Raw genomic sequence first — 144,179 nt, 5'->3', positions numbered from 1 at the left:
ATGAGAGCCTCCGCATTCACCAGGCGTGAGCTGCTGGTGCTTACGGAGGTCATGGATCGCCGGATCACCAGCCAGCCAGAACCCATGACCAACCGGCAGAAGCGCTCCGCGTATGCGGAGGTACGGTCCCGCCTGCGGTCCTTTGGATCACGCCGCAACATCGGGCAGCTGGAGCGCAGGTGGTCCGACCTGCAACGGCGAACGCCCCGCTTGCTGGCATGCTTTCGCATGCAGATCCTGGCAAGTAAGTGTTATGTATTGTGGTTTTAATGTTTGTGTTTGTGGGGCAAACTGCGTGTGCATGTTTTCCTGTCTGTTCTATTTATTATTTGTACTCATATCTGCATGTGCATGTTTTCCTGTCTGTTCTATTTATTATTTGTACTCATATCTGCGTCTGCATGTTTTCCTGTCTGTTCTATTTATTATTTGTACTCATATCTGCGTCTGCATGTTTTCCTGTCTGTTCTATTTATTATTTGTACTCATATCTGCGTCTGCATGTTTTCCTGTCTGTTCTATTTATTATTTGTACTCATATCTGCGTGTGCATGTTTTCATGTCTGTTCTATTTATTATTTGTACTCATATCTGCGTGTGCATGTTTTCCTGTCTGTTCTATTTATTATTTGTACTCATATCTGCGTGTGCATGTTTTCCTGTCTGTTCTATTTATTATTTGTACTCATATCTGCGTGTGCATGTTTTCCTGTCTGTTCTATTTATTATTTGTACTCATATCTGCGTCTGCATGTTTTCCTGTCTGTTCTATTTATTATTTGTACTCATATCTGCGTCTGCATGTTTTCCCTCTTTTTATGAATTTTTAATTCTACTGCTATTTTTTTTTGTTTGTTTGTTTGTTTGTTTTTTTTTGTTTGTTTGGCCGGATTTGTCCATAAACTAAACGCAATTTATTTGACATATTTTAGGGGGACAGCCAAGACTCCGCCGTCAACGTCGGCGTTCCCGCCCACTCTCCCCAACCCCCAGCCAACACTCCACCCCAAATCTTTCGCCTATTCCCCACTCCTCCCCATCCTTCCCAGACCCTCTCCCGGAAATGTCGGGACTCCTTCCCCTCCGTCCCACTTCCCCCTCTCCTCCACCCACCCCTCTTCCAATTACCCCCTCCCCGGAGTCCAGCATAACTCCGCCCCATTCTTTGGGGAATGACGGATCCTCCGAGGAGGATCATGGAGGTTTTGCCGGAGCTCCCGATTTGTTTCCCGGTATGTTTTTTATTATTTTTTTTTAAAGCACAAACTGTTTGTATGTAATCATGTGTCGTGCCTTTCTTCGTGTTTTTGTGGCTTGACTTTTGTTGATTGTGAAGGTTTGCCTTTACCTCTTCCTGGTGATTTAAGCATACACATATCATACCTGTGGGAATTTGTACCTAGGCCTTGTATTTTTGCCAGCCCACCCTTTTTATTTATGTTTTTGGGTTTAGGAGTGATTTGTTTTTTAATTAATGTTTTTCTGTGGAGTCCCTATTGTTGTATTAACCCACACACTTTTCTCACCCACAGAGGAACAGAGGCGTCGGCAAGAGGTGGCGGATGTTGTGGGGCAGATGCGCCACCATGTAATCGGCCTTCTGGTGGCCCTCGACCGGCTGTCTGGCCTCCTTCGGCATTAGTTTTTTTTTTTTTGTTGTATTTTCCCAATAAAATTTTAAAGACAAATATACGTTGTGGCTCATTTTTAAAAACCAAAACCAAGATAGTTTAGCCTGACATAAGTTCCTGCAAGGATTTCCCTTTTTTAAAAGTTAGATTGTGTTTTGTCTTTGTATGTCAAACAGACACCAGAAACACATAACAGTAACAATGTAATTTCCCTTTTTGGGTGTAGTGTCAATTTCAGATTTCTACATTTTCCAGGTTCCTACTTGGTGCGCAAGCTGCTTAGGCCAATCTTACAAATCCCAAGGTTGGGCCAGGCTTCCTTTTGGTGTGGATTGGAAAGCTGAAAACATATTTCAGTTTTGCTCATCTGGCGTCAGTACTGGTTTACCCCTTAGTCAAATGTAACTTGTGTTAACCTGGTTACACTTGCTGTTAACGTCCCAAAAAAGGAAGACCATTTCACTCTTCAAACATTTATTCACCACATAACAGAGAAAACAAAGTGGTCACTCCCAAAAAAAATACACAGTGATAAATTCAAATACAACACATACCAAGAAAAAAATAAATAAAAACACAAAATCAAGAACTGGTTGACGAAGGACCATGCCAACATGATTCCACAAACATGGCGTTGCGATATGGGTTCCAGAATATATGCCCAAAAGGACCAGATCCAGGTTTGGTAAGGGTAGCAGGAAGTAGTGAGCGTTGGAGTGCCAAAGATTATGTGAACAAACAGAACATGGTGAGAAAATTAAAAATAAATTAGATGTTTGCCAAAAAAAACAAACACATTAGGTATAAACACTGGAGTTTTGAACAAACTTACCTAAAAAATCTGGCCACCACATCATCGCGTATGGCCCCCCCACATACTGACCTTCGACCAACCTCGGGGGGGCCATCCTCAGGTAAGGCATCCTCTGGCTGCATTGGGACACCACTCCTTATGGCAATGTTGTGAAATATCCCACACAGGACCACAATTTTAGACACCATATCCGGCACATACATGAGCTCGCCACCAGAGCGGTGGAGGCATCTGAATCGGCCTTTTAAAAGGCCGATACAGCGCTCCACCACTTGCCTGGTGGCTGTAAGTGCGGAATTATACGCACTTTGTGGCCCTGGTGTGGGAGCCAAATAAGGAGTGAGCAGCCAGGACATGCAAGGGTATCCACTGTCTCCTGTGAACAAAAATAGACCACATCAGGAACACTGTGTATCAAGCTTAACATTGTTATGTACTAAAGGTCTCCACTTACCCAGAAGCCACGCATCACCAGCTTGTAGGTTGGTTAATTTCTGCCATATCCCTGATTGCCGGATGACGAAGGAGTCATGAGCATTTCCGGGTAATTTAGCATTCAGGGACAGGATCTGGAGGGAGGCATCACATACCACCATTACATTCAGGGAGTGATAGTGTTTCCTGTTTCTAAATATGGCCTCCAGCCGTGCTGGAGGCTGAAGTGGTATGTGAGTACCATCCACAACCCCTATGATGTGTGGGAAGCCAGCTATTTGGTAAAAATTGGCCTTGGCCACACTAAGGGCACCCATATCCAAAGGCATTTTAATAAAATGATGGAGGTGCTTGAAAAGTGCCTCCATCACTGCCCTCAGGATCCGGGAAAAGGAGGATTGGGAGATGCCCGCCACTATTCCGACCGTTGTTTGAAACGATCCTGAGGCACAGAAATGTAACACCGCCATAAATTGCGTCAGTGGTGGTATTGCTGTTGGACTGTCAATTTGCCGCTCAAGATCACTTTCTATTAATGAGAGAGTGTCTATGATGATTTTGGGAGGTAGACGGTAGCGTCTTAAAACCTCATCATCGGGCATTCCAAAAAGGGTGACACGTGTTCGAAATATCTGGGGCCTTGCATGCCTACGATGCCTACGCCTGGGACGAGTTTGAGGTTGGTCGTCTTCCGGGAGCAGGGCCAGAACAATTCGCCCCAGATCTACCTGAAATTCAAAGTTTACAATGTAAGGCTTTTGACCCACCCCAAAAGTAAGAAAAAACAACTTAGCTTTCTGATACCATCCATAGCTGCTTACATGCCGGGGTATTGTCATGATATGTATAAACTGTAAAAAAGGCAACAATGAGACGTCAAAAATTTAAAGGGTTTTTTTTTTGGTAAAAAATTGTTGCAAGCCAACACAGAAAATAACGGAAAAACACATTTGGCCATCGATGAAAACTACATTGCACACCGTACGTCAAATAGGGTTCAAATGGACCCAAAAAATGGAAAAGGGAAAAGCAAAACTGGATTATATGATGAATAAGCCGTCCAAAATGCGGTAAATTATTCGCAAATGCAAGTCACTACACCAACAGTCAAAAATGCGGTAAATTATTCGCAAATGCAAGTCACTACACCAACAGTCAAAAATGCGGTAAATTATTCGCAAATGCAAGTCACTACACCAACAGTCAAAAATGCGGTAAATTATTCGCAAATGCAAGTCACTACACCAACAGTCAAAAATGCAGTAATTCATTCGCAAATGCAAGGCGCTACACCAACAGTCAAAAATGCCGTAATTCATTCGCAAATGCAAGACAAAAAATGGACTTACCCAACTCGAATATATAAGATGTCCTCAAAAAACTTCTTTGGGTCCGAAAACAAAAAAAAACTAAAAAAGATGAAATGAGTGTTTATGTAATGATGAATAGGCCCCTAAATATTTTAAAAGAATTAAAGATTTGAAATGGTGAGAGATACATAATAGTAATAGAAACTTAATGTACACAATAATAATTGTAAATAATTGCTATTGTTTTTAAATATATATACAGTATATATTATTATTATTACCAGTTATTTATATAGCGCACACATATTCCGCAGCGCTTTATATATTTATATAATATATAAATATAATATATATATATTTTATTTTACAAAGTAAACATGTACAACACAAGTAATAGTTTTAACTTTGAGAAATAAAGTGGAGGAGAAACAAATAAGAGACAATTTGAGGGGGGGAGGGCGAGGCATGGTCTTTGTCAGAGATACATTTTACTTCATCATTTTAAATGGAATAATAATAAATTGATCCCCTATGTTTCTGCATTTTTTGGGGGGTTCAGGCTGATTTCCCCGATTCTGAAACCACTTTTTGCCTGTTCTGACTTCGCGTGTCTCCGTTTTCGCGTCTTTTCGAATTGAATAGGGAGAATTGCAGGGACGCGCATGAAAAGTTTCTGCGGCTAAAATACGCGATGTAGGCGAACTTTATCGCTTATGTGAAACTAATTGAATACAGCCCTTAGTGTGAAAACTAATCACACTTTTCTCTATATCTAGAAGAGCTGTCCTACTATCAAAGTAAAGTAAATCTCACAGATCCACCTTATAGTAGGGGGGGCAGTAGATCCATTTACCCAAAATTGCTTTTTTGGGCTATTATGACAATGATGGCCAAAAGAGATTTGCTTCAACTATCAGGGAGCGGGTACTGCCAGTCCTCAAACTGGGCACAAAAGTAATTCTCTGTAGGTCTTAGGTAGCTTAATTTTTACCAAGGCATTGATTAAATCCACCAGTTTATACAAATATTTTGCAATTTTAGGGCAATGCCACATATTATGTCCACACATTCAAGGTACCAACATGATTTTCCTGTAAGAGTCTTCATGATAGTTTCCTTTGAATACAATGTATGTGTAAGGTATGTAATGTCTGGGAGGCCTTTGTGCTACAATATATTGACACATTTACAAACACACAGTGTCCCCAGTTTACACTATATCACACAGCATTCCCAGTGCATATTGAAGTGTCAATAGTTCATATTATGCCACATTCTAGTGACCCAGTTCATATTATGCCATACTACTTGCCTCAGTTCATATTACAGTGTTCCCTGTTCCTATTATACCACACTATAGTGCTCCAGTACATAATGTTCCAAATGACAGTGCTCTCCATTTCATATTAGGGAACTACAGTGTCCCTAGTTCATATTATGCCGCTTTATAGTGCTTCAAGCTCATATTATGCCACATTACAGTGCCTCATTCATATTATGTAACATTACAGGGCTCCCTACGTCTCAGGGTCCCATAGCAATGGCACACCCAACATTCACAATTGTTATGACCATAGGTGAGTTAATTCTATTTCAAAATGCTGTAATTCCTCATAAACATTAAGTATGGAAAGGAGAACCACCTTAAAACAATGGAGAAGACCAGGACCTTGAAAATGTTCTGGTAGTCTCACCAATTGGAGGTTATTGCACCAAGAATGGTTCTACAGATCATCATATTTATTTGCCATCTGAAATTGTGTCCTCTGCATGATGCAATTTGATATTGTAACAACAAAATATCCTGCATCTGCTCATCTAGCCGCTGATCATTGACAGTCGCCTGTCTCAATGTTTTTAGTTCTTAATGACATTTGTGAACTTGTTTGCCTAACATTGCACAAGTGGCTCGGTAGCAAAGAAATTAGATCAGATTGTACCACACGAGAGGAGGAAGTTCCATGTGTCATGTGAGAGGCCTGTAAACATTAAGAAACTCCATGTCCAAGGCCAAGTATCAAGACAGCACTAAGTTTTGGTAAAGTTTTTAAATAAAAAAGTGCATTTGTGCCTAGTTTACTCGTTGTTCAAGGCAATATAAGTATCATATAGAAGAGTACTGGGTCCAAGAGGGCAGCATCAAACCGAAAGACAAAGAGTCCAACTCACAAACTGGGCCAGGGAACTGTACTAGTATGTCCCTTATAGGCCCAGGGATCCTCCAGTGCCTGCACCAGAGACACAGCAAGATCAGTGGTGGTTCTAGAGGCGTGCAAGCAGGACGATCGCCCGGGGTGCTGTGACCTTAGCGTAGGGCCGCCTGTCACCACATTTACAAGCTGCAGCTGCACCATTTGTTCCCTCCCACTGGGAGTCCGAGTCTCCCAGAATGCCAGTGCTGAGTATAACGACATCACAACGGATGACGTCGTCATGCATGGCATTCTGGGAGTGGCCGCAGGAGAGAAAGGACAGAGGAGCAGCAAGGAGAAGGGACCCGTCTGCCTTCACAACGTAAGAATTAGGCAAACGCCCCCCTCCCTTTCTTTGTCTTTTTTATTTTTGCACCCATGGCCACGCCCCTGATCAGGCCACACCCCCTAAGCTCAGGACTCCAAAGTAAACTATTGCCTTGAGCTGCGCAAAGGCTAGAACCGACACTGAGCAGGATCCACCAAAGAGTGAATGAATATGATTGAAAAATTGAACGTCCAGCTTTACAGGAGGGAGAAAGCCACAGTGAAAAGGAAAGGCAGCCTAAAAAGACCCAGACGACAGTTGATGGGATGTCTGATCTGTCCTTCCACACCTCAGAGTCAGTGCCTGGGGGTCAGAGGCCAGAGGGAACTGGTCTTGTTGGTTGCAAGCTCAGCAGAAGCCAGAGTTCTGAGTTGGCTTGTAAACCACGCTTCCCCAGCTAGTTATTGTTAATTGATTAGAGAGAGTAAATTAGTGTGGATTAAAACTTACCGAAGCTCTAAAGATAATCAAGTGAAAGGAGTAACCACTCAATAGAGCACATTTTGTCACAATTCTAATAAATAATTTTTTCCAATTAAATGATTCATTTTGTGTAACAATTCTAATAGTTACTTTTTTTATATATATATTTACTGCAGCTGTACCTATAAATTCCCCTGTAACCTTCCCTTCCATACCCTATCTTGATAACTCTAATGAAAGTCTTTCCTTTAACATTGTCAAGTTAAGTGGTGTCTGATTCTGATTGGATTCTCGTCTTTCACTGTGTTGGAGCCGGCTCATATCTTCTATGAAGACAAGACCATAGTGGTAACCTCAGACCACAAGTATCTAATGCTGGGCATATACAGTACTACAAGGCAAAGTGTACAATATAACCAAATGAACCAGAGTCTTAGTGATTTAACCATTTCAGTCGTGCCTCCATACACTGAAAGATGTATGGGCACAATGTACATTTCACTGCATGCATTCAGCAGAACATTTGTTGGGGTGATGGAACATCAAAATATCCAATTGTTTTTCTTTTGGCATTTTCAAGCGCTGATCGATTATCGTTCATGTACATACATTGAACGATACTCATTCTGAATCAGGCCCTTTGTCCCAAATATGGTGGAGCAGTTTAAGATCTCTGTAATAGAACTGAGAGCTGCAGTGAAGTATTACTAACCAGGGGTGGCCAAACTCTGTACTCGAGATCTACCAACAGTTCACGTTTTCCAGGTCACCCAGCAGGTGCACAGGTGTAGTCATTACTCACTGACACATTATGAAAGATCCACAAGTGGAGCTAATTATTTCACTTGTTATTCTGTGAGGAGACATGGAAAACGTGAACTGTTGGTAGCTCTCGAGGACCGAGTTTGGCCACCCCAGCTATAAACAATGTATTTGTGGATCAATTTGGTTGTGTTAACTTAATTTGCAATATAAGTTTCTGCAAAACAATAATATGTTAGGCCGTGTACACATCAGAATGATGTGTATCATAGCTGACCCGACTCCCGATGGAAGGATATATCGGGCGGCCGTATGACCACGCAATAGACCCTTCCATCCTGCATTCACCTGCATAATGTCATCCCACCTGATGTCCATCACATCAGATGGGACAACGTTGCTGATGACGCACGGGTATGTGCAATTAAGGGTACACACTGAGCGATATTGGCAATATATCTTTAAGATACGCGTCTGAACGAATTATAGACCAATATATCGCCAGATATGTACTTATAGTAATTTCATAAAAAAATATGTGTGTTTCCAATTTAGCACAGAGGCGTCACCGGGTCTGGTGACACCCGGTGTGCACTCTGGATATCCCCCGTGCACCGAAGTCGTGCCCCTTTTGAGGGTGACACCTGGGTGTGGTCCACACCCCCCTCATGACCCCACTGATTAAGCAATTGTTAATAACAAACCCATGTTTTGCTGCAGGGGGAGACAAACTTAAAATGTGTGGACAGATTGACATTTGGGAAATGGCAAGTCTAGTTCACCTCTGAAAAGCAGTGTTAAAATAAAGTTGCCTTGACCACCTGTGGATTTTTTAAAATGCGTCAGTGAGTAATGAATACACCTGTGCACCTGCTGGGTGACCTGGACAACGCAATTTTTTTTTCCAATTAAATGATTCATTTTGTGTAACAATTCTAATCGTTACTTTTTTTATATATATATTTACTGCAGCTGCCCCTGTAACCTTCCCTTCCATACCCTATCTTGATAACTCTAATGAAAGTCTTTCCTTTAACATTGTCAAGTTAAGTGGTGTCTGAATCAGGGCGGCCGCTTGCATCCTGAATGTCCGCCTCCTTGACGATCGTTAAGCTGTGGGATACCACCCACAGCTTAACGATCGACCAGGTTGATGGACGCGATGGTGATCACCATTGTGACCATTGGGGCTTACGACCAGACCCTAAGGTTGGGTCTGGGCACTCGTAAGCCCCAGGGAGCTTTCTACTCTGATGGAGCAGGAAGTTCCTCACTGACATTACTGATGATGTCAGTGCGGCCGCCCACAAAATGGTAGGCTTTCGTTAAGGAACTACCCCTGGCCCGCCTACAAAACGGGGCTAGCTGTCGATCAACATCGACAGCCGACCCTTTGGTAACGAGCTCCGGAGCGACAGAGTTTCTCTGTCGCTCCGGGGCTTGCGTACGCACAGTGCGGCCGCTGTGCATGCGCAGACCAAACCATCGAGTCGGCTACGAGCGCATCGGCGCTCGCGACCGACTCTGAATGAGGTCCAAAGTGTGAGAACCACTGGTATAAACGATAGTCAAACTTTAAAAATTATTTTGCGTCATTAAATCATTTGTTAGTCGTTTCAATTTCATAAAAATTTCCCTTTAACTTTTGTGTCGTGAATGGTCTAATGCTCTAAATGGGTATAACTTGGCCTAGACTACTGTTGCACACTAAGGGCCTGAATCAGAGGCCGATGTTGGAAGTACTGCACGTGTCCCAGTCGCACTGCGCATGTACCCCAATGTTACCGGCGGGAGATGAAGTGCAAATTTGGATGCAAGAGCAAGTGGATTTCAATGGGAGGTAACGGCGGAGTGGCTAGCCAGATGCAGAGGCATGACGCGGACAGCAGCTGCGTCTAGAGACACAGTATTGTAGACACAGGACGTGTTCAGATGGAGAACTTGCTTTCCATAGGGCTGGTGAAGGGTTGATGAATCCACCAGATGGTGAACCGTTGGATGGTGTGTCTAAATATGCAACACGACGAATTAGCGCCACTGTGAGTGGGTGTGTCAGTATGAACGGAATCGGACGTGGCATTAGCATAAAGAAGTAGACCTCTTTATCAGTCCATACGGGTCCCACAGGAAGATAAGAAGACCTAGGACATGCCGACTGATTTTAGCCCCAGCTGAGTCATAGTTACTTACTTACCAAGTTGCTGAGGAAATAAACTAGGTGTAATAGGCAATAGATGTAATAGGCACTCACACCACACTAGAGTGCACCTAAAAACCTGAACAATTACATAACTAAGATAAAATATAAAATCCATAGATAGTGCTTCTCGTCAATAACAGGTTGGGTTTACAGGTGTTACATAGACTTCACCAAAACTACTAAAAACAAATTTTGATAAATACTAGGAAAATAAGATAAAATAGATTATAAGTAAAGTTACTTGGTTTCCCTTTACACTTTTTATTGGTAACAAACAGTTATAAAAGTGCATATTTTAGTAAAAATTATTACATGGTTATTATAATTCATATTTGTGTTATTGTTTAACTTATTATCAGCCTATCTAGCTGTACGTAGCCAAGAACCAGACCATAGGCATCCCACTGATCACATGCAAGCAGCGTTTAGTAACGCAGTATGCATATACAATTGTGATTATAATCGCAAAGGACAACTCTTGATCAGACCTGTCCTTTGCGGTGTGCGGACTTCCTGGTTTATGCCCCTAGAGTCCTTCTACCCATACATGGCCAGCGGCCAGCACATGTGCAAGCCACGTGCACGCTGGTAGGGGTTCTATTAGATCCCTCTCATGGAAATATACTGCATGAAGTCCATATACTTCTATTAGGCAACATGCAATATTAGTCTACTGTGCAATAATAAGCTAATGCTGCAGGAGGCGTCTTGTGCGAGGCGTCCTGCGCAAATCTTCAAACATCGAGTTGTACGCAAACCATCGGTTTTGCACACAACTCTGAATCATGCCCAAAGTTTGCAACAATATTGAAATTTCAAATTCAATGTTCTAAGTTACCATCGTAACAATACTTTGTTCAGACAGTAAATCTCTGTGTCCTTGTACTACCTTTTCTTTCTAAACTGTTTATTGTTGTTTCTTTTCTGTCTTTGTGTTGTAATTGAACTTACCGGGGAACATTTCAATAAGTTCTCTGCTCAAATCTGTTATCTAAATGTTCTTTTTTCAAATAGGCATTTGTTTTATTTCTTTGTTGAAGCTGACTACGTGACGCTATGAGAAACGTATGCTACATTTAAAGAGAATTTAGATAGATTTTGAAATAGACAATTAATCTTTCTTTTGCAAGCTATTTGACATACAGATTAAAAAAAACAAAACAATGTACTTCTTGCTTGGGAAACATTATCTATATAAGGAATATGCAGTAGAAGTTATATTAATTATTAAGACATGCAAATTTATCCTCAACAGCAATTGTTTAACAAAATAATTGTACAGATAGCAGGCGAAATAACCAGATGGGTTAGAACAGTGGTTCACGAACTCAGGGCCTGATTGCTATGCGCTCGCAAGCGGGTCGATGGTGGCCCAGTGCGCATGCGCACGATGGAGCCGGCTACGTCGTGCACATGCGCGAGATCTGGATAGCGATGGGCACACAATCTCTCCGGGTCTCGTACCAAAGGGGGCGTGCTGCTGATGTTGAGTGACAGCACGCCTCTTTGGTGGGCGGGCCGGAGGCATGGCTTCCCATGGGAACGCCTACCATCTGGCGCCGGCCCCACTGACATCACAAGTGATGTCAGTGGGAGTGCTTTCGGCTCTGTTTGAGCCAAAAGCACTCTTGGGCTTGCGGCAACGAGACCCTACCACAAGGGTCTCGTTGCAAGCCCGATGGTCGCGATGGTCTTGACCATTGCAACCATCATCATGGCACTCGCTATAGCTGTGGGTGGTCACCCACAGCTATGCGAGCTGCCAGGAGGCCGTTCTGAAAAACCGGAGGGCCGGCCTGATTCAGAGCGAGCGCTCTGTCAGAGCGTCCGGCTCTGAATCAGGCTCTCAGTCCTCAAGGCATCTTTAAGGGCCCCATACATCAGCGGGCTGTTTCACAGATTCCCCAGTCAGACCGGAAACCGCCAATCCACAAGTCGGAAATGCCGATCGGCGGCCATTGATGATTGCCAATCCATCAGGAAATCTGTAATATTCTTCATGTAAAAAATCCTTGATTTGCTGATCACCAGGGCCGGATTAAGGGGGGGGCGACAGGGGCGGTTGTCCCTGGGCCCCCACACACAGAGGGGCCCCCACTAGCAGCGGTGCGCTGTCTGCGCCCTCCGCCAGTGTCCCCTCCGCTAGTGTAGCATAGACCACACAGTGAGCATGGCTACACTACACAGTGACATACACACAGCTGCCGGCAACAGCTGTGTGTATGTTACAGCAGCCAATGAGAGTCACACAGACTCTCATTGGCTGCTTCGTCAGCTGAGGGAGCCGGCTGGAGCTCACTTATGAGCTCCGCCTTCCGGCTCCACCCCACAGCTGGTGATGATGGGAGAGATGTCATGATGCTGACGTCTCTCCCAACTGTGCAACAGAAGAGCCAGGATTCGCGTCAGGAGCGGGGATTCAGGTACGTTTTTTTTGTTGGTTTTTTTGTGTGCGTGTGGGGCAACACTGTCACTGCATAGGGGGGAGCGCTACAGGCGTCCCTGTATAGGGAGGCCACTTCATGAGGGCATTGTACAGGGGGGGTTGCTACTAGGGGCAATGCATAGGGGGGGCTACTACTGGGGGCACTGTATACTGGGGGACTACTACTGAGGGCAGAGCATGGGGGACTACTAGTGGTGGCACTGTATAGGGGGAGACTACTACTGGGGGCACTGTAAAGGGGGGGACTACTACTGGGGGCAGAGCATGGGGGGACTACAACTGGGGGTACTGTATGGGGGGGACTACTACTGGGCAGAGCATGGGGGGACTACTACTGGGGGCAGAGCATGAGCGGACAACTACTGGGGGCACTGTAGAGGGGGGACTACTACTGGGGGCACTGTATAGGGGACTACTACTGGGGGGCAATGCTTTCAGGGGAATACTACTGGGGGCACTATACAAAGGACACTGCATAGGGGAGATTACTACTGGGGGCACTGTATAGGGGTGGACTACTACTGGGGCAATGCATAGGGGGGAACTACTACTGAGGGCAATTCATAGGGGGAACTACTACTGAGGGCAATGCATAGGGGGACAACTACTGGGGGCACTGTATAAGGGGACCACTACTGTGGGCATTATATAAGTGGCACTGCATAGGGAAGACCAATACTGGGGCCACTGCATAAGGGGCACTACTACAGGGTGCACTTCATAGGGAGGACTACTACACTGCATAGGGAAGACTACTACAGGGGGCACTGCATAAGGAGCACTGCATAGGGGGACCATTTCTGGGAACATTGCAAGAGGGGCATTAAGGTGAATAGAAAGAAACAAAATCCTAGGGTATATAGGGGCCCCCACAAGTTTGTTGCCCAGGGGCCCCCACAGACCTAAATCCAGCCCTGCTAATCACGATCATATTTTGATAATGTTCAGCAAATCGGTGGTATCGGGGAATTGACCCAAGCCATTGCTGATGTATGAGGGCCTTAACAATCCAGATTTCAAAGATATCTAAGCTTAAACACAGATTATATAATTAGTACCTCAGCCACTTTGATTATACAATCTGTGCACAAACATGGGTATCTAGAACACCTGGACTGTAAGGGCACCTTGAGGCCTGAAATTTGAGAACCACTGGGTTAGAGCTTCTTTCCTCTACATAAAATGTTATCATGTGGGGTACAGAGTGGGAGGGGAGGTAGGAGGCCCAGGAAACACAGTCACGCCCATAGGGTGATGTGGCCACACCCTCTTCACCAATGCATGTCCCCTGCTATTCACAGCAAGAAGTGGCTACCTGACACATACCACTTGGCCACGCCTGCTTAGTATCTGTCCCAAAAAGTCTTGCTGGTATAATGTGAACAAACAATGGGGCTCATTTAGAATTGGATGTATATGTTCTATATACGCTATGTAGACAAAAGTAATTGGACACTGACAGCAAATAGATCAAAGAGATTTTATTGTACTTTGTAGGTCCACCATGTACAGTGCTTTCTGCAGACACCCTTCTTGGCAAAATGACAATAAGTTCCTGGACAACAACAGGTGGTATTCCACCTTAAGTACAGTGACCAACTGTGACACTGTAGAAGGTCAAGTTGGTTTACAACACACCCGCTGTCGCCACATTAGTGGCCATTTGGAACTTGGGTGCAATGGTATGCATTTCACTTGTGCGGGAGTGTCCAATCACTTTTGTCTACATAGTGTGTGTATATATATATATCTATATATATTATATGCATACATACATACATATATACTAGCTGCAGTACCCAGGTATAAATCTTCAAGTTATTAAGTTTTATTATGTGATGTCATCTAAATCCAGCCAGAGGAAAGCCCAGAACAAGCTACCTGGGTCAAAGTTCTGCACAGCCCACTTCACCAGGAGGTCCGACCGGCACCCCAACCACTGCATTAGGCATCCAAGATCAATTAGCCACCCCTCTGTGAAGTTTTCATTCAAATCCATCCAGTGGAAGGCCCAGAACAAGCTCCCTTGTTCAAAGTTCTGCCCAGCGTACACCAACAGGAGGTCCAGGACATTAACCCTCTAATATGTCTTCTGGGATCCAATTTTACCACTCTGTGAAGTTTTTGTCCAAATTCATCCAGTGGACGGTGCAGAACAGGTTCCCCGGGTCAAAGCTCTGCCCAGGTTAAATCATCAGGAAGTCCAACATGGACCTCATCACCCTAGTATGTCTTCTGGGATCTAATGTTACCACTCTGTGAAGTTTTTGTCCAAATTATGTGATGTTGTCGAATCCTTCCAGTGGAAGGCACAGACCAGGCTCCCTGGATCAACATTCTGTCCAGCACATTCCACAGTGAGGTCTGACTGGGATCCTGAACAACTCCATTAGACATCCCAGACCAATTACCACCCCCTTTGTGAAGTTTCATATAAATCCATCCAGTGGAAGGCCCAGAACAGTCTTCCTGGGTCAAAGTTCATCCTCTAGTCATCCAACAGGAGGACCTCAACCCTCTAGTATGTCTTCTGGGATCCAATGTTACCACTCTGTGAAGTTTTCTTCCAAATCCATTGAGTGAAAGGGCTCAGAACAGGTTGGTTCTGAACGGGTCAAAGTTCTGCCCAGAGTACACCAATGGGAGGTCCGACCAGGACCTTAACACCCCTAAAACCTGGCCAGGATCCAACTGGACAACGTCACATTAATTTCATCCCAATCGGTGCAGAGGTGTCCAAATGCATAACCGGACAGACAAATAAACAAACCAATGAATTATATACTGTATATAAGATATATAAATATGAGAATACTGCCTTTTGATAACTCTTCATATTAATATATTGTATGCAATTAGAGTAATGAGGCTTCAGAATTTACTACTAACATTGTCAAGCCATATCTCCACATCGTGTGGTGTAGGGGGTTGTGGTCATAATCCCGAATGAGGGGATTCTGCCGACGCCAGAATTCCTTTGAGATTCCGGCAGTCGGGATTCTGAAAGGTAAGTAGCAGGTTTGCAAGGAGGGTTAGCATTAGGGTTAGGCACTAGAGGTGGGTTAAGGTTAGGCACTAAGGGGGCAGGGTTATGTTTAGGGTGTGAGGAGGGCCAGGTTAGGTTTAGGCATTGGGAAGGGAGAGTTAATGTTAGGGGTAGGGATAGGTGTCGGGGAGTCCGGCGTCGGGATTCTGACCACGTGACTCCCTAGCGCCGGCATCCCATACCCAACCTGGTGTAGGGATATGCAGTTGTTATGCCTGTCAGACGTCTAGTGCAAGTGCTACATTATTTTGAGTAGCAGGCATCATATGCCCAAACATGGGGTATTTTTCACCGATGCATCATTTCTTTGAAATATGGAGTGTGCTACAGAATGTCACCATGCTCCATAACTGAAGCATTGTCCTTTACCAAGATGGCCACCATTTAGTCCTCTGTGCATGCACAGTGCCACCTTGTTACTGTATTTGAGCTCTACAGTGGGACATGGTGATCCTGTAAGTATCCTGCAAATACCGCTACCCTCATAAAATACCGGCTTGCCCTCTGTATGATCCGCTCCAACCAGATCCTCTGTGGGAACACCTGAGTGCAGCTGAACAAATACCTCTACTACACTTTAATAAACCAAACACCTGATTAAGTACTTGGCAGGAGCGTAACTAGGTATTTTAAGGCCCCATAGCAAAAGTTTGTAAGGGCCCATATGTAGCACTCAATGGTGAAAAATGTATATAACACATGCAACTATGACAAGGAAGATGCCCCCCCATGTGACTTCCTCTCATATAAGACTATCTACAACTCTTATCATATTGCTCTGGATGCTGCCAAACAAACATATTTCCAATCTCTTATCTCTGCTCATGCCTCTAACCCCAAGCGACATTTTAATACATTTAAACTGCTTCTTACCCCTCCCTCATCCAAGCCACCTGCTACTATCTGTGCACATGATCTTGCTTCCTATTTTAAGGACAAGATTGATAATATCCAAAATGAAATGGTATGTTCTTCCTCAGCTAGTGACCTGCTCAATTCCCTACCTGAAACCTCTGGCACATTCTCTTCAGTTGACCTCACAAACGAAGATGAAGTATCTACACTCTTCTCATCCTCCTACTCTATTACCTCTCCTCTAGATCCTATACCCTCACAAATCAGTAAAGCTCTGTCTCCTGTGCTCATGCCAACCCCAACTAAAATCTGTAATCTCTCTCTACTGGCAACTTTCCATCACTGTTCAAGCATGCAGTGATTACTCCCATTCTGAAAAAACAAAATCCAGACCCTAACACTCTCTCAAATTACCGTCCTATCTCCCAGCTGCAATGCCCCTCCAAGCTACTGGAGAGACTTGTCTACACTTGCCTCAAACACTTTCTTAACACCCACAACTTATTGGATCCACTTCAGTTTGGCTTTCATTCCCAGCACTCCACAGAGACAGCACTGACTAAAGTAGTAAATTATCTGGGCACAGCCAAGGCTAAAGGCCATGGCTCACTCCTAATTCTGTTGACCACTCTCTTCTTATACAAACATTATGATCCCTAAGTCTTAAGGACAGTTCTTTCTTGGTTCTCTTCCTACCTATCTGATCGCTCTTTTTCTGTTCATTTTTTGGATTCTGCCTCCTCTTCACTACCTTTATCAGTTGGAGTACCGCAAGGCTCTGTCTTAGGTCCTTTGCTATTCTCAATCTATACCACTTCTCTTGGCAAACTAATCCGCTCTTTTGGATTTCAGTACCATCTGTATGTGGATGATACTCAAATCTACCTATCCTCTCCAGATTTATCACCATCTGTATTGGTCCGTGTCACTGAATGTAGTTCTGCCATTTCATCTTGGATGTCATCTCACCACCTGAAACTTAATATTTCTAAAACAGAATTAATTAAATTTCCACCGGCCAATAACAGTTGCCAACGTGATCTCTTTATCACTGTTGATAACTCAACAATCCACCCTGCCCCACAAGCTCGCTGCCTTGGTATCATCCTGGACTCTGAACTGTCCTTTGTTCCCCACATTCATTCTGTCTCAAAATCATCTTACATACATGTAAAAAACATATCCAAAATTCAACCATATCTCACACAAGACACTGCAAAAACTCTAATCCATGCACTCATTATTTCCAGCATTGACTATTGCTATAGTCTCCTTACTGGTCTTCCCAAGAACAGGGTCTCGCCACTACAATCCATTATGAATGCAGCTGAGAGGCTGATCTTCCTCGCCAAACGTTCTTCGTCTGCTGCTCCACTCTGTCGGTCCCTTCATTGGTTACCGATTTTCTACCGTATTCAATACAAACTACTTTTACTTACACATAAGGCTATTAACCAAACCACACCAACATACATCTCTTCACTCATCTCAAAATATCTCCCAACCCGACGTCTCTCAACACAAGATCTGCATCTCATCTCCACGCATTACTTGCTCCCATTCACGGTTACAGGTGTCAAAACTGGATTATTGGCTGAGACAAGATCAGTTTAAAATTGAATCGCAGCGACACCATTTTGCGACTGGCCGCAAGATGCCATTTTGCGACATGGCCGCCTAAGCGCCATTTTAGATAAACTCACACTTTAGTACATGTGGCGATAATACTATTAGCATCATGTGAATGCATCTGTGACCATCACCATAAGTTACGGCGATTCACCAAAAGCCCATTTCATGACTTTACGTATTATAAAGGATATTTTTCAGAAATGGCTTTACAGTATGTCAAAATTGGATTGCATTAGCTGAACTGAGCAAATGGCCACGTGACAACTAGCTTGTGTAGATAAACTTCCTGGATAACGTCTGCTCTCACTCCAAGTGGCCCGGCTAGAATACACACCTTACCTTAGCAGGCTTCCTGCAATGAAATTACTTCAAAGCCAAGAGTGTTATCTTAGGTCTGGGTCTTGTAGCTGGGCTAATTTGCATTCACACAAGAGTCTGGGAGAATAAAGGACCTTTTCTTTTGAGCTTGGGAAAGGTGGGGGCTGCTGAGAGAAGGGGCATGTGGAACTATAAGGCTCAGCATTCAACACTGCTAGGTGTTCACTTAGTAAGTGAGATTTAAGTGCACCATTCCTCATACACACATTAAAACACACAATTGCGCTGTTAACTAGTCGCATATTAGCGAAGGCATAAGACCTTGTGTGAAAACACTGTTTTATTAGCTTCATGCGCACGCATCTGCCCCAAGTTAACTAGCGTCTTTATATCAAACCCCGCATACTCACACATTACATATCCACATAAAAGTTTTAATAAGCTTTAAGGTATAAGATTTAAGTTTGGTAAGTTAGTATAAATGCTGTGAAATAAAGATATTTGATAACTAAGGTTTTATACATGCAAAGAAAGCAGTGTTTGGTTTCGTATTGATGCGTACTCTTTCAACAGAATTCCGGTATTATCGGTGTGGAGATCGCATCATGCATTCTCAACTTATTGACCACAGACACTTCAAGCAACAAAATGTATATTATATGAACAACTGTTAGGATGATTGGGAGGGCAGAGACCCCCAGTTGTTGGAGGCTGGGTTGAGTCTATTTGAACCAGCCTGTGAAACGCTCTGTAACAGATGCTTCCCCCCTGGGAACCAATGGCATAAGCAAGAAACTTCTCTATTGTCCTGTCTATTCTGGGGGGTATAAATATGTGTGCTCAAGCACTGGGTTTTTAGTCTTCTTGCTCAATGCTGACTGAGGGGTTTCTTGCTGATGCCTAACATCTGGACCAGAAAGCGCTGCGTATGTATACTGTACTTGGGTCTGTATAATTCCTTTGCGCCGAATTGTGTCTGCATCAATAGCGTGTAACTGACTGTACTTTTACCTGAATAATACTTGTGCTTTGGAACCACAGATTCCAGGTCTTAAGTCTTTATTTACTGTATGACTGCGTACGCATATTAGCGTCATCCTTAGAGGTTTATAGGTAGGATATTAGAAGGTATAGGCAGGGGTATATAGAGGTTCTGATCCAGTATCATCAGATGGCGGCTCATCGAGTGAAGTCACTTCCCTACTCTCACGGCACATACGGCTATCGATATCTCAGCAAAGGGTGGAGTGGCCACATGCAGGGTTTTCCTGCAACCGCTTTGTGCTGAAAAATCGCTATCCGTTTTCGTGTGAGCAAAGGAAGCTGACTAGAATCCAGGGACAAGAAAGGAAAAAGTTTGTTTTCCTTTGTTGATAGAACCTAACGTTTAAAAGGGTGCCGCAGTATTGAGTACGTGGCGGAGTCGCAGTTTTGCGCACAGAAAATACACACTTTTGCGTACGCAGCTAAAAAGTTGTCATACGGTTGTGTGGTAGTCGCATTATTTTGTATGTGACTGGTCGCACAATAGCATATACGTACTTCCGGTTGTGCTGCCACGATGTTTAAACAAAGCCGTTGAGGTTTACATTTTTCAATTGTTATCAATATCTGGGTTAACGTGTATTTTTCTGCGCAGGAAAAAGTGTGTAACAGTGAGCATTTGTTGGACAGTTAAGGGTATCGTATGATCCTTAAGGGCTAGGTGCAAGGGTTAGTCTAGCCGCTCGGTAAGCAGCTTACAGTTCAGTACACAAAGCAGGTGTATGGTTTGTTATTTTTGTTAGGGACCGGCTCTCAGTGTGACTGCAGTGTTCAATAACAAGGTTGGGTTATTTGAGCATTGTAGTTGAGCCGCACTAGGTGTGATTGTGAGCTGAGAGATAATAGGTGAGCAGGGGCATCTAGAATTTCTTCCGTAGGTGAGCGGGGACATCTAGAATTTCTTCCGTAGGTGAGCGGGGGCATCTAGAATTTCTTCCGTAGGTGAGCGGGGGCATCTAGAAATTCTTCCGTAGGTGAGCGGGGGCATCTAGAAATTCTTCCGTAGGTAAGTGAGAGTATCTAGATTGTCTTTCACCAGTTTAAATCTTTATTGAAAAGCGTAGGATTTTGTCTCAGAATGGGAGCCATGCAAACATTAGAGATGTTAGATAATGATGTGCTGCTAATGAAAGCTCAGATTGGATCGGCCCGTCGTATTATGCATACTAAGTACGGTACTTATGCAATAAGGTATTGTGATGTATTGTTTAAAATGACGATGAAGAGTGTTAGACCGTTTCCCAGAATTGGTAGTTTTGATAAGAATGTATTAGATAATGCCCGGGATCACATCAGTTTGATGCGCTCCCGAGAGGAAAAGGTCAAATATTGTGAATGTTTAAAATTGTGGCAGCATGAAGGGGATGCGTGGCTTAAAAATGTGCAAGCGACGTAAACTAGCGTCGCGAGCACATTGCCAGAGAATACATCCGCGACGCTAAATTGCAATACGGGCGAGCCGCAAAATGGCGTACACGTGCAGCAAGGTAGTGTTGTGGAGAGTATTGCCAGCAGTTCACGCTCACCTCCCCCACCTTATGTGGATGGAGGTGCAAGTACAGTTACCAAAAATACCCATAAAAATGTAACAAGCAATTTGTACCCTCTCTTAAGCAACCATAAAGAAAATGTTTATGATGTGGTTGATGGGCCTATTGTAATGTCTGCCATTTCCCATGCTGTGCAAATGATAGATGCTGCATCACCACAATCATGGGTGGTGTCGCCATCTCCATCGGTAACAGCAAGGGAAGTGTTAACACCCTCTGCACCCATAGAGGAAGTTGTTCATACCATACGTAGCAGCAGCAGATTAAACCCCCAGCCAGGTAACCAGGTCAAAGGTAGCAGCGCTACCGGTCTGCATCGCATTCGGATGATAACTGTTCCGAATGGAAATGCAGATGCGAACGGTGTAGTGCCCACGAGGGAAGTAGTAATGCATTGTCCCTGGACAAGAGCAGAACTAAATTCCGTCATAAATGATTTCCCCGATCCAAAAAGGAACTAGCCAAATGTCAAAGATTTTTGAGAAATTTGGGTAGTTCTCATGAACCAACTAATAAAGATTGGCGTGTGGTGTTAAGGGCCTGTCTGCCACGCAATACCGACGTGACAAAATTTATCACGGATTGTGTATTGGATGGTGACGTTCCCTTAACAGACCAAGTAAACCAAGGTAACATTTCCCGCATTGTAACTCAATTGGGTATATATTTTCCAGTAGTAGTTAAGTGGAACAAAATTTTCACCATTAAGCAAAAGGAGAGTGGATCTGCAGAAGGTTATTGTGACCGGGCTCTGCAGGCTATCACCCAGTACACTGGGTTAGAAGATATTAAAGATAGCACTCACCACAGGGGAATGATAGTCACAGTACTCATGGATGGTCTGAAAGACGACTTAAAGACTCGGGTTCAGACCTCACAACCTGGCTGGAGGGGAGTCACAATAGATACACTCATAGAATCTGCCATAGAACATGATAAAAATATCACAAAGAAGAGAGAGACCCAGAGCAAAAAACTAATGGCTGTCAGTATCCAAGCTCTGGAAGGAATGACAATAACATCACAGCCAACCGACACACCTGCACCCACACACACACCTGCAGCTGAACAATTACACGTCCTCACCAATCCCACACCACAGCAAACACATCCTTACCCCACATATCATACACAACCACAGGCCTCATGCTACCCACAAACTTCATACCTCCCACCATACCCTTATCCTCCATATCCTTACCCATACCCACCACCTTTCCCTCTTGCTCAAATCCCACAACAATCTTTTCATCCACCCTGCTCAAAAACATGTTTTAACTGCAACAAAGTGGGACATATAAGTAAGTACTGCAAAGTAAAGAACACCACACATGAACACGGGTTTCCCATGGGTTCATAGGCAACCCCAGTATCTTCTCCCAGGCCTTATATGACTGTTTACAATCTTTTCAATCTGCCAATGGATCTGTTCTAATGTAAAATGTGGACGATTTATTGTTGTATTTTAGGTCATGTGTAAATGATATTAAACTGTTGTGCTTTATCTCCCACTCACAGGACACAAGGTTGATAAGGATAAATGGCAGCCATGCCAGGCTAAGGTCGACTACTCGGAATACTATCCAACCCAGTGGCCCAGGCATTATTTAGAGCAGTAGCTATTAATAACAAGATTTAATTGCAGGAACCTGTATGCAGATACTATATCCCTAGAATTATTAAAAATGAGGGGGAGACTTATTTTACAGGTGAAGTTTCCAAGAACATGTGTAAGGTGATGGGTAACAACACTAAGATTATCCCAGACTGTCTTTTCCTTTATTTGTCCCCCTTGGAGATACTGTTCAAACAGGCAGCCTCATGTGAAAATATGATAATGAGGTTACTGTACAGGGTCTCACGAAGATGAATGCGAATAACAGAAATTGAAAGTGTTATTAACTAACATATTTAATGCAAGCTGTCATGATGTCAAACCTGGAGAATTTGTTATGATCCAAATTTTTTTTAGCTCAGGTTGTTTGACTGATCGGTGGAAAGGTCCATATCTGACGATACAACATCCTCAAAGGGTGGCCAAGGAAGATACGTGGGTCCATTCCACTCACTATAGGGAGGTTAACCAACCGGTGGAGATACAAGGCGGAGACAAGGCCGATAACGTGGACCTGTCAATTGCGAGCTTGTGCCGGAAGGATTAAAAAGGTGACGGTGAGATATCTGAGCTAAAGAAATGTGTAGATCAGTGCTTCTAGCAATGGAGTGGTCTGCTGTGGTCATCCTAGTTCTTTTTTTTTTTTCCAGAGTTTTTGTCATGATGATCTGTTTGGGGATACTCAGTGTCTGTGATGGAGGGCCGATTGAGGAAATGGGAGCTGATGGCAGTGCTGATGGAGTGGAGTCAGGAGGAGTGCAATGCCAATCAGGGGAGTGTCTGACCAATCTTAGTATTGTAATTGTTATGTTATTTGGGAAGAATACTTCCAGAAGTTATGACCCTCACACATGTTGAAATGCTTAGTATACATAAAAACATACCATCACCATATCTTCACACGCAATATGAACATAGAGGCAAAAGAAATATGATACCTGGTGACGTGCATAATGCCACTCAGTTAATTAGTGAGACAACTGGCTTTCAAGTTTTAGTCGCACTGGATCCCACCAGAATTGCTCGGGGTACATTAAATTTTAGATATATTCAGGAACTTGCTAAATTGATAGATAATACCACCGAGATGTACGATGACACATTCAGGTATACAGGGAGAGAATTGCAAGCGTACAAAAGAGAACTGGTGCAACACAGGCTAGTGTTGAATTATTTAACTGCTGTTACTGGAGGGTATTGCGTAACGTTAGCCACCCAATTTGGAGTAAAATGTTGCACCTATGTCACCAATGATACCAGCGACCCTAAGGAGGTGATAGACCGGAGGATGGATGAAATTCTGCAGCTAAAATGGGAGTTTCGTAAGAACCATAATGCTTCAGTGGCTGAAGTAGGGGAAAAGATAGAAGGATGGGTGTCATGGCTGAACCCAGTGAAATGGTTCTCAGGTCTAGGGGAATGGGTCCAGGAAGTGATCGCCAGCATAGGCAAATTCTTGATCCTTATACTAATTGTCATCATAATAATTGGCATATGCGTCCGGTGTGTTCCTATTGTGTTGAAGTGTGGAAAATTTAAAAAAATAGAGTGAAACGAAAGAACGAAATTATGATGGTGGTCAATATGAATACCGAGGTAAATATAGAACTGCATTACAACCCTGAGCTAGGAAATACCATCATTTAATGTATTATATTTAGCCATGCATAAAAATGTATTATTGAAATGTTATTTTTAAAACACCTCAGATAATGTAAAGTCTCAATTCCCCTTCAAGACTGCTTTTATAAGACTGGTGCATTCCCACACCTTTCACATGATCTTCCAAGATCCGCGGTGTGCGTATAATAGTAGTTTTATGTCCCCACTCAGAGACACATTATTGATAGATTAAGAACCACCTCGTGCCATCCCATAAAAGCACTAAATAATATGTAACTGTAAGCCTAAATAAAATTCTAATAGCAGATTATGATAGCATGTTGTTCGCTATCAAAGGGTGGACTGTCAAAACTGGATTATTGGCTGAGACAAGATCAGTTTAAAACTGAATTGCAGCGACACCATCTTGCAACTGGCCGCAAGATGCCATTTTGCGAAATGGCCGCCTAAGTGCCATTTTAGACAAACTCACACTTTAGTACATGTGGCGATAATACTATTAGCATCATGCGAATGCATCTGTGACCATCGCCATAAGTTATGGCGATTCTCCTTACTGGTCTTCCCAAGAACAGGGTCTCGCCACTATAATCCATTATGAATGCAGCTGCGAGGCTGATCTTCCTCGCCAAACGTTCTTCGTCTGCTGCTCCACTCTGTTGGTCCCTTCATTGGTTACCGATTTTCTACCGTATTCAATACAAACTACTTTTACTTACACATAAGGCTATTAACCAAACCACACCAACATACATCTCTTCACTCATCTCAAAATATCTCCCAACCCGACCTCTCTCAGCACATGATCTGCATCTCTCATCTCCACGCATTACTTGCTCCCATTCACGGTTACAGGTGTCAAAACTGGATTATTGGCTGAGACAAGATCAGTTTAAAATTGAATCGCAGCGACACCATCTTGCGACTGGCCGCAAGATGCCATTTTGCGAAATGGCCGCCTAAGCGCCATTTTAGATAAACTCACACTTTAGTACATGTGGCGATAATACTATTATCATCATGCGAATGCATCTGTGACCATCGCCATAAGTTACGGCGATTCACCAAAAGCCCATTTCATGACTTTACGTATTATAAAGGATATTTTTCAGAAATGGCTTTACAGTATGTCAAAATTGGATTGCATTAGCTGAACTGAGCAAATGGCCACGTGACAACTAGCTTGTGTAGATAAGCTTCCTGGATAACGTCTGCTCTCACTCCAGGTGGCCCGGCTAGAATACACACCTTACCTTAGCAGGCTTCCTGCAATGAAATTACTTCAAAGCCAAGAGTGTTATCTTAGGTCTGGGTCTTGTAGCTGGGCTAATTTGCATTCACACAAGAGTCTGGGAGAATAAAGGGTCTTTTCTTTTGAGCTTGGGAAAGGTGGGGGCTGCTGAGAGAAGGGGCATGTGGAACTATAAGGCTCAGCATTCAACACTGCTAGGTGTTCACTTAGTAAGTGAGATTTAAGTGCACCATTCCTCATACACACATTAATACACACAATTGCGCTGTTAACTAGTCGCATATTAGTGAATGCATAAGACCTTGTGTGAAAACACTGTTTTATTAGCTTCATGCGCACGCATCTGCCCCAAGTTAACTAGCGTCTTTATATCAAACCCTGTATACTCACACATTACATATCTACATAAGAGGTTTAATACGCTTTAAGGTATAAGATTTAAGTTTGTTCAGTTAGTATAAATGCTGTGAAATAAAGATATTTAATAACTAAGGTTTTATACATGCTAAGAAAGCCGTGTTTGGTTTCGTATTGATGCGTACTCTTTCAACAGAATTCCGGTATTATCGGTGTGGAGATCGCATCATGCATTCTCAACTTATGGACCGCAGAGACTTCAAGCAACAAAATGTATATTATATGAACAACTGTTAGGATGATTGCATGGGGTGGGAGGGCAGAGACCCCCAGTTGTTGGAGGCTGGGTTGAGTCTATTTGAACCAGCCTGTTAAACGCTTTGTAACAGATGCTTCCCCCATGGGAACCAATGGCATAAGCAACAAACCTCTATTGTCCTGTCTATTCTGGGGGGGTATAAATGTGTGCTCCAACACTGGGTTCTTAGTCTTCTTGCTGAACGGTGAGGGACGAGGGGTTTCTTGCTGATGCCTAACATCTGGACCAGAAAGCGCTGCATATGTATACTGTACTTGGGTCTGTATAATTCCTTTGCGCCGAATTGTGTCTGGATCAATAGCGTGTAATTGACTGTACTTTTACCTGAGTAATACTTGTGCTTTGGAACCACAGATTCCAGGTCTTAAGTCTTTATTTACTGTATGACTGCGTACGCATATTAGCGTCATCCTTAGAGGTTTATAGGTAGGATATTAGAAGGTATAGGCAGGGGTATATAGAGGTTCTGATCCAGTATCATCACAGGACTTTCTTTTGGCTGCACCCACTCTATGGAATGCTTTACCACGCACTATAAGACTTACCTCTAGTCTTCAATCCTTCAAGCGTTCCCTGAAAACTCACCTCTTCAGACAAGCTTATCAGATTCCAGAACCGACCACATAACCTTCATAGCTTCCATGTCTTATTACATCCCCTCTCACAGTCCACACATAACCTCACACATTGTCTTTCTTTCACATCATCCTAACATTTGGCCGACATTCCTGTGTGACTGGATCATGCAGCCCACCAAGAAACTCTGCATTCTGGCTGGACCAAATTTCAATATGTAGCACCTATCCTTGTGAATCAATGCCTATTTCCCTATAGCTTGCAAGCAGGGCCCTCTTACCTCTATGTCTGTCTGTTATTAACCTGTTTTGTTCTATAAATGCTTCAAATTGTAAAGCACAACGGAATATGCTGCACTATATAAGAAACGTAACAAATATATATATATATATATATATATTAGGGTGAGTGGGTTCGGATTTCTGAAATCCGAACCCCCCCCGATCCGAGTCAGGCTCGACTTTTCCCGCCTGACTCGGATCTGCAATCGAGGCAAAACGTCATCATCCCACCTTCCAGGTCTCGCGGGTTTTGGATTCTATATAAGGTACCCACGTCTGCGCCATTTTCTCACTCGGCTGTGGACAGTGAAGAGGGAGGGTGGGAGTTAGGGCTGGCTGGGCTGTGTAGTGTAGTGTAGTGTAGTGCAATGTAGTGTAGTGTTGTGCTGCTGTTGTCCATAGGGGCTGTGTCCACTCCTCCAAAGTCTATAGGGGCTGGCTGTGTTGTGCTGTGCTGCTGTTGTCCATAGGGGCTGTGTCCACTCCTCCAAAGTCCATAGGGGCTGGCTGGACTGTGTTGTGCAATCAGTTGTCCATAGGGGCTGTGTCCACTCCAAAGTCCTGTGCAGTGTCCCAGTCCTAAAGGGGTGCTGTAGTGTTGTCCAGGGGGTGCTCTGTCCATCAGGGGTGCTCCCCCAAAGTGCAAAAAAAAATATATTTTTTTTCTGTGTTTGTGAATTGTGTGCGCAGTAGCCGCATGCGCATCAACAAAGTAGCGCCTGTGTCATAAGTAAAGGGCCGGCTGACTCATCCGTTAAAGGGTGCTGTAACCCCGAATGTGCACTCCAAATAATATTTTTTTTTTCTGTGTTTGTGAATTGTGTGCACTGTGGCTGCACTTGCATAAACAAAGGAGCAGCGCCAAGCGTGCGCCTGTGTCCCATAAGTAAAGGGCCAGCTGGCTTGTCCGTTAAAGGGTGCTGTAACCCCCAAAGTGCACTCCAAACAAAATAAAAAAATGTTTTTTTTTGTGTTTGTGAATTGTGTGCGCAGTAGCCGCACATGCATCAACAAAGTAGCGGCAAGCGTGCGCCTGTGTCATAAGTGAAGGGCCGGCTGGCTTGACCGTTAAAGGGTGCTGTAACCCCCAAAGTGCACTCCACAAAAAATAAACAATTCTTTTTTTTCTGTTTGTGTACGAAATGTATGCGCAAGTAGTCGCACGTGCATCAACACAGCAGCAGCGCCAAGCGTGTGCCTGTGTCATAAGTCAAGGGCCGGTTTGGACATCTGGTCCGGACTGAAGGGCGTGCCAACAATTTCTGACATGTCTACTGTCACTGCATATGATACTGTCACCACTGACAGAATGGTGGAGGAATTATTTTCTGTGTTTGTGAATTGTGTGCACTGTGGCTGCACGTGCATCAACAAAGGAACAGCACTAAGCGTGCGCCTGTGTCCCATAAGTAAAGGGCCAGCTGGCTTGTCCGCTAAAGGGTGCCCCCAAAGTGCACTCCAAAAAAAATTAAAAATTCTTATTTTTTTGTTCGGTCTTTGTGAATTGTGTGGGCTGTAGCCGCACCTGCATCCTCAAAGCAGCAGCGACAAGCGTGCATCTGTCTGTTAAAGGGTGGTGTAACCCTCAAAGTGTGCTCCACAAAAAAATAAAAAATTCTTCTTTTTTTCTGTGTGTGTGAAATGTATGCGCAGTTGCCGCACCTGCATCCTCAAAGCAGCAGCGACAAGCGTGCATCTGTCTGTTAAAGTATTACATCGGCGACAGCATCCAAGTAGGCATGTCAGACAGTCCGTACCTGTACTGGCAGGGAAAAGAGGCAATTTGGAGGCCCCTGTACAAACTGGCTCTATTTTACCTCCAGTGTGTACTCCAAAAGAGTGTTTAGTGCAGCCGAGAACCTTGTCAGCGAAAGGCGTAGGAGGTTGCTTCCACAAAATGTGCAGATGATGTTCATAAAAATTAATTATCAACTCTGCCAGGGAGACCAGCCTCCAGAACGTACAGAGGGACCTGTGGTGGTGGATTCCAGCAGGGACGAATTAATACTCTGTGAGGATGAGGATGTACACAACACTGAAGAGGGTGAGGAATCGGTGAATGAGGACGACATCTTGCCTCCGTAGAGCCAGTTTGTGCAGGGACAGATTAATTGCCAGCTTGTTTTGTGGTAGCCCAAACGAACCAATCATTTCAGCCACAGTCGTGTGGCAGACCCTGGCGCTGAAATGATTGGTTTTTTTAAAGTGTGCATGTCCTGTTTATACAACATAAGGGTGGGTCGGAGGGCCCAAGGACAATTCCATCTTGCACCTTTTCTTTTTCTTTGCATTATGTACTGTTTGGGGCCTAGTTTTTCAAACTGCCATCCTGTCTGCCACTGCAGTGTCACTTCTAGATGGGCCACGTGTTTGTCTGTTTGTGTAGAAGTGTAGGAATGTATCCAATGTCAACATCATACAACAGAGTTCAACCAGACTTGTGCCCCTTGTCCCCTCCAGTCACTTTTGTTTCCCCAGTCTCTCGCCCAGTCAATCCGGCCTCCTGCAGCCTATCACTCCAAACTCCTGCCCTCTCTCACTCCAGCCTCCTTTCCACAGAGGTTCAACCATACACGTGCCCAGTGTCACCACCTGCCCTGGATTCTTTCCAGTCTCCTGCCCCTTGTCTCTCCAATGTCATGTTCCATGTCTCCCCAGCCTCCTACCCCCTGTGTGTCTCCCCCTGTGTGTCTGCATGTCTGGAATGTCCAAAGGACGCACTGCAGCAATGAGTCTGGCAGCAGGGTGGCATCTAGCCAGATGCAGGGGCTGAGGGGTAGCAACTGTGCTACCCACATGGCTCTGTTTGGCACTCAAACAACTCTAGTTATGGTCCTGGTGTCCACCTCTGAATCCGGCCCCATATATATTTGACATTATGCAAAGAATAAGGACCAGGGCCAGCTCAACAATCTTGGGTTTCTCATCCAGTGACTTCTCCAGGTGCCAAACCAATTACACCACTTCTAATGCAATTTTCAGCTTTGAGCAAATTATTTCATTTACATGAAACAAACTAAATCAAACTTGTGTTTATACTAAAATACAGAGTTCATTATTTTCCAAATGCAATTAATGAAATTAGTGTGTATGTGTGTTTTATTCCTTGTGACCTTTAATCTTAGAAGCAAAAAAAAAAAGTATTAAATTAAATTCCTTATTTTTAAGTTGCATGTCGCAAGGAAGGATGGTAAGCCAGCCACTTCTATAAGTGGTCTGAAAAATTCATTTCTCAATACACAGGAACTCAAAATCACTTGCTATTCTTTTGCAACAATCTAGAATGTATCTTTGGCCACACTGAGCCTATAAGTAATAATTTGCTGTCTGCCAAGACGCCGGTCAGCGTTCAAATCTGTTTGACCCGACCTTTACTTGAAAACCATAAATAGTATGGCAATTTATTGACGTAGTCAGGCAGCTTTTAGGAAAACAGTAGGTGTGGAAAACAGATTATTCTTCTACTCAAGACCAATATTGCTTTTATTTTATTTTTTTTATTATTTTACCAAAGTCTATTTTAACACAAAAAATTATCCTGTTTATTTCAAGTAACTAAATAAAAGATATAATGCCCCAGCATATGAATATTACTGAATAAATACAAATCCTCCATATAATGCTATCAATAGTAGGGATATTAATGAAACAGAGCATGTTTATTTGAGATCTTTTTTTTTCTAGCTATTATAAGGGGCAGATTCAATTAGCCACAAGCTCCAATAGTGTGAAGTCCCACATTACACTAATGCCCATTTTGCAGGATATGTTCATGAAGCGCGTGCCAGACTCCCTTAACCTTAGTGATGGCATTGCACTGATGTTGCGTTTGTTGCTGCATATACATGGTCAGATTTTGTTAAAGATATGAACGATAACGATTGTAAAAATCATTCAGTCGTTCATATCGTTGACATGTTGGGCATGTCAGATAACGATATCTGCCATCGACTGTGTTTGCAGTAAGATTTGGACGATCTCAATAATTTTAAATGTCAGAAATTGTTCATCGTTGATGAAATCGTTCAACGATTTCGTTGAACGAGAACGATGAACGATTGATCTCACAAATCTGACAGTGTGTATGCACCATAAGCTCTGCAGTGTGCAACCTATATGAAGTGTATGAAAGAGAGAAATCATCTTGAAACCCTACAAATTAGCCAATAAGATAACAGGAGACTGCAAATAGCCACTATAAGCTTTATATAAAGTATTAGATGCAGTTACATGGCTTCCAACAGTTGGTTTTGCAACTTTTATATATGAAGGAAAAATTATAGTCAGCAAGTGTATTTCAGCAAATAAGAGAGTCTCAAGCATTCAGAGGTCTCTACAGATATTTTAAAGTGTGTATATACAAGTTTGAAAAAGTTAAAACAAAAACACTTGCAGAAAGATTTCTGGATAAATTGAATGGCATCAGTGGGAACAGCCACCATCTGCCTGAGTACGGGAAACTTTGACCAACTTTAAGGTGACCCTTGGAAACCCTGTGTTTTCTACTACTCTGGTTCTGTATATGAAAGATAAAGGATAATAAAGGCAGCAGGAAAATCTATGAGAACTACTTCTTGATACAATAGGGCTTAAAGTACTCCCGAGAGGAGTGAAGTTTGTTGGCCTGGTTTTGAGTCTCTTGCTAACCACAGGCAAAGCCTATGTTAGCGGTGTTGGCTGATGTTATTGTTGAATTGTGTGCTACCTGCATATTTTTTCCATAAGCAACGCATTTCACTTTACCAAGGTTGGCAGTTTGGTCTTCTGCGCATGCGCGGCACCATCTTGCCTTTGTCTTGGAGTAATAAAAACGAGAGGGGAAAGGCTGCACTAAACTAGACCAAAAGAGGTTCATACATAGGTTGTTGCCTGTAGAGGCTAAGGGATACTCCACTCCATCCTAAGTAAATGATGTGTTTTAATGCCAAAATATATATACACACTCTATTTATGCTTATTTGGTACATAACATTCGGTGACCGTTGTAAATTTTTAATAATTTTCTTGTAATATAAACCAAACAGACTGTACAGTAATTTCCAGTCTCCATATATAAAACATACTCACAAATATATATATATATATATATATATATATATATATATATATAAGAAGGGGCGCTCACAAAGACATTAAATATGAATATTTATAAAACTAGATTACAATTTATATTGACTGTACTACAAGTGCTCAAACGAACAGTCCCAGATGGAGAAATAGATGGTATTCTTTTTTTTTCCCTCAAGGATATTCTATTATTGAGTTCTTGTTGGTCTTTGAGGTTTTAGAGATAATGGATACACCATTCTCAAGTATACGATTGTTCTTTGTAGTCTCACTGAAAGATACCCTTACACCAGAATACACCCAAACAAAGAGGGCCAATATGGCCACTATCAGTAATAAGTAAGACAATATGGCCACTATCAGTAATAAGCAAGACACTTCCTCAAGAATACAATAAAATGTTTATTCTATAAAAACAGTAAATTCTATATGAAGTTGCTTACAGTACATAAAGTGTAAATTCACAGATATAGATGGAACTCCAACGCGTTTCGTCCCAAAGCGGGACTTCATCAGGGGCACATCATCATGACACCTAACCAACAGTCTTAATTTTAACCAGAAAGAACGACAGCACAATAATTAGGTGATCTCGAATCATCTTATATGATACGAGGTAAATGAGCACTCTCAGCTCAATAGACAGATTTTTTAATACGTAATATTGCAACTCACTCCTTCAGGTAGCAGCTACTGTTGGCTTAATGCACATGGGCATATATATCTAGCTGAAGTACCCGGATTTGCCCGGGTTTAAATCTAAAAAGTTATTACATTTTATTTTGTGATGTGAACACCCCTGCACAGATTTGGGATGAAACCAACGCAAAGTGGTCCAGTTGATTTTTAGGGGATTTGGGTTCAGGTTGGACCTCCCTTTGGTGTACGCTGGCCAGAACGCTGACCTGGGGAGCCTGTTCTGTGCATTCCAGTGGATGAATTTGGACAAAAACTTTAGAGTTTTAAAATTGGATCCCAGATCACATACTAGGGGTTTGAGGTCCAAGTTGGACCTCACGTTGGTGTACACTGGGCAGAAATTTGACCCGGGAAGCATGCTCTGGGCCTTCAACTGGATGAAAACTTCAGAGGGGTGGCAATTGGTCTGGGAGGGCTAATGTAGTTGTTGGGGTCCAGAGTGGACCTCATGGCACAGTGCGACGGGCAAATCTGTGATCCAGGGAGCCTGGGCCTACCACTGGATGGAAGCTTAATAACTTGAACATTTAAACCCGTGCAGTGCCGGGTACTTCAGTATATATTATATATATATATATATATATATATATATATACACACACATACACACACACACACACACACACACACACACACACACGTCACAATATTGTTAAAGATGCTGGGGTGCTCCTCAATGGAAAATTCCGGGAATATATAGATCAAGTAGATACATCATGATGATATCATGAGAGGTCACTCACCAGACTTGACACAGTAAAGCTTCATATATCTTTAATATCTCATCTCATCATAAAAGGTTGCAGATACAATGTGTCGATGTTTCGGACTTCTAATTGGTCCTCTCTCAAGAACTGCGATCCAGACACGTACAAATATTCACAGCATCAGCAGTAGAGTAACAAAGGCAACAGTATGCACTCCCCACCGGGTCCTAGTATATATACCCACCCACAACATATGATCTCTTACATTGATAGACTCCGTTGCAAAACCTGGAGAAATAATCCACCTATGAGCCAATATACTGTATCATCAAATTCAAAATCCACTTAATTGGGCAAGAGAGCCCCACTTACCGAAAAGATGTTCACCTGTTGCCCGCATGTGTGCCAAAGCTGCGGCACCGCAAGATGATGCCACGCATCTCAGTGTGTATGACTCTCTCTCATCACTGTGTTCCACCTCTGGAATGCAAGCTTGAGGGTGGTGAGGGGAAACCAGATAGGGATTGCTAGGCAACACTACACTCAACATCTGACATCAGCGGTAAAGCGATGACAGCCAGTGTGCTACCAATAATAGTAAATCAGCGAATAGGTAAAAAAAAAAGAAAGTGTTAAGATAAAAACTAGGACCCGGAACAGGCCACACAACACTGGCCATAACTGTAATATCAAGACCAAATTTTAAAAAATGAGCACTTCAACGCTAAATATACAGTACTAATTACTGTAAATACACTAGCTTAATAAGCACGGAAATATATTGATATGTAAAATACACACGGGCCATTTTCCCTAGTGGGTACATCCCACAACATCTCAGTGCTGCCAACAATAGTGAACAAATCATAAAGTCTACATATAATATATTACTGGGAACCATGGTGTTTCATAGCACTGGTGTAAAATAGAGGGGCTACAGGGGAAGAAAAACCACATACTTATGATCAAATATTAACAATAACGCTACCAAATCCATAAGGAATAAATGAAAACAATCAACAAAAAATAATAAAAAGAAATAGAGAAAAGAAAGAAATCATATATACAAAAAGGATATAATAAATAAATATCTAATCATAACAAGGAATCATAATAGTCATCTATACCCAAAAAATTTTTTAAAGTATGTGCACATTTTTTTTAAAAAGGGGCATAACAACCAAAAGTAAAAATAAGAATAAAGAGTAATACAAAAATGAGATTTAAAAACAATAAAAAAATAAAACAAAAACAATAAAGATTAGAAAAACAAATAGGGAAAAAATACAATAAATAAAAAAATAGTAGTATAAAGAAGTAATTACTGAAAATATAGATATCCACAAAAATTTAAAATCCTGTGATGCCCCAACTAGATGCAGGCTGGTCTATCTTCAAAACAAAACAAAAAAACAGATAACGGATTGTATGAGCAACTGTATCCGAACTATTCACTTTGGTAGTGATTCACCTGTTCAGTGAGTCTCTCCATCCAGTTTGATCTTATAGCTTTCAAGAGGAAGAAACTCTGCACAGTTTCGAATGATTATAAGAATCACACTGTCTACAGGTGGCTGCTGGGTGACACTTGGGACAATAGGCCACAAAGAGATAGACTGACTAGAGAGTGACCTATAGACAAAATGATAGACACCAGTACGGCCGCTTCATCCTCGGATGCAGACAAACTCCCGCTGCTTTTTTAGAACCAAGCCAGCTGACCACGGCCATGGAGAGGCGGTTAGGAATAAGAGGCACAGGCCTAACCTGAGACGAGACAGCAGGGGGCACAAGGAGGGGGAGACGAAGAAATAACTTAATGCAGTGTTTAATTTATTATCCTATTCCTTAAATGAACATGAACTCAGCCTTTTATGCCTACTCATAAGCATGATTCTTTTGAGTGGCACATTGATCAATTCAAATTCGGCCGCAAGCTACGGTTACACGAATTCTTCTTGGATAAGAAATCTGGACCTTCTATGCACTCCCTTAGAAAGCCTACCTTCAATCTGGCATCCTCAAATCCCAGTATAAGGACTTTCCTTAGAATGACAGCGCATGATATGATCACTAGCAAACTACCAAAATATGTTGATAATCTTTCTTCAGCTGAAAGAGTGGCACTAAGAGATTTACAGAGTAATCAAGCTCTAGTTATTAGACCAACCGACAAAGGCGGAGCAGTGGTCATACAGGACTGGGCAGATTACGAAAGCGAAATTAGAAACCAATTGGCAGATGAACTCATGTACAGCAAATTGCCATCAAATCCCATGATCTCTACCAAGGAACGGAGTTGATCAAACATTATCTATGGGTTTCTCATAGGGTTGGCTTGATGAGACCACGTTTCGGTTTCTCACAGTTGAACACCCAGTCTGCCCCTTACTCTACACACTATCGAAAGTCCACAAGACCCTTGATAAACCACCAGGAAGACCCATCATTTCAGCGAGACGGTCTATTTTGCAACCACTTGCGATTTTTCTGGACAATATATTACAACCATTGGTGAACATGAGTTGCAGTTATATCAAGGACACAATTTTTTTTTTTTTTTTTTAGAGCAACTAGGAATACTTGATGAGATTGGGGATGATGTACTACTAGCGACTATGGATGTCGGCTCACTATACACAGTTATGCCGCATTGTGATGGTTTAGCAACATTGCATGATGTTCTGGTATCCCACCCATCCAGTGGTCTACCTATAGATTTTATCTTTGAATTGTCTAAACTGGTTCTCACCAATAACCATTTTCTCTACAATAATTCATATTGCTGCAGCGGTCCAGAACCGCAATGGGCTCCAACTTGGCACCATCATATGCCAATCTTTACATGACGGCATACGAGAATACTAATATCTATCCACAATTTGGTGAGAATATCTTTTTTCTGATTCCTCTATGGCTGAGACCCAGTTGAAGGAGATGACACAAAGGTTTCTCAAAAGGGGATACTCAAAACAAGTTGTCTATAGATGTCTGGAAGATGCCAAGAAAAAGTTTGTTTTAACATCTCCCCAAGCTAACATCTAGAGGTATAGCAAAGAGGATGATCTTCCGTACTAGGTTTGACAATACGGCTAATGCCATTAGGAACACACTACGACGGAGATAACCATTGATCTCTACAGATGATTCACTGAAATTGAGAGATGTTCCTCCTCTGATGTTGGCATTCAAAAGGGGTCCAAGCCTGAAACAATTACTTGTTAGACCACTGGTGTCCCCTGAACCCCAATCACGAACCAATTGGTTGCTCCAACAGAAACCAGGATGTGAGCTGTAGGAATTGTTACATGTCAGAGTATAGATCCTGGACCGGTCTTTCCCCACCCACACTCTGGGAAGACTATTTAAATATCGTCTGCACTGTTTAATGGACCTTATTATTTACAGTTTAATATGTCCATGTGGACTATATTATGTGGACCTTACCACTTGGTGCTTTTGGGAACGGATGGCAAACCATTGGGTCAGTATTAGATCAGCCCTACAGAACAGTCTTTCTGATAAACCACTAGCTAGACATTATCTGGAAAAGGATCATAAAGTAGCCTCGCTCAAGTGTAAGATCGGCTGGGAACCGCCACCTATACATGGGGGTGACAGAGTGAAGAGACTACATCAGAGGGAAAGCAGATGGATTAATCATTTGGCTACAGTTGCTCCACGTGGATTGAATGAGTACAATCCATTAGCGTTTGGTTTTTTTTGTCTTTAAGATAGACCAGCCTGCCTCTAGTTGGGGCATCAGAGGATTTTACATTTTTGTGGATATCTTTTCAGAATTTACTTCTCTATATTACTATTTTTTATTATATTTTTCCCCCATTTGTTTTTCTTTGCTTTATTATTTTTGTTTTATTTTTAATTCTCATTTTTGTATTATTTTTTATTCTTACTTTTGGGTGTTATGCCCCTTTTTCTCATATTTTTTTTTAATTTATTGCACATACTTTCCAAAAAAATTTTTTTGTATAGATGACTATGATTCATTATTATGACGATTACATATTTATTATATCCTTTTTGCATATATTTCTGTTTCTTTTTTGTTGATCGTTTTCATTTATTCTTTATGGATTTGGTAATGATATTGTTAATGTTTGATCATAGGTATGTGGTTTTTCTTCCCCTGTAGCCCCTCTGTACATTTTACACCAGTGGTATGATACACCTTGGCTCCCTGTAATATAATGGGGCTCTCTTCCCCAATTAAGTGGATTTTGATAACATATTGGCTTATATGTGGATTATTTATTCATGTTTTGCAACTGAGTCTATCAATGTAAGAGATCATATGTTGTGGGTGGGTATACAGTCATGGCCAAAATATTTGAGACTGGCAAGTATCAGTTTTCACAAAGTTTGTTGCTTCAGTGTTTTTAGACCTTTTGGTCAAATGTTACTATGGTATACTGAAGTAAAATTACAAGCATTTCAGAAGTGTCAAAGGCTTTTATTGACTATTACATTAAGTTTATGCAGAGTCTATATTTGCAGTGTTGATCCTTCTTTTTCAAGAGCCCTGCAACTCGCCCTGGCATGCCATCAATCAACTTCTGTGCCACATACTGAATGATGACCGCCCATTCTTGCCTAATGCTTGGAGTTTGCCAGAATTTGTGGGTTTTTGTTTGTGCACCCACCTCTTGAGGATTGACCACCTTTTCCCAATGGGATTAAGGTCTGGGGAGTTTCCTGGCCATGGATCCCAAATTTCGATGTTTTGTTCCCCGAACCACTTGTAGCACCTTAATCCCATTTAGAACTTGTGGTCAATTCTCAAGAGGCGGGTGGACAAACAAAAACACACAAATTCTGGCAAACTCCAAGCATTGATTAGGTAAGAATGGGTAACATCTGACAAAAAGGTCTAAAAACACTGAAGCAGCAAACTTTGTGAAAATCAATACTTGTGTCATTCTCAAAACTTTTGGCCACGGCTGTATATACTGGGCCCTGGTGGGGTGTGCATACTGTTGCTGTTACTCTAATGCTGATGATGTGAATATTTGTACGTGTCTGAATCACAATTCTTGAGAACAGACCAATTAGAGGTCCGAAACGTCAACACATTGTATCTGTAACCATTTATGACAAGATGAGATATTAACGATATATGCAGCTTTACTGTGTCAAGTCCGGTGAGAGAGTATAATAATATAATATAATATATATATATATATATATATATATATACACAGTCAGGTCTATAAATATTGGGACATTGACAGAATTTTCATATTTTGGCCTCTGTTCACCACAATGGCTTTGAAATGAAACAAACAAGATGTGCTTTAACTGCAGACTTTCAGATTTAATTTGAGGGTAATTACATCCAAATCAGGTGAACGGTGTAGGAATTACAACGGTTTCTATATGTGCCTCCCACTTTTTAAGGGGCCAAAAGTAATGGGACAAACTAAACATTCCTAAATCTAACTTTCACTTTTTAATACTTTGTTGCAACTCCTTTGCAGGCAATTACAGCCTGAAGTCTGGAACGCATAGACATCACCATACGCTGGGTTTCATCCCTGGTGATGCTCTGCCAGGCCTCTACTGCAAATGTCTTCAGTTCGAGCTTGTTCTTGGCGCATTTTCCCTTCAGTTTTGTCTTCATCAAGTGAAATGCATGCTCAATCGGATTCAGGTCAGGGGATTGACTTGGCCATTGCATAACATTCCACTTTTTAGCCTTAAAAAACCCTTTGGTTGCTTTTGCAGTATGCTTCGGGTCATTGTCCATCTGCACTGTGAAGCGCCGTCCAATGAGTTCTGAAGCATTTGACTGAATATGAGCATATAATATTGCCCGAAACACTTCAGAATTCATTCTGCTGATTTTGTCAGCAGTCACATCATCAATAAATATAAGGGAACCAGTTCCATTGGCAGCCATACATGCCCACGCCATGACACTACCACCACCATGCTTCAATGATGAGGTGGTAATGTTTTTGATCATGAGCAGTTCCTTTCCTTCTCCATACTCTTCTCTTCCCATCACTCTGGTACAAGTTGATCTTTGTCTCATCTGTCCATAGGATGTTGTTCCAGAACTGTAATGGCTTTTTTAGATTTTGTTTGGCAAACTCTAATCTGTTTTTGTGGCTCCTCAATGGTTTGCATCTTGTGGTGAACCCTCTATATTCACTCTTGTGAAGTCTTCTCTTGATTGCTGACTTTGACACATATACATCTACCTCCTGGAGAGTGTTCTTGATTTGGCCAACTGTTGTGAAGGGGTTTTTCTTCACCAGGGAAATAATTCTTTTGTCATCCACCACAGTTGTTTTCCGTGGTCTTCCGGGTCTTTTGGTGTTGCTGAGCTCTCTGGTGCGTTCTTTCTTTTTAAGAATGTTCCAAACAGTTGATTTGGCCACACCTAATGTTTTTGCTATCTCTCTGATGGGTTTGTTTTGATTTTTCAGCCTAATGATGGCTTGCTTCACTGATAGTGACAGCTCTTTGGATCTCATATTGAGAGTTGACAGCAACTGATTCCAAACGCAAATGTCACACCTAGAATCAACTCCAGACCTTTTACCTGCTTAATTGACAATGAAATAACGAGGGAATAGCCCACACCTGTCCATGAAATAGCTTTTGAGTTGATAGTCCCATTACTTTTGGCCCCTTAAAAAGTGGGAGGCACATATTGAAACTGTTGTAATTCCTACACCGTTCACCCGATTTGCATGCAATTACCCTCAAATGAAATCTGAAAGTCTGCAGTTAAAGCACATCTTGTTTGTTTAATTTCAAAGCCATTGTGGTGGTGAATAGAGGCCAAAATCTGAAAATTCTGTCAATGTCCCAATATTTATGGACCTGACTCTGTGTGTGTATGTGCGTGTGTGTGTGTGTGTGTATATATATATATATATATATATATATATATATATATATATATACACACACACACACACAATCCAGGAGATCAGGCACTCAAGCTGTCCAAAACAATGCAAGTGCCTTCCATAGGTACAAGCAGGAGAAGAGGGCACCACTCAAGGGACTTTAATCCCAATACAACACACAATGTCACAGCATAGACAAAGTCCAACGATTCGGTTTACTACACCTTTTTCAAGGACAGATGACCTTGAAAAAGGTTTAGTAAGCTAGAACGTGGGACCTTGTCAATGCGGTGACATTTTACTTAGGCTAACAAAGAGTTTGCTCTACCCACTCCCAATTTTGGCTTTCCAAAGTCTAACCCCAGATATTTATTTGCCTTTGAAAAAAACAAAAATTATATAAAAATTTCAGAAAAAAAAATGTACAATGCAAATTTAGGCCAGAAATATGGTTCAAACTCTAACCACATATGGTCTGTCACACTGTACCAGATATTGAGGGACTAAAAAAATAACCTACAATATACCATACTCCAGCCTGACTACATAGAATTTCCCCCAAAATCTCTGCAAGGAGCTGCGAGAATTGCGGAGCATTGACAACCTGCCACATATTTTTTGTTATGCCCTAGAAGTGAAGGACTCTTTAGCAATTCTTCAATTATCTAAATTAGTTACAATCATGTTACCGCTCACATCACCATAGCAATATTGCATTCCAACAAGCTGAACTGCATACATATCAAACTCCTAGTGGGCCACATGTTTCTCACCTCAAAAACAATGGATCAGGATGGTATGGTATGAAAATAAATGATCTGGGACCACTAAAAAAAAAAAAAAAAAAAATTCAAGTATACGATAGTGTCAAGTGATAGAAAAACAAGCCTTAACACTAGCTGTGAAACACCTTCAAAAGAAAATAAAAAATAAAAGGCAAGAAATTATGGGAAAGATTTTATACCAAAAAAGTTATACAAAATAATGAGAATGTGAAATTATATTAGTATAAAACAATATCTACCCCATAGAATCCTTTAATTTATAATTAAAGGTTTAATATATAAAGAATACGAAAACAAAGTATACAAGGGTCAGCCTGTTGCTTAGATTCAAATTCTTGACAACGCAGACGTGTAAAGTAAGGATATCAGTGTGACATGCATAGATTTATAATATAATGTTTGTTCATATAAGTGGGAAAGATCTAAAAGCTGCTCAGCTACTTAGGAAGCTTGTAATGCCAGACCTACATTTGCGCTGAACATGTGTGTTCACTTGATCGCACAGAGTTTAGATAGAAAGTGGGCTGAGCAATAACTGCAGAAGACATTAGCGGGTAAAACATTTTTTGCACTCTTGAAACAGTGCAAAACAAAAGTTTCCTTTGCAAGCCTCATAGGTGAATGAATTGACTGGTAAAATTTGCCATAGGGAAGATTTGAACTCCTGTTCTGAGAATGTGCACTTATTAAAGGATATACAAGACCTTAGTGGTTTCCCTTATGAAGGCAATGGAATTATAAGAGACCCCCAAATATTCAGAAACCCATTTGCTATAACACCCAATTACTGTAAGATCAGTTAAACAGTACTGGCTGGTTAGGCCAGAGAGATACAGTTAGACAGTATCTAAACAGGTTTTCATACTAGTATGTTGGTTCCACACAAAGAAACCTATAGCCCATCTAACAGGCTTTCATGTTTACATGTTGTGAAAAAAATGTATGGACACCAGGTGTTACAGAAGAGCTGGGCATTACTTCCAGCAATTGTGACCTCATACATACAAACACAAACTCAGACTACACATTTCACATCACATCCCACAAAAAGAGCAGTAGAAACTCCAGTAGAAACGTGTGGAAGGGAATCAGCAATGACCAACATATCTCCACAAAAAAGACCAATTAATATGTCTAATGCAGTCATGTGATACACGTGAAACTTTAATTACTCCACTTTATTTTATGAATTTGTTTTCATACAAGTGAATATTTTGCTCGTATCTTTAAAATTACATAGCTATTACTAGAAGGCGCTTGACTTAAAAAGGAGTTTTCCACCTTCATAAAACTTTAATTTACTGTTTTGTACTTGCGCTGCTGCAACTTTTACTAAAGCTATTGCTCAACTCTCTGGCTTCCCACTAGGTTTATGAATCAAACATATCCATCAGGGATAGTGGTTTATTTTCACCTTTTTGGACAGGAGAAAGCTCAACATATTGGATACAATTAAATCCAGAGTTTCTTGTTGCGTCCACGAGCAATGAAAGTCAACATGCTCTACCAACATTAAAGCTTTCTGTGAAAAACCTAGAAGTCAGTCAGCAACTTCGTAAATAAACACTAATTAGTAAAAGATGCACAAGGGCACTACAAAACTAAAAGAAAAGTCAGCTGAAGGTGGAAAAGTCCATTACCTTGTAAAGTCATACAAACATGAAATACTTTGTTGTACAGGAAAAAAACCAACTCTTTTAGACTTAAAAACATTCTATTTAATTTATACAAATAACTACTAAATACAAAAAGTAGATTAAAACAAAATAGTTATTTTCTGGCAGAGTTTACAATGCAACATATTATATAGCTTAGAAGATAAGCAACTCCACTTTCTCTTTTTGTGAAAGTTTCCAGAATGTTGTATGGAAATTTGAACACAATGTTGGTATTTCCTATGTCAATAAAATGTGAGCCGGCAAAGGCAGATTACGGTTAGAATTCTAAATTCAAATTGATAAATCCACACAAACTTCTCAGTATGGAGAAATAATGATGTGACATCGCAATGTGATCATACAGAAACAAAGTCTATTTCTTATCATGTGTTATAAAATTAGTGTAAAAGTGAAAAAAACAAACTAAAAAAAAAAACAAACAAAAAACAGCCATTTGTACTGTTTAGGTTATTTTTTTCTTTCTTTCTTTAAATGTTAAGTGCGCTAATAATAAATAATTTGAATTTTTTTTTTTTAATAGATAAAAAAATTCTTATGTTCAGCATTATTGTAAACATCAGTACACATGTAAAATCCAGCTAACGATGACACTTTTAGATCTTTTTTCAAATTTGAATAGGTGTAATAATAGATCCGTACACAGCCAACCATATATTTGGCATCTGTCATAAAAATTAAAACATTACAGTGCAAGTAAGGAATGCAAAGAATTTCTAGTGCAATAGAACGGAGAAGCACACGAAATATTGTTAATTAAAATCCACTAAGATCCATGTAATGAGTGACCAGAGTAGTCATGAAAACTGTTTTTCTTCCTCCAAAATTAACTTTTAATGCCCAGATCGGTCCCAAATTCCCCTGTGCTCCTTTGGATCCAAATCTTTGCAAATATTCACCCGACCAGTGCCTTGAAAGCCAGTATTTAGTAATGTGACCATTACAGTAATTTAGCGACGCTCCAATATTCCTTGGTGGGACTGTCTTCAAACAAGTGGGTATGTATTTTGAAGTTCTGCATTAAAACAAAAGGTTTGAAACAAAGTCTAAACCTAGTCAGGCAAGCACTGTATTTTAATTTCTGTTTTTATTTAGAATTATGCACGGATATTATGGCAGATCTTCAGCAGTCAGATTTAAGTTTATCTAAGGAATTGTCAATTTTGGTTAAAGTCTTTTTGATGCGCAAGGCAGTGAGTCTTGCAGATGGGTTTTGATACCAGCATTCCTTCATCAACTTAGCAATCGATGTTAGTGTCTGGGAAAGAAAAAAAAAATTAGATGAGTATAAAAGATATATTGGAAATGAAACACTGAGTTTAATTAAGTATGTCAGTAACAGGACTTTTTCAAGCACACTTTCAACTAATAGAAATATATTAGCTTTTATTTCTTTAAAACACAAGCGGTTCTATTTACTAAACACTAATGTTAACAAAATGTTGTTTTATCCCAATTTATTAATAAAATATTTTTGGGCAACTGAGTGATACTCAGCAACCTAATGATACCAGCTGGCAGTGGGAAGAGTACTCTTACAACTGTGCCAAATGGTTGGTGGGTGCCACAGATCCGAAAAACGATCCGATCCAACGAAGCAATTATCTGATCAGTGCGCACCCGTACACATTGAGCGATTTCTTGCTCAGAGTACACTTTCCTTTGATCCGTTGAATGGGATTGGGAGGTCATGAACGAGATTGTGTGTGCAACAAGCGATCTCGTTTCCCCAATATGACCATTGCAGGAGTGTTTGAAGCCTTTATGAGAGAGCGTTAGAAGCCAATACACACTATCCAATTATTGGGCCAATCTGCTGTTCGGCCTGATAATTCCAGTTCCAACTTTCTATTAAAAATATAAATATGTTGTTATATTATATATATTTATCTACCTAGAATGATGTTAAAAAAAGGAATAAAATAATTTACATATAGTCTTCATTATAATATGTTTCATTGAAATAAAGCATGTTCTCTATGGGTTCTCGGTTATAGCCATTGCAAAGCTGGGTACACATTAGATGATGTGTACCCTGCGCGACATCGCCGGTGACGGGACCAGGCATGCGAAATGTGCATACACAGTAGGGCCGACGGGCAAGGTCGCTAGTGACCCGCGGGAGCGTGCATATCATGGGTACACACTAGGCGATGTACCAGATATGTTGCTTCGATCTGCGGCATCATTCGACATGTCATCTAGTGTGTACCCTGCATAAGATTGCAATAAGACGATATGTGAGTGGATGCCTTCAACAGAGAGACCCAGCGACAGCCATCCCCAGCTGGGGGCTGTGTTAGATATCTCTGGTGAAATTGATGCTTTCCAAAGAAACTGGCTTTCTCCCTCTTGTAAATAGACCAGGCAGAGAGATATTCTACAATAGTATGTTGATAAAAAACAAGTTAGTTGTCCTCAACTTATACAGAATGAGTTTAAAACTTGCAAAAAAAACCAAAAAAAAAACACAATAGCTCCTCTAAGATGGCAATGCAGTAATTTGATGATGAATGTTAAATTAAATATGTCTTTTTAGAAGTCTAACTTCAAGATCACAATTTCATACCTCAAAAATTCTTCAATCTGTTTTCTTTACTTCAGAAACATGGTTTTGAGAAACTTTATTCAGAACATTATAGAGACTGCTTTTTAGATTACCCATCTATATAATTTCATTTCAATTTGAGGTAGTGACAAAAATTAGTATTTTTTTTATTCAAAGTTATAAATGAAACAGGAATACTTGCAATTTTTGCAAATTTTCTTCATTAGTAAACTATTAAGATTAATGAAGATTGTTGCAACTCTTCCCAAATTAAAATACATTTCAACACATCTACGAAAAGATTAGTATTTTGTACACTGTGCCAAACCAAAAGTGATGGCTAGAATGTTATTGAATGCAAGAAACACACTGTGCAATACATACTGGGTCTGAGAACCATCTATTGGGAATGTTTGGTCGTTGTTGATCCACACAGACAACTTTCTTCATATCTTCAAAGCTGGGATCATTAGGAACAACATCATAAAATGGAGGCTTGTAATCTTCAACAATGCCTACAAAATAGGAGACTTTTCTAAGTAACAAAACATGCAATGCATTTCATTCTATTTAAGTTTCTAGATCAATTCAAACAGGTGCGAGTGGAGTGCAGGTATGTGGAGGTATAAATGATGCGGGGCAGGTATGTGGAGGCATACATGATGCGGGGCAGGTATATGGGAGCGTAAATGATGCGGGGCAGGTATGTGGAGGCGTAAATGATGTAAGGCAGGTATGTGGGGGCAGGTATGTGGGGGCGTAAATGATGCGGGGCAGGTATATGGGAGCGTAAATGATGCGGGGCAGGTATGTGGAGGCGTAAATGATGTAAGGCAGGTATGTGGGGGCAGGTATGTGGGGGCGTAAATGATGCGGGGCAGGTATGTGGGGGCGTAAATGATGCGGGGCAGGTATATGGGAGCGTAAATGATGCGGGGCAGGTATGTGGAGGCGTAAATGATGTAAGGCAGGTATGTGGGGGCAGGTATGTGGGGGCGTAAATGATGCGGGGCAGGTATGTGGGGGGCATAAATGATGTGGGGGCATAAATGATGCGGGGCAGGTATGTGGGGCATAAATGATGCGGGGCAGGTATGTGGGGCATAAATGATGCGGGGCAGGTATGTGGAGGCATAAATTATGCGGGGCAGGTATGTGGAGGCATAAATTATGCGGGGAAGGTATGTGGAGGCGTAAATGATGTGGGACAGGTATGTGGAGTGATGTGGGACAGGTATGTGGAGGTGTATTGATGGGAGAGGGGTTTTTAGAACCTGCAAATGGGAGCTATAAAACGTTTTTCTGAATATTTTTCACACACTGAAAAATCACTTTACTGACATTTTCCTGTACCACAAAATACTGGAGACACTTTAATTTGAAGAAAACCACTTGCTTTTTCTTTTTCTCCACTATTAAAAAGTGCAAAAATCAGCAATTTCACACCTTTTAAGAACCTCCAGTACTTCCTCCTTATGGCCACTAACAGCCTTCCATATGGTCCTGCTATCCCAGCAGCCACCTTTTTGGGGTTCAGGAAGGGTTTCCCCAAAGATGTACACCCTCAGCACGCCTGCCGCAAATTGGCATTTCTAATTGAATCTCGCATTTCTCAGATGCCCGCATTCACAAGATGTACACGAGTTTCATTATACAAACTTGCACCTTGACCCCATATAATGGTGATAAGGAGAGTTGGACTGCGACATCAAATGTCGATATATAGATATAATAGAAGAGTTGAAGCAGCACTCCTAAAATAGCATTAAAAATCCGATGCCAGGTCAACACATACCAAATCCAGCAGGATAAGGAAAAGACCAGCACTCACTTAGTAGTAGGTAGATACAGTAAACAGATATTTTATTGTTACATCTGGCTAATAGAACATGAATATATGTAGTCTTTTCCTTATCCTGCTGGATTTGGAGAAAAAAAAAAAAATTATACACACACACCCACATATATGTATGTATTGTATGTAACTGAAAACATTTTATTACATCATATTAATATGTTTGTATCAAATGATTTATTCACATGGCACAAGAGAAAGGTTGGAGGACGATCATTTAAGAAGATTTAACTATTAGACCCTTTGGTGGTTTCATTATAATTTCTATGATTTGTAAAAGGTTATTTACTTCTAAATACAACGTTCCTTTTAAGAATTCTTGGGGTTAACACATTGTAAAAAGTAGAGTTGAGTGCAGTCCTATGACAAGAACTTCGTGCATGGACCTCATGAACCAGATAGTTAAGTTACACATTGCCCGAGTAGTGCCATGCAAAACAATAATTTTAAATTAGAAAAATAAAAACACCCCAGCATAACACCACCACTCATTTTCTACAGAAAACACATTTGAAATATTTTTAAAAATAAGTAACTCAGAGAAAAGTAATGCTTGTACAGCAAGCGCTGTATTAGGGATGCAGGATTGGTTTTTGTGACTGCTGTTGTAAGAAACCCACTAAAGGACAGGAAAAATAATTTCACTTTGTAGCTTAAACTTTTGCAATAAAGAGTTCATATGCAATCAGAGGCAAAGTTCAGTCCTGCTATTATCGCTCTGAAAAACACTATATGGATAACATAATACCATAATTAGTCCCGTCTGTAAACCAACAGCAGTTTTCAATCTATACACAGTATTTAGGATGTGTAATGAAATGCAACAGATGTGTTCTCTTTCACCTAGCTGAGAGACAACTGGCGCAAGTTACCCGTGCAAATTGGGGTAACATCTTTTTCGCCAGAAAATGTGATGCCACAAAACAAGACTGCACGGATTAAATTTGATATGCAACACTTGTACAATGAAGTGCCAAAAGTAATAGGATAGCGGTATAAAGTAATTCTAAGTGATGTCTATGGAAGCCAATCCTGGGATTGGGATCAGTGCGATCCTGGTATTTAGCAGGGAAAATGCCAGGATTTGAATCCCGGGATTGGAGCCTGCAACCCCAGGATTTTTGGTATTAAGATGCATCTTCTCTTCACCCCAGGAGCAGCATTGAGCACTAGTTCCATCGGCTCAGACGCTGTCCCAGGCCTCCTTCGGCTGTGTGTGACGTCAGGTGTCACGCTGCACATCCGTACACCAGCCCACCCCTTATTCAGCTACACCCAGAGTCTGCTGTGTGGGTGGCTAGTTGGAATTGTTGAGAAGCGGAGGCCTGGCTCAGGCTGAGTCTGACTCACTCTCACTCCCTGGAGACATTTTGGACCCTGTCTGAGGCAAGCGGTGCCGCCACCGAGCCAATGCGGCCTTACTGAGGAGGACAGGAGCAGAACTGACTGGCTGCTGTGGGAGTTGGTGCCACTGCCTGCTAGTGTCGTTGAAAAAGAGCAAAGCAAGCCTGCTGTTCTAAAGGCTGAGGTGAGTCAAGCGAATGTGTGACAGTCTCTGCTGGTCACATCAGTATACACACAGCCTGATTTTTGTTAGGGCACTTTGGGACGGTGGGAGCTGGGATAGCAGGTAGGGCAGGGGTGTTTGCCATGAAAGATTAAAGTTATTTTATATCCGGGGGTGTTACGGTCTATTCTCCCCCCCCACCCCCTTCCCCTTCCCCTCCCCAGCATCTCACAACCCTGCTACTCAGCCAGTCACAAAATTGTGTACTTTTTACAGCCTGTTCCTGTTTTCCAGTGTGTAAGGGCAGGAAGGACAGATAATCAGGAGAAGGCCCAGCTGAAGGAGATCACTCTGTCAGTGGAACTTGGCCCATTATGATGCAGAGTGTGTGCATCACATGCTGCTGTGGACAGTATTGTGTATTGGACATTGGTAGGACCTTATAGCAATGAGTCTGACCAGGTTATATTACTGTGTGTATTATGTAAACTGTATATACAAGTGTTTGTGCCCATCAGTGTATAGTATCTCTAAAGCCTGATATGTTATGGGCCTCATACATCTGCGACGGACTACCACGATCCTGCAACCCGGCATCACAGGATCGCAGAAATCCAACATGTTGGATTTTGCCGATTTGACAACTGCGATCAAAAAAAAAAAAAAAAAGATTGCGATCGTCAAATCGGGGACATTTAACATGTCAAATGTCAGCGATCCAGCAACCGATGACTAAACATCGATGGTGGGAGATCAGAAATTTACGATGGGCGATCGGATAACTCTGATCGCATCCCTGCATCGCGACGATCCGATGTATGAGCACCTCTACTTCTAGGATGTATATGACATATATAATGATTTTGTAATGTGCGTTAAGTATGCAGGGGGGAGACATCCCCCTCCCACTGGAGTGTACAGGCAGCCTCTGTGTATGCCTGCTTCTTTATCCCCATTGGCTTTTCCACCTGTGGAGAATGAGGATGGCAATACACTGACTAGAGTGAGTCGAGAGAGTAATCCCAACAGGGATTCTTTGGAGGCATACAGTCAGGTCCATAAATATTGGGACATTGACAGAATTTTCAGATTTTGGCCTCTATGTTCACCACCACAATGGTTTTGAAATGAAACAAACAAGATGTGCTTTTAACTGCAGACTTTCAGATTTAATTTGAGGGTAATTACATCCAAATCGGGTGAACGGTGTAGGAATTACAACAGTTTCAATATGTGCCTCCCACTTTTTAAGGGACCAAAAGTAATGGGACTATCAACTCAAAAGCTATTTCATGGACAGGTGTTAGCTATTCCCTCATTATTTCATTATCAATTAAGCAGGTAAAAGGTCTGGAGTTGATTCTAGGTGTGACATCTGCATTTGTAATCAGTTGCTGTCGACTCTCAATATGAGATCCAAAGAGCTGTCACTATCAGTGAAGCAAGCCATCATTAGGCTGAAAAATCAAAACAAACCCATCAGAGAGATAGCAAAAACATTAGGTGTGGCCAAATCAACTGTTTGGAACATTCTTAAAAAGAAAGAACGCACCGGAGAGCTCAGCAACACCAAAAGACCCGGAAGACCACGGAAAACAACTGTGGTGGATGACAAAAGAATTATGTCCTTGGTGAAAAAAAACCCCTTCACAACAGTTGGCAAAATCAAGAACACTCTCCAGGAGGTAGATGTATATGTGTCAAAGTCAGCAATCAAAAGAAGACTTCACAAGAGTGAATATAGAGGGTTCACCACAAGATGCAAACCATTGGCGAGCCACAAAAACAGGAAGACCAGATTAGAGTTTGCCAAACAACATCTAAAAAAGCCATTACAGTTCTGGAACAACATCCTATGGACAGGTGAGACAAAGATCAACTTGTACCAGAGTGATGGGAAGAGAAGAGAAGGAAAGGAACTGCTCATGATCCAAAACATACCACCTCATCAGTGAAGCATGGTGGTGGTAGTGTCATGGCGTGGGCATGTATGGCTGCCAATGCAACTGGTTCCCTTGTATTTATTGATGATGTGACTGCTGACAAAATCAGCAGAATGAATTCTGAAGTGTTTCGAGCAATATTATATGCTCATATTCAGTCAAATACTTCAGAACTCATTGGACGGCGCTTCACAGTGCAGATGGACAATGACCCGAAGCATACTGCAAAAGCAACCAAAGAGTTTTTTAAGGCTAAAAAGTGGAATGTTATGCAATGGCCAAGTCAATCCCCTGACGTGAATCCGATTGAGCATGCATTTCACTTGTTGAAGACAAAACTGAAGGGAAAATGCCCCAAGAACAAGCAGGAACTGAAGACATTTGCAGTAGAGGCCTGGCAGAGCATCACCAGGGATAAAACCCAGCGTCTGGTGATGTCTATGCGTTCCAGACTTCAGGCTGTAATTGCCTGCAAAGGATTTGCAACAAAGTATTAAAAAGTGAAAGTTAGATTTAGGATTGTTTAGTTTGTCCCATTACTTTTGGCCCCTTAAAAAGTGGGAGGCACATATAGAAACCGTTGTAATATCTACACCGTTCACCTGATTTGGATGTAATTACCCTCAAATTAAATCTGAAAGTATGCAGTTAAAGCACATCGTTTGTTTCATTTCAAAGCCATTGTGGTGGTGAATAGAGGACAAAATATGAAAATTCTGTCAATGTCCCAATATTTATGGACCTGACTGTATATACAGGATGATGCATAGACTGTGGGTACACTACAGCCTGGGGTACTGCCTCAGGTACCACAGCCGGAGCTTGCACCTCAGTAGCTTTGCTTATCAAATAGGACAAAACTTGAGATGTAATAGCCTCCATTTGTGGCTCCATTGTTGGTACAGATGTATTAGATATATCCTGTAATAATCTACAACATCTACTACATATTCCATCAACATCCTGATTAAACGGGCTTGTAGAACAGAATTTACAAGATAAACCAACTGATAACCTCGCCTCCTGCTCATTACCTTCATACATATTATATCAATGGTATAAGGTACACAGTATACATGCAAAAAAATGGCTTTGTATCAATGACCCCCTCACACACAGTCAGATAGATGAGGAGAAACAGTGATAGCTTGAAAACGACAGGTAGTGTACAAGCAGCAGCAACTAGCATACAGTTACATACAATGCATGAATACACATTGTCAACAGTAATCTGAACTCTGATCAACTAGCCAGCCCCAGGGGGGTGACGATAGGATATAGAGCACACTATATGCCAAACTTGACGGAGGGGGATATAGGAGACAGAACAGCCTCTGAGAACACCGCCAAAGCACTGCCAAAACACTCAACTGCACGTGTCTCACCCTGAGGTGGTCACTTTATACCAGACACCGGCGTTCCAAACTGGAAGACAGCCAGGATGCGTCTGGGGGGGGGGTGAGCGGCCAGGGTAGCGCCTATCTCCCCTAGGCTGTGATTTTTAATGGCAGAGTACGCTGCACTACAAGGTGGCAGGACGCAACCTAGTGCGCTCTAGCGCGTCCTACCACCCGTCCCCGGCAACAGACAATACGGTCCCCGTCGCCTAGTGAGGATCATCCTGCACACACACAGCGTACTGCCCCCCTAGATGCGTCTCAACACCAGAGGTAAGGGACTGCTTAGAGCACTCACCTGCATCTCCGTTCCCCGACCGCAGGCCCAGGCCACTACCCAGCCTCTCTGAGGCCCACTGAAAACCCAGTGGCACAAGGCAGATGCTGGTTTTGTCAGTCTCGGCAGAGGTAGTAGGAGCCGCAGTGCGGGCGTCATTTACGGTGCCTAGCACCGCTAAACTCTGTAAAATAAATAAGCTTGAGACTGCCTGAGCAGTCCCACTGTTAAAACAGATGCACTTGCCGTGCACCAAACGAAACAACTGACTGCCTGTGGCTGGGGGAGGTGTATATAGGGAGGGGGACCAGTGCATGCTGGGAGCTCCAAAGCTTTGCTGTTTGGTGCATTGGATGCGATCCAACTATATATCCCAAGGTAATTCCTGTGGACTCTTTGGAACCCGAAGAAGAAAGGGTGTTGTTGATTTGTTGCTTTGTGAAGCCGATTCATTTTTAAACACGTTAAATTATATTCTTTTCTTCATTAAATAAAAAAAATAAAAAAAAGATCATGAAAGAGTGACCGTCAAGGAGCAGATTTTTTTGTTTACAACAAGGTTGCATTAACTAGGAGGAACACACCTGAATTTAATACAAAACTGCACACTCATTCCACATAGACAAGGCTGATCACCCCTGCCTGATACTTGTGGTGTCTACTGCAGGTCTTCAAATACCCTTGATTGAACATAATCTCTTAGGCATGGTTCAATTCCGAAGTGCTGAAAGTGTTTCGCAGAACTTCACTTAATGGTTGAAAGGAGTCCTGCTTAGTGCATGAAAGACAGACATCCTGGCAAATGTACAGTTAAAAAATGGAGAAATGACCATCATCAATGTGGAAATAATTACAATAGGCACTAAAGGGCTCTACTACGGTAGTGCAGTGGCCGCATTCAGCATCGCTGTATATCTTCGTGCGACAGAATGCAGTTTGTCCTGTGTTTATCAATCCGAGAATCCAGGGCATTTATATTGACCTAAATTAGATGGCCTTACCATTTTTGAAAAACTAGGCTGTTTTTGTAGACCGATAGCAGCGGCAAAGTGCAAAAAAGAGGTATCGTCCATAGAGAAATCACCGATTACTACACGGTATGCCTCTTGATAAATTTGGGGAAGCTGCATTGCCAACTTTATCGCTGCTTGATAAATATACTCTTAATACATAGCATACAGTTGAAAACATAAATGGCCTATCATTCCATTAACACTTTAAGTGCAATAGTTAAGGTAAAATTGAAACTTAGTTGGCACAGTCTTTTTAGACCTTACCACAACTTTTATAGAGTGCCAGACAAACAACAAAGAAAACAAACAAAACAAAAACCAAACAGCGACGCACAAGTATCAGAAATGGGTGATAGTTCAGACACAAGTAATGGGCACAAGGAACATTTTATACATCAAAATAGCTGCCTGCGCCAGCAGTTCTAAGAATCTCTAAGCCATGAGGGAAAAACAAAAAAGAAAGTCAACATGTGGTACAAGCATGCAAACAAACAGCTTACCGTTGCTAACCATTCGCCTGGCAACTTCCCAGAGGACCAGACCAAAAGCATAAATATCAACTCTCTTGTAAGAGTCAAAACAATCCACTTGGATCGTCTCATCTAAAACTTCAGGAGCCATGTATCGCTTAGTCCCTACTCGGGGGTTATTCCCAACATCGAGCTGATTGGTTGATTGAGAGTGCATAACAGCCAAACCTGAAACACAAAGAACCAGGAGGTTAGCGCTAGAACAATACAGATTAACTGAATTTCTATTATAAAAACTAAAACAAAGCGAGAATTATATAAAAGTGGAACTGAGCAACCAATATGCTGCAGAAGTCATTTAATAAAGGAAACATAGTATGGTGCCCAACTTATTGTATTCGCACTGCACACCCACCACGTAACATTGCCTGCATCCATACAAGAAAATACTTTACAGTAAAGGCTGCATGAGCGGGTCAGTAATGGCCATTATCCATACACTAGCCAGAGGGGAGGATTGCACGGTCTACTCGAGCACCTCATACCAGCAACACAGTGACAAGGTGTTACATGAATAATGAAAATGACAAATTAATAACAACATCCATACGTGTGTGTGTACACACACACACACACACACACACACACGATGTCCATTAAATAACGAGACTGATTAAATAACTCATCTTTATTTATTGGTATTACAAATTTAATGATACTCCCCATTTGCACTAATACATCACTGTAGTCTTGTTTTCCACTGGTGGAAGGCATGGAGCAAATCCAATTCTGTTAGTTGTTTCATATATCTGCCGTTTTCTTCTTTACAGCATCAACGGATTCAAAATGTGTCCCTTTAAGCACTGATTTAACTTTTGGGAAAAGATAAAAGTCGCAAGGTGCTAAATTGGGCGAATATGGAGGATGTTAGTGTAGTAATGTGATTGTCGGTCAAAAACTGCTTCACAGTAAGGTCTTTGTGATCAGGCGCATTGTCCTGGTGAAGAATGAATTTATCCACAGTTGCAGCCGTTTCTTTCTGACTCAGCTTTTTCAAAACTTCCTTATAATAATGCTGGGTAACTGTTGTGCCTTCTGGAACCCATTCTTGCAAAATTACACCCTTGATATCGAAAAAAGCAATGAGCATTGCTTTGAATTTTGACTTGCTTTGACAAGCTTTTTTCATTCTTGGTGATGACGGTGTTTTCCAGTGCATTGACTGTCTTTTGTCGCTGAATCTTTTGTGCCATTCAAACACACGTGCACGAGACAGGCAGTCATTCCCATAGGCAATAGTAAGCATTTGAAAACATTCTGTTGGAGTTTTGTGCAATTTTACTAAAAATGTCAAATTGACACGTTGTTCAACTTTTAAGCTTAGCATTTTTTCGGCACTCTACAGAAAACACAACCAAATGAAATGGCGACTCACAATCAACTGAACGTCATAGAGTGTTGCTGCTTGTCATGCAGGTTCAGACACGTTCAAGGTTACTATGTATGCAGTTATAACCGGTTCTGACTGCTTTGTTACTAGGTGGAATCACAGTCTCGTTACTTTATAGACTATATATACACACACTATAATTATATATATATATATACACACACACACATATATATATATACACACACACACACACACACACACACACACACACGCACGCACACAGGAATCTCAAATGCCTGCGTGCACTTTTCCCTGGAGACCCTTCAGACGCCCTCCACAGCAGCAAAAATGGCAGCACTCCGAGGACTTTAAGATATTTTGACAAACCAAATAGGTATTCCAATGGATCAGATGTTTACTTCGTCTTTTTTCAAAGGATGAAGTAAACATCTGAAACGTTATTTATATTTGTACAAAATAAACAGAGACAACACTCAAGAGACTGTCCTCAAAATAAATCCAATATATGCAGGTGAAAAAAGTGGAGACATTTCGAGGTGCAACCACCTTTCTCAAGCCAACACCACAGATACAAAAAAAATATATTAAAAAAATGGGGGAGGGGGGGTTGCACCCCAAAACGTCACAATTTTTTCACCTGAATATATTTTAAAAACAGTCTTTGAGTACAGTCTGTTTGTTTTAGATATCTATCTATCTATATCTCACACATACATACAATCTAGTACATGCTTCTTTTCTAGAAATCTAGGTTACAGTAATAACTTGCACTTAAAATACAACCGTAATAAAGACTGCCACCTTCTGGACATCTGTGGTATGAAAATTAGAACATCAGGAAGGACTCTATTGGGAGAGGATTTCAATTCAGATTGCCAATCTTTAGCTCCTGAACCAGTGAGAAGTAACCTGATAAACTTCAGGGGCCACACTGAATGTCCTCTACCCTTTATAAGGGCCACATATTACCCTTAGTAAGAAGCCAAAACAATACATTTACTCAAAGACAGACATCAGTGCATAATAACATATCAGCAGGCTAGAACCATCAAATCTGACAAGCCAGGTAGGAGCTGGGACCACAGATAAAGGCTCAGGGGCTGCCTGTTGCACAGCACTGCCCTAAACTATTGCTAAAACTATATATCTCAGACTAGCCGGCTCCGTATCAAGGAACAAAAGTAAAGCAAATTTTATTGGACATTTAAATAAGTGCATAATTAACAGTGTAGAAAAGTGGTTGTAACCACTAGCTACCAGCCAGATGTTTGGTTTCATTTGATAACTACTAGAACTATGAAGAGGATTAGAATTTGTTCAATTGCTATGGTCTAGAATACCAGTAGGTGGTGGTTGGTACTTCTATACTACCTGTCCAATTCCAAATAACAGTTGTGACGCCTGGTGACAGACAGTGTGACTTATCCGGACACCTTGACAATTTCTGAGCTGGCGGTGTTCGTTATCTGTGAATGTTCTCCACAAAATCGGTCTAAACGATGATCCTTTATTGCAGCTCTTCTGTGTGTAACTCCTTGGACTTTCATTCTGACCCTCACTGATTTAATTCACCCCTTAGTCTCATGAACTACCTCCCCATTCATCTTTCCATTCCAACTGCTTCAGTCTTTTTCGCCCGTGTACAAAGGCACATGAAGCCGTGTGTTATGGCCCCCATGTTGCAGGGTATGAGAACGTCTCGGCATGGTTTCAGAGGTAAAAATAGAACACAAATCCGTATTCTAAATTCAAAAACAGCAACGGTGGATGTTCTGCACTCAAACATTATTACTAATCCCCAAGAAAGGTGCAAAAATATACAGCAAATAGGATATTACAGTAGTTTCTTAGGGCCAATAACTGTAAAAGCTACATTGGCCACCAGAAAAGATATTTTAAAAACCTGCAGATTACTTTCAAATATTAGGTTGAATTCATCCTCCTGCAACTTTTACCGAATACACTGTCTCATTTTTGTGATCTTCCATCAGATCCTTATTGGAGTAGCGAGGGTTTTGAATGTACATAGCCTTATAATACAATCCTATTAAGTAAGTAGCTATTAACATAGTTAAATAAAAAGGCACAGATCTCTGCCAGCACATACGTAGACAGGACAGAAAGCCATAGACTTATGTCAGAAGGTATTGGAGTGTATTACATTAACATTGCAAAAGGTAAAATGATGCAAAAACTGCCTTGCAGCGCAAGTTGTTATAATTGCCAGGAACGGTCACGGAAAACCACATACACTTGTCAGGCCGTACTGAGGACCAGAAACTAGCGACACGGAGATTATTCCCTAGGCAATTAAAGGTAATTATGGAAAAAGCTGGTATGACCTGGCAGGGACTTCAGATAATGCTCTCTATAAAACTGAGGCAACATAACGTTTTGGCTTTTTCTGCTTAAATACATTCACATAGCTCCTAGGGTTACCTTTTTTTTTTTTTTTTTCTAATATTGTGCCGGTACCCAAAATGTCCTCTACTTTATGTATTTGAAGAGGACACTTGTTGCGATCACTATACACTTTCTGAATTCTGCATTTTAGTCCCACATACACCAATATTAAAAGGCCTCCTTTCTGTCAGCCAGTATCTTCCAGGTTCACACAAGCAATGTGGTTATTTCAGCAGCCAGTAATCGCTTTAGCTGAAACTCACCTAGATCGGCTATACAGCACTGCCCGTTCTTCCTGACAAGGATGTTCTTGCTCTTTAAGTCTCGGTGAGCGATGGCAGGCTTCCCCTGGGTACCGAATATCTCTACATGTAAATGTGCCAACCCGCTGGCTATGGACAGGACAATACGGAGACAGGTCACTGTGTCCAGCGTGGTCACTTGCAAGTAATCATAGAGAGATCCCATTTCATGGTAATGAGTAATTAGCCACAACTGTGTGCTGGAGTTTCTGGAAGTCATGTCTGAGGCGATAAAACCTTGAAATACAAAAACAGGAATATAAATCTGAAGCACATATGAAGCATTCTGATATGTAGACACTTAACACAGTTAGGTCATGAAAAAGGGGTTAGTCTTTGACAACTACTCTTTTTGGTCAGCCCCAGTCGATGTCCCCATACCCACCCTTACGCAGCAGATGAGGGATGGTCCTCTCTAAGGATACTCCCATTTTTTAAAGCAATGTCCATCTTTATCAATTGATGGCACAACTATCTTCTCTAGCCCCAAAGTGCACTGTCTTGGAGTTATCCTGGACTCCTCCCTCTCCTTCAAACCACATATCCAGAATCTCTCACAGTCCAGTCGTTTTCATCTTAAAAATATTTCCAAGATTAGACCCTTTCACACCCAGGATGCCACTAAAGCCCTCATACACTCATTGATCATCTCCAGATTGGACTACTGTAACCTCCTCCTATCTGGCCTCCCCAACTCCCATCTCAACTCCTCTCCAGTCTGTCCTCAATGCTGCTGCTCGGCTCATCTTCCTCTCAAAACGCTCTGCATCTGCCTCCCCTCTCCTACAAGCTCTCCACTGGCTCCCCTTCCATTTTAGAACCCAATTTAAGGTTCTCACGCCCACTTACAAAGCTCTCAGCCATCCCCCTCCCATTTAAATCTCTGATCTCCTCTCCCTTCACTCTCCTGTCTGCCCTCTTCATTCAACAAATGCACGCCACCTCTCATGCCAATTGATTACTTCCTCCCACTCCCGCCTCCAAGATTTTGCCCGCGCTGCTCCCCACCTTTGGAACTCTCTCCCGCTTCCCATCATCACTCTCCACCTCTCTTCAATCCTTCAAATGGGCTCTCAAGACCCATTATTTTAGCAAAGCCTTCCAGCTCTCATCTTAACTTGCTGCTACATACTCCTTCCTTCCTGCCCACTCCATCTGTCCCCCCCGTTTTTCTGTCCCTCCCCTTTAGAATGTAAGCTCCTATGAGCAGAGCTCTCTACCCTCTTGTGCTTCTCCTTACTCTACCTTCATCTACTTCTTACTCTCTACCATTGCACCTAACACTTGGTTGCTTTGCATTGTTGCTTATCTGGGTGTTATGGTCGCGAATGTAGCAATGTATATTATCCATGTCCTGTATTGTATTCTATTGTACTGTACTGTACTGTACTGGTAGTCACTGTAAACCAACCTATTTGTTTATGTACTTTGTAAGGCGCTGTGGAACACTTGTGGTGCCATATAAACAATAAAAATAATAATAATAATAATAAATAATAATAATTCATCCCTACAGAAGACTGGACTGGAGGGTTCTCAGAGAGCACTCCTACTTGGGCAGGCAGCACAGAAAGAGATGGGGACTGTACAAAATGGTCATCCCCTTTAAAATAAGGACCCACCCTTTGCAAATAGGTACTCTGCAAGTACTGTCTGGACCCATATGGTTCAGGAGATTTCTAGCAGGACCTGTAATGGTCATGTAGCTCACTAGACAGATCTGTTCACTGTCCAATCAGCAACAACTACTCGATGGCTGCAGATTACTTCCAAACTGATTGGCTGTCTGTAGAAGTTACAATACCATTACATGTCCTAGTGGTGGATGAATCCAAATTCAACCAATTCCGGAGATTGAGCCTAGGAGTAGGTTTTTGGACAGTAGACTTACAGGATTCTCTCATTTGGAAAATAAATAAAAAATAAGAGTTACGGTAGACTTACCATTGATAACTCTTTTTCTTCTAAGTCCATAGGGTCCACAGGGATACTATGGGGATAATGTGGTTGGAGTGATCCAGGCACCAAACAGTTGAGCTTTCAGCTCCCAGCATGCCTCTGGTCCTCCTTCATATATACCCCACCCCTGGCCAAAGGTATTCAGTTCTGTAAACAAGCCCATGGTAGGAAGACCAATCGTACACCAGAAACTCCCTCAGAAAATGAGGGTTGGGGATGCTCCTGAGCAGAATGGAAAACTCATCGCTCAAAAGGAAGCATCCTGAAAGGCAAAATATTAAAGGCATAGAACCTAAGAAAAATGTGGACATAAGACCACATGGTTGCCTTGTACAAAATGTTCACCCTACGCACCGCGATGAAAAACCCATGATGGTTCCGCAGACCGAGTAGAATATGCTATCGCTGTGTTTGGAACAGGGAGATCAGCTCGATGGTTACGTATGACTGAGTTTGTTTGTTGGCTGGCCAACCTTGTTTGTGAGAACCATAACACACAAAAAGAGCGTCTGATCTTCTAACATAGTTTGTACGCTCCACATAAATACGGAGAGCACGAACCATATCCAGGAAGATTTCACCTACATAAAGATCTGAAGTCTGAAATAGCTGGAACCACAATTTTATATATGGGAGGCACATATAGAAACAGTTGTAATTCCTACACCGTTCACCTGATTTGGATGTAACTACCCTCAAAATAAATCTGAAAGTCTGCAGTTAAAGCACATCTTGTTCGTTTCAGTTCAAAGCCAATGTGGTGGTGAATAGAGGCCAAAATATGAAAATTCTGTCAATGTCCCAATATTTATGCATCTGTGTGTGTGTGTATAATATATATATATATATATATTTTTTTTTTTTTTTTTTTTTTTTCTTGAAAACCAGAGACAAATCCCAAGGTGCTACCAATGGTACAAAAGGTGGCTGAACTCAGAGAGCCCCCCGAAAAAACTGGAACTAGACTGACTGCGCAGTAACCTGCACTCCAAGGGTGGCTAGGCAGAGACCAAAAGTCTAACCCAGCCTAGAAAAAGTATCCGGGAAAACCTAAAACCTTAGGGTCATACTTTCTTGTGGGAACACCAAACAGAATGCCAAACTCTAAACAGATGCGGACAGAGGAAGGCTTTCATGCCCTAAGCATCACAAAGCTGGAGAAACCTTTGGCTCTTAATATGGAAGCCTTTAGAGCCACCGCGTCAAAGACAGACGGAAGCAAGTCCGGTTGCAGACAGGGTCCCTGCACTAACAGATTCAGCCATAGAGGAAGAGTAAGTACTATCTTACTGCCAGTGCGTCCATGAAGGCAGCTGAGGAGTCTTTGGTCATGGACCCATAACTGGAAACCTTATGGTTGTGATGTGAATCCATAAGGTCTATGTCTGGTAGGTCCCATTTGTCCACCAGGAGTTGAAAAACCTCCAGGAGGAGACCCCACTCTCCGACGTGCATGGCCTGACGACTTAGGAAGTCCGCTTCCCAATTGAGGACTCCATGGATGAATATGGCAGAGATAGCCAGAAGATGACGTTCTGTCCAAACCAGAATGTTTGTCACTTCCTTCATGTCTGCATTACTTCGCATGCCTCCCTGACTATTGGGATAGGCTACTGTGGTCGTGTTGTCGCACTGGATCTGCCTGCCCTAGAGCAGGTCCTGTGTCATGACGAGTGCTTTGTATAAGGCTTGAAGCTCCAAAATGTTTATGGGCCGTTGACTTTCCTGATTTGTCCATTTTCCCTGAAAGGTGTGATGACCTGTCACCTCTCTCCATCCACAAAGACTGGTGTACATGGTGAAAAGCACCCCATCTTGGATCCAGAATGGGTGACCTTTATCCAGAGGATCCTTATGTAGCTACCACGAGAGAGAGAGAGAGAGAGACAAATCTCCGGAGTGAGAAGGTTCCTCCGATACCGTATTCGATGATACTATCAGTTCCATCTGGAGAGAATCAATTGCTGCAAAGGCCTGTAGTGGAACAGAGCATATTCCACCATCTACCCCAAGACCTGCATACACTTTTGTACTCTAGCAGAAACACCCTTTATGCCAGAGAATCCAGAAGCGCCCCCAGATGTACCTTCCGCTGTATTGGAGACAGAAGATTTCTTGCAAACGATTATACAGCCATGCTTCTGTAGGCAGGCCATGTCAGTTGGATATTGAGTTGTAGTCACTGGAGATGTCATTATCAGAAGACCCGCCCAGGTATGGCCATATTCTTATTCCCCGAAGCCTGAAATAGGCAGTCATCACTGCCATTATTTTGGCAAAGACCAGCGGGCCCGTCGAGAACCCAAAGTGCAGTGCCTAAAATTGGTAATGTTGTTTTAGGACAGCAACCCGTAGAAATTGTTGGCGAGATGGCTTAATTGGCACATGGAAATATGCGCCCTGAATGTCCAGAGAAGCCACAAAAAAAGATCCCCAGGTTCCATTGATCGAAGAGTTTCCATACAGAACTTGGATACACGGATAACCCTATTGAGGGTTTTCAGATTTAGAATAGGGCAATGAGACCCATTCTGTTTCTGACCTAAAAACCTCCTCCAAAGACCAAATTGCTTCAGCAGATCACAGGTAGTGGACTGTGAGCATCTAATTTACAAGAGGAGGGTAAAGGAGTGACCCAGGCCAGCAAAAGCCTTTGATGAATCTGCATCTGGGTCGGGGGAGGAGCTGCCGGGGGAGAGCCTACCTCCCCCTAAGCTGCATCAACTGACCGGGTACGCTGGCCTCATAGCAGCAGAAGCGTCAGACAATAAGGCCATGGTACTCTAGTGAAGGAGCGGACACACCGGGCCCTCACTGCAGCGGCTTCCGGTGCGTCTCCAGCGCCAGAAGCAAGGCCTGCAGCAGGCGATTCCCCGTAAGCTAGGAACAGCCATACCTGACATCTCCGTGCGTCCGGTTGCAGTCTGGGCCCCAGCATCGATGCTAGCAAGCTCTACCATGACCCGCCGAAATCACCAGAGACGTTACTGGTGTTGCGGGCCGGCGGAGGTAGACTGAGTCGCAGTGCATGCGTCTTAATACAGATTCTCAGCACTGCTAACTCAAAATCATAGAGAATAAAAATAAAACAAAATAAAATCTTGGCACTGCCTGAGCAATCCTCTGTTACAAAAGGTGCGTCTGAATCCTGCCGCACCAAACCAACAACTGAATGCCTGTGGCGAGGTATATATGGAGGAGGACCAGAGGCATCCTGGGAGCTGAAACCTTAACTGTTTGGTGCCTGGATCACTCCAACTACAATATCCCTCATGGTATCCCTGTGGATCCCTATGGACCCTGAAGAGAAGAAAAATAAATCTGTTAACATGCCTTACATTTTTTCTATTTAATGTTGGGGATCTTAAGAACAGAAAACAAGAGAGAAATACCATTTAATGTTCCAGGCAGATTCGCCCTTTTCTATGCAAACAAGGAAGCTTAAATCTCTGTATCAGAGGCAGCTGTATAATAAACTGTGATCTGCTATATCTAAGTGCAACAGAAATAAATACAATCTGCATGGAGGGCAATATAGCCGCCACCTTTCACGAAAAAACATAATAACCCATGCGGGGAGCATAAAATGGTTCATTGCTTTTTTTTTTTTATTAGTTGTTTTAACGAAGGCGGGGTGTTAAATTGGTGGGATTATATGATGAACAAAGTGCAAATGTGTAATAGCCCATAGTAAACAGTCAGCTTTACTCACTCTAGGGGAAGTTAGTTATAAAATGAAAAGATAATTTGACGGCTTGCTCTGGGTTCTCAGCATATCTGCACTAATGGAAAATAGCCATTAGAGATAGAGTGTAGGGTTTACTAAACGTAGCTAAATGTTAATCCAGTCATTCTTGTGGCAAAGGACCCCAAAGCCAGGTAATATATTAGGTATGTCTAGAACAGATGGTTTGCATAGGAAGTTTTCACAGTGGCAGGTGATAAGGCAATAATTATAGATATACCATGGGGGCATAACAAAGTGGAGATATTAGTTTTAAAGGTGCCCACACACTGTCAGGTATTTGGCACGATATGCCGATTTCTACGCATCGAAACGACAAATCATGCAAAATATGTGCAAATCGTGAGTGTCGAATGAGCGATAGCTATCCGATGCACTTTCCCGAGGGTCGTTAAATCGTATCTTCAGCTCTTAACTACTGCAGGGAAAATCTGGCAATCTCTTGTCGTTAGTAGATCGTTTGTCAAAATGAACACTTTATGCACGATATCGTTAGTCCAGGACTCCCGGAGAGTTCAAGGGAAATCATTAACAACATTGTATCTTTTGCGAGTGTGTGGGCACCGTTAGAAGTGGTAATAATAGAATGTGTGCAGATGGATTTGTTAACAAAAATGAATAACCCTTCATCCAAATGACAGCAGCCTACTAAAGCATGAAATAAGTGCCAGGTAAACAAGAGTTTAAACAAACTTGCAAAATGTATAGTACTAATGCTTTTAGTAAGTGGATTATAAAAAGTAACGTAGTACAACAAGCAAGCAACGTGCAACAGCTTAAAAAAATAAAAACAAAACACAACATAAATAACAATGAAAGACAAGCATTTTAGTCCTTAAAAAAGGCTAAGCCAACATCTAAGCTCCATAGCTCATTTTGGATTATTTCAGAGCGTCGTGTTATGTATCACAAGTAGAGACTCATTCTTCTCCTCATCTACTGTTCACTGGTGTTAAACATAATCCAGCTATTAAAAAGCGAGTATCAGCAGCAAAAAAGGTGTCTGCCTAGACAGTAACAATCTGCTCGTAAAACAGTCCAACAAAACTGAAGCTGTAACCAAGCTGAACGCACTAAGCCCAAGGCACTTCAGACGTACACCCAGATCAACAGACTTTCTAAGAGGATGTACACAGAACCTTGTTTTCAACATCTGAGGGGAAGCAAAAAATATATTTATTGCTTTGCTGCACTGTTGTCTGAACACGCAGACATATTTACAGGTGGAAGGTGCATTAAATGTAATGAATTGTGGAAGAGGACAAAATGCCTGGAATGCATGAATATCAGAAACAAAAGAAAATTGAAAACTTTGAGAGTAATGGCTTAGTAAACGGAGTTTAAAAGGCAGATACACTGTTTTAAGCACAGAAGTGAAGTGGAGCATAGGTAGTGTCTAATCTTTAACAGAGTCTGAAGAATTCTGCTTAAAAAAAAAAAAAAACTACACTGCGGTTATGGGAGAACGGTCTTCCCGCAAGGGGAGCTGCTTATTAAAACAGATTCTGCCAACCGTGAAACAAAAATACTAATAGGTGAACACCTTAGGAATACACAAAAATACCTTTAAGACTTGTGAACTTAAAACCAATATAGATCAATAAAAGAAAAACACATTGGTATTTGTGCATGTCAGATGCCTTTAAATTAGATCATCTGACAATTAAAGGCTTAATGCCTTATGGGTGGTAGATATTCTGTGAGCTTCTAATTTACACAAAGAGGCTCCATTATGTCTCGTGCACACGGATGCTCTACCTGCAACACAAGATATGAATGTTCAAGACGGGTGTGTACAGTCTACGCTTTATTAAACAAGCTTACTGTTTGGTAATACCCCTTTTACACTGCAGCTAAAAACCTGGGATGCTGCTCAGTGTAAAAGGGGCCAGGGTTGGATTGCCGGGCAATCTGACCCAGGTAGCTTGCAGGGTTTAACATGGGAACGACCCATGCAATCCTGCAGTGTAAATGAGTAACCCGGGTCGTCCGACCCGGGTCTGGTAACAGCATGGGTAGATCCGGATATCCCGGCACTTGCATGATGTTATCTCCAAGCACAGACAGAAAAAATCCACTGCACACGGGTGCAGTGTGAACGGTGCCGACCCGGGAATAACCTGGGACGGCCCACAGCGTGAAAGGGATCTGTTCCAGTTAGGAACCATGTTCCAAATCCCTTTTATCGGTGCGGTGGGTAACCCCAGAAAAACCTGGAGTTACCCTATAGAAACCTATGGGCTTCTTACCGCACCCTGCACCTCGCCGCTGCCTCGCTGTCGCCCAGCACTGGTCCTCACTCACCTGACTCTCCATGATCGCCGGCCCGCACTCCTCCTGGGTCCTCTGCCTCCTCCTCCTCGTAATTTTCTTCCAGGTGCAGGGAGGAGAAGGAGAAGCCCGGGAACTTCCTACTGGTGACCTGTGCAGGAAGTTCCCCGGGGCTCGGAGGGGACGGGGTCCCAAGAAGACCCCCTCACCCTGCTGCTTATCACAAGAGCTGTCCTTTGCAAAACTAAATCGCATGTGTTAGTACATAATATGCGATTAGTAAGGTTGCGGTGACTGGCGGAATGGTCACCGCAACCACAGTACATCCCACCCTAAATGAGTCTTGATCAGGAACTTCACTGGTTTCCAATAATATCAAAAATCTAATAAACCTGGAACAGTTTGTTGTGTCCTTGTTGATCAATTAAGAGAAAAAAAATCTTCAGGCATACCAGACTGACGCAGCCAGATCCCGAGAGCTGTCGAGTGGTACTTTTCCATTAACAGTAGTTGCTATTAAACAGTTTCTAAAACAAGTAGTGGTCTCACATTCCCATCAGCTACAGCCATCTGGAGAGAATGCAGGACAGGCTTCTGCTAATTAAATCCTCACCGTCCCAAACTGAACATTTAACTGCGATCCAGAAGGCAGGCCAAGAATTCCCGACGCTCACAATAGCCCAAGCCCAGTTCCATCAACAGCCAGTTTGAGAATTCCGGATGTCATGGACTAAATACACCAAAGCCTTTAGTTCACACTGGGCTGTGAACGTGTGTACCCGGGATGTGTGTTGCCACACTGGGAATGGCTTACCTAGAATATTTTCATGTCTCAACAGCACTGTGTTGTATAATTCAGTTTCCCTGAACCAGGATTTCTCATCCCGGGATGAAAAAATCTTCACAGCGACGCTTTCTCCTTGCCAGAGACCTCGCCATACTTCACCATAACGACCCTTACCTAGAAAATAAGAATATAGTATCAGAAACATCCCTGAGATTTGGAAATATAACTGCCAAAAAAGACATACAAATTTTTGTAATATACATTTTAAACAAAGAAGGAAATATTACAATTCATCTGTGAAATTGTTATTCATTTTTTTAATTGAAACATCTCTCATCTCCCAGTTGATGTCCCCATCTTTCCTGTACAGATAGGGGAAGCTAACAGTACATGCTTGTAGGCACCCTGACAACCATGCACAAATATGGTTGTCAGGGAGAGGAGCAGAAAAATATTTTCTTTACGCTCCACTGAGTTCTAGTAAATCTATTGTAATGTACAAGTATTTAAACAAATGCTTGCCCTTTTTGTGTATGCACAATCACACATAGTGCTGGCAATTCTCTGAGCAGCCTTTTATTTATATGGAGACCCCCATTATTAGCACAATTCTATTGTCTGCGTTTAGAGCAGTAAGTGACATATGAGTGAATTTTTGCCTTGATCCGCAGAGGACACTTGAAATCAAAACTCTGTTAAAGATGAAAGACAATCTCCACTAATGGGGAACCAACATTGCAAACTGAATCTCTTGGCTCAATCCCACACTTCTAAAAGGCACTGGACGGTAATTTATCTTATGTTATCGCTGCATGTCGGTAAACTGTCAACCCTCCTGCCAAGAATTTTATAAATTCCCACTTATTAGAATGTTGGAAATTTACACAATGGGACAAACCTTGCAGGTATACAGCGATGACACAAACCTAGACTACACAAGGGCTTAGTTACAAGACATTCTTTCCAAAGCAATAAAATATAATGCACCTCTAGTGTTGGCTAAAACTTTACGCATCTAGTGGATAAATACACCTTAGAATAGGCTACAATGATCAGTTATAACCAGGAAGAGTAATTGTGGAATATGAGGAATTACAGGAAAAAAATAATAGTGTTTCATTTTTAATATATTCAAATGTAATATTACATTTCACTTTATAAATTATACGGTGATACATAGAACTACATAATTTATTTAGGAGTTCAGATGTGAAATGCGATTGAAGCCTTTAGAACTTGTTATAGACAGCAGCGGAAACAGTGACACCTGCAGGCTGCAAAATGAAAAACCAAAAAACTCTGAATGGTGAATCACACTGTAATGGTAGCACCACATCTCCTGTAGTCCACGAGTGCATCGTCTTTAAGTGTTCCTAAACTCCCCCCCCCTCTTACTTATACTATCATCTCCTCCATACGGCCTACAATGGTACCTAGTCCTTGGTTTCTGCCGCCCTGCTGCTTATTTGAGTAGTATGACCACTAAGGCAGCAATGTTTATAAACCATGTCCTTGTGCTGCAATGTTTTCTATTGTAAGTCACTTGTTTCTTGTTTTGCTCATTCTATGTACCTTGTAAGGGGCTGCGAACCCCACGTGGAGCCTTATTAAAAAAGAATGACTATAATAATAAAAACACCTTTGTTTAATTAAGTGGGAGGATGACGATAATACCTTTGTTTAATTAAGTAGAAACAGTTCTACAACTTTTAAAATAAAGGAAAAAAAAGCAAAGAATGAAGATCTAAAAACAATTATAAAGCCCTTGTAAAAAAAATTAAATGCAAATATCTATCCATTGTCCCATGTTAATGGACATTTGCACGTCCTTCTCTAGTTTTTATTGGCTTACGTCAATACCACTTTTTGGATTGTGGGAATTTGATGTTTTAATCCTTATTACGACACTTTCACTTAAGAGGGCACTTTAGATTTTGGATAAAAGTATTGTGTGTTGCTATTTGAAAATGTATTATTATTATTATTATTATTATTAACAGTTTCTTATATAGCGCAGCATATTCCGTTGCGCTTTACAAATGGAAATAAAATGAATAGAACCAAACTGGGTAGTAACAGACAGACATAAAGGTAAGAGGGCCCGGCTCGCAAGCTTACAATCTAATTGGTGTCTCTGCAAACAACCAGCTAACAGTTCTACAACAATCTAGTATTTTGCGATCTTTGTAAAATGAGGTTAACAGTCCTTGGAAGTCTGGATGACTAGTTTGTGCCAGAACTAAATCTCCTTTATTTGAATTCAGCATTTGCTGTAACAAATTACACCATTATTTATACTTGGGATTAGTATCGTATTTTCGCCTACAATAAGACTTAGAGGATAGATAAAAGTAGTATTCTAAATTTCTGATTGAATCACAATAAACTTCCGCTATCTAGCAAGAGATAGTTCCCACACTGTGCATGTTAGGTTTGCCATGCAAGTGAGCTGCAGCGAAAATTAGGTCATAATGCCAACGTGCATTATGACCTAGTTTAGATCAGGGCTTGATACTATAATAGATATCTTGAGCGTCTGCAGACAGGAAATCAGCGACAATCCTAAACGGTTGTCTGTGTACCCCGTTCTAACCAGTACAGGCAACATAAAATGTGAACATTAAGTAGCAATAATAAATTGAGTACAACACAATTATTATTCTGTATAAGAAAAACCGCCAACTTGCATAGAACAATGTCCAAAACTGCTATAATAATGCCTGAAATCCTCACCCTAACCTCTATTATTAATGTTACAGGAGGGGGGAGTTTTGGGAAGAGTGGTGAAAATATGAGTAATAAATCTGAGCAAAGCCCTTCCATACTTCTGCTTGTTTCTCTTTCAAACCCTTCAGAGCGGAAGGTTCTGATATTGGGACTAGCTGAAAAGGTTTGTGTTCAGAAAATTGTAAATCCCCCAGATTATACGATGAGAATGGATACTGACCGACACACTCCGCCAGGGTGATCTGCCGTGCCACTGTTCTCTGCACCAAGAAAGGAAGCCCAGAACCACTACCAGATGTACACGAGTGATCCAACAGGTCCTGGGAGGACACAGATAAAAAAAATTATTTCAGCAGCACAAAATAAAATTAGTGATCCAGCTATATTCAGAATTCTAAAATGTGTTGGGTCAGCCCTGAGAGAAAGTAAGCCAATGTCCATACTAGAGATGAGCAGTTCAGCTTTGACTGGGTTCTTTTTGTCAAATTAGTACAAGTTTTAAGATGCTGTTTCTGAGTTCTGAACACAACCGAATAAAGCCGAACTGCTCATCTCTAGCAAATACATAAAATAATAATAATAATAATAATGCACAGACGGTGTAGTGGTTAGCATTACTGCCTCACAGCACTGAGGTCATGGGTTCGATTCCCACGACGGCCATAACTGTGTGGAGTTTGTATATTCTCCCTGTGCTTGCGTGGGTTTCCTCAGGGTGCTCCGGTTTCCTCCCACACTCCAAAAATATACTGGTAGGTTAATTGCCTCCCAACACAAATTAACCCTAGTGTGTATGTGTGTGAGCATGTTAGGGAATATAGAGTGTAAGCTCCACTGGTGCAGGGACTGATGTGAATGGCCAAATATTCTCTGTAAAGCGCTGCGGAATATGTGTGCGCTATGTAAATAATTGGTAATAAATAAATAAATAAATAATGCCACACTAGGTGGCAGCACTCTGAATTTTACAAGCAAAAACAATGCCTACAAATATTTAAGTACATTTTAATACATTTAAGTCCTAATATATATATAAAAAAAAAAAAATATATATATATATATATATATATATGTGTATATGAATAAAAAGAGAAACACCTACTAGTTTATGATAATAAATGGTTTGTAGATTCTTATTTTTAGTAGTCTTTATATTGTAATATTGTGAATATTTTACTAGGGGAAATTACCTGAAAATGAAAGTTTAGTTGAAAATATTATATATATATATATATATATATATATATATATATATATATATATATATATATATATATATACATATATATATATATATATATATACACACACACACACACACACACAGAAAGTTACTCAAACTGCTCACTTCCACACAGGGCAAACAGCCACCCTCATTTTAGCTAGACAGGACAGCATGCAGTCATATTGTCGACATTCGGAAAGAATGTCCACGCTGTAATATAGAATGGTTCTAAATATCGACACCACCATTCATAATGTCGACATGCCAAATTGGCATTGACAAAATGATGACATTGATATTATGAACAAAGAGTTAGGGTAGGATAGTACGGTCGACATTCTCGCGTCAACATTAAGAATGTCTCTCTCATACACAACACCGGCTGGACATTATAGCCAGGCAGAGCATGCAGGCAACAGCTTATAAGGATGAACACTTGTTTTTTTTTGCTAGATGCAACATTTAAAACATCCTAATTTAAAACTGCTGTAAACTCTGTAAATGATCTTATATTATTACATTACTTAGCAGGCATACTAACAGGAATTGTGATGAGCCAACCCTTTTAGATGCATCAGAAGAACATAATATTACTACTTTCTATTTACGGGATCTTAAAAAGAAACTTTAGTCAGGTCTTGAGAAGTGGTTTGTTAAAGAACAAGCCCCTGTGTTTAACATTAAGCGGTCTATTTACTAAGCAGTGTTAGGAGACAGAGTGAAAAGTGATAAGGTGCCAGCCAATCAGCTCCCAACTGTCATTTTTCAAACACAGCCTGTGAGATGGCAGTTGGGAGCTGATTGGCTGGCACCTTATCACTTTTCATTCGTCTCCAAACACTGCTTAGTAAATAGACCCCTAAGTGTTTGTTAAAGGCTGCATATCACGACAAAATTCCTGAAATCACTGGGGTGGTATTTATACTTCATATGCCGAGAATCGCCTCCTTCACCCCTCTGCAGAAGGTCGCCATGGCAGAGGCAGATGTATCAATAACTCAACCAGCACAGTGGGTGTGACTGTTTTGCAGTCTTGATCTGCAGAAACGAATAGTATGAACTGACTGACTGATAAATAAAAGCAGGACCAGTAATGTCACAGCAGCTTAACTGACAGCAGCCTCATCTTTTTGACCTATATCAGATCACTTTCAGCTGTCTGTAATGGAGTATGAAGGTAATGCTGTACCTTTTAGTAGCGCTGCAGGGGAACATTATCTTGTCACTGAACATAGTAATTTACAGTTATGAATTATGACAGGGGATTTCAGTTTTAGGATCCTTTTACTATATAACTCAAACAGGCTTTACTGAAGGAGGAAGAGAAGTGCTCTGCAGTTATGGCAACTTACGGCAAGTGTGCTGTCCCCAACATTGGATGCGATGAGTCCATCTATAGTTCCGTACTCTGCGTCCCGTGTACTCAACCTTTCCATGTGACGCTGCTGAATTTTTCGGAAGACCAGCAGAGCAACGACGGAAAGAACGATCAGCACAATCACCGGGGCCAGGATGAATATAGCCAGAGTGTCCACGCTGTAATTTAATGCCTCGCCATGCAGAGACTTCTCTAGATAAAAGGAGATCAAGCATTCAATAGTGTACTGCAAAACCCAAGTGGCACAAAACAGAGCTACCACCATCATCTCACCACTCAGTACCTACAGTTGCCCATTCAATCACTGCAGCACTGGCTTTTATTGCTAATATATAAAGGGGCATATGTATCAAGCCCTGGGGGGCATATGTATCAAGCCCTGGGGGGTCTATGTACTAAGACTTGGAGAGAGATAAAGTTGAGAGAGGTACCAACCAATCAGCATCTGTAACATGCCAGTTAGGAGCGGTTTGTTTGGTACTTTCTCTCTCCACATCTAGCCCTAAATATTGGTTATATGAATGGAGCTGAACATACAGAGAATGCAGTCACATCCAGCCCTATTCTTCACTGCACAACACAAGCACATTTCAGCAAAAAAATTAAATCACAATAGCTAATTGATTATAAAGATATAAGAAACTTTGCATTATTTATATTAGATCGTAAGCTTGCTGCTATAGCACATGATTTAGTTAGAGTTAATTCTTGCGTATTCTAATATATACACATACTGCATACATACAGTTCTCATCACTTCACAAATGCATTTAAATATAAACTAAATAAGCTGGATTTTGGCTTAGTGCAGTGGTTCTCAAACACTGTCCTCAGGACCCCACACAGGTTTGGCTCTGTCTCCTGTGATGGGGACAATGGGTATGAGGCACCATTTCCCCTTTAAACATTCAAAAACTCAATTTGCCATGTCCGAGATGATGAAAAAAACAAACCAGAAAAACCTAATGTTTAATCCTTAGCAGTGGCGACTCCAGAGGGGGGCAGCAGCGCATCCAATTTTCAAATAGGGGAACCACACCAACTGCCACCAAACATCACTGGCAGTTGGTGTGGCTCCCCTACTTGAATATTGGACTATGCTGCAGCCCCACCTCTGAAGCCGCTACTCCACCCAGACCATGAGCTTACAGTCCCAATTACCTCTTTCCGAGAGGACACATTTTACCGCTTTCCGCTCCCTTAAGGGGACGAATTACAAAAAATCCCTGCTTAGTGGGTGCTTACGTCATGGAAGGCAAATACTCCCCGATTTTCATGATGCATACATATTTTTCTTTATTCTAGGCAACAAGAACTGGGCATTTTATTGAACATATTATTCCTCTGAGTTGATTATATATTTCTGCCACAACATGGGCTTTCAAATCAGACACCAGAATGAGATAATATTTTAGCAGACATAGGCCCTCATTCAGAGCCGTTCGCTATTTGCGGTCGCTCGTTTAAAAACAAGGGGTGGTTATTCAAATGATCCGTACGCACATTGCAGTCTGTTCACACCTCTAAGTCTGAACGAACGAGCAAAACATACGCTCGTTTATTTGTTAAAAACGCCCCCTGGCCGCACGCATCCTACGTCATGTCCGCTATTTATTAGATTAATCGAGTACATCGACCAGCGTATGAACTGCTCGCTATTCTTGTGGTTGGTGTTTGCTACCACAAATTTGCGAGCAGTTCTGGCTCTAAAATAACCCAGTGACGTGGTCAATGACGCTGCTGATTTAAATATACACACCCATAAAACGCCTGTTTTGACCTTTAAGCACGCCTGCGTTCGGATCTCCACTCCCCATTTTCAAGCACCTTCCCCTGTTACCACCCACATACGCCTCATTCTGTCACTCAAAATAGCAGGCACTCGCTATATAGCGTACAAAGGATTTTCGGCCGCACTGACTGGTTCACGCATGCGTACTAAAAAGCGTACGCATGCGCAGATGTGCAAACATCGCTCGGAACGAGTGTACTGCCGCTAACGAGCGGCTCTGAATGAGGGCCATAGTTCAAAATAGCTATAACCATCTCACCAGCAAAAGAATACTGAACTCAAAATAAGCTGAATATTAAAGGATCAACTGACAACTACATTAGAAATCCCATAAGTAGTAATTTAAACATAAAATATAGTCATATCACCTTATGAGGAAAATTGATTACTAGCATCATTCAAGTGAAAGCAAAAACTATCAAGAATAGACATTTTCTTCTAAAGTATGTAACAAAAGAGAATATGGATGGACCTATGTTGTGTTCATAAATGTTACTATTTATTATTTTCTAAGTGCACCTGTAACAATGAATTAGATTGTTGTGTGATTGAATCATACATGACATCATAAAACAACATAACAGATGACCTCAAAATACTCTATACTGTCAAATATAGGATTACAATTCATAATGGAGTTCCAATCTGGGGTGATTGAGGTGCTATAAAATGTAATGCTGGGATGATTTATGGGAAAAGGAGTGCTATTTATGAAATGTGAATACTAAACATTGGACAATTTTAGAGGGACATAAGGTTTTTTTTTTTTTATTAATAATGAACCTATTTAATGTTGTGGACGGCAGGTTGGGTGGAAAAAGGACGATTTATAAAATATAAACATTTTATGGTTGCTTGCAGTAGGTTTAACGGGGCCCAATTACATGTTTTTCAATAAATGTGCAACATTTCTATTATACATCAGTTCTTCTATGTAGGTTTTTCATTTTACATACATCCTCATGGAAGGCTGGTTTTTGTTTATCCTATGATCAGATCAGTGACTCTTCTCTAGTGTATAGCACAGGTTTAGGCTGCTGTAGCTGTAAGGAGGAGGTGGTCAGAATAATACAGAAGTGATAGAAGAAACGCACTGTAGCACAAACACGAACTACAAGGCTATAATCATAGATATGCCCACTGCTGCAATCTCACATCCGTAATACCGTGCACACCTACATAAACATCGGTAACAGAGTACCATCGGCCCCTCTCGCAGAATTATAGCACCCCTGACCTTAGTTAGAAATTGCTAACCTCATTGCACGCAGTAAGTACTCCAGCTGCGTATGCAACCGCACTGGCTAATTTATGCACGCCCATGCAACGGCGTTCAAACGGACGGGCACGCCTGCGTGTCTTCGACCCCCCCGCCCCTCCCCAAATGCTCAGTCCCTGTCAATTATTCTGCGTTGGCTCTGCGTGGTCTGCTTGATCGCAGTGGAGCCTTCACGGACTGCGATACACACGCATGCACAGTACGCAACAATCGGCCAACTGCGAGCGCTGTTGCAGTTGTGATCCCTTAATGAATCAGGCCCTTAGTCCACAGTTGTTTATTACAGTATTCACACCACTCATCTATTACAGCTCCTCTATATACAGTATATTATACTAGCTCCATGCTCTAATCCAGTGGTTCTCAAACTCAATCCACACAGTTCACGTTTTCCAGGTCACCCAGCAGGTCCACAGGTGTATTCAATACTCACTGACACATTTTAAAAGATCCACAGGTGGAGCCAATTATTTCACTTGTGATTCTGTGAGGAGACCTGGAAAACATGCACTGTTTGGGGACCAAGTTTGAGAATCTGTGCTCTAATCAGTCACTACAAAATTGCTGGTATGTACGGCCTAATTCCAGTGCATGAACATGCATACAAGAATTGGGGCAAGACTCAGACGTACTTCCAACCATGGAAAAGAAAATAATAACGTTAGAAGATTTACAACCCTGCCACTACACAATTCATTGGGAACAGGGTAGGGCAGGTGTTGGCAGCATATTCTTCAGGACATTGTTCAGGTATACATTGGCGTTAAACACAGCCTCAATATTGGGAGAGTTGTCATCCAATTCTAGATCACTTTTCCCCTTCTATTGGTTACCTTGCCTTCCAATGTGTTCATGTTAGCAGAAAAATAACCAGCATTTCTGTGTTTCATGTACTACAGACCATTCTTACCCAAGCAGATGTCTTTAATGCAAATTCTGCTATGGACACAAGGTAATGTTTGTAGTCTGTTTGTCCTTCTGTATACATCCGCAAACCATTCCAAGCTTGTCGCCTTGCCAAATATAATGTTTAGTCTGCATTTCATAGCAGTTCGTACATGAAAGTGTAATTTCTCCTCCAATACCATCCAGGCGCTCTACCTTACCATTAATCCTCATGTAGTTCTGCAAACACTGGCCCTTACATAATGTGAATATTCTGATCGAATACAATTGGATTTATTTCTTTTTATTTTTTTAAAGCTCCTGATATTTCTTTAGCAGTTGCGCATTTGTATAGGTGCATACAGTAACAGTCATCTATGCGAAGGCAAATACTTTGGGCTTTTTGATCTCTTTCAATACAATAATATGAACAGAACAGGCCTGGGCTTGTTTGAACGTACATGCGTACAATAGCTTAAATAGTACACACACACACACACAAATTCAAGGGAAGGGGAGGGGGCTTCTGGGTTTCTGTAGCGCATACCTCCATCTTGTGTCAAATAAAAAAAAAAGTGTTCCTGCATAGACTGTGGTAGGCAGTGTAGTTTAGAAAATGGTAGACTTCTACACAAAGGACATGAGCCCTTTTCTTTTCTCTCTCTCCTCAGATCTTTTTCACCTTAAAAATGGGATTTTGGTACCTACCGGTAAATCCTTTTCTCTGATCCCACAGGGGACACTGGAGGTGCTTACGCTGGGGTATAGAGGCGTGGATAACTGGAGCTGGCACTTTAAATAATTTAGAAGTGTGAAGCTCCTCCCCCTCTATGCCCCATCAGCCCTCAGTTTAGAAAATGAAGACCGAGAGGAGATGGAGAACAAGCGGAATAAGAAAAGGAGAAAAGAACACACAATATATCATACAACATACAGAACAAGCCTAACAGGCAGGCTAAGAGCGCTGAGGTGGGCGTCCAGTGTCCCCTGTGGAATCAGAGAAAAGGATTTACCGGTAGGTACCAAAATCCCATTTTCTCTTTCATCCACTAGGGGACACTGGAGGTGCTTACGCTGGGGACGTCCCAAAGTTTTCCCCACGGGCGGGAGCGCTCTGCGTCACCTGCAGAACTAGGCGGCCAAAACGGGATGCCGAAGTAGCAAACATATCAAAGGTATAAAACTTGACAAACCTGTGAACTGAAGACCAAGTGGCCGCACGGCACAATTGTGACGTGGAGGCTCCTCTACCGGCCGCCCATGACGCACCCACAGAACGTGTGTAATGAGTCTAATGGATGAAGGTTTCCGACAGTCGACACTAACATAAGCCTGATGAATAGTCAGCCGAATTCAACGTGCCAAAGTCTGGTTAGATGATGGCCAACCCCTCCGAACAGCATCATAGAGGACAACAAGCGACTCAGACTTACGGATGGAAGCTGTTCTGGCAACATAGATGCGGAGAGCCCTAACCACAGCCAAGGTAGAAGAAACACCAGAGTCCTCCACCAACAACGGTACCACAATAGGCTGATTGATATGAAAAGCCGACACAACCTTGGCAAGGAAAGCGGCTGCCGTCCCGCTTATAAGACAGAGCACCCACTTCTGAAACTCTACGAGCCGAAGCGAGAGCCAGGAAGAGAAACGTCTTCCAAGACAGGTACTTAAGATCAACCTCCTCTAAAGGTTCAAACATGGGCGACTGAAGAAACAGAAGCACTAAGTTTAAATCCCAGGAAGCTATTGGAGGTACAAAAGTGGGCTGCACGCGCAAGACCCCTTGAAGAAACGTCTGCACCTCAGGAATGAGGGCCAATTTCCAATATCCTTGGAACGAAAATGGAAAAGGCAGAGCCTGCGCCCTTAAGGTTCCCAGACGAAGGCCAGAATCCAGACCTGTCTGAAGGAAAAGCAGAAACCGGGTGAGATATGAGCACGCCAGATGCGATGATAATGCGCAGCCGAAACTGGCGAAAGAGCCACCCCGGTAAACGCAGTTGCGCTAGGTTGGGGTGTATGAAAGGGCCCTGCTGTAGAAGATCCGGGCGCAGAGGAAGGGATCACGGATCGTCTGACAATAGGGATCGAAGGTCCGAGAACCAACTTCTCCAAGGCCAGTTCGGAGCCACGAAAATTACAGAGGCTGTCGCTTGTCTTATCCTTTTATAGAAGACAAGGAAAAAGCGGAATCGGAGGAAAAAAAAAGGTAAACGAAGTCGTAGATCCACTGACTTGTCAAAGAGTCTACTGCTTCCGCCTGCGGATCTCGAGTTCTTGACCCGTATACTGGTAGCTGACAATTCAGTCGTGACACCATGAGGTCCACCTGAGGACATCTCCATCGACGTATCAGCACGTTGAACACGTCTGGATGAAGCTTCCATTCCCCAGAATGGATATCCTGTCAATTTATGTAATCTGCTTCCCAGTTGTCCACACCCGGGATGAATACCGCCGACAGGATTACTGAATGGTTCTCGGCCCACCGGAGGACCCGAGTTACTTCTCGCATAGCCATGTGACTCAGAGTTTCTCCTTGGTGGTTGATGTAAGTGACGGCCGTCGCGTTATCGGACTAAACTAAACTAGGTTGCCTCTATCAGAGCATTGTAAAGCGCTCTGAGTTCCAATGCATTTATGGGCCATCTCTGTTCTAGAGGGGACCCTCTAAAAGTGGTAATCGAGGACTACTGCTCCCCATCCTCGGAGGCTGGCATCCGTTGTTACAATGATCCAGTCCCACACTCCGAATCTCCGGCCCGCTAAAAGATTTGTGGATTACGTCCACCAGAGAAGGGCCATTCTGGTAATCGGTTCAGACGGATCTGTTGATGTAGAAGCAGATGAGACCCTGCCCCTGTGCTAACAGGTCCTGCTGAAACCCCCCCTCTTGTCCAGTTCCGGGCCAAAAAACATATCACCCGTGAATGGTAAACCCTCAACCGCACGCTTGGACTCTGCGTCTGCTTGCCAAGCGCGCAACCACAGAGCTCTGCGTTCAGAAATAGCAGATGCAGGCACTAATCTGACTGATATCCTTAGAAACTTCTCCTAAGTAAACTGCAGACTCAGAGATGTGTTCTGCTAGTAGACTTAATTCTGCTCTGGAAGTACCCAAGTGTAATCAACTGGTCAACCTAGCAAACCACAGCCTTGTTAACCCAGGCAGTAATAAGGGTAGGTCAAAGCTGAGCTTCTGCTGCGGTATATATAGATCAGAGTGTTGTCTCAAACTTACGATCTGAAGGGTCCTTTAAAAACAGTAGCTCCCGGCACCGGAACTGCTGTTTTCTTAGAGAGACTGAAATCAGACGCATCTACAGGAGGAGGTGTTTCCTAGTTCTCCATCATGCATGATGGAAAAGGGTAGCTAGAGGGCAACCTGCGTGGAATTTGGAACCACTTATCCGGAACCGCTTATCTGTTTCCAGGCCACTGATAACTGTTGTTGAAGTTGTTGTGAGAACGGAAAAACGCTGAACACTGTTCGTGAAATAGTTCCCACTCCTGGGATGCAGTAACTATCTCCTCAGGCAAATTAAGGACCTTTCTGACTGCCAAGATTGGAGATTCCACCCCGGGGAAGGCGGACTCTAACTCCTGAGGGGTTTCTTGTAAAACTTCCTCCAAATCACCCTCTACGGTATCCTCTGTAGCGAGGAATTGTTCGTCCGACTCTTCTGACTGGAGAACAGTCAGAGTACACTCTTGTGACTGTTTTTTTTTTTATTTTGGTAGGAAGTGGAGGGTGCAGGCACCGTTGTACTCTGAACCACGGTGTCTCCTGCCCATGGCGGAGCAGAAGAGCTAGTAATCGCCATCTGTGAACCCGTTGTTATACAAGCATCACATAACGTGTACCCAGTGCCATGTGGCTTGGTCTGTTTGTTGTTACACATGGAACAGACAAACAGCTTTTGAGAGGCCTTGGTTCTGTTGGACCTGGTACACACAGTCACCCAGAGAAACACAGCATAAAACAGAAAAGACACAGACATATTAAAACAAGAAGGCTGTGGGACACAGAGAAGGAGAAACCCCCCTCCCACAGATCAGATTCCCCTGCACTTACACCCTCTCTACCAGAGATGTAATCAGGAGATGTACTTGTGCAGCACAGGAAAGGCAGCAGAGGAATCCATCCTTCTGTGTCTTACACTGCAATCTCCTGTATAGAGATGCAGTATGTACTGCTGTGTAATAAGGAACGGCAGCCCTGCTGTATACAGCCGCTTGCCGCATAGAGAGAGACCCGCGCTGCCTTTAAGCTCCGCCCCCTTCTTTATGCCCTGAAGGGCTACACAAGATGGCTTCTGTGGCCATTACACTCCCCCCGCGCGTCTCACACCGCGTGTACAGCGGGGAGAGTTAGAGCAGGTGGCCACGCTTGTAGCGCACTTAACCTGCTGCCCCGCACCACTGTAAAGCGGGGAGAGGGATTGAGAGACCCACGCTGAGCAGCACTCTGCATAAGCTGCCCCGCGCTGTAACAGCGGGGAGAGGGAGACCTGGTGCCGCGCTATCAGCGGGAGGAGGGACAGTGGTGAGCCGCGCTGAGCAGCGGGTGGAGGGAGATCCGGGTGCCGCGCTGTAGCGCGCTTCATAAGCAGCCCAGCGTCTCCAGTAATAGCGGGAGAAGGGAGAGGAGGGAGAGCAGGGGAGCCGCGTGTAGCGCTCTGCATAAGCAGCCCAGCGTCTCCTGTAATAGCGGGAGGAGGGACAGCAGGGAGCCGCGTGTAGCGCTCTGCATAAGCTGCCCAGCACACTAAGTTTGTAAAACGCTGGGTAGCGGCGGGGCTGGGAGCCGGGGTTGCGCAGGTGGTTATTCACTGCGTGGTCCCCCATAGAAGTCTCTCTGCAGTCAGCACTTCTCTTCCTTGTTGAGAATGTGCTGTGGCGGTAAGGAGCTGTCAGTGCTTTTAGTATAAGCGCTGTGCACTCCATCCTGCCTTCCATAAAGAACAGGGCGCCAGATACCCGGACCCCACCTTTAGAGAGGTGGCGAAGGGTACCTAAAAGTGTCAAAAAAGATGCTATAAATAAAATAACCTAAATAAATAAATATATGTGTTGCTGGAGCACAGCATAATGTGACAAGCTCCTAGAGGCACATTTTCTAAACTGAGGGCTGATAGGGCATAGAGGGGGAGGAGCTTCACACTTCTAAATTATTTAAAGTGCCGGCTCCAGTTATCTACGCCTCTATACCCCAGCGTAAGCACCTCCAGTGTCCCCTAGTGGATGAAAGAGAAACACAATAGCATACTAAAAGGACAAGTGCCATCTAAATGTCCTAGGGTGTATTTGGGAACTCTCCTGATCTATGGACTATCAAATTATACTTGTCAAATAAATGTTATCAGTTTTTGACATCTCATATTATTTGAAGAGTTAGGGACCTCTATCCCCTTCCCAAACTTACACTCTTACATACTAAGGGCGGTATCCAATTAGCAGCACTAAAGTAGCGCTGCTAATTGATCACGGCGAGGCTATCCTTTCAGCCCCAAAGTGTCGCCCGACGACGGCAATTATCGTGGATATTTTTCGGGACCTGATCTGTCTCAAAAAATAATCCACGATAAGTGCCTTTTTTTGTCACCCCAAAAAAGGCGAAAACACATAGGGTCCCCGATAGGTTTGTGAGCTTATGGGTTTTCGCGAGATATATCCTATTATTTTGTTCGAAATAATAGGATAGGGTGAAAAAAAAACATCAGCGAAAAACGGGAATAATTGGCGAAAAAACCCAGGAATAATTGGCGGAAAAAAAAACAGATTTTCGCCGGTTGCGGGGATCCATTAGTGCCCGAACAATGTTCGGGTCTAATTGGATACTGCCCTATATACGTATATTTCCATGCATCTTCTTCACTTAAAACTAGTAGTTCTGGTTTGTCAGACAGTTCACCGACTGGCTATAAAATACCCAATTTTCTTACATTTCTGACAGTCACTTTTGTTCTGGGTTCATAACTAGTTCGTAGCAGTCATTTAAAACACTGGCCAGGTGCGTTGACATTAATGGGGGAAATTAATTGTTGGCAAAGAGAGCGAATTGGCGTTAGCATTGAGTTTAAATGCTGGCAATGGCAGCCCACCTCAAACCCTTCGGCCGGCCAGCCAAATGCCCTATAGGGTAGCGAACAATTTTGTGCAAGATCCCACAGCCATAAAGCGTGCCGCGCAGATTCGGACGGGTGAACGGATTTGTCCTTAATTGAAATCCCCCATAAATGTTTTATTATACAGAATAATAGCTATATGGCGACTATTTATTTTTAATATATGGGAGTAATATTTTACCAATAGTGGCACTACTTTATTCTGTAAGAGGGCAACACATTACTATTAATTTAATGGATCACTAATTGTTTTTATTACTATTATAATGCTACAGTAAAATAATCTGAATAAAGTGGCTCAATTTACACTATTATTACCCTGGTACCAAAAGCCCTGGGGTACTAGGATGTGGAACAGCAAGGGACTATTTTAGGGGAGGGGCGGAGGAACGTTCCCCAAACATGCTGCACTAGCCCAAGTAAACAGCAATGTCTGGGTATTAAGCCTGGCACATAACATCAGAAGCCTGGATTTGAATCCTTCAAATAGTTGGGTAGTACCTCCAGTTTGGACGCTAAAATCACGGGCTATCACATTCTGCCATAAACGTTTTTTTACATTGCAGTAACACAAATCTCAGTCAGTCAATGGCCAGTTTATCATCTCACCTTTTTACAATTTTTTATATAAACTTTGCAATGTAACAAATCATACAATTACACGATTACAACAGAAGGCCTTTGTGCCTCATGCCTCAGTGACAACATGGCTCCCATGAAAAGTCATCCAGCTTGCAAAATGGTTGCCTCTTCTGTATGTGGACACACTTTAAGAACCCCAAAAATGCACAATACAAGAGCAGGAGGCTGTGTAAAGTGTTACCAGGCCTCTCTTACAAAACAAATGAGACACAGTAGCGAAGAGATTGTCAGATTACCTTTACTTGGCAAGTACGCTGTGATGTTCATGTTACAGAGGTCACTCTGACAGCACTCCACCGCCTGGTCAGGAGATGGAGGGGTCTTGCACGTCATCCTGCCTTGTTCGTAGACTTGGAAGCAGCCTTTCTGGTACATCGGGACGCCATCATTTATGCTGAGCGAGGAGAAGCACTGCTGTCCATAGCAGTGGTTTCCATTGCCGCAGGAGACCCCCTCACACACACATTTATACTGCCCCGAATTCACCTTTACCTCCTCATCTGAAATCAGAGGTCAGTCATTTAATACACTTTATCCTCAAATCTGACATTGCCAATAAAGAACATTCAGTGAAACTCTACATAGCAATATCCTGAATTTAATTGCGTGAAAAACAATAAGTTGAAATACTAAAATAATGAATTTGCTTTATAGGACTATCTCAAGAATTTGGCTTGTTTGATAGTGTGTAGAACACTGGAACATATTGTCAGCATACTTTTTGTCCCCAATATGCACAACTTTACATAACATTTCCCCTATGTTGCCGGTTATTGGGTATGACCAGGACTTGAAAGGGGCAGCTGTTGAAGCGATTTTAAATGTTTTCCTATGTTACATATTTCCATATTTGCCCTATGTGTCTAGTATGTGGCTAACTATGCGATTCTGGGTAACAGTCCATTGTCCTTTATTAATAGTTGGTAACAATAAGTTTGTATAATAGTAACCATTTGATACTCATTTAAACTGTATTTATTAATAGCATGTTTACGGTTATTTAGTATTGGTATTCAGTATGCACATTTGTTGTTGTAAATATATTGTTGGTAGTGACAGTTGCTACAGTTACATTTGTTCCGAGCACATCATTAGAGCCTTATAGTGCATACATATGGTCAGATTTTTCTTCAGATCTGAACGATAACGATTTAAAAAATCGTTCAATCGTTCATATCTGAAGGAAAATCTGACATATCTGACATGCCTGAACGATGGCGGATGAACGATGCGCGTTCCCGATGGTCAGATAAATATATCTGACATCTGATGTGTTTGCAGTCAGACTTGGACGATTCTATTCATTTTAATGCAGTCAAAAATCGTTCAAATCTTTGGTAAAATCGTTCATCTGACAAATCTGACAGTGTGTATGCACCATTACGCATGACATGTTGTGGGCGGGATGCATGTGGGACGTTTACGTTGTACAGTGTATGCCGCCTCGGGATGCATGGGAGTAGCCGATTGCTTTCAAGTGTTTGGAGGGTGTTGAAAATTCATTGAAACGTCAGAGACAGCAGGAAGGTAAATGAAAACGTGTCATTTTTTATTTATTTATTTTTTTAATATTCTGAGTGCCGCCATCATTTGCTTGGATAAAGAGATATACATATATTTTTTCTAATATTTGCATTGACATACAAAGAGATAGTCAATCGGAACTCCCAGTAGTTTAAAATTATCTTGAGTCTTCTTCGCATAACTGTTTTTTATTACATTTATTCTCTCAAACAAAACCGAGAGCATGTCACTTATTTTCACATAAGTATGCTCATCTGTGCAAAAGGCCCTTATTTTCTCCAGACAAGCCAGGCCCAGACATAACATTGCCAGCAGCAGAGAGAGCAGTGTGTAACATGCCTCAGGGGAGGGAGGGTGCTCGCTCACTAAGCAGGAGATTCCTTACCTTATTATCAATCCTTATATTTAGAAAACACCAACATGCTCTGCAGTGTTGTCCATGGGATTGAAGACTTTACTTTGTGGAATTTAACATTCCATTAACATGAGCACACAGAGGAGGCCCAGATTTTAAGCGATCACTACCAGGAATTCTGTTTATCTTTTTTTGTGTTTTCTGTATAATACCATTAAAATTGCAAAATATAGGACTTTAAAAAAAACTTTAAAAATTAGAAAATTATGAGCTGTAAGAGTGTGCTACAGCTTTGGCTGAAAACTGGAATATAAAAAGGGTGTGTGAGACTTTTGGATGTTCAGACTAGTTTCTGAATAACAGGAAAGTTAATTATACATCAATCACTCGTGATGATTTCACACTTTAGCTGCCAAAAAAAAAAAACAAGCAGAAGAATATCCTAAGCAAAAATTCTAGGACCATACGGATGGCACGGTGCTACAGTGGATGGCATTGTTGAGTTGCATGGGATTTCTTTGTGGACAGAGATTTCCTCTCACAGACCAGAAGCATAGCGATATATGGGGGTGATTCAATTCAAAGCAAATTGAATAGCGCCGGGAGCGAGCTCCCGCAGCTATTCAATTCAGTGCGCTGTGTGGTCGGAGAATGCCGGTTATCGCGCCTTAACACCCATGGTAACTGGCATTCTCTGACCAAAGTGCTGGGCGCGTGGCTGTTAGTGCCACACTATGTAAGAAAAACAGCCGCACACCCGGCACTTTGGTCGGATTTCTCTTCGCATCCCCAGGGGGTGCGAGAAGAAATCCTTAGCGTGCCCAAACAGCGCGGTGTATTGAATAGCTGTGGGAGTCCCTCCCGTCGCTATTCAATAGCGCGTTGAATTGAATTCCCCCCTATATTAGTAAAAGGCCAATTAACCTATCACCAAGGCTCATGCAGATATGAGGAGCAGAATAGGATTTTAAGATGTGATGGGACAGGGGGCATAATATAGCTCTATATAGCAATAACACAGTGGTGAAAAGCCATCGCATGACACAGAGAACACATGAACACCACCAATTTCATTTACTTACCTTCCATACTTGGAGACGAAAAGGCTATCATCATAAGTAGGGGAAGAATCATACCACCATCTACCATTGTACAGCTCTATGACCAAAAAAAAAATATATATATATAAAAATGTTAATCATGACGCTCAAATAATTCAAAATATACAGAAAGGGCTATCTTCATTAACAGAATTTTTACTTAGCCGAGTATGGATACATATTTCATTTATTACTGATCTTATCTGCAACACTATAGTGTCATTTTAGCATTACATAATTATGTACAATCTTAGGCTTGCTGCCCTACAATAGATGCTTGCCTTAGCAACTCCCCCCCCCCCCAACGTGTTCCAAATAACTGGGAATACATGGTATACTAAACCAAATTTAGAGAATTTCAAAGGGAAGGTTTTAGTTTACTGTCCTTTAAACATATTTGTAATTAAAGATTCATAGCTTTTGAATCCCTGCATTCCGGGATATATTTATTCTGGACACCAGTTCCAGTAACAGTGTTGTGATTTTGCAGACTGTTGGAGGGCAGCATTCAGAACATTTATGTTCAGTCTACAAAGGTGTCGCTCTGGGTTCTCTAAATTTTTGGGAATAATCTATATTAATAAAAGGTGAATTGGTACTTTAAACATAGTAGAAGGGAGGGGAGGGGGGGGTCACTCCGAATAGAATTGCCCAATTAGATCATATATTTTATGATCAACAAGGTCTAATGGAGAAAACAATTATAAGATTACTACAAAATGTTATGGTAAATAGTACACGATTTAAAGGAAAAAAAAATAATAATCTAGTCGACATCATCACCGAAGGCAGATCTCCATACATCCTTTCCATATAAATAGGCCAATAGAGAGGAAATTGCCAAGTAACACTCCTACATTGAATCAAGAAACTGATCTAAACAAATCAGCCTTCGAGAAAAACAAAACTAAAAAAAACAAAAAAAACAAAAAACTTTCATAGTAAATGACAATGTGTCTGTGAGTGTAACAGCCACACTGCAAAAAGTGGACAAAATCTGTGTGTACATGGGCTACATATATTTGATCCCATGTGTACAGGCCCTTTAATGGCGCATATAATCGGATCATGTTCACCCATAATAGACAGTGCTAAATATATTGGTAGAGATACTGTGATTGAGGAAAGAGAAAAATAATGAACTTATGAGAAAGTGGGTGTGGTTGGCATCCTCTACGGTCCATCAATTTATCAATTTACAAGTTAGATGCATCTATGAAAATGATAAAACTAACATGTAGGCAATTAAATCTGCTCATAAGTCTATTCGGGTGTAGTAGGTGACAGCGGAAGCCCGGCAGGGGTGAAGATCCCAATCGCTAATTAAGGTAGGTGCTGCTAACCCATCTCCCTAACCTAACCCTCCCACAGGGGTGCCTAACCCTAACCTCCCCCCTAGTGCCTATCCCAGGGGGGGGGCCTAACCCTACCCTGACCCCCCTTCCCCTAGCCTAAACCTATCCCTCCTGGGGGGGTGCCTAACCCTAAGTCCCCCCGGGAGCCCTAAAATCTAACCCTCACCCCACCACGCGCCTGGCTTACCTTCGTTCGTTATGCCGGGCGTAGGTCTAATGACAGGCGTCGGGATTTCGACGCCTGTCATTAGTATCTTGCCAGGATTAGACAGTCGGGAAGCCAGCGGTCGGCATTTAGACCGTCGGCTTCCTGACTACATCCCGTCTATCCCTTTCGGATCGAAAATAAAAACAGAAATACTAGAGCAGTGGTCGGGGAACATGTGTAAATTACCACACATGGGGTAAAAATTAAATTCCTGGGGGTAATGGACGGAGAGTGGGGCATGCATATGAATCATTCTATAGATTCATATGCATGCCCGGCTGTGCCGCAGGGAGGCTCTAAGCCGGACGCCCGCTGAGATGTTATTACCAGTGGGCGCCCGGCTCCTTCCCTGCAGCGCCGTGTTAGCAGGAGGCTGGAGTTCTCTTCTGAACTCCAGCTTCCGCGTCTCTCCATGCGCACTATGGGAGAGACATCATGACGTCTCTCCCATAGTACCGATGAGCAGTCGGGCGGACAGGACGGCGGCAGATGCAGGAGCGGGGATTAAGGTAAGTGGTTAGTGGTTTTTTTGTACAAGCGGAACTACAGGGGCATTATATGGGGGCACTACTACAGGGGCATTATATGGGGGCACTACTATATGATTTCCTTCCTTTCAAATCAAGGGGTAATGTCGGCGTATCTAAATATATTTTGGGGTAAAAGGTAAAAAAGTTCCCTGACCCCTATACTAGAGGATCTCTATAAAACTGATGAATTACTTACACTACAGCCATTTACATCTGTGAGACCTGTGGTCCTTGCTTATTATAATATAACAAGCAAGATTACATTTATTACAAATGACAGTTACTGGACACTGGGCCTGCTTCAGACCCGCTCGCAAGCGGGTCGATGGTGGCCCAGTGCGCACGCGCTGTGTGCGCGAGCCCCGTAGCGAGCGCAAAAAGCACTCGCTCCGTGGCTCACTACAAAAGGGGCGGCTGTCGATGTTGATCGACAGCTCGCCCCGTTTTGTAGGCGTGGCCAGGGGGTGGCTTCACAAACGGAGGCGTTCCCAAGCGAACACTTGCCGTTTGTGGGCAGCCCCACTTACATCACCAGTGATGTCAGTGAGAGAGCTTCCGGCTCTATTAGAGCCAGAAGCTCTCTGGGGCTTGCGGCCACGAGACCCTACCACAAGGGTCGCAAACCCGATGGTCGCGATGGTCTTGACCATCGCGACAATCATCCTGGTCGCTCGCAATAGCTGTGGGTTGTCACCCACAGCTTTGCGAGCGGCCAGGAGGCCACAACTAAAAAACCAGCACCCGCCCTGATTCAGAGCGAGCGCCTCTGAGTCAGGCCCACTATGCAGAAGTCCAAAAACTATATATTTCAAAGTTAGAGGCAATAAACAAGTTTAATGCAACCTGTAGTTCGCTAGTTGTTTTTCACAATCACAAGTCCCAACACGCACTGCTAAGAGCCACAGGTTTCCTAAACTGGAATATATGGGATAACACTTACAACTGATATTATAAAAAGGTATTACAATTCACAGGGGAGTTCTGTTACCATATAAATGCTTTAATATAGTTCTCATTAATCCTTATAATACACAATTTCTGAAGACCCCCAGAAATCTCAATTATAAAAGATCGATATCAGCAAAAACTCCAGTAAATCATATTGAAGCAGAAAATCCAAGAAAAAAAAGTTTTTGTTTTAATTAAAACACTGGCAAGGTATAAACAAAAATATTGGTATTTACATGTTTAATTTGTTTATTAAAGATGTATAATTCTGCAGAATGTCTTTCAGTCACGTGATGTGCGGGGAAATTTAGCAAAGCTTGGAGAAGGATAAAGTGGAGAGAAATTCATTATTAACCAATCAGCTCCTGTCATTTACAGGCTGTTTTTGAAAAAGAACAGGTAGGAGCCGATTGATTGGTACTTGATCTCTCGCCAAGCTTTGATAAATTGCCCCTATAGTGAGCAGAGAGCAGATTGGTTAATGGAACAATCTAAGAAACTCTGAGCCTGATTCAGACCCGTTCGCTAGGCTGCCTTCGCACGCAGCCCTCAGTAGTCAGACTATGCAAATCCTGCGATCGCTAGCAAGACATTAGCACGCCCACTATGTTTTGCCGTGCGATCGCGGCATGTATTCAGATGCCCACCAGCCTGACACAAGACGCCCACTTTCCCTTTGTTTAATACACTTCCTGGAGATGACGTATAATACTATCAGTAACATCAGACCCATTACGCAGCACTGGTGGTTGACCATACCCTACCGCAAGCACTGCGAGTGCTGCTGTGTGTAATTCAGCCATGTGACATGTATGCTGATACTGCATCTTAATTATGCACGCCCCTGAAATGGCATTCAGATGCACAGACATGCCTGGGTTCGTGCCACCACTCCCCCGTTACCATCGACCACCCCGTTACCACCCACAAACGGAACGTTCTGTCAAGCATGCTTGCGGAGCGTCTTTGTACTGGCTGCGAACGCTTACCAATCGCAGCAACTGGTTTGTGCACGCACCCCGAGTCTTGTACACATGCGCAGATTGCAAACAACGGCAGGCTGCGCACGAACGCAGCCTAGCAAACGGGTCTGAAACAGGCCCCCTGTTCTGTGTACAGTAAAGTCCTCCCCTATCTTCCCAATAGGGATGGCCATCAGTGAGAACCATTTATGGTACCACTGGAGGTTTACCTTGATGGTACGAAACCATTGACAGGGAACCATTGATGGTTTCACCCACCGATGGTCATCCCTGCTCTATTACTCACGGGGCCAATGAGAGGTGAGAGCAGGGCTTTGTGGGTCATGATGGGGGGCGGAGCTAGTCTCAGTGTCCCGTCTCGGAGTCTAAAGAAAAAATAAAAAATAAACAAACACTGATGGTGGAGTACCACTCTTTCCGCCATCAATGGCAAAACCATCTACCATCAGTGGTTAACCATCAAATGCCATCCCTACTTCCCATTTTGCCAGTAAATGATAGTCGACCGCTGTGAGTGTGTGTCTGACAGCCATACTTTGCACTTTTTAGATAACGTTTAAAAAAAGGACAATTATTTGTATGACAGCTAAAAATATAACAATCAGACGCAAACTTAAAAATGGTACTTATGTTGTTATTTCAAGAAAACAAAAGGAGGGAAAAGAAACCTATGTGGTATTGCAGCTCTAATATCACTTATGCATTTTAAAACTATTAAAACGGTAGACAGGAAAAGAGTGATCAAAAGAGACGAAAAAAAAATATTATTCTTCCACAAGTTGTAAGGTTATGCTCAGCCCCAGTGCTTATTCCAGAATCGGCTAACCTGGTCAGAGACAGTGAATAAATGAACGGTTTGTTCGTGGTTTTCTTTGTAGAAAGTTTGGCACATGTTACAAAGAGGCTCTTTTTTGTGCAGCAGACGTAAACACTCACAGACAGACCACACTTCCAGTGAAGATGACAAAGACTCAGGCTGTACTTAATCTCATGGCAGTAAAGTATGTTCTGTAGACAAAACATAACATCCCTCGCCTGCATAATATAAAGGTTTCCTCTCTCTCTCTCTCACACTGTCCTGCAGGCTTCTCCGGTTACAAGGACATCCATCGTGAGTTAGCATTTATAAAGATGGAAAAATACTATTCTTGGTGCTGCTGATTATTACAAATTGCCAATTGTCTAGTAATTTTATTTTAGCAGTCTCTTAAAAATGCATCAAGCAGCTACAGGCATACACATAATTTCTTAGATCTGAAAATACCTGGCTGAGATGTTGGTGGAAGCAGTTTTTCCTATGCACACTATACGGTCTACCAAGGTATTGTAGTAAACACATTATTTCTGCATTCCTATCCTCAATAAATTCAATTTGAATTGGACATCACAGTGACACCCCCCAATACTCTTATACAGGAATCTCTGTCTTTGATGTATTATTCCAATGAATCCAACTTTTGCCATGAGGAGACTATTCTAGATAAACTCCTTAGGACAAAATTACCTCTAGAAACATCTCTACAGAGATGGGACCAGTAACCATTTTGGTTGGCAATCTGTACAGACAGGGATTTCCTCCAGAAGGGTAAAGGCTGGGGGTGCTTGCTTAAGATAACTGAATCAGAATTCCCACACGTCATTAAAATTAGTTCCAACTGCAAGTGGCATCTATTGCAAACTTGAACCATTCACATGAATCTATTACTAAATTTAAAAAGAACAAAATATCCCAGTAGAACTAGAAAACGGACATTATTCTGAATATGCAAAAGTAACAGTAAGAAAATTATGGATCATTCAATGTATTTCCAAGCTAATGCCCACAAATGAAACGATTTTATTATGTTGTTACCTATACAAACACCTCGTATAAAACACCCTTATCTCGACAATATAAATTTAGCATGGAGTAATGTGACAAAACATCTAGCCCTCTAGAAAGACACTACATTCGTAATAGACTACAGTAGCATGGTGGGTGGAATATGTGTAATCAAAGATAGTTACTGGTGTTTAAGTCACATGGCTATATTTACCAGGTGGCGACTTTTATAGGCAGTCGCTTCTCAGCGGGTTTCAGGTGAACATTTAAAGCTGCACTAAGTGAAAAGCAATCTGGGCTTTATGCTTGAAGTTAGTGCTGCTTTAGATTTTCACCTGAAAGCTGCAGAGAAGCACCAGCTTACAAAAGCCGCCGCTTCGTAAATATAACCCACAGTATAACTTGTACAATTTACTTTACATTCCTCCTAACAATCTGCACAACAGATCAAGCCCACGTTTTCTCCTAACCAAGTTTGCTTTAGCCCCAAGGATAGCTAGACAAGTTATTATTCATGCTTTTGTACCATTGTCTGCAAATAAATGGTTGTGCTTAAATATCTAACATGTCTCATAATAAACATATATTGTTCTTCATTGCATTTGACTAGAATTTGATACCATAAAGTTGATGTGCAGAAGCCACCCAGCGGTAAAAACAAAACGTATTCTTAATTTTGCATCGATAGGAACCTTAACAGCTACGGATAATTACAATAATATATATATTTATTTTTTTTTAATGAAAAATATAAACAAGCTTCTCATTCCCCTAAATTTTATAACCCATTTAAAAACAAACAAATTCAACTTTTGTATTTTTATTTTTTTTTGTACATTTCGTGGAATAAAGGAAATCATACTTCGCAAGGTAATTACATGTTCACAGCTGACTTAAGAGTAACCAGATTAAATGCCACCCAAGAAATTGGACAGAGACAAGTTGGTTGTCTCTTTGGCAAAACCAAGATAGTCTGATTCACTCTTATTTAAACTCATGAAAGAAAGACAAAGAAATTGGAAAAGGAGAGGATAAAAAGGATGAAATCTACTTAACTTGCATAGACTCCATTTTGAGTGTCTTGACTTCGGAATGGCAAGTGGGTGGTGTAACTGTTTTGAAGCTCAGACCCTAAATCCTCTAACTTGAATTTTAGGTATTATTTTCCCTTTGAAATCATTTGTATTTATTGAGATTTCAACTATAAACATTGGAATACAGAAAAAGGCCAAGGGAACTCTAGGCAAAAAAAAAAACAGGGGGAGGATTCAGGGTACACGGGAATGTCCAAACAATTGGACATCTATTGTTAGCAACAGGTGTAATGACAATCTATAAAACAACTCAAAACCATGAAAAAGAGTGAAGTCTCCAAACAAATCATAGCGCTACACTCAGAGGGAAGGGCCACTGTAATACTGGTAGCCGTAGCCTGCGAACTAGGTAAAAAATGGTGGGAAGGGGAACATACAGAATGATCAAAATTAATTTTATTTATTCTAATACCAAGACATACAAAAGGGAGTAAAACAAAAAGGATAAATCCATTAATGGCGTGAGTCCTACAATAAGGACGCGCTTTTACAAAAGCTGCAAACTGAACCCAATACATCATGTACAGTAAGGTGCATAAATATTGGGACATTGACAGAATTTTCATATTTTGGCCTCTATTCACCACCACAATGGCTTTGAAATGAAACAAAACAAAGATGTGCTTTAACTGCAGACTTTCAGATTTAATTTGAGGGTAATTACATCCAAATCAGGTGAACGGTGTAGGAATTACAACGGTTTCTATATGTGCCTCCCACTTTTTAAGGGGCCAAAAGTAATGGGACTACCAACTTAAAAGCTATTTCATGGACAGGTGTGGGCTATTCCCTCGTTATTTCATTATCAATTAAGCAGGTAAAAGGTCTGGAGTTGATTCTAGATGTGACATTTGCATTTGGAATCAGTTGCTGTCGACTCTCAATATGAGATCCAAAGAGCTGTCACTATCAGTGAAGCAAGCCATCATTAGGTTGAAAAATCTAAATAAACCCATCAGAGAGATAGCAAAAACATTAGGTGTGGCCAAATCAACTGTTTGGAACATTCTTAAAAAAGAACGCACCGGAGAGCTCAGAAACACCAAAAGACCTGGAAGACCACGGAAAACTGTGGTGGATGACAGAAGAATTATTTCCCTGGTGAAGAAAAACCCCTTCACAACAGTTGGCCAAATCAAGAACACTCTCCAGGAGGTAGGTGTATATGTGTCAAAGTCAACAATCAAGAGAAGAAGACTTCACAAGAGTGAATATAGAGGGTTCACCACAAGATGTAAACCATTGGTGAGCCACAAAAAACAGGAAGACCAGATTAGAGTTTGCCAAACAACATCTAAAAAAGCCATTACAGTTCTGGAACAACATCCTATGGACAGATGAGACAAAGATCAACTTGTACTAGAGTGATGGGAAGAGAAGAGTATGGAGAAGGAAAGGAACTGCTCATGATCCAAAACATACCACCTCATCAGTGAAGCATGGTGGTGGTAGTGTCATGGCGTGGGCATGTATGGCTGCCAATGGAACTGGTTCCCTTGTATTTATTGATGATGTGACTGCTGACAAAAGCAGCAGAATGAATTCTGAAGTGTTTCGGGCAATATTATATGCTCATATTCAGTCAAATGCTTCAGAACTCATTGGACGGCGCTTCACAGTGCAGTTGGACAATGACCCGAAGCATGTTGCAAAAGCAACCAAAGAGTTTTTTAAGGCTAAAAAGTGGAATGTTATGCAATGGCCAAGTCAATCCCCTGACCTGAATCCGACTGAGCATGCATTTCACTTGAAGACAAAACTGAAGGGAATATGTCCCAAGAACAAGCAGGAACTGAAGAGATTTGCAGTAGAGGCCTGGCATAGCATCACCAGGGATGAAACCCAGCGTCTGGTGATGTCTATGCGTTCCAGACTTCAGGCTGTAATTGCCTGCAAAGGATTTGCAACAAAGTATTAAAAAGTGAAAGTTAGATTTAGGATTGTTTAGTTTGTCCCATTACTTTTGGCCCCTCAAAAAGTGGGAGGCACATATAGAAACCGTTGTAATTCCTACACCGTTCACCTGATTTAGATGTAATTACCCTCAAATTAAATCTGAAAGTCTACAGTTAAAGCACATCTTGTTTGTTTCATTTCAAAGCCATTGTGGTGGCGAATAGAGGCCAAAATAAGAAAATTCTATCAATGTCCCAATATTTATGCACCTGACTGTAGTAAGGTTGCAAACATTGAAAAATAAAGCAAATAAAAATTCTCCCTGTAGTTCAGTTCTTGTAGAACCATCTGGCATCTCCAGCTAACAAATCCTGGCTGCATAAAGCAAGCCAAATGTACATAAATGGTTTATGGTTAGCAAACCATAGATTTCCTGCCAAAAATGTGATGAGTAACAACCTCTCCCACAATCAAACCCTAAATATCTTAATTACGCATGAAAGATAGACAGAAGTTGATGGTAGCGGGGCTATGAAAGAGGATTAAAGAAAAAGGAAAAAAAAATAAGTTCAGTGTTACCAAGTGCTTAACTGTTCATTTCATAATTATTTCTTAAGTTTTTGGTTAGAATATCCTACTGTACCTAAGTGGAACCTGGTCTCAGAAATGACTTACCTTGGTCCAACATTCAGGCAACTGCTCCTTATTCCTACAAAGTCACATGCAGTCAACTGATGATCCAGTCTTTGTACAAAAGAGGCTGCATACTGACCATAGATTACATGCAGGAGCTGGAGAGCATCTACCGGCATAGAACCTGCTGGAGAACTTGAACACCAGACGCAGGTAGAAAAAAATACTTTTTTGGACAAACATTTTTGGGTGTACTATGAATGGCACTAAGGAGTTATTCTCCTATGTCCCAAAGACTAGACACAAAGGGGTTAATCATTACGGCAGCTGAATTCACACAAAAAAGTGCTCGCAGCCCCTTAGGGCTTAGAGTTAAATTTTGCGAATTCGGGTTTAGACTGGCCCGCGAGGGTTGCGATATGCGGTGCAGTTGCTGGTGTTATAACGCCGTGGTAACTGCAACACCCACCCTTCGTGGCTTACTGGATTGAGTCCAAAGTAAAAAGTGGTCTTGGATACAGAACTATTTATGACATGGGAGACCTGTCCTAAATAGATTTAAATATTACGGTTTTCAGCTTAAAGTGTATAGATTCTGTTCATTTTATTTATCGAAGTAATTTTTTATTTAAATCATTAGTCAAATGCCTCTTAACAATTACATTCATAAATTTTAACTTGCAGTACACACAGATAACTGAAAACCCAGAGATGCGTTGGGGCGTGTAGGAGGTAAAATGTTCTCCTAATTACAATGTTTCAAAGTTAAACAGAGCCAAGAGTACTTTAAATTAAAGTCACACAAACTTTTTTTTTTTTTTTTTTTAAAAGCTATCACATTGGAGTTCTAGGAAAAACTCTCCATATGTTCGTCTAACCACAAGCAACGGTAAATAAATGCTACCATGGTTAGACCTCTTGTTTGTCTTTAGGAATTTCCAATCTGCCCACTCCCCTTCCATACTGCAAATGAGAGTACTTTACCAGGCATTTGGACAAGTGGGTAGGAAAGTGATGAGAAGGATGAGGTACTATAGATATCTCTGAGGCACAAGGCACATTGTGATTCAATGACAAAACAAAAATCAAATTAACATATTCCTAATAGAGCCTACTTCCTAACATTACCAATTGAAAAATCAGGACAATATAAACTTATGCCCAGGTGCTCTGTGTGAAAACCAGTACAAGTTGCTACTACGTCAACACCTCAGTTGGTGGGTGTGATGAAGCTAATGTAGTGTGCACTCAGCTACTGTACAACTATCTTTACATTGCTGCACATTAATTATATTAAATGGCCATGCAATGAGCCAAACACAATCTGGCCTGTTTTTCCGCCAGCTTGCAATCCATGAGCCCTATGAAATTGCATGCATCAATTATATCAATGTAAGTTCAGGTGAATTCACAGGCTATTTTATACCACAAAATGGCTGCCGCCACTTTGCGTAGGAGAAGTTATGCATCAGTAGCCATGAAGCGATTCCTAGATTTCTGTTCCAGATAACCAGAATGGGAGAACTGAGAATGCATGTACTTCACAAACAATGTAGTATAATTTTTTTATATAGCGCCAATATATTAAGCCGCACTATTACATAATGATCATTCATTCACATCAGACATTAATAGGAGATGGTCTACTGCACATAAAGGGTTAAACACAAAACCAACAACCAATTTATATTGATGTTTGGCAGTATTTTCAATTTACAACGTGGCTTTACAGTTTCAGCTGAAATACAGCCACCAAGATGGCCTGGATAACAAATATCAGATATCCCGGGAGGTGAAATAAAACAGTAGCTGCAAATCTTTATGGTGCCCATCACATGGTTCAAAAAGTTTTAGACAAACATAATTAAAGTCATTCATATTTTAATTCTGGATTGCAATAAAGGATTAAACAAGAAAATACAAAATCAATTTTCCCCTCAAGCTCTGCTATTCTAGGCGTATACCAAATGGCTCAGCTCGCTGAACCTCTGCCAAGGAAGCTCTAAGTGATGTCTGCATCTGTAGACGGACTCCATTTTCCACAAAGCCTGCTGTAATTAAGTGAGGTAAAAATAAACTTTAATCATTTTAAAATGTGCAAACAACAATACTCCACAAAATGCTGATGTCTGTTCTAATAACTGCACACATCTGTTAAGTGGGATGGCAAAGATTATTTATTTATTTTATTTATTATTTTTTTTTAAGAGATTTTATAGCAGTATTGATAATCAGGTTATTGTTCCACCTCTCTACACCAATTGCCACTTCAGTGTTTATAAATGTGCGCACACGCAATGACATCACACTACTGGAGGACAAATAGTGCAAGTAGATTCCAAGGTGGATGCAGCCATTTTGTGTGCTGAATCAGCACGTAGCCTTGTCAACTGATTAGGCCAGAGGGACACAACATGGACCATCTGTGGTCCAAAAAAAAAGTCTAACTAGAGGGACCGCAAATACTACTCTAATAAAAATCACCTCTAGGGGATTAAAGAACACTTGGGGTCTCAGAAGAAAAACGTTCATCACAACCCTAGTCAAAGATCCTCTGTGCATTGGATCCTTGTGGACCGGTGGGTTGCATATTCATAATTATAGATTTAATTCACAAGATGGACCCGCTCTATGAGGAATGGCAATTCAATTGTTTGTAGCTCCAGTCTAAACTTGAGCTATACAATTGTTTGCATGACTAGCCACTTTCTCGCGCAAGAATGCACAGGATTAGCTGGTTTAAGCAGCATTTTCTATGCCAAGTTTTAGGTGCGCTGCAGGGGGTGCGACCAGAAATCCGCGATAAGTGCAACCTTACAGGCTAGTCGCGCAAACAATTGAATACTTTCTGGACAGTTTAGATGGGAGCTACAAAACGTGTAGTCCCCTCTCAAGCCACAAAGCAAAACTAATTAAAAAAATAAAACTTCTTACTGTGACCTCGTTGTAACACATAGTTAATAGGAATTGCTTCATGCACTTCCAAGGTTTCCTCAGGTGTAATAGTCCATTTCTTCTAGTGAAGCAATCATTGCCCTAATTGAGAGCTGGAATCCATCTTATACCCGCTTCACACATAATATAAAAAGCCGGGTGCTTTTACGTGAACACACACTAACCAGAGTCTGTCATATGAGTGAAAGGTCCGCGACCCTGGTCGCTATCAGGGTTTTCCCCGGGACGACGACCCGGCTGAAGTCTGAAAACTTCTACCCAGGTCTTGATGACCCAAGTCACATCTAAAAGAAAGTGATTGGCCGGGAACAGTAGTGCTTGGAGATAACAGCTCCAAGCGCCCACTGAATGCCGTAGGTCCGAAGAGAAGGGCAAAGACCCGGGAATAACTCAGGTCGTCACACTAGTGTGAAAGAGGTAGTCCGGCTTCAACCCATGCTTATTGTCCCGGGTTCAAGCAGGGATTTTATATCTGAAAGGGTATTAAAAGTGACAATTGCAGGAGCACGAATGCACATTCACAACAGCCACCATAGCACACAAATACTATTGAGATTATTATAGTTATTATCATCATGTATTTATATTGCGCCACAAAAACGTTTCTCGACATTACAAAGTACATGAAAAATAGTTATTAACCACACAAAACAATACAGGACAAGGACATGGTTTATAAACATTTCTGCTTAACACTGAAATAAGCAGAAGGACAGCAGCAACCAAGTGCCGTATTCAATTAGGTGTGAAAAGGTTTCACCGATGACGTTATTTTGCAAGCGGAAACTTATCCCCGTATTCAATTGTGGAGACTTTTCGCCGATGCGGAAAGTCAATGCAATGAACCTGGCAAAAAAGTTTCACCTATGAATAGCAGTCGGAAAAAAGTGCAGAATTGGGGTTTTGGGGTGCAGACATCCGGAAACCACTCAGCACCCTTGGGACAGACCATCAAAAGGTAAACTGTCAAAAAAAGTAAAAAAAAAATACTTAACACCCCAAAAAAGCACTTTCATTTTGGGGGGGTGAAAGACCAAATTTGGGGTACAAACATAAAAACAAGCGATAGAGACTCCAGGGGGTCCCTAAGTATGCGCCAGGTGTTAAGATTGCAGGTGCTTGTGGCAGGTGTTTTTTTTACGTTTTTTAGCAACTGTTAAATATGCTAGCACCCAGTTTCATGTACCCCAAATTTGCTGGGACTAGTTACTTTGTTGAAAAAAATATTGCTTAATGCCATTCTTCACCACTTATGCAAAGACGCTACTAGCAAGATTTTTAAAAAACGAAAGTACTCAGAATAGTATTATTAGGGGTATTAGAACACCCCTATAGTGATCCCCTATTTTAGTGCATCTTTTCGGGGGTCCAGGCTGTTTTCCCCATTTCTCACAGGACTTTTCACCAGCTCCAAATTTGCTGGATGCCGTTTTCGCCGATTCCAAATTGAATACGGCGAAAACTGGGGACGCACGCAAAACTTTTCCACAGGTAAAACCAGCGATGACTGCGAAAAGTCCGGCATGCGAAAAGTTTGACTTTTCGCACCTAATTAAATATGGTCCAGAGTTTTAGGGAGTTAGGAGCAAATTATAGTATAAGTAAGGGGAGGAGAAGCACGTGAGGTAAGAGGGTGTTGCTCATGGGGAGGGGCAGACTGACAAGGGTGACACAGATGGGGTAGACAGGGAGAAAGGAGCATGGAGCAGTGGATTAGGATGAAAGAGATGGTCCCAGTTGCTGGGTGCTATATGCCATGCTACTGTGAGTGGGTGCTTCTCACATGATAGACACCCCTCTCCCCCCAGAGGTGCAGCCATGCCCAACATGTTGTGGACACACCCACTCTAGGAGGGGGTACGTAGACAAGGTCTACAGGACCATGGGTAAGACCAACTAACCTGACCACATATGGGCTGTTTGTAACGCCTGGCCCGAGTGACAGAATCAGTCCTATTTGGGCACATAATTTCCCCTGCCACGTTAGAGTGGGCTGAAGAGACGGCTGCACACTTCAGCATTACTGCAGAGTATATAGTCTATTGACACTAGAGCAGATGAAACCTAGCTACAGATTTGTCCTCATACACTATTGCTGCAGTCGCGCCAATCAACCCTGCTTGTCGAGCGTCTTTCGCCCCAAAAGGAGTCTTATTAGAAAAACGGTCTTGTGAAGTTGTTTGTTGCAATTGTTAGGACACATTTTCAGACGCAAAAGATGCTTGGCGCAAGATGAGACACAGGACCTGGAGGCTCAGTCGTGTCAGACATCTCGAGCCGCATGGCGTATGGAAACTAGGGACCTGATTCAGAGCCGCTCGCAAGCGGCCCGATGGTTTGCGAAAACGCATGCTTCGTTCTGCGCGTGCGTGTACCACTCTGTGCGATAGCAAACCGCTCGCTCGCTCAGCAAAGACCACCCAGTGAAATCAGTGACAGGAGAGACCGTTTGTGGGTGGTAACAGGGGCAGGACACTAATAACAGGGGAGCGGAGGTGCGAACGCAGGCGTGCCCGAGTGTTTCAACGCCGTTTTTAAAGGCGTGCATAATTAACAGGCAGCATCATAGTACATGTCACATGCCTGTTTTTTACACTGAAGTCCTCGCAGTGCTTGCGGTAGGGTAAGGCAACCACAAGCGCTGCGTTAGTTTCCGATGTTTTAAAACATTCGTACATCGAGGACCACTTCCTGAAGATGACGTGCGCTAGAGGGCGTCTCCACATACGCTAATGGGCATCTGCATACACAGTGCGATCGCTCGCATAGCCAAAGTGGGCGTGCTAATGCCTTTCCGAGCAAGCGCCTGCTATGGCGTTACTTTGCCGAACTTGCATATGCTGGATGCGAGCGGCTCTGAATCAGGTCCTAGGTGTATGAGGATATATCTGTATATTGCTAGCCTGGGGTATTACAGTTGGTAGAAAACAATGAGACCGTTACCTATGGTTGTCTAGACTGAGGATCATAAGTGCTAAACTACTTGTGCGACGGATCTATTTTGAACAGCATTATAAAGGGCCCACCTGTACATGTGCAGTTTCTGGACCCCTGGCAAGGTACATATTGCCTTTTCATGTGTTAGCAGCTTGTAGTTGAAGTGTAATTTCCTGTGGCTCCATATAATAAAACACAAAAACATCCCTTTGGTGACATACATGGAAGTGGAATTCTCAAAGCATGTTCAGAAATTCCAAATATCTCCCCCCCCCAAAAAGGAAACAGACAGCTAAGACAATATAAACATGAAGCTGTGTACAGTTATGCCGCCTAGACGTTGCTGGCGTTCGACTACAAACCCCAGCATGACCTGTCCTGCAACTTTTTTCAAAGCTGCTGTATTAGTAACAGCCAACGTAAAGAACCAGCAAAGACAGAGTTCCAAAATTGAGGACAGGCAAAAGGTTGCCCCTCGTGATTTTCCACTGAAATTATCTCCCACGTCAGACATATCGGCTGATAAGCTCAGATGCCGCTTTCTTTCCTTCCCAAACTATATTTCACCAACTTCCCCAGTGACGTCCGTCTCCCCTAACTTTAGATTAGACCTTGCTGGCTGCTAGATAACAGTCACAAAAGGCCTGCTGTTTAATACGTGTAAACTCTTTGGCACTGTACAATGGGAAGGCAGAAGACCAGAAAAAAGAAATAAATAAGATTAAATGAAATAAAAGCAGTAGCACTTCTAGTTTTCTCACCTGGAAGGTTCACACATATTTGTGGTTTGACTCAACATCTGTGGTTTTCTAACAAACCTACACCCTGTAACAGAATGAATCATTGCTAACTCCCACGGCTGTACCTCTGCATGGGATTATATATCAGACTATTGTCTTGGCTTTTATTTCTGTCTATGGTAAATACAAACAAAGAGGACAAACTTGAACAGGTCTAGGATGTGCAGCAAATACAACTGTGAGTCACGTGGAGATGTGGTTTTGAAAAACCATTAGGCAGAAAAAGCATATCATTATATGAAATATTTCTGGAAATAGTAGGCGGCTCAGTTTTTACATGCTGTAAATCAACCAAAAAAATCTTATAGGCTGTAGAGCCGACAAACTCCAACGTACACAGTAAAAGAGGCTTTAAATAAAAATAATTCTTGTTTTGAAAACAAATGTTTAGTTTAATAGTTTAAGCTTGCTAATGAAAAGTAGCTTGTTTCATGATCACTAGGCCAGTGGAGGTGCTGTTGGACTGCCTAAGGCGTTACTGCAGAGTATATAGTCCACTGCCACTAGAGCAGATGAAACCTAGCTACAGATTTGTCCTCATACACTACTGCTGCAGTCGCGCCCATCAGCCCTTCTCGTCGAGCGTCTGTCACCCCAAAAGTAGTCATCTTAGAAAATGGTCTCGTGAAGTTGTTTGTCGCATGCGTTAGGACACATTTTCAGGCGCAAAAGATGCTTGGCGCAAGAGGAGTCACACAGGCCCTGGCGGCTTAGTCGTGTCAGGCATCTCGATCTGCATGGTGTATGGAGACTAGGGGGTCTATTTACTAAGCAGTGTTAGGAGACAGAGTGAAAAGTGATAAGAAAGTGATAAGGTGCCAGCCAATCAGCTCCCAACTGTCATCTCACAGGCAGTGTTTGAAAAATGACAGTTGGGAGCTGATTGGCTGGCACCTTATCACTTTTCACTCACTGCTTAGTAAATATTATTATTATTATCATCATTTATTTATATGGCGCCACAAGTTTTCCGCAGCGCCTTACAAAGTACATAAACAAATAGATTGATATACAGTGACTTACAGTACAATACAATACATTACAATACATTACAGGACATGGATAATGTACATTGCTACATTCACGACCATAACACCCAGATAAGCAACAATGCAAAGCAATCAAGTGTTCGGTGCCCTGGTAGAGAGTAAGAAGTAGATGAAGGTATAGTAAGGAGATGCACAAGAGGGTAAAGGGCCCTGCTCATAGGAGCTTACATTCTAAGGGGACCCCTAGGTGTATGAGGATATCTCTGTATATTGCTAGCCTGGGGTATTACAGTTGATAGAAAACAATGAGAACGTTACCTACAGTTGCCTAGACTGAGGATCATAAGTGCTAAACTACATGTGCGACGGATCTATTTTGAACAGCATTATAAAGGGCCCACCTGTACATGTGCAGTTTCTGGACCCCTGGCAAGGTACATATTGCTTTTTCATGTGTTAGCAGCTTGTAGTTGAAGTGTAATTTCCTGTGACTTCATATAATAAAACACAGAAACATCCCTTTGGTGACATACATGGAAGTGGAATTCTCAAAGCATGTTCAGAAATTCCAAATATCCCCCCTTTGTAGTGTCCGGGTTGCAGCTCAGTGTATTGCCTGTCTAACTTCCATTATCTACCCAAACTTTGTCTATCTAGTTACTGCAGACCTAATGACCGGATACCAGTTTACGCTTCTGTTTGTCCACATATTTACATTACATTGACCATAAATAATTTGATTTGGTGCTGGACCACCAACTTGAGACACCCCTGCAAGTGTCTCTAGGCCATACATGCCTACTCTCCCCCGGAAGTCGCGGGAGGCTCCCAATTTTTCGGGTAACCCCCCGCACCCCCAGTAGAGAAGGCTTTTCTCCCGCATTCTGCCCACTTCACTAGGAATGGGGAGAATTTAAGCGGTGATCGCTGATCCTCGTGTAGGGGGTGGGGCTTAATTATGATTCTTCATGAATCGCCCCATTTAGCCACACCCCCTATTTAACTTTGTGGCAATCATGGTAATTTACCACAAAGGGGGTGGGGCTTAATGCCGCAAACAGTCAGGCCCAGCCACAGTCGCAACCCACCTGCTCCTCCTTCCCGCGCTTCTCCCGGGGAGAAAAAAAAAAAAAGTAGTAAAGTATGCTCTAGGCACCCCAGGGTGCCACGGCTTACAGTTTGGAAACCACTGCACTAGACAGACATATGCTAAGCTATGAGTTTCCAAAGGGGTAGGCAATGAGAGGCAGTCCAGTTGCTGTAGAACTGCACATACTAGCATGCCCTGCCACAAATATGCTGTTGTGGCATGCTAAAACTGTGGTAGGGCATACTGAGATGTATAGTTCCACAGCAGTTGGAGAACCGCATGTTGCCTACCCCATGGTTACTATATCATATAGTGAATTTATCAACTGGGTTAAGTAAATAACATTTAATTCCCACAACTGCAACTTACTGCACTTTCCCAGGTTCTACACTTTTTCTGATCCCCCTGAAAAAATGGGGAACTGTAAAGATAGCTAAACTGATGGTAATTGAAATGAACGCCCCACTGCTACGCCCTCTCCAACGTACACCGTTATCTTGGTGAGGAAAGCTCAAGAAATATTGATAAGTAATGAATATTCATGTATCTAACAAACTCACAGACCTGCTTGCAAATATCTCAGACTAGTTTGATAGATATGACAGCCAGAGTGTCCAAAACATCACATCCGAGCAACAATAACAGTGAAGAAAATGTAAACAATCTAAGTTTTAAAAAAAGATTTGAAAATTTGCTTAAATCCCCTAATACATGTTCTCTTTATATATATATCCAGACTGACGGGACATAAAACCATGACACATGCAAGTGGTTTACACAAGAGGTTCCTTGTCACAGGAGCATTTCACCTTCAGAAATATTAGTAGTAATGTGAAGTTATTAATACATTGCGTGTTCTATACACAGACAAATGCCAAATCTCCAGCAAATAAAACCCTGCCATTTTTGGCATTGCCGTTAGACAACAAAACTAGGAAATGCGGATAACATTTTTAAATTCAGCAATTTTTGCAATAAAATCCTTATTATATCCTATAGATTGTAAGCTTGCGAGCAGGGCCTTCCTACCTATATATCTGTCTGTTATTATCCAGTTTTGTTCTATTAATGCTTACAATTGTAAAGCGCAACGGAATATGCTGCGCTATATAAGAAACTGTTAATAAACTGTTAATAATTATACACTTCTTGCGCAGGATACCGGGGGAAACATAAAACAGCTGGGTAACCACTATCGTTTGCAGATCGGAACGCTATATCGTACATATTGTGCAGGGTTTGTGTGTCCAAGTCTGTTCTGCACAGCATATGAGACGATGCTGATAAATGCGTGATGTAACGCTATATCCTGCCATCGTACACAGGATCGTGCAGAGTGTACTGCGTACGCCATGTACCGTTACATCGAGTCCTTCCATCGCTGGTTATGCACATCGTATATCGTGTACCCACTACTGACTAAGACAATAGGCAATTCCCATTCTAGATATTATGCAAGCAAATAGGCCAATACTTGAAGCAACTGACAGTCATCAAGAAACAGCTTGAACTCTAAAAATGTGCTAATTCAAACTTTTTCCACTTGTCTGTTTGATTTTTCTGTCCACGTGGCGTGGCTGTCATTACTGACCAAGTACGTAGCAACTACAATCTGGATCAATATTTTAGCTTCCTCCTGAAATAAAATAGGAGCGCTATAAAGAGCAACGGAAAAGAGACAAAGCCACCTTGCGTCATGCCTGTTATTTTAAGGCCTAGGGAGGAGGACAGAGGGTTTTCATCTAAAAATATCAATAGTTTATTTCTAAGTATTTATACTTCAGATGGCATAATGCACTCAAACCTATCCTCCATCAACAAATCGATAGTGGGCCAGCATTCAACGTGAAACATACCTGATGCGTAAACAAGGGTGCATTGTATATTTTCTACAAATATATAATCAGCAAAGGGCATTCTTTATAGTGATCTTCTAGTATCCGATATATGAAGTAAAATTCACGTTTGGACAGCGTCCATGTTTAATTGCGCCTTTTCCATCCCAATTCAGCACCCAAAAAGGAACCTACCAAAAGACTACTGAACGCTACCCGAACGAGTTATTGTTTAGAATACACACAAATTCCAAATGAATGCTGAAGGGGTGGTATAAGAATTCACCAATTTAAGCGATGATGTCATAGCTTACCATTCATGCAGACATTTAGAGGAGTTTGTGCATATGGGCAATGTGGGGTAAGTCAGGGGTAACTTGAATTCACTATATTTCAGGCAAATCACAGGAAAACTCTTACATGAAAACATTATGAATAACCGCAAACATATCTGAATTTCACTTTTTTAAAGGATACACTCCAACTAAGGGGTATATTTACTAAAGTGCAGGTTTTAAAAAGTGTTGCCCATAGCAGCCAATCAGATTCTACTTAACATTTATCTAGCCCCTTCTAGAAGATAAAAGCTAGGATCTAATTGGTTGCTATGGACAAAATCTCCACTTCTAAAAGCCTGCACTTTAGTCAATACACCTTTAAGTGTTACAAAACAAATACACGCTCAGATTGCAAGCTTCCTTCATTTTCCTTTAAGCTGAAAGCCCGATAAAACAGTCTGACTACTTAGATCATATCAATACGAATTGTATCTACAAACAGTTTTTTTATTTCCTTTTTAACAGGCGCCTGGGTCAATGTGTCTAGTCATGCATAGCACCTGTGTTGTCATGAAAAAACTATTTCCTAGCGACTAGATATGTGTTGCCCTGTTTCCCAATCTGCAGACACACCAGCGAGAACACAGGAGTTATGGTCAGGTCTAAATTAGAATATGTTGCTGCCTATTTATAGAAGGAAACATTTTCAGCGTGTATGTCGCAGTGATAGGAACATGGATGTCTCATCCACCTCTACTCTAAGCTAGCCCTTTTAGGGTTATATTGTCCTTCTCACCTACAGAAACCAAGTTTCTAACTCTATACTGACCCATCAAGGGACAGATTTAAAAATAATATATAAATAATAATAAACAACAACTTAATAAAAATTTATTTGAGGGGAATTAAATGGTTTACTCGTACCCACAGCTCCCATCTAAAGTGACGGACGATACTCAATTGTTTGTGCCGCTGGGCGCAAGTGCCACAGGAGCCCAATACTTAGTGTTCAAATGTGCCAGAATTTGCCATGTAAAGCGGCTACACCCGTGCAAACTACTGGGTGCACTGCCCAAACGGCAGTTTGGGCACCCAAAAGCCTGACATTGAGTCAGATTTCTGCTTGCCACCTCAGGTGGGTGCAAGCAAAAATAAGACGCCCAGAGCACTTGTACCCAGCGGCACAAACAATTGAATAGCGCCCGTCACTTTAGGTGGGAGCTGTGGGCACGAGTAAACAATTGAATAACCTTCTAATAATTTTTAAGGAGTCCTTTAATTTTTATTAAACTACAAATTTGGATGCAAGTAATAGCCCTGATGTCATGAATAAATTCCACTAGGGGGAGGGTAAAACTGTAATCTATTGACAGTTCAAGTATTCTGTGTAAGGAAACAATAAAACGGAGTGTGGGTAGAGCTCCACAATTTCCTACTCATTTTATTCTGGTTCAAGTTACATAGGTGATGTACAGCAATAGCAGCTACTTTGTGATAATACTGATAGCTGGTTACACTACTGAATAGTGGCAAACCATTAAGGCAAAGGGAGAAAAAGCGATAAAAACAGAGGTAGCTTAAAAAAATAAAAGCAAAATATACCTTTTTCTTGATAAATTGTATATACCCTAATTACAAAACAAGCTTTTATTCTGCCAAAAAATAAAAACTATAAAAGGCACCCTCCAAAGAGGAGGGAGTGCCTGTACCTGAAGCCAGGTAACCATAGCACATAAAGCTGTTTGTTGTCCTTAAGGTTGTCCACAGCGCTACAGATGAGCCCTACTAGAAGCGCTTTCATGGAATTATATTATTAGGAGCTATGGAAATAGATTCAGCTTCAGTTGGATGGGGACTGGGGCTCTGGATTTTTTTTAGAAATAGGTTGTCAGAAGTGGTCATCCCTGTTAGTGCTATATTTAAACAAATGTGTTACAGTTTAATAAAGTAGAACTAAAATAAATGATGTTGAATTTCTCAATTTTTCCTAGTTGTGGATTCATATGAAATAATCATTAACGATCTCAAAATACATAATTTCACTGCATAGTGGGAGAGGTTTTAAAGAACAGTCGCCAGAAGGGAACTAAAATACTACCCGTACCCTACAGTGATGTCTTTCTGCACAATACAATGTATAAATTCTATTGTCAGGATTTATGAGCTAGACATCTTACCTCTCCCCCTCGGAGAGCTGGAATCTGTTCAATGGAAAGAACTATTACTCAACTTAAAACATGTTTTTCTTGTAAGATTTTGTTGAAGCCGCATCAAAAACTAATCACGATTTGGCTCCGAAACAAATGCACAGCTGCTTATTAAAATAAAATTGAGCCGGAAAAAAAAAAAAACAGATACGAATTACTATGGCACCAGGCCGCACGTCACCAGGAGCCTGTGCAATTTAGTGTCTCTAAAAATGGGGATATTCCTAGCAACACTAACGGTTGAAACATAGCTTGGTCCCCTTGGTGGTTTATAATCTGAATATTACATTTCCAAGTCCCAGGGACAGCTGTGCTCGACTTCAAAATAGGAAGTTACTTGGACACTAGACTCAACAATTCAAGACAAAAGCAGAAATCTCAAAAAGGGCAACATACAATTACACTAAGCTGTGTTGATTTAAAATTAGCGTCACAGAATTAACTTTTAATCTATAGGGTGTGAACAGTGGCCCTGATTCAGAGCCGCTCACTCTGAATCAAGGAGTTTTTTTTTTTTTTTTATGGAGCCGGCCTCCTGGCCGCTCGCTAAGCTGTGGGGGACCACCCACAGCTTTTGCGAGTGGTCAGGTGAAGGTCGCGACCATCAGGCTTGCGACGAGACCCTTGTGGTAGGGTCTCGTTCCCGCAAGCCCCAGTGAGCTTCCTGCTCTAATAGAGCCGGAAGCTCACTACTGACATACTCGTGATGTCAGTAGAGCCGCCCCCAAACGTCAGGCGTTCCTTCAGGAACGTCTCCGTTCGGCCAGCCACCCCCACTCCCTGCCTACAAAACGGGGAGAGCTGTCGATCAACATAGACAGTGCGCACTGCCCGGCCATCAACCCGCTTGCGAGCGGGTCTGAATCGGGCCCAGTGTTTGTTCTATTGCTCTAGGCTAGGCAGTTCAACCGTTTTTAAGGGGTGTAGTACCCATTTTCTAAACACAAACAAAAAAAAGTAATTCCTCTGCATGAAATAGTGCGAATTCAATTTATAATATAGATCGGATCTGGATTTGCATGACTGTTACAGACATAGAAGTTTAGGTTATTTTTGTATTAATGATACACTTAGGACACCATTTTTATTCGCATTCCTGATTAAAGTTTTGCACTGACTTATATTCATCATCAAATCGTTATCCAGAGAAAATTTTTTTTTTTGTTTGGTTTGTGTACAGGGCAACAGTGTCGCTACAAGAGTCTTTTACAGCAGCTTAATCTCCCGTTGTCATTTCTCTATCTTGCATAACTTGTAATTTCAGGTGAGCACCGGTACTTTGTTTCTTCATTATTTCACAAATTACTCAGAAAACCAGAGGGCGATTACTATTGGGATTTTCAGAAAGTAGTAAAATAAATGTGATCCCATATTTAGGGGGTGATTCAATTCAGCGGGAGTTAAATAGCGGTGGGAAGTTTGTCGCAGGCCTATTCAATTCAGCGCGCTGTTTAGACCGACTGTTACAAGTTAAGTCAGAGAATGTCGGTTCTCGCCACTTAACCTGGGTATTAAGTCGCAAGAACCGACATTCTCCTACTAAAGTGATGGTCACAAAGCTGTTAGCGCCGCGCTAACCTGGAAAACAGCCTCGCGGCTGGCACTTTAGTCGGATATCTCCTCTCACCCTCAGGAGGGTGCGAGAATAAATTACTTAGTTGCCCTAGCAGCGCGCTGATTTGAATAACTCTGGGAGCTCCCTCCCGGCATAATCAACAGCGCGCTGAATTGAATCGGCCCCTTACTGAGTGAATGCAAACAAGTCAGTGAAAAACTGGAACAAATGACAGTGTGCCGATTCACAGAAAGTATGTGTACAGTTCTAGAGAGAAAGGCACATAACGGACTTTCCAGCCTGAACTGTCCAGCACAGCAATGACCTCAATTAGCCCTCATCATATCTTAAATTCCAAATATAGTATCAGGTCACAAAACAGCCCTGCTTCCTGTAGATGCTACGCATATAAAATTCAAGTGTAAGTTGCATGTTATGACACATTACACACAAGACAAGTTATCATGGAAACACGAGCTTCCTAAAACGTGATTGCTTAAATACTTTGGTAAAGAAGATGATCACCACCAAGGTGAATTAATAAAAGCAAACTGAAAATATAATGGACTACATAAACTCCCTCATAGAACAGTAACCAATATAGAAATTACCTTACAGTCCCAGAAACATGCATTCTTTTACTGTCCTATTAAGAGCGCTCTATAAGTAAACAGTTATCAAATCAAAATTGTATTTATCTTCTTACTGCCAGTCTCATAAAAAAAAAAAAAAAAAAAAAAAAAGAAGATTTATGGGTAAACTTAAGGGGCCTATCCATAACCCGACTTTGTGAACAATCCAACCAAAACCAGGAGGTTTTGGTCGCATTGTTTACAAAATCAGGTAATGGATAGCCGGCAAGGACCAGCGATGCGCGTGCAGGCTGGTTCCTTGCCGTCCCCAACTCTCTACTGGACACGTCCTTCAACCTGATGACGCTCATCATGTTCGGCATGTTCAGAAATAGGAGGTCGGGCTCCTTCACTGAATGACGTTCAGTGAACGCTGTTCAGTGCGGGCACCGCACCTTGGCGACCTGAAGGTTCAGACTTTCAGGTCGCGTAGTGGATACCCTCCTTAACATCATTGCAGACATAAAGACATTGTAGGCAGCTACTTTGAGACCTAATTCACTTTTGACTCTTCATTCAGTGATGTTATACAGGAGGAGATTTACCAAGCCTTGGAGAGAGGTAAAGAGGAGGAAGATATGCACTAACCAACTAACCAATAAGCTCCTGTCATTTTTCAAATACAGCCTGTAAAATGACAGTTAGGAGCTGATTGGTTGGTACTTTCTCACTCTCTCTCAACATCTTAGTACATCTCACCCTATTCTCCAAGTATAGACCGGCTGCACTGGTAAGACTAAATATCTGACCATCTCCTGACATGAGCCGAGATATTTGATATTTTATTTACAGCTTTTTTTTTTTTTTTTTGCAGCCAGCCACAGCATTTTATGTTATTGGCCATTACAGACTCTAAGGTAAGAATTTTAATTGATTTTGGGAGCCCATAGCCAGGGCCAGCTCCAGGGGTCCGAGCACCCTGTGCCGGCCCTTGAGAAGGCGCCCTTTTATCACACGTGGCGAAGCCGTGCGCGACCGAATTTGGGGGTGTGGCCTAAATACCATAGGTCAAGCCCTCTACGTGACACTATTTGGAGGCGTGCCAACATGGCACGCTTCCAAATAACATTCAGGCTGGGGTAAATCCAGCACTCCGTCACTGGCTGGGCTTCCCACAGCCCTCTCCCATCAGTGGAAGGCTGCCGCGCGCATCCATTCACTCCGGGGGTCTGGCACCACCGCACAGCTGCGGCGGCGGGAGTCCCCAGCCTCCCGATTTGACCACCCGCGGGCTGAAATCAGGATGCTGGGGAGGGGTGCGCCATCTACGGGTGGCGCCCTTGTGCGACCGCACTGGTCAAACACCCCTAGAGCCGGCCCTGCTATAGCTCCCGTCTAACCGGACTAGAGCTTTGGGCTATAAAATGAGACTATAGTCCATTTCTAATTGGAAGCCTGCAGCGCAAATGAACAGGTAGTCTCCTAGCCATGACTTTCTCTACCTTCTTTAAACTGTTCACAAGCATATTTGAAAATGCTTGTTCACATAATGCCACTTGCATTTCAGGTATAGCGGACCTTCCATTCACTCAGACATGGCAAAATCATCTTTGTATACAAAAGGAGTGTTTACTGCAAGATTGGGCATACACAGCTTGGAGAGAGAGGTAAAGTGGAGAGAGATCAGGTACCAGCCAGCCAATCAGCCTCTACCCGTCATTTTTCAAACAGAGCCTGTAAAATAAGTTAGGAGCTGATTGGCTGGTACTTTATCTCTCTCCAAGCGTTGATAAATCTCCCCCATAATGTGGGTACACACTTAGAAGATATCTGCAAATGATGATTGTTCATACACACTGAACCACCATCATCTGCCACCTGGCTGCGGGTCCCGTTGGCCGGAGGTCGCGTCACTACCCCCGCTACACGGCATCTGCAGCAAGTGTACCGCTAGCGCACACAGAACAACGAGCAGATATATCTGCCATTGACTGAGCTGCACAGCAGACGCAATATGTCTGAACTTCGTCGTTCACAGATATATCGTCGGGTCTGTGTACACTGGGCCTGATTCAGAGCCGGACGCTCTGAAAGAGCGCTCGCTCTGAATTAGGGCGTCCCCACCCACAGCTATTGCGAGCGGCCAGGTGATGGTCGCGATGGTCTCGACCATCGGAGCTTGCGACGAGACCCTTGTGGTAGGGTCTCGTTCCCGCAAGCCCCGGTGAGCTTTTGGCTCTATTAGAGCCAGGAGCTCACCCACTGACATCACTCGTGATATCAGTGGGGCCGCCCCCAAACGGCAGGCGTTCCTTCGGGAACGCCTCCGTTTGGCCAGCCACCCCCCCTGTCCGCTTCCAAAACAGGGCAAGCTGTCAATCAAAATCGGCAGCTGCCCCGCTTTGGTGCGAGACCCGTAGCGATGGAGCGCCCGTCGCTAGCTGGGTCTCGTGCATGCGCACGTCGGAGCCGGCTCCGGCGTGCGCATGCGCAGTGGCCAAACATTGACCCTCTCGCGAGCGGGCCTGATTCAGACCGAATCAGGCCCACTGGCCGACGCACCCACGATATATCGGCTGTTCAATTGAACGGCCAATATATTGGCCAGTGCGAACCCAGCATTAGTCTTGCAGTCCTCCTGCAGCAGTCGTCTCCCACACTTGGCACAAAGTCTGCCAGTCTACGACATATCTAACACGGCATTGTGCTACAGGTTACTGAGACTGTGCAGAGCGACATTTACCGTCTATCACTATTTCCTTGTTCAGACAAGCAGTCTCGACTACACAACCCTTATCAGGTAGACAATGATAGCCATAAACAATGTGCCTAATCGGAACGGAAATAACATTACTAGACTTAAAATCAACAGAAAAAATAATGAATATGACTATACAAACCATGGGTAAGCTGCAATACTGACCCATGTCAAAATCTGTAAAGAATATAAATACACACACTTGTGTATTATACCATGGGTTGGGGATCAAATATAAAGAAGGATTTAATGTTAGCACAGTGCGCTAAGCTGCACACAAAGTGATAAGCTTTAGTTCTTCTTTACAATTTACACTATAAAATGAGTTCATCCAGTGAGAAAAAAAAAAACTTCAAAAATGTATATCTATACCCTGTCATACAAAATGCCTAGCACAGTTCAGTGCTAATGGCATTTGTGCAAAAGATAATCTTCTGCCCAACACACCTGTGCACCTATAAAATCACGGTAGAAGAGTTTCCACACACATTCTGCCTTTATTGGGGGGAGACGTATCAAATCTTGGAGAGAGAAAGCACCAACTAATCATCTTCTAAATGTCTTTTTACAGGCTGGGTTTAAAAAATGGCAGACGCTGATTGGTTAGCACTTTCTCTCTCCAAGGTTTGATACATCTCCTCCATTGACTTGACCATACTTTAGCAGAACCACTAATATTCCTACTGGGCATAAATTTAGTTTAGGAGCACTTACTGTGGAATCCAATTTAATTACAAATAATAAAAGCAAGGGCGGGATGTACTAAGTAACGTAACCGCGATGCTGTACATACCAGCAATTATCTGGTACATCCCGGCAATAATATTGCTGGTATGTACTTAGAAAATTGCAAAAAAAGACAGCTCTCCCGGTAAGAGCTGTCCTTTGCAATAGAGGGACTTCTGCGTTTATGACCCAAAAGTCCCTCTGGCGTCATTCCCTCTGGATTACTTTGAGGGGCGTCATAAAAAGAAGCCCATAGGCTTTGATTCAATAACACCAGCTACAGATGATAAATTGGAAAGTGATAAACTACCAGCCACTCAATTCCTGTCATGTTGGAGTCTGTGTTTGAAAAAATGACAGTTAGGAGCTGATTGGTTGGTAGTTTTTAACTTTACAGAGCTTAGTACATCTCCCCCAAAGAGTGAACAAGATACACTGCAACAGGATAACTAATATCTCACCGATAAATACAGGGTGTACAATTTATATTAAACTAGTTATACACTAAGGGGCCTATGTATTAATAATAATTTTAGAACTGCCACAATTAAGAATCTGCGGCCGATATTTTAGTTTTTAATGAAAATATTCCCGATAAGTAAGAAGTGAAATGTCATGGTAACCGATCTCCCTTCGAGTTATTTCCCCGGCAATTTGTAGGAGTTTTTCACTTATGTGAAAGACTCCTCCTTGTGAAGCAGACATTGCACACGCGCATAGTGTCGTGTCTGCCGTCGGCCAGAGACTGCATGTGAGAGACCATAAGCTCTCGAATGCTTGTAAGCCTCCATAGGCTTAAAACAGTTTACACTATAGCAGAGGTTCCCAAACGCGGTCCACAAGGCACCCCAGTTCAGGTTCAATGGGGCATACACACTAGACGATTCGCTTCATGAGCAACATAGTCTAGGGTGTCCCCGGTCAGATGTGTGCTCAGTGTCGTTAACGACATTGAGCACAAACACTGAACGATATCATGAATGATATCGTTCAGTGTCGGGCTCCCTCCCTCATTCCCGAACATGCAACAACCTGACAATATCGTCCGGATGTCCTGCATGTTTGGGCGATGAACGACAAAGACCAAAGACCTGCAGGAGCACGCATCGCGGGTCATTGTCGTTCATCGTTTTGCGTACAAAGTGGACGATATAGTGAACGACATCATTATTGTTAAGTCATCCAAAATATCGCCAAGTGTGTACGCACCTTTAGAGACATCCATGGTTGAGCACAGGTGGTTAAATCAAAATTGACTGAGGTAATAATTAAGTCACATGTGGTCAAGCATGGATTTCCTTAAAACTGGGACTGTTAGGGTGCCTTGAGGACAGAGTTCGGGAACCACTGCACCATAGGAAGTTGATATTAACGAACAGGGACTGCATTCTGCAGCGCTAATTAGCATTCTGTAATAGTTTTCTGTGAAAAACTGCAGTTTCTACATAATTTTATAAAACAAAAGCTTAATATATAGGCCACTAAAGCACAGCATGTGCCGTTAAATTTAGCATGCTGTCTGATTTCAAATGACCGTATTTAAAAAAGGATCAGAGATTGGAACGTGTATGCCTACAATGTACATAAATGCAATTGAGAATACATACATTTTATGGCCATCTTCACTCGCTTTTGCCAAACTAACTGCATCCAAACACACACATACATATTGTTCTATGTATGTACTATTAAAGAGACCAGAGTCACCACAGTATGCCCAGACCCTCTTTCCTCTGCTCTCCACATTACTCCCTACCCTTCCCCCACTCACAATCCCACCACTCCTCTACCATCCCATATTTACACCATTCCTGGTGGTCGGCCAGGTCTTCCCTCTTCTGCCATATGGGCTCCATGCGTCCAGTCGCCCACTGCGTATGCATATGGGAAACTGGACAGACCTTACATAATTAGAGATACTAGCGAAATGAATTCCTAAGGCAGTATACAAACAATTTTGTTTAGGTTACCACATTGCAGACCAGTATAAATTTCTAGGTCTGTTTTAGTGACTTTTACATTTTTATAAAAGGTCTCCAAAAATTCTTCAGAATTGTGTCCTTCCCTGCATTAAACAAATCCTACCAATATTTGGTGACAGAAATAAGAAGGACGGGGGCTTTCTGGCGCCATTAAACAAACGCAGATATGTTCTGGTGAGATAGACAGCTGTCTCCGGTGTCATTTAAGTAAGCCTTTTATCATACACCGCAGATCATGAGAATCAATAGGAGGAAAACCATGCCCCAGACACACTGAGATAAAAACATCTGAAAACACTGCTCTCCAATAGTCAAACTCCCATAGAAGCAAATAATTACACTGTAAAATTCACCTGAACAAACACTGCTTATGCTTAATCACTGAGGGCTGTTTCTGTCTAGACAACTCAGTTCGTGGTAGTCATCTTGAATGCTGTGTGAATTAAAAAACTATTTCAAATTGGGCATGCATGCATACAGTCATGTATTAGAACACATTTTTAGCTCCAACAACATAAACCGAAGTTATAAAAATTAGGACATGGCAGAAAGTTCTCAAGCTAAAAGAAAGAAAGACGGAATTTTTTTATTTTATTTCTTTCATACAGTAATTACCTGCACTATAACCTACGATAAAAAATAAAAATAAATAACTGGGACACAATGACGTTATCAACACGCATCAAAATATGTAATAAGTCCGTAGGTTCCTCGTGTGTTAGTCAGAACAATTAACTTTGCTATATTTAAGGACCCTAAACTAAAATGAGAACATACGTAATGTACCAAAATGTATGAAAAGTCCAGCACTCCACCTGAACACTAAAGCTGGTTAGAAGTCTAAACCCCTCTTCGGCAAACAACCCGATGTGTTCTCTGCCAGAGCGGTAAACAGGTGATATTTAATATAACAAAGATTTTTAAGAGAATGGACAAAAACAAACAAACAAAAAAAACACACAATTTACAGTTCAATGAATTCATTACTAGTCACACGATGAGTGTGATTTATATGATTTAATATATATTAAGCCACAGTTGCATTCAAAGAATGTCAAAATCCTTGAAGACTAAACTCAGTGAACACTGAAGGAATATATACATACAAAAAAAAAAAAAGGATTAACTACTCATTCCTTATCAGAACAGTCAGGCGTAACTGATCTCCAGTGAATTTTATGACTATTCAGAATATAACAGCACATTGGAAAGAGAAATAAAGAGACAAACCTCGCTAAGGCAGAGATTGAATGCATCTTTAAGTTAAAGGCACTTATTCTTAGAGGGTTAAGCCAATACTTTAAAATGAATTGGCTCTTATAAAATATCTCTTCCTTGCTCACCATCAATATGATTTTAGAATACTCCTTTGATATGGGTGTATTCGTTTTATTATATAGCGACTCAGGGCAATGTTGAAATCTCAGTTTTAGTTCCCTATGTGTATAGATATCTTCTATGCAATTTCAAGTTGCATAAAGGTGTGTCCTCATACACCAAGCCTCAATACGCCAAATGTCCGGCGCGAGTGAGCCGCACAGAGCGGTGTAGCATAGAGACTCTTTAAATTTGCCTTTCTGTAAAGGTGCAGCCAAACACCACTCAATCAGTAGCAGAGACGCCGGGCTGCGACTTTAACTGTACAGGAATTAGTTTCAACTATGTACAAAGTAGCAGATATAGTACAATGAAACTTGGAGAGAAAAAACCTGCAACGGCTGCATCGTAGCACTTCCTATACAGATTCAGACTCATTTGTACACAGATGTACAAGTGCCACGTGCCAAATTAACCACTGCAGTCTCGTTATGTGGTTTTATTGCTTCGGATTGCGACCAAGACACACATTCTAGCGAAAAAGATGCTCAGTGCAAACCTGGCGCGCAGAGGTTTGTTTGACGTGACTGCAGCAATCATGTATAAGGACATATCTGTAATACACAATTCATCATTCTATTGGGTTTTATATTTTAGTATGATTGACATATGTATTTATTATATATTCTAGATTCACTGTTATTTATCTCCATGGGGGGAATTAAATTCAGCGTGAGTTTGTTTATGCCCCCTGGATGAGTGCCCCGGTGCTATTCAATTGCCCGCAGTTTACCATGACTAATGCAAGGGGCTTAGTAGCGGTAACATGCATTTTCCAACTTATTTGCCAGGCGCAATGCTGTTACCGCACGTGCCGCTGTCCCAAGGCACTAGATAGCGCAGATTTCTGCTTGCAGGAGGGTGTGAGCAGGAATCCCCTAGTCATGGAAGTAAACGGGGGTCATTGTGCTTAACCTCGAGCGGAATTTAATTCTGGTTTAGATGCCTGGATACAAAGCCAAGGAGAAATTACGTCGCTTTTGGTTTTCAATCGCTGTTATGCCACATCGGCAGTCGTCGGGGGTTTCTCTTCAAGAACAAGCAACAGATGTTGATGGGGAGAGGGAAGGGTTTCCAGACCTGCGCAGGGGGTGGTGCTCACATGCTGTTTGGGACACTTCTCCCTGTTATAGGTCATTCTCACTGCTTTAAGGAAGAGGTTCACTCAAAACTGGTCGACAAGTTTTTGAAACTAGATTTATGTCAAGAAGGACCTATGCAGATGGACTACCACTATTATTGAATGTCAGAAGGAGGTCCTGAAGCCCCCATCCATTTGTTACCACGCAACTCCCTGATATAGGGCTCCAATTTATCAACAAAGGTAAACACCAGCTGCATTTTTTCGTTTAGTATCACTGTGTTACAATTGGAAAATCTAATGGTACTTACCAAAAATACTTACCCCTCCGGCGAGGTCCAGCGAAGTCCTCCTCGTCTGCAAGGTCCTCTGCTGGGCAGCTGGCAGCCCGACGCTGCCAACGACGGGGGTCTTGTGTAATGCGACGGTCCGTCTGCGCATGTGCATGACACGGGGTCCCGGCAGTGTCTGGAAGACTCAGCTGAAGCCAGAACGGCAGCACCGGGTCCCCATTACGATCAATGGGGACCACATCGCTCATGCCATCTAAGGATGCTGAGAACGATGCTGGGACAAACAGCGGTTATCTTAGATTATCGCTGTTTGTTACAGCCAGAAAGGAAAACCTATCCCCTTTAGCAATCGCTAAACGGCTTATGCTTTGTTTATAAATGGGAGCCGTAGTTCCCATCATTTCCATGGCTGCTTATTATATCTGTTTTGTTAAGTAGTGTTGAAAATTGCCTGAGACACAAGACCATAGGTTAGACTAAGTTTAGGAGCACTAAGTTTAATGTGAATAGCACAATGCTTTAAAAATCTCTTTTATGTCATATGATAAAGGGCTTTTCACAGTTCTATAGAGCCCATGATGTCCTAAGTCAATCTGGTTTTCCAACTTGCATGTGCAAGAAGTCCTCCCACATACCAAACTCAGAACCCAGGGATGTAAAGAGGTGGATTGCCCAGAGGTCCCCATGTGCGCTGCTGTAAAATGGAACCCACACTATCGACACTGGTGGAAAGACGCAGACGCTACTTACAGTACATAAAAGTAAGGCTGAAAGATGAACTCATGCTGTGATCAAGCCCCAAGTATTACATTTCATATTTGGTTTCCCTTTATATTAGCCAAACAGCAAAATAAAACTTGGTTGCCCGGAATAATTTAAAAGTAATATAATTTTATTGTTTTCTCGACCAATGTCAGGGGTGGAAAGATTATTAAAATATAAATAAATAACACAATACATTTAGCGAGTCAAAATATCTGCAACTACTATTTAGGCATTTCAATCTATAGCTAAACCCTTTATTATACTATGCTTTTGTTTACCTTCAAAAGAGGATGTTGATGTATTATGGTTATAGTTTGTAATTTGGGAGGCGGTGAACATAAAGAGTAACGAAATCCCATAAGTGTAATATTTATATGCGATTAGGCATTTGATTTTAAATCTCGATATGATACAATCCAGACATTCTAAAAAAGAAAAACCTTTTGAAGATATTATGGTATCAAATTCCAATTTCCAGTGGCAGAATTCTTGTCTTCAAACCATCATATGACAGCAATTATTCCCATCTCCCCCAGCACAGTCTGGGGGGGGGGGAATAAGATAAATATTTGCATAGAGCAAATTTTATAGCAATCCACATTTTTTCTGTTGCTCTAACAGACAAGGAATGCAGCGTATGAGTGAAACTGACGAACAAAGTAATGGGAAGAAGATGCTTGAGTTCTGTATGGTATGAGAGATTTCTGCACCAATTTTCTAGTCATAACAGGAGACACCAGTTTGAGTCCCAGGGTTATTTTGATATATCTAGAAGTGCTGTACAATCAAGTAAAAAAAAAAAAAAAAAATCAGTGAATATCAAAAAAATAAGGTACACAGGTGCGTGTCCATATGGAATAATGAATGTGCAAGATATAAAATGAAGGGACATGAGTAAATTGGACATAGGTTGTAAGTAACATTTCTAGTGACAGATGAAAATCAATTCACTGGATGCTCGCGGCACACAGATAATGGTATGACGGGAGGAGACTTACTGGAGGGGAGATGTATCAAATATTGGAGAGAGAGATAAAATGGAGAAGTTGCCTAAAGCAATCAAACAGCTTATCTAGCACAGTCTATGAAAGAACAGTTAGAAGCAGATTGGTTGGTATGGCCAACGTCTCCACTTTATCTTTCAAAAGGTTTGATACATCTCCCCCTTAGTGTATGTTCACACCTCAATGGGAAACTAGCAAAACCACACGTGAGGTGTTCCTGTCTGGATAGCCCAACGTAACCTCACAGCAAACTGAATCTGGAGTAGATTCTAACCCATGGAGTAGAAACAGAACAGAAACAAATAACTATGGGGAGCCATTTGCAGACCATGTGGGATTAAAGACAGATGATTAAAGGAAAAATAGGAAGCAAAAGCAGAATATAGATTATTGGAGCTCTATGAAAAAATTGATTGAAATTAAAGGAGCAAAAGAACCCAAAATGCTAATTTTTTTTAAACCAGAGACACATGATATATGACAAATCTTTTGGAAATGTACAACGCACTTTTATCAGAACTGAATATATTTGATAATAAGCTGCAATTATACACGTAGCAGTACCTAGAGCTCGTGCCAGTAAATCCATTGCGAGACACAACCAGTTGCCTTTGCAGAAAACAGCCGATAGCAGACAATAGCTTTGCACCCACCTGTACAACACTATTTTATGTGTTATTGTTCTGCCTGCTAAAAAATTTAAGTTTCAGCCTGAAAAACATGGGGAGGGTGGGATTGAATTCAGAGCGATGTGTTGCCGGGTATTCCCACAGTGCACATATCGGCCATTTACGGCAGTGCCTTAAGTTTTATCGGGTGCACTGGACAACTTATGCTTCCAGTGGGAACATAGCGTCCATCACTTTGAATTCAATTCCCCAGATTGTTCGTGAAAGGCTGCATTAAGGTGTGCATATGGTCACCAACTGATCATGCAATGTAGGGACCCCTGTGATGCCATTTTCCCACCTGTTTACAGAAAACCCAGATTGCCACAATCTAGCCATCCATGTTATAGGGTAAATAGGCTAAAGACCTGCTCATTTGGCCATTGTGTTTAAAAAATTCTCCATGTAAGGAAGAGTACCAATTTAACAAAGGGTATACAATACACGTGTGTTTTTTCCTCTTCTTTAAACAAATTGCTAAAATTTAGAAAGACCCATTAAAAAAAAAACACATAACTTTTTTCATTTAATTGAGGATACTTTGTTGCAAAGCTTGCTGCCAAGCAGGAACATTGCTCTATGCCTTTAGGGTTAACTTTTCTAAGAGAGTACTAAGGAAGTCTCTATTAGAGATGCCCGAACAGGCCACCAATCATTTCTAAAATGGTTTCAGATCAGAAACTTGCTGCCTCCATTGTACTTAGTGTTGGTTTCACTCCTATCCGAGAAGTGGACTCAGCCCTCATCCCATACTAAAGATCATTTATGCGATTACTTTTTCCGCACCCTTCTACGGTCATGTGATAAATTAACTTTTGTCTTAACACCAATACCAAAACATAGGAGTCTTAGGAAAACATCCCAATTTCCGCCAGCCGAGGCTAAGCTGGACTGTCATGTACCCATCTAAGCACCATGTCTGGTAACACATAATATATCTTCTGGAATGCTGAGCTTCAAACACCTTCAACTCCTCTTCTACCCTATAAATTGAGTAAGGGGAAACACAAAACTCCATTTGTAATACTTTCCAGGCAGTTTTCCAAGATGCTGACATATTCCAAAGTAGAAATCCTGGAGCTTTCTATGCACTGTTACGAGCTGAGAGGGTTTGAATATCCTGTCCTGTGGAATATTTTTTTTCCTTTTTGCTAAAAAGGTATTCCTGGTATAAACACATAATAAACAAAACTAAAAATCAGAATCTCTCCGCATTTTGTGTGTCTTCAAAAGCACAACACTCTCTACTCGTCATCAGTGGGGGCGATGCAATTCAGGCGGAGGTGAATAGCGCCAGGAAGTTGGTCCCGGAACTATTCAATTCAGCCCGCTGTAGAGTGCGACACTTAAGTCAGAAAATGCCGGTTCTCACGATTTAACCTGGGTGTTTAGTCGCGAGAACCGACATTCTCCGACTAAAGTGCCGGCCGTATGAGATAAGAATATAGCTCATACTTTCATTTTGCTTGATACAATAGATTAGCGTAAGTACTGACAACTGTGCTTATTATAATCCAACAAGACTTCATCTGATCATTAGCTCATACCTGAAAGGTATTGTTAAAAATGTGTAATTTAATGTTCACAATTTTTGGCTGTGAGTTCTAGATACTAATGACAGATTACACATAACAAATATGGGTGCAGAATCCTCTGTTAAAGTTTATGAGAGGAATTCAATTAGAAGTAAGGGGATGTAGCTCCCGGGATGAGTGTCCGGAGCTGCTCGATTGAATTCATCCCTCCCGGTACTAAAGTAGTGAGATGCACTTTACAGCAATTAATTGCCGTGGTTTAGTCACAGTAAACTGCATTTTCTGATTAAGTACCAGGTGCTATGCTGTTACACCACGCTGTAACACCATGACTAGCCCCGAGGCACTAGTTAGCATGGATTTAGAGGCACTAGTTTGCATGGATCTCTGCTCGAACCTCAGAGGTAGGGTGCAAGCAGAAATCTGCTAGTCGTGGGTTTACAGTGCAGGCAATTGAATAGCTCCATGCAATCACCCTGGGAGCTATATCCTATCACTTCTAACTGAAGTCCCCCTAAAGCTCCTCTACCGGAACCCTACCTAGTCAATAGAGATAGATATAGACATAAATATGCTGATGATAAACTGTGTACATTAGCATTGAACATACCCGCATCAACAGTAACATTTAACATAGTATAAAGCTAACATTATATAAACCTATCGGTGTGATGTACTAACACAGAAATGCGGTCAAACCTCTGAAAACTGACATTTTCTGAGGTTTTGACCGAATTTGCCATATGTTTGAAGCTCCGGAAAGCAAAACTTTTCGGAGCTTATACCAGATAGGCAAAGCCATCTTTAGATGGGGTTGCCTAATATAAGCCTATGGGAGGGATAAGAACCCTCCATGTGTGGCTACCACATGCGCTGGACAGCGAGGCATGCACAGAAGGACTTCCAGGTCATACACCCGGAAGTCCTCACACTGTAAAGGACAGCTTATCGGAAGAGTCGTCCTTTGCGGATTTAAAACGTGATGCTTGATACATCCCATCTATAAACAGAATTCCATTTAAAAGATTTTTTTGTTAATTGAACAAAGCTCAAAGTAATAACAGGCAACAGAATAAGAAATCCTACACATATAATCAAATGGATCTAGAAGAGGCAAGCGTAACTGAATAAACAGGAATAAAGAGCTGCTTTATAGTAACAGATCAGTATACACACATTGGGCAGAATTGAACGTACACCTGTTTGCATAGTATCGTGCATTTATTCACACGGTGCATGCCCAGAAAATGGAACATGCTCATAAAACAGAACAGCAAGTAAGCGACAAATGCCTGTTAGACGGCATGTATTTTGCACTTAGCGTAGAACAAGTATAATGCTCACTAATCATGATGTATATAGTAGTAGTAGTGGCATGGCATACCACTACTGTCCATGTATTCCAGTGTACATAGAACAGTGGTTCTCAAACTCAGTCCTCAGGACCCCACATAGGTCACATTTTCCAGGTCACCCAGCAGCTGCACAGGTGCAGTCATTACTAAAGATGCATACACAGGGGCCGATTTTAATGAACGATAACATTCATATCGTTAATTCTTTTTGTTCCTTCCAACCCTCAAGCGACCAAGGATTCACGGGCATGTATGGACGATAATGATATCATCCATCAGCTGTGCATGCAGGCCAACCTGGACGATATTGTCCAGGTTACATAGGGACCCGCGATCGCTGGCCCATTGTTGGTGGTGTGCTGGATGAACGATATTGTTAATCCAGCACACTGGGAAGGTGCAGGGAGATCAGTCAGCGATATCGTTATCACTGCCAGATCGTCCCGTGTGTACCCAGCATTACAGACACATTTTAAAAGATCCACAGGTGGAGCCGATTATTTCACTTGTGATTCTGCGAGGAGACCTGGACCCATGCACTGGGCAGCACAGAAGGTATAATGGTTAGTATTACTGCCTCACAGCACTGAGGTCGTGGGTTCAAGACCCACTACGGCCCTGTGTAGAGTTTGTATATTCTCCCTGTGCTTGCGTGGGTTTTCTCCGGATGCTACGGTTTCCTCCCACACTCCAAAAATACACGGGTAGGTTAATTGGCTCCCAACAAAATGACCCCTAGTGTGTGTGTGCGCGCATGTGGTAAGGAATATAGATTGTAAAGCGCCACTGGGGCAGGGACGGATGTGAATGGCCAAATATTCTCTGTAAAAGCGCTGCGGAATATGTGTGCACTATATAACTGGTAATAAATAAATAAATGCACTGTTTGGGGTCCCTGAGGACAAGGTATGAGAACCTGTGATATAGAAGTATATACAAATAAAGATTATTTCAATACATAGAAAGATACATATAGCATACAGAGAGAAGACGATGGAAACAATTATGTATTTTGACTTTTGCTTATCAACTACTTTATAATTACAGGTGATGAAATATCACCCAAAAACCTGTGTTATATGCACATAACATATGGAAACAATTAAAAGGTGGTAGACACCAACAACAGTGGATTGGATTTAATTTACAGCTGTTTCCTACCATACATTAGGTCAATCTCACCCATTCATCAATGAGAATCTCTGTTTGCTATGCAGCACCCTGTTAATCCCTTTAACGCCAGTAGATTGGGCGGAGTGAAATTATTCAAATAAAGGCTTTGAGCAAATATGTATGCCATGTCAGATCCAAAGCATGTGTCTCCCATGTTTGTCAAGTGATCAGCCTCACTTATTTTTTTGGTTTGAGATGTTTGTTTGGCTTTTGTTTTATTTCTTTTTCTAGACTGTTACATTACGGCATCAGCAGGAATAAATAATTAGGCACTATTGTGTTATTGGGGTTTGTACTGAACAAAATGATTTTAGAGCTACAGCGAGAGAAGGAGTGGGTAGATATACATAATTATTAGCGATTATACATAACAGGTGCCATCCCTTTCCAAACAGAACTATTGCTAACTGCACTTCTGAATCCAAAAGTGTAAACATAATAAATAGCTGTGTTTTATGAAGACTACCATAGCATTCCAACAATTGCCAAGTTTGTGAGAATCACAAAACACAGTAGGGTCTTCACACTCATACACTAAAAGCGATTTAAAATTAATTTCAGTAATCTCACTTTCCTTGTGATAACTGGAAACACTAACTAGATGGAATGAGAATAAAACATTGCCTTTTATCATTCGCCTTTATTTGCAGGGCACCACGAGGTGTCCGCAGTGCATTACATAGGGCTCGATTTCCAGATCTACGCTATTCCAATATTTACGCAGTTCAGTGACACTCGGCAATGTGAGCATGCGGTTGAGTCGCGTTGCGTATATGTCAAGGTACATTACCGTAGTCACTCGCAGCAACTTTTTACTCGCAGTGTGATTGACAGGCAGGGAGTGTTTGGGGGATGCAACAGGGAGTGGCGGCAAAGAACTCAAGCGTGCTGTGACCATTTTCCGGGTGTGTCCGATCCCGTACGTAGTGAAAGTGGCTACGGTATATCGGTTATCACATCTATTCTGAGTAGTTGTAGGGTTACTCAAAACTGTGATAAACGAATGATCCGCGCCCGATGCTGGGTCCTTGTACGCAGACGATTGGATTTGCAAAGCCGCTAGTGGGCATCTCAATACATTCCTCAGCGTCTGCGACATTTGCATATTTCGTACAGCAGCTATGTACGGGATGTCAGCTGTGATGGCGTTAGTGTACATCTGTCAATCAGGCCGATAGTACATAGACAGAAGCAGTGCTAAATATTGCAGAACATAGGATACAAGCTATATAACCGCCCCTGCACACGCAGTCACAATGGGCCCGATTCAGAGACGTGTGCAAACCTGGCGGTTTACGTAGAAATCCGATGATGCGAGATCTGCACATGGGCAGATGCCGCACTGCATACGTGCAGATCTTGTTTGGCGTGATCGCAGGCAGTGCCCTCAAGCAGGGGCAGCAACGGCATATGTAAGCAAAAACGGGTGTGTGCTGGTCCCATTTTTGAGGTGTGTCGAGGCTAGTATACAGTATGCCTGCGCCAACACAACTTCATTGGCCCCGGCAGTGTGAGAACATCACCCATCCTGAGTAACCCGAGTGTTACTCAGGTGCCCGATGTTCCTGCAGATGATCCGATGCTGCGTCTTCGGGTGCAACAGTGGATCAGAAAAGCCAGCACGAGGAAGACGCCTCCTCTGGCATTAGCGTATTATTGCACAACCGCTGCGTAAAAAGTCGAGGTGTCTGTGAAACAGCATACAACTCTGAATCAGGCCCAATACCCATAAAAGCAGTGCTGGCTTTGCGCTAGGCTGTTTCAGCGAGGAGCCGCACCCTACCCTATTTCTAAAGGGCAGAAAGCACCCTGCCCTCCCGCGCGGTGCCCGGTTCTGTCCCCTCCCACGGGCTGCAGTGTCCCGCAGGTGAGGAAAACGGCAGTGCAGCGATCATTGCATGCGCCCGGCATCCATTCACAGTGACCGCAGCGCTTGGGAGCTGCCCGGCATGTCCATAAGTGCCGGGCACGCTCCCAAGAGTGACGAAAAGGGGACGCGTCACAAAGACACGCCCTTTTCCTTGACAACACCCCCTTTTTGGACGCACGCAGAAGAGCCCTTTCTCCGGCGCCGGACCTAGAGTGAACACTACTGGCTGAATCAAGATGGAAATGATGGTATAAGTGAGGGAAGGAAAAGCACAAGGGATGAGGGCCCTGCACATCAGCATTTACAAGCTAGAGCAGGGGTGGGCAATAAGTGGCACTCCAGCTGTTGTTGAACTACAAATCCCAGCATGCATTGCAACATTTGTAGCATGGCCAAATAGCAAAACTGTGGCATGGCATGCTGGGATGTGTAGTTTTACAACATCTGGGGGGCCGCTTATTGCCCACCCCTAAGCTAGAGGAAAATATATAGTTAAGTGTATAATCCTGCCTGTATCATTTTAAAATAACCAAAGAACAGATGTACACAGACTAAAGGCAGACAATTTTCTGGGTTGAACCAATACGGAGTTCACAAAAAAATATATATATCTTAGTGATGCCGTTAATATCCATTTCACACGGCCATCAAATAACCCAGGTTATTGCACATGAGAGCGAGCCGGCATTTCAACTCTGGTAACGAGTAGGGTTGAACACAAGTTCAAACCGGCTCTTGGTGCGGTGTGAACGGGTAACCCGAGTCCCGTTCACTGCATAGGAAGAGCCAGCACTTGGAGATGATCTTATCTCCAAGCACCAGCTCAGCAGCGATGGCGGTGATGTCATCGACCTGGGTCGGGCCGCCAGTCTGAAAGGGGTCTCAGGCGGATCACACCCGGGATAGACGCATGATTATCCCGGGTGCGATTTGCAAATTGTGATGTGAAAGGGGTATAATTGATCACTGATATTCATAAGAATGCAGCCAAAGCCCCCAGATTGGGTTGGGTACAGGATGCTGGCGGCCAGAATCCCAACACCAACGTCCCAACAGTGTTAGAATACCTACACCTGCAGGTAAGTATCCTAACCCTCCCTCCCCGCAGCCTAAACTGCCCCCCAAACCCAAACCTAACCACAATGCTTACAGTCGGGATGCCGGCAGTCAGGATGCTGGCTGGGGCCGGGATTCCGGAGCCGGCATTCAGGCAGCCGGGACATAAAAACTACATCCCCCCCAGATTACCTGTTGTAATTAGGTTCATACAACTGGTATCCTTATCTAGTAGAGCATGCAGGTTATCAGTGGGGGAACTAAAGTGGAAGCAATGCCAGGTCACCTACCCCTCCAAAGCTCCACTGGGACCCCCAAGTCTGCTCTGATAAGAGCATTGGCCTCCTCCATGCGATGCTGGCAGCAGCCACTTGTACTCAGAAGAGGTCAGCGCTCTTATAAAAGACCAAAGAAGGTGGCCCAAGAGGCTAGAGCCGCATTCGCAGGTCCCTACGGAAACTTTACTATGACAGGACCCAGCGAAGCACAGTTCAGCCATTGCAGGTTACGTAGATAAAATTTGCAAAATTATCAAGCTAGCCCATAATTATAACACAACAGAAAAGGACAGACAGCATCAACTGAATGATAAACATAAATCCATGGCTTCAAAAAATAAACAGCATTTTGTGACCTTCCAATTACTGCACTTCTCAAATTAACAATGCACAGTGTGAGACAAAACTTTATCCGAAATCAATTAATGCCCTGGTTTCAGACCAGTTAGTGCTGGGTTACTTCAAAGGAGACTGGAAGAGACACACTGTCTATTGTATTGCTTATCTCTCAGTATGTCTGAGCTCAAATCAACAGAAAAGTGCAAGTCACGTTCACAGCCCACTCTGCATGACAAAGAGAAGCCTTTATATCACTGATCACCTCTGCATAAAACACCCCCCTTCCCCCCCAGACACCTTCCCTGCTAAAACAAGAAGACTCTCTGGGATAGGCTTATCCACACACAATGACTGCAACAGTAATTAAAATGGAAATGTCTAATGCTCCTCATCAGAGCCCAGAGGATACGGGGGCAGGGGTCCATGTGTGATTTATGCTGCATGGTCTTCCCATCCCCATTAGTACATACATTAATTGATATAACTCCCCTTTTGTCTTCTGGACACCAAATCAGACATCTGCAAAGTAATCAAGACTTCTGCTGCTTGGCTGCAAACTTGCCAGAATTTTATCAGTCTCTGAAGTGCAAGTTATTAACAAGACAACGCACGGAGTATAAATGTATTGTACAGCGGTGCAAGCTGACAGATACACTTCTATATTGTAAATCGCTGGGATATTAAAGTTGGTACCATGCATAGGAGCCAATTTATTTAAGTGATTGGGTGTGCTCATTCCCCCCCATAAGACTGAAAAATGTATATGCAGATAGACATGGTTAGTGCCAACTGCAGGATATATAGGCGGTACTTTGGTGCTGGAAACCAAAATAACACAGGTGGGCAACTTAATGCTGTCTACCTGTTGGACAACTGTAAGTCCCAGCATGGTCTACAAAGCTGACTCCTTTAGTATGTGTTACTAACAAGACTTGACTATCCAGTTGTTGGAGAACTACAAGTCCCAGCATCATTATACAGGTCCTTGTGGTTGGACAACAAATAGGAGGCTACAAGTTGGAGATACTACAGCATCTAACAAAAAAATAAATATTTGTATCTTATAGGAGCAGTCTCCCCTACAGAGCCATTATAGAGGAAGAGTATAATAAACAGGGTCTGGGAAGCATCATATTTCATGGGTGTTTGTCTCCAGACTGCCCAGCCTCCATCATATATCCACAGCTCTTAAAAAAAAAAAAAAAAAGACAGCAACAAAAATATATTTGCCTAGTAGTTCACAGACCTCCATCCACCCACACAGATAAACATAGCTAACAGACTGAGATTCCCGGGAGGAACGCTGGCTCCCTTCCCACAACATGTTTGTATAGTATTGCAGCTAGCAGGGGCTGATTCTGGGCTCTGCAATGTCTAGCTCTGCCCCAGGCCCCACAGGCAACACATACCTGATGCACCAACTAGGGAGGACCCGGGTAGGGGGGCCCGGCATATACACAGCCCAAAATCAGCAGCACATAGGACAGGAGATGAAGCAGTTATGCAGCTACTGCAGCACCTCTCTAAAGCCGAGCTGTCAATCAATGCTCTGCAGATAGGTTCCCCAGGACTGGGCTGCTGGATATGGAACCCCGCCTATTGTGTGCTGTATATACGGTGCAAGTGTGGTGTGGGGGGGTTAGCATGCACCTCTTACCTTTAGGTTGGAAGAAGTGGGAGCCGGTCTGCGGAGGACGATCAGTCGCTGCGTTCTCTTAACGAACAGATGTACCGGCCATGGGGCTGCTGAGCAATCACAGCCAGCGCTTCCCGCAGCGGGTAGGAAGCTTTCCCCCTGCAGCTCTCCTCATCTTCCAGGCAGGACACCTCCCTCTGCAGCCAGCGCTGGGAGACCTCCCCCCACTCTGGGGGAGCAGAAACACTCAGAGCGCAAAGCCCGGACCGGGAGCGACAAAAAGTTCTGTGCAAACAGCCTGCGACTGCGTCTGCGATAGGAGGAAGTAGCTGCCCGCTCCTCCAGTGGGTGTCTGGAGCTGTAATTAGCCAGGCATTACCACATCATTTCCTCCACAGTCACCGAGGGGAGGGGAGCAGTGCTGCTGGGAGAGGGAGGTACAGAGGGAAGGGGGCCGGGAATGGGCCGGGAGAAGGGAGGCAGCACTCGCTCAGCGCTCCGGGAATGAGGTGTTGGGAGGAGGAGGACGGGCAGGTGAGAGAGGTGTGAGGCACGGGAACAGGCTCAGCTGGACATTCATTCACATGCAGATAGGGCTGTTGATTGGGGTGTTGTGATTTTTGTTGTCCTGGTTTATTGGGATAGATTGATGTTAGTGCTCTGCTAATTTAGTTTTTAAATGTGGAGCAAAAGTATGCAATAATATATCAGCAGCAGTATGACAACATACACTGTACCTTATCTGGTCAGACTAGAACAGAGTTGTATGCACAACTGGATTAAGGGCCTGATTCAGCAAGGAACACTTTTGCTGATTGTTGCATACTGCGTATGCATCGCAGTGCGCTTACGCGAACCAGCCACTGCGATCAGGACTGCAATCAGTGACTACGCAGACCCATCGCAGAGTGATTGACCAGGGCCGCAACTAGGGGGGAGGCTAGAGGTGCATGTGCATCGGGTGCTGGAATGCAGGGGGTGAAATAGTGCTGACTCAGCCCCTGTACACCCCGCGCAGTCTTGTAGTGTGCGGTGATTTGGGAGCTGCAGATTCCATGCGGACTAGCCGTCCGCATGGGCTCTGTTGAAAACGGCCCTCCAAAAATGGCCGCCATCAAGTAGGAGACAGATGCTAGAGGTCCTACTGGACCTCTAGTGTCTGTTACGCCAGCGCAGCTGCCGGGAGAAGATGCAGAAAGGTGCTTCTTCTCCCGTGAAACCCCCTGGCAACGAGCATGAAACCCCCTGGCAACGAGCATGGAACCCCTGGTTATGAGCATAAAACCCCTGACAACAAGCATGGAACCCCTGGTTATGAGCATAAAACCCCTGACAACAAGCATGGAACCCCTGGTAGTGAGCATAAAACCTCTGACAAGGAGCAGGTCATTTTAAAGTAGTTAGAAGCCTTACTGTGGGGCATAAAATGGTGTCAGGGGCAAATATGTAAGTGGCACTTTGGTAATAGACATTAGTGTGTGGCGTAATGGGCATTATGGTGTGTGGAATAATGTAAGTCACTATACCAGGGAGTAGTGCACTGCCTTATGGATGAGAAAGAACAAAATCCAGGTACGGGAAGGGAGGGGGCGCAAAATTACTGCCTTGCATCGGGTGACAGATATTTTAGTTTCGGCCCTGGATTGACAGGAAGTGCCATTTGTGGGTGGTGACGGGGGGCGGCCGAACTCAGGCGTGCCAGTGCGTTTCAACGCCGTTGCAGGGGCGTGCATAAATTATCCACTGCGATGTCCTACGCAGCCTGATAGCAATTTCTGAGTAAGGTCAGGGCTTGTGCAAGTGTGCATGAGGCTGCGATGGTTCTCGATTGTACCAATGGTTTCGCAGTGTTGCTAAACATTACGGATATGTGTAAGGTAAAGTGGGTGTCCTTATGTAGTGCAGCAGTGCAATGAATTAGCATAGTATCGCAGTTGAACTGTGCGTAATCGCTATTGCAGTTGCGTTCCGTAGTGAATCAGGACCTACGTCCTTGGGATCCAAGAGCGTTTCAGACAGGAGGGGTCTTATATCGCCTAAAATTAAGAGCATAGTGCAGAGGTTCCCAAACTCCACCATTACAGTCCAGGTTTTAAGGATAACCATGATATCATGAATCAGTAAAATGCTTTGAAACTAGGTATGTATTAAAGAGGTAGTAAGACAAATTAAATTTTAAGGAATATTTATTTAACGTATCCAAATACAATACAAATATTGGATCTGAGTCGCAGACAAGTCGCCGTGCACATAGATCTCGCGGATCCCAGCATACTGCGCATGAACGAAATCAGCTTCACATGTGCCAGATCAGGTATTCGCAAATGGACAGGAATCACTAGTGCATATGTATGGATCCTTCTGTCGACGGACCATACTATACAAGTAATGGGTGTTTCTGGGTAGCGACCATGCAATTGCATGGAACTCTTCGTTCTTGTGAGAGTGTAGTGGGCACGGCGGCCTAGAGTGTGGACAGAGATGGTACTTCTGTTTCACATAGATCGTTTGCATCCAGCATGGGGCTGGTGTAATCCAGATAATATTGATGGTGATGGCTGCGGCTGCAAACGTAAGAACGGTGGGTGGGATAGTCTTCTGCATGCAGATTTTTACTATTAAGCAAATGTAATAAGCAGACATCTGTGGCCAGAAGGAAAAGGGTGCGTTCAACTCAAAATCACCCCCATAGAGTGCATCCTACTGACTTCCAATTAAAGAGCATAGTAATGACCACCATACAATACACAGAGCTTCACAGGGATTAAAGCTGGTCATTAAACGCACATGGAGGAGCACTGGCCCGAAAATATCGTAGCACCTCCTCCGGGCAGTAACTATGGGTGCTGTCACCAAGGGCTCTATAGACAGCAGTTATGATTGCAGCCACCTGTGTTGAGCTAGTTCAGGCCTGGCCAACCTGTGGCTCTCCAGCTGTTGTGACACTACAAATCCCAGCATGCCCTGCCACAGTTTTAGTACTCCCTAATAGTAAAACCGTGGCAGGGCATGCTGGGACTTGTAGTTTTACAGCAGCTGGAGAGCCACAGGTTGGCCAGGCCTGAGCTAGTTAATTGATGAGGAGTGTGGTTCAACACAGGTGGCTGCAATAATCAATTAAAAAAAGTCCAGGAGTAGAGCATTTTGGGCCTGATTCAGAGCTGAACGCTCTGACCAGAGCGCTCGCTCTGAATCAGTGCCCTCCTACCTGAAAATGGAGCGGCCTCCTGGCCGCTCGCATAGCTGTGGGTGACCACCCACAGCATATGCGAGCGGCCAAAAAGATGGTGGCGATGGTCTTTGACCATCGCGACCATCGGGCTTGCGACGAGACCCTGCGGTAGGGTCTCGCTGCCGCAAGCCCAGGAGTGATTTTGGCACTAGTGATGTCAGTGGGGCCGGCTTCAGACGGTAGGCGTTCCCATGGGAACGCCTCCGTCTGGCAGCCACGCCCACCAAAGGGCATGCTGTCAATCAACATCGACAGCACGCCCCCTTTGGTGCGAGACCCGGAGCGACGGAGAGCTCGTCGCTATCCGGTTCTCGCGCATGCGCACGACGGAGCTCCCTCCGTCGTGCGCATGCGCAGTGGGGCAACATCGACCCGCTTGCGAGCGTCCTTTGCTCGCGAGCGGGTCTGAATGACCCCCTTTGTACCTAACGGAACGGATCATGTTGGAGGGTCTGTATTTGGGCATTTTCAACAGTATAACACAGACAATGCTCCATGTTTGGGCATAAACTACCAGCAATCACAAATAAAATTTGGTGAAAATGGGCCAGGATGAAATCTTAGAGAATACAGTACACAATCGTTGTATATGTGGAATTACCCTTCATCTACATTATGTTTGCTCCATTCGGACCTGACCAATTCGACACCCATGTTTGGTCACAATAGTTACTTATTGATTTGATAATATCTGAGATATGCTCATGAGCCCAACTGAACGTGGCTATTGAAATAAGATAAAGGCATGAAGACACGGCATATTTAGGGGCGTTCTTTGCTGTTTAAAGGGGGATGTAGCCAGCATCCCGCTATACGGGATGCAGATAGTCTAATTACCGGCGCCGGAATCTCAACAGCAGTTGGGATGCCGGTGGCCGATATACTGGAACTGGTATCCCAGGTAAGTATCGGGGGTCAGGGGAGGGTTAGGCACTAATGGGGGAGGTTTAGAGTGCAGTGAACGGGAGGTTAGGGTTAGGCACCAGGGAGGGAGGGGTAGGGGTTAGCAGTAGGAGACTTACCTTTTAATATGAGGATTCTGGCAGTCGGGATGCCGATGTTGGTATTATGACAGCCGCATCCTGACTCCCGGGATCCCATGCCCAACCCGTGTAAAAGGTCATATGACCATTTCCACTCTGCAAAAGCACTTGGATGTTGCATTAGCTCTAAACTGGGACCCACTTGTTACTATTTTCATATTGCACTTTGGTAGAAACATGCTATCCAAGGTGCGCTCCAAACAATGTAATAAAGTCACATACAGAAAATTGTAATACTCCCGATGTCCCCTCATACTGAAGCCTAATTTAAGTCAAAACTTCAACCATTTGCATGAATATTGCATTGCACTCAGAATTAGACCATTAGGAACAAATCTAGTTTCCCGAGACCACCGAGTAATCGTGCACTTCGATATGAGCTTTGTGAATCATCCAGGGTCACTAATAAAAAGAAAAACAATACGTGGTACATATCGAATGAGCCTTCTAATAGAGACCCACTATCTTTGTGATGAGTCCTGGTCATTGCACTGAGCGGCACGGAAGGAAGAAGATACAGGACCATAGCAGAAGGAACTTTTTATGTCAGACAATAAAATTATGTTTTGCTAAGCAGAGCCCGGTGGTGCAGTGAAGCTGAATGGATGTCATGCGCATGCACACAACGTCAATTCAGTGCAGGGAGAGGTCTGGGGGCAGCCCAGCTACTGACAGAGTGATGCCCCCAGCCTGATGTGAAATGGAAGGGGTGCCCAAGTAACATCATATAGGGGCATGACCCATGGGCAATAGGCCATGCCCACTTATTGGATGCACGCAGCGCACACGGGGTTACGGGCGCCGTCCCGTGCTAGCACAGGGCGCTGCTCCTCCTGCTTTTGGGGGATGAATGTTTATGGGATGTAGTCAGCATTGCGACAGTCTGGATGCCGACGGTCACAATACCAACAGAAGCATCGTTGGAGAGGTGAGTATTAGGGTTAGGCTGCGGAAAGGGAGGGTCAGAGTTATGCTGCGGTAGGGGTGGGTTAGGGGAAGGGTTATAATACAGAAATCTGTCGGGATTCTGACTGTCAGGATGCCCCTGCCGGTATTCTGACCATCCCATACCCAACCCGAGTTTCAATGAATATTGCTTTTTACACCTTGGCTGCAATTAGCGCCGCTGATGTGTTTGTTGCTGGGTACACACCTGAAATATTTACCTGCAGATCTACCCATCTGCAGATAGTTCAGAAACAAAATTGTTCATACACACTAACCAACCATCATTGCTATCAAAAGATATTTGTTCTGAGGATATTGGCCAATTAATATTTTACTATGTAAAGGTGGGTACACAATAGGCAGATCTCTTTGCCAACCCGCCGTCGCGCTCAGAGCCGTAACTAGATTTTTTGGTGCCCTGTGCCAGAAAGAGCATTGGCGCCCCCCCTCATTTTTCAGAGGAACATAATGCACCCAAAAAAGGGCCATGGCTTCATGTGGAAGGGCCAGGGAAGAGATAGGGGAGGCCAGGAGATGCTGGGGATGAAATAAGAGGAAGCTACAAGCAAGAATGATAATAAACAGAAATTTGATAGGCCCAAACAGCGCCCCCTGACCAGTGGTGCCCTGTGCGATGGCACCGACCGCACTACCCTAGCTACGGCCCTGGTCGCGCTGACAGAGCGTCCGATCAGGTAAGCTATACACTCTGACTGCCTGTACACACAGCAAGATGTGCTGCAGAGCAAAATATCTGCAGAGCAGATGCAATATGTCTGTAAATGACTTCCTCCTTAGACATATTGGGGGTACACACCCGCCAACTCTCTTTCCATATATCGGCTGTTTAGTTGGCCAATTAATTGCCCACTGTGTACCCAGCTTTATTCTATTGTGCTAGATATATCATCTTTGGCTGTGTCACAGTTATTCTGCTACCTTATGTATCAAGGGGGTCATTCAGACCCGGTCATTAGCGCCGATGCGCTCGGACCGGGTCGATGGCCCCCCACAGAGCATGCGCGCGACGGCGCCGTCGTGCGCATGCGTGAGACCTGCTACGACCAACAGCGCCGGTCGTAGCCGGTCTCGATCCAAAGGGGGCGAGCTGTCGATGTTGATTGACAGCTCGCCCCGTTTGGAAGGCGGGCTGGGGGGTGGCAGGCCATACGAGGGCGTTCCCTAGTGATGTCAGTGGAGAGCTTCCAGCTCAGACAGAGCCAAAAGCTCTCCGGGGCTTACGACAAGGGAGACCCTACCCTAGGGTCTCGTCGTAAGCCCCGATGGTCTTGACCATCGCGACCATCACCTTAGGCAGTCGTAAGGCTGTGGGTGTTAACCCACAGCCTTACCACCGCAAAGGAGGACGTCTTGAAAATTCAAGAGGTCCTCCCCTCATTCAGACCGACCGCACGCTCTGTGCGACCGGCTCTGAATGAGGTCCCAAGTGCTTCCCTCATCACTTATCACATTCAATTCAATGTACAGCACTGAGGGCCTGATTCTACGGATCGCAATTCTGCTTATACGCACGCAATGCAGTTGCTAATATCAGCGGGGATATGCAAATGTTTCCATTCGCAATGCGATCGCAGCCTAACATAAGGACGTCCACTTCCCCTTACCTCCATATACTTTGTCAAAATAGCGAAAACAATCGGTAACATCGGACCCAGACGCACACTTGCACAAACCCTAACCTTACTCAGGAATTGCTAAGATCCACACACGCTATGAGACCTCAGGCTTAATATGGTATTGCAGTGGATAATTTATACACGCCCCTGCAATGCCGTTGAAACGCACTGGCACGCCTGAGTTCACCTTGCCTCCCCCGTCACCACCCACAATCGGCACATCCTGTCAATCATTCTGCCATGGGTCTGTGTACACACTGCGATCTCATTCCCGAACACAGTGGCTAGTTTGCACACTGATGCATGCGCAGTACGCAACAATCGGCCGATTGCGTGCGTCATAGCAATTGCAATCCATAATGAATGAGGCACTGAGTAGTATGTTGGCTTTTTATAAATAAAAGGCTGTTGTCTTTTGATTAACAAATACTGCCAATGGATTTATTACATTCTGTACAACACCCATGACCTCCGGTGTGCCGTTAGTGATTATTTACACCTTATGACTGATGTCAAACTTCTATCACATACGGACCACGCAAGAGTTCTGATATGTCTTATGTATAACATTAATACGTTTTCTACAGATGCTGATGCTGTCTTTGTAGTCTTATAAAATAATAGATTTCTGTTAGTTCAAGGATGCCAGGAAGGTTTTTTTATTACTAATAATGGATCCTTTGTTTGTTTCTTTATATCTGTACATCAGAATGTTCCGTGTTCTCCTGAGTGCCACACAGACCGGATCTCCGTTTTGGTTCCTGCTCAGAAGGGTCTAGAAGTTCCATAATAAACCCACAAACATTTCTAATAATTCACATCTTTTGAAAAAGTTAATGTCTGTATTGCTACACAAAGGAAAACCGTACAGGTAAACTCTAAACACTGAAAATAATAAGTGTATTTTTATTTTGTGACACCACGCACTAATTATTTGTGCAGCCGCTTATAGGGCCTGATTTGACAGGCTGCGTCCATTTGAAGGCGGGGAGTGGGTGAGGCTTGCCTGCATTCCCGAAAACGAGTCACCCCCATTTTCTGGGAGTGCTGAGGCCAGGGTCTGAGTCTTCCGGCTCAGATATCCTGGCCTCGGCTACGGATGTGAGACAGCCATCTGAGTAACCTGAAAGTTGCTGTGATGGCCGAGGGTATTGCAATTGAGTGATGTGATGGCTGCGTCCTCGGACGCAACTGCAGATCACGCAAGCGTGCAGAAGGCGTCTATTTACACCAGACGCCTCCTGCTGCATTAGCATTTGCTAGCATCACTGACACATCCAAGGAAGCAGTAGAGATGCTAACAACGTACAACTTTGAATCAAGCCCATTGTCCCTATCATGGGTTAGTAGTGATGACAGAGGTAGATAAAGTTTGCTTCTATTAATGGGAGGGGGACACAGGAGAATTAAAGACATTCCTTTTGCGGAATTCAAGCTGGCAGAAGAGCATTAACGGTTGTATGACGACATGCAAATACAATATTTTTTAATTACATTTTTTTAATTATGGGACAAGGTGTTCTAAAGAACTTTAATGGATGGAGACTGCATATTCAAGGAGAAGTTTGAGGTTTTCCCTGCAGAGCCATTTTAGATATGTAAAATTACCCGATTTTGCTCAGTTTTTGAGGTGGTGGTCAGGCATGGAATAGGGATGGCTGATGACCATTGATGGTTAAACTCCGATGGGCACCTACCACCCAAATGGTATTATGATGGTCAGATTCAAGTAAGTCTGTTGCAAAGTCCATAGAAATATGGGTCCATGGTTTGGTGGAAATCGAGAGAGGAACAGGTTGCCCAGCAGGGGATGAGTATTTTTGTGCTGTGCACATTTTTCATAGATAGTAAATGACCTGTTGGCCATACTGCGACACGGTTGGCCACCAGTAATTATTTGGATGAGAGATAGTCTTACAAGTACTCGCATGACCTGCAAACTTTGAGCAAGAAGCCCATTGGGCTTCTTCACAAAGTTTGTCAGGGACAAAAGTCTATCCCTTAGGACGGACTTTATTGGTCTTGGTAATGGAGATACATACTGGATCGATAATAGGGCAAGATTCAGGCAAAGTGTCATCCTCTTGCATAGAGTAAGATAAAGCGTCATCTTTTTGATTTCCTAGAACCAGGGCAGAATGTAACATGTCGGTTAAAACAAGAAAACAACAATGCCTAAGGATTCAAGGACTGAGCATGTTTAAGGTACAGTAGATTTTAATGATCTGTGTTAAGGGTGACGGGAAATTGAGCACCCTCTAGTAGATACCGCCATTTCACCAAGGCAAATTTTAACTCTTTGTCACCTATTGCATAGTTTTTCTCAGCAGGAAGAGATTTCCTAGAAAAAATTCCACAATGGTTGGATAATTCTGGATAAACTTTCTGCAGTTGTTGGCGATCCCCCTAGGAATCGTTGCACTGACTTTAAAGTGTTTAGTTGAGGCCAATCAACAATTGACTGGACTTTTGCAGAATCCATGCACAAGTCTGTATCAGAAATTATGTAAGCCCATGAATGGAATGGAAGAGACCTCAAAAGTGCACTTTTCGAATTTACAAAAGAGTTTATTTTTTCTTTTATGTGAAGAAAATAAATTAAACAATAGCGATCCACATTAAATAGGGCAGCAATGGAACAATAGTGATAATCACAGATCACCTGAATAGTAAACAGACAATAGAAAAAAATGTTCCCAAGCGCTCCTAATGGGAATACTAAACACTATATAACTGAATCCTGTATTACGTCCAAAGAGACTCAGGGCCTGATTCAGACCCGCTCGTGAGCGCTATGCGCTCGCAAGCGGGTCGATGGTGGCCCAGTGCGCATGCGCACGACGGAACCGGCTCCATCGTGCGCATGTGCGGGACCCGGATAGCGACGGGCAAACGTCGCTCCGGGTCTCTTACCAAAGGGGGCGTGCTGTCGATGTTGAGTGACAACACGCCCCCTTTGGTGGGCGGGCTGGGGGCGTGGCTGCCCAGATGGAGGCGTTCCCATGGGAACGCCTACCGTCTGGGGTCGGCCCCACTGATATCACAAGTGATGTCAGTGGGAGAGCTTCCGGCTCTGTTAGAGCCGAAACCTCTCTGGGGCTTTCATCAACGAGACCCTACCACAAGGGTCTCATCGCAAGCCCGATGGTCTTGACCATCGCAACCATCTTCCTGGCCGCTCGCTATAGCTGTGGGTGGGCACCCACAGCTATGCGAGCGGCCAGGAGGCCGCTCTAAAAAAACAGAAGGCCGACCTTGATTCAGATCGAGCGCTCTGTCAGAGCGTCCGGCTCTGAATCAGGCCCTCAGTCCAGCATCAAAAAAAGGACGTCAGTATGTTAGGTGGTATTTAGATGACAATACTGTAGTCCCACCACTGAAGATATAACCAGTCCTTAAAATGAATAAAATAAAATTATATAGTTCACCACAGTTCATCACTTCAGGTTCCTTCTGTTATATTTCCGCACAAACAGTGTATCCTCCTATATGCAGACTTCTCACATTAGTGTGCATGTGAAGACAAAAAGAGGGTTGCCACCATAGCGTAAAACCTTTTACAATTTATTGAGAATATAAAACAGACAAATGGATGCGTACCAATATTGGCCTTTTGAGAAAGGTACACTTAAGCACATATAGGGGTATTAGTATGCTCCCCCTATAGAGCGGTACCTTCCAGGTCTAGGTGCGCACCGATAATCACCAATGCGTTTCAACCGCTCCTGGGTCTTTATCAAGGTGTAAAATCCTATTCTGAAGTGACCGGGTATATATGGGGTGTAAAAGCCCACCCCTAACTATATGTGACTCATTAGTATAATTAATTGTTTGACTTACTTGACTCATGGAGCTGTCTATCTGCTCCTTGGTGCTGAGCTATCTCCGGCAGCGTGGAGCGTCCCACGTGACATCTGCTCCAATGCGGAGGTAACTATGCTCCGGTGTTGGGGCATCACATGATGCGTTCCACGCGTGAGAGCGCTGAACCAGCTACTTCCGCATTCTATCCTACTGCATTGCGTTCCACTTATTGGAAGGCATTTTACATTACTAACATGCCATTCTCCACATTCTTTTAGTCGTAGGCTATTCCACATGTTGAGAACAGACCCCAAATCCGGGGAATGGTATAGATTACCTGATTACATTGTATATTATTAATGTGTGTATAAAATGCATATTGATTATAAAGGCAAAGGGAACTCTGTCATATAAATCCATAACATAAATACACTATAAAATACTGCAATGCTGGACTGAGTCTCTTTGGACGTAATACAGGATTTCAGTTATATAGTGTTTTGTATACCCATTAGGAGCGCTTGGGAAAAAAATGTTCTATTGCCTGTTTAACCTCTTTTATGTGTTTCCAATGTAAAGTTAGATAATCTGAGAAGATGAAGATGTCATCTAGGTATAGCAGATATACCAAATGTTATAGCAGGTCCCAGAATATCTCGTTTGTGAAATTTTGAAAAACTGCCGAAGAATTACTGAGTCCAAAAGACATCACAAGATACTTGTAATGTCCGTCTTGTGTGTTAAAAGCATTTTTCCACTCATCACCGTGTCTGATACAAAGCAGGTTGTAAGCTCCCTGGATATCAAGTTTGGACAAGATGGTAGCCCCTTTTATGCGATCAACAAATTTCGATTGTGATCTTATTAAGGCCGCGGTAATCAATACATGGGTGCAGAACAAGTCTGCTCCATCTGGTAATGAGGAGGGATGAATAAAACCACGCTCCAGATTCTCACGGATATACTCAAACATGGCTTGAGTTTCAGGGACAGAGAGTAGGTGCACTCTCCCACAAGGAGGGACCTTGCCAGGGAGCAAGTCAATGGGACAATCCAATCACAGTGGAACACTAGGTCCAGCAACCAGTTGCCAATAACTGTAATGAACACTGTAACAGAAACTCAACAGAAACCCCAGCATCCTAGGAGAGGACCCACAGAGAAACAGCAACCATCGATACTGGTATTGATGGTATAGTGAGTAGTGAGTCCCAAAGAAAATCATGAGCTGCGATGCATAGTAAAGGCAATATAATGCAGAGCAGAAGGTAAACTGATGTACAGTGAGGATGAAGTCCACTTGAACCTGCAATGAGAAGGAGATATGTACTCAGGGAACCTGCTAGTAGATGATGTCACTTTTGGCATTTGAAGCACTAGAAAAGTCTTTGTAATGCCCAGGAGACTTAAGAATACAAGCAGGCTGGAATCACAGTATAACTCACACTACAACTACAGACTTGGACTGTAGTTGAACCAGATTAGAACTGGAGGTTGCAGATTTGGAACCGGTGACTTTATCCGGAATGGCACCACAGGTAGCAGCATAGTAGCCGGAGTGGAACCTTAGACTTGGACCGGTGAGAACAGCAGCTTGCCAATGTGGAACCGCAGGCTTGAACCGGAATGGGACCGGTGAGAACAGCAGCTTGCCGATGTGGAACACCACAGGCTAGATCTGGACTGGGACCGGATGCTTGAGGCTGGTGAGGTGATGACTGGAAGCTGGACAGCACAATACTGCAGAGTAGATGGAGCAGACTCAGAGGAAGTTGCTTGCAGAAGTCCTGTAGCCAGCAGTGCAGATTCAGCAGTGGATCGGAGGTAGTACTTACTCGCTGAAGAGTGAGATTACAAGAAGGTAAAGAACCACATTGTTCCGACGATGTGTTGTTTTAAGGTGCCAGCTTAAATAGGGTGCTCTTGTCAGGGATAGGATGAGGCAGTCATGTGAGTGCAGCAACAGGTAGAGACTGGATGTTAGTGCTCACCTGATAACAGACAACATGGCTGCACCTATGAACCTCAGGGAATGCATTGACAGAGCTCTGGGATAGAATGACCCAACTTAGTAAATCACCGCCGTACAGGGTAAGAGTGACTAAGTCTCGGTTTTATGACACTGGGCATGTGCAGCACTATTTCAAAATACGCTACATAAACTGTCGTAGAAGTAACTTTGCATATGTCAAGTGACCACAGTCACTTGCCATATGATGTAGAGAGCAGAACACAATACCCTCTCCTCCTCTGCCATCAGGTATATAGGGGAGGATTCTGACACTGCGATTAAGTGACTCTCTTTTTGGGAATAATTTTGACTTTTGAAACGCAGATGCATTCCAGCTGACAGACTAAAGGGACGGATCCTAATAACATTACTAATAGATTCATGTTAAAAAGGTGAAACACATTTGCTGTTAAATTGTATTTGTTGGATTGCAGATTTAATTTTTCCATATCTTACACGTATAGGAAATCTTGACTTTATAGCTTTCCAAGCAGTGGCGTATCTATAATGGGTGCAGTCTGTGCGGGGCACACGGGTCCACAGGTCCAGGGGGGCCCCGCACCGCACACCCTGCACCCATATTATTTTAAACTTACCTGTCCGTGGTCCCGCGGCCATTTTTCTGGTGTTCTACGCATGCGTAGTAGACTCCGGGCACACTCTAGTGCCCGGAGTCTACTAATGGAACGGTGGCTGGCCAGCCGCGTCAGTGTGCTGCCGGTCACTGGGGGGAGAGGAAGTGCACACGGGCCAACTCCTCTCTTAAGATGCCCCAGTTTCCAAGATAAGCTTGTCAATTTTACTTTTTAATGTTGTATTATTGTTTCTTATATGGCAAAACAGGTCAATTCAGCAAGTGCAACATTGAACAATAGACATATATGTATCTATGTCTTTAAAGTTTGATCTCATGGAACTTTTATAGAATAATACAAAGACGATATTTATAACTTATAAACATCTTCTTAGTTTATTGTAATATATTTTATAGTTAACACTCCCCAGCTTTGTGGAGCTCCCTGGGACTGCAGGAAGGCAAGGGATGAGGCAACAACAGCTCAACCTTGCTTCTGTATAGTTAGACACTGCTTGCAGAGCTGGGTTGAGGGGCCACACCACGAGCAGTAAGCTGCACAGAAAGAGATAATAGAGGCATGCCTCTGAATATGGG

At 42.7% G+C, this 144,179-nt stretch overlaps 1 protein-coding gene across 1 annotated transcript; it reads right to left on the bottom strand.

The window, feature by feature from the left end:
* Window positions 1-42,304: 42,304 nt before the first annotated feature.
* Window positions 42,305-130,823, bottom strand: ACVR1 (activin A receptor type 1). The gene is made up of 10 exons (XM_088461999.1): window positions 130,355-130,823; window positions 85,733-85,808; window positions 83,008-83,271; window positions 72,017-72,234; window positions 69,660-69,759; window positions 66,740-66,886; window positions 57,912-58,187; window positions 53,862-54,059; window positions 45,754-45,884; window positions 42,305-44,079 (listed from the first exon to the last, which is right to left on the bottom strand). The coding sequence occupies exons 2-10, from the start codon at window positions 85,797-85,799 to the stop codon at window positions 43,945-43,947; spliced, it is 1,536 nt and encodes a 511-aa protein (XP_088318125.1). The 5' UTR covers window positions 85,800-85,808; window positions 130,355-130,823; the 3' UTR covers window positions 42,305-43,944.
* Between the last annotated feature and the right edge of the window lie 13,356 nt (window positions 130,824-144,179).

This window comes from Taudactylus pleione, unplaced genomic scaffold (genome assembly GCF_031769625.1).
Source record: "Taudactylus pleione unplaced genomic scaffold, aTauple2 ptg001137l, whole genome shotgun sequence".
Classification (NCBI taxonomy): Eukaryota; Metazoa; Chordata; class Amphibia; order Anura; family Myobatrachidae; genus Taudactylus; species Taudactylus pleione.
This window is presented reverse-complemented; position numbering and strand designations above follow the sequence as displayed.

Bases quoted from the DNA above. Each gene is read 5' to 3' on its own strand.
- ACVR1 (XM_088461999.1), bottom strand. From the start codon at position 85,799: ATGGTAGATGGTGGTATGATTCTTCCCCTACTTATGATGATAGCCTTT. The intron at 83,272-85,732 runs GTAAGTAAATGA...CTCTGATTTCAG, and splicing joins TTCGTCTCCAAGTATGGAAG to ATGAGGAGGTAAAGGTGAAT. The intron at 44,080-45,753 runs GTATGTATTGCA...TTTCTTTCCCAG, and splicing joins ATAGATGGTTCTCAGACCCA to ACACTAACATCGATTGCTAA.